Genomic DNA, 144,179 nt, shown 5'->3' on the forward strand with positions numbered 1-144,179 from the left:
TTTTTATAGAGATGCTGCTGCACTGTTGCTTGGGGGGAAATTCATTTTTGTCTTCTTTTTCAGCTGTCAAAATGCACCAGAGACAATAGAGAAATGAGCTGAGGAAAGGACAAGAGATCTGTGCTGCAGCATTAAGATTTTAAAGAAGAGCTGTTAAAGTTCCTTTGTAGGGTCAGACTTTGCACTAAAAACTCTGTCAAATGTATTTTTCAAATATTTTATAATTGTTTGATAACCATCCATCCATCCATCCATCTTCTTCCGCTTATCCGAGGTCGGGTCGCGGGGGTAGCAGCTTCAGAAGGGAGGCCCAGACTTCCCTCTCCCCAGCCACTTCTTCTAGCTCCTCCGGGGGAATCCCGAGGCGTTCCCAGGCCAGCCGAGAGACATAGTCCCTCCAGCGTGTCCTGGGTCTTCCCCGGGGCCTCCTCCCGGTGGGACGTGCCCGGAACACCTCACCAGGGAGGCGTCTAGGAGGCATCCTGACCAGATGCCCGAGCCACCTCAACTGGCTCCTCTCGATGTGAAGGAGCAGCGGCTCTACTCTGAGTCCCTCCCGGATGACTGAGCTTCTCACCCTATCTCTAAGGGAGAGCCCAGCCACCCTACGGAGAAAACCCATTTCGGCCGCTTGTATCCGCGATCTCGTTCTTTCGGTCATGACCCAAAGCTCATGACCATAGATGAGGGTGGGAACGTAGATCGACCGGTAAATCGAGAGCTTCGCTTTTTGGCTCAGCTCTCTCTTCACCACGACGGACCGGTACAGCGCCCGCTTGACAGCAGACGCTGCGCCAATCCGCCTGTCGATCTCCCGCTCCCTTCTTCCCCCATTCGTGAACAAGATCCCGAGATACTTAAACTCCTCCACTTGGGGCAGGACACCCCCCCTGACCCGGAGAAGGCACTCTACCCTTTTCCGGCTCAAGACCATGGCCTCGGATTTGGAGGCACTGATCCTCATCCCGGCCGCGTCACACTCGGCTGCGAACCGCTCCAGCGAGAGCTGCAGATCACGATCTGATGAAGCCAAAAGGACCACATCGTCTGCAAAAAGCAGAGATGAGATCCTAAGGCCACCAAATCGGATCCCCTCAACACCTTGGCTGCGCCTAGAAATTCTGTCCATGAAAGTGATGAACAGAATCGGTGACAAAGGGCAGCCCTGGCGGAGTCCAACTCTCACCGGAAACGAGCCCGACTTACTGCCGGCAATGCGGACCAGACTCTGACACCGGTCATACAGGGACCTGACAGCCCGTATCAAAGGGCCCGGTACCCCATACTCCCGGAGAACCCCCCACAGGGCTCCCCGAGGGACACGGTCGAACGCCTTCTCCAGGTCCACAAAACACATGTAGACTGGTTGGGCGAACTCCCATGCACCCTCCAGGACCCTGCCGAGGGTGTAGAGCTGGTCCAGCGTTCCACGACCAGGACGAAAACCACACTGCTCTTCCTGAATCCGAGGTTCGACTATCCGACGGACCCTCCTCTCCAGGACCCCTGAATAGACCTTGCCAGGGAGGCTTAAGAGTGTGACCCCTCTATAATTGGAGCACACCCTCCGGTCCCCCTTTTTGAACAGGGGGACCACCACCCCAGTCTGCCAATCCAGGGGAACTGCCCCCGATGTCCATGCGACATTGCAGAGTCGCGTCAACCAACACAACCCTACAACATCCAGAGCCTTAAGAAACTCCGGGCGGATCTCATCCACCCCCGGGGCCCTGCCACCGAGGAGCTTTTTAACCACCTCGGCGACCTCGTCCCCAGAGATTGGAGAGCCTAACCCAGAGTCCCCAGGCTCCGCTTCCTCAGTGGAAGGCATGTTGGTGGGATTGAGGAGGTCTTCGAAGTACTCTGCCCACCGGCCCACAACGTCCCGAGTAGAGGTCAGCAGCACACCATCCCCACTATAAACAGTGTTGGTGCTGCACCGCTTCCCCCCCCTGAGACGCCGGATGGTGGACCAGAATCGCCTCGAAGCCGTACGGAAGTCTTTCTCCATGGCCTCTCCAAACTCCTCCCACGCCCGGGTTTTTGCCTCAGCAACCGCCCGAGCCGCATGCCGCTTCGCCCGCCGGTACCCATCAGCTGCTTCCGGAGTCCCACAGGCCAAAAAGGCCCGATAGGACTCCTTCTTCAGCCTGACGGCATCCCTCACCGAAGGTGTCCACCAGCGGGTTCGAGGGTTGCCGCCGCGACAGGCACCGACAACCTTGCGGCCACAGCTCCGATCGGCCGCCTCGACAATGGAGGCACGGAACACGGTCCACTCAGACTCCATGTCCCCCACCTCCCCCGGGACGTGTTCGAAGTTTTGCCGGAGATGGGAGTTAAAGCTCCGTCTCACAGGGGATTCCGCCAGACGTTCCCAGCAGACCCTCACAACACGTTTGGGCCTGCCAGGTCTGACCGGCTTTCGCCCCCACCACCGGAGCCAACTCACCACCAGGTAGTGGTCAGTGGACAGCTCCGCACCTCTCTTCACCCGAGTGTCCAAGACATACGGCCGCAGATCCGATGAAACGATGACAAAGTCGATCATCGAACTGCGGCCTAGGGTGTCCTGGTGCCAAGTGCACATATGGACACCCTTATGCTTGAACATGGTGTTCGTTATGGACAATCCATGGCGAGCACAGAAGTCCAGCAACAGAACACCGCTCGAGTTCAGGTCGGGCGGGCCGTTCCTCCCAACCACGCCCCTCCAGGTCTCACTGTCATTGCCCACGTGAGCGTTGAAGTCCCCCAGCAGAACAAGGGAGTCCCCAGGAGGAGCACTCTCCAGTACCCCCTCTAAGGACTCCAAAAAGGGTGGGTAATCTGAACTGTCGTTCGGCCCGTAAGCACAAACGACAGTCAGAACCCGTCCCCCCACCCGTAGGCGGAGGGATGCTACCCTCTCGTTCACCGGGGTAAACCCCAACGTACAGGCGCCGAGATGGGGAGCAACAAGTATGCCCACTCCTGCCCGACGCCTCTCACCTTGGGCAACTCCAGAGTGGAAGTATGTCCAGCCCCTCTCAAGGAGACTGGTTCCAGAACCAGAGCCGTGCGTCGAGGTGAGACCGACTATTTCTAGCCGGAACCTCTCGACCTCACGCACTAGCTCCGGCTCCTTCCCCACCAGAGAGGTGACATTCCACGTCCCAAGAGCCAGTTTCTGCAACCGAGGATCGGACCGCCAGGGTCCCCTCCCTCTGCTGCCACCCATCCCACACTGCACCCGACCCCTTTGGCCCCTCCCACGGGTGGTGGGCCCATGGGAGGGGGGGCCCATGTTTCCTCTTCGGGCTGAGCCCGGCCGGGCTCCATGGGTAAAAGCCCGGCCACCAGACGCTCGCCATCGTGCCCCCCCTCCAGGCCTGGCTCCAGAGTGGGGCCCCGGTGACCCGCGTCCGGGCGAGGGAACACCAAGTCCAAAGTTTTCCTTCATCATTGGGGTCTTTGGGCTGCTCTTTGTCTGGTCCCTCACCTAGGACCTGTCTGCCTTGGGTGACCCTACCAGGGGCATGAAGCCCCAGACAGCATAGCTCCTAGGATCATTGGGACACTCAAACCCCTCCACCACGATAAGGTGGCAGCCCATGGAGGAGTTTGATAACAATTTATGAAAAATATATTTCCCAGTGTTTTCCATGAGGAGGATATTTAGAATAGCAATGAGAATCAAAAATGAAGCAGGGATTCCAACTCTTACATTTCTATGTGAAATTATCACAAACATGTCTTTTCTTGGAAATATCGTCAAGTACATTTAGAAATTTGATGAATTTGTTTTTGTTATTTTGTGTTTCATCCATTTGGAACATGACTGAAAAAATACTTTTCAAATTACAATTATTTTCCACTAACTGAGCACAAAAGTAGTTTTGAAACATTTCTTTAACATTTTGAAAAAGAAAAAAAATATTAGGAGTAATTTTACTGCACCATACTTTTATTTCTACTTAAGTAATGTTATTTCGAAGCAACCTTACCCTTAGTGGACTAGAAAACAACCTTTCTACCAGCCTTGAATTACTTCACTAAAGAACAAAGATATGTTAACTAAACATGGTGAGGTCTCACCAGGCACTTGTCTGTGTGGTGAGACTGGGTTGCTTGTACACAAGCTTCATTGTTCTATTATTATTTTCAATCTGCTGAGCATGTTGTATCAGATCTCAGAGTTAGTATTTGACTCGGTTTCTGAGTCAAATAGAATGAATCAATTAGAATTATGTTTGTCGTATACAGAGAATATAATAGGTGACATAAGACAAAGCAAACAGGTCCTCTGATGTCTCTTGTCACACAAGAAGCAGAGGAAATTATTAAAGAAATCAGGATTCATTGGCTTAAAATGTCTCTTTCTATAGAGACGTTTTACAGAGACAAGCTGGCAGTGAGTGCAGTTAGATTGACAAGGGATGTTTTTCTGGAGCAAGAGTGGCCACTGCAGACAACCGTTCCTGAACTGATGATCTAATTTAAGTTATTTACTTGTGTGGATTGAGCACATTGCATTTATTCCACATTTTTTCAACATTCTTGCTGTGGCTTATATGCATGCTCATTTATTTGGTGATTTTAAATTGACCTTGGGGGTGACTTGCTTGTCTCCTTTGTCTGGCAGCCCATTGAGTGTCACAGCTCTGCAATCATGATGAGCAGATTCATAAACAGTCAGCAGTTGAGGAAACTTTTGCTCATACATTGGGTTTAACATAAGTACATAAGCAACATATATTTTCTCACTAGAGTAAACATTTCATTGTTATCAGTAACCCACGTAGTCAAAGTATCTGGTTTTACAAAGTTTTGTAAAATAGTTGTTTCTGTGAATGACAGCATATGGTAAGTACAGGCCCTGTCACCTGTTGAAAGAATTAACAACTAAAAAAAGTGTCTTTAATATTATGATAGAAGGACTCTAAGTAGAAGAATAATTGATTTTATACAATAAAATATAAATACAATAATACAATAATATACAAATATAGATATAAATAAGTATATCTTCACTGGTGCTTCTAACTGTTTAGTATTCATCACATAAATATTAATACTTGAGTGTTTTGTTTTAGCTTATGCTAACTACGAGGATTTGTGAGCATTTAAATCTTGTTTACTCAATCTATCTTAATGGCTTTATTATTCAGTGGTCATTATTGTAAATCACCGAATAGCCACAAGATGTGGGTGTCTGAGATATTCAGCAATTTTAAACCAGAACTAATCCAGGAACTTTGCCAGCAAATTTTCTTAATCAGTTTCCACTCTATTGCACCATCTGTTAAAGTCGACAGTAATTAGCTGTACAATTACCTGTGTATAAAATTCAGCACTCTTCATTTCAAGTCGCTATGTTTGCAACACAGTGTTATTATTCTTTAACGTTAGCAGTGAACATCTGTGGAGAATGGCCAGGGGAAAAAATATGAGGACTCAAGAGATATTTTTTGAAGACCAGTACATAATATTTAAAGCATGTACAATCTCATTTACACTTTTATTTCAAAGTTTGTGAAAAACAACAAAACATAAGTATGTCTGTAATTTGAATCCAGATGAGCTCAAAGCCTCATATAACCCGTTTTTGATTAAGATGGATTTAAAGTTATTGTCAGGGAAAATACAGTTGTATTAAAGGCATTGAAATGTGGAGAACAGGGATTTTAGGATTTGTTTAGATATGTTAAAATGTGTGATTCTGAGTTGCACAGAAAAGCTTGCTGCTATGGTGTTCAGTGTTGACATGTACTGAGTTTGCCGAGATGGAATTTATTGCAATATTTTCCTGTACTCTGACCACTTAGATTATAACACAAATACAAGACTGTGCACAGCAAAGCATTGACAGATTGTGGGTGCAGTGAGTCCTTATTTTAGGTTTAGTGAAAGCAAAAACACTAACTGGTGGATATTGACTCAGTACACATAGCTTGTGTTTTTCGAAGAAAAACGTTTTAGCAAACTTTATTAATAACTTCCACTGAATATGATTTTGCCTTTAATGAATCAACAATCTTACCTCAATCTTTCATCAGTAATAAAGCTAAATTATTAGAGATGCACATCATTCAGAAGGCAAATTATGTATGTAATTTGCCTTCTTTCAAACCTATCATTCAACCAAACTTTTTAGCTTGGTTTGAATGATGGGTTGACAGATCAGCTATCTTTCCAACAGCCTTTATTTTGATAATTGGCAGGATAGTGGCATATTAACATATTTTATGCAGTTTATAAACTTTGTTCCTAAAGATTTGTATTAAACAATTCTCCAACAGCTTCAGCAGTGCAGTCAGAAAAATAGTTTGATGTGACTTTTATTTCAATTTGTAATTTGATGAAAAGACGATAAACATTTATTGGAACATGACATCTGACGGATGTGTCAATCAATTTCAGGAAATATACAGACTCCTGCTAATTCAGTTTAGCCTTTCATTTTTGTTCATATCTTTGCAGAAATTATTTAATTTGGTGAAGCTCAGATGACATCATTTCAATATCCTCTCACTATACTGTTGCTCATGCTGTAAATTCTAAACCGCGAATCTGCCAGAAAAGATGGGCCCATTGAGAGTCAGCCGGTGTGCTCTGTGGTTGTGCTAGGTCTTGGCAGATGTATGAGATGGTGAAGGGCTCTCACTGAGGTGATTAATCAAGGCTGACATTTGGATGGAAATGAGCTAAGTTGGATGGCTTGTCTCAATAATAAAAGAGCTGGAGAGGAATTGTCCAGTGTAGAAAATTTTACTTGCATGACATATTACGGTGGAGCCATGTACATTTTTTAAATTGCATTCAAATGAATGTAATGAAAACATGAGTCCAAATGGCCAATCTTTAAAATCATAGTGCGTCCCTGGAATAAGCTAAATAATTACTAAGTAACAGATATTTCACTGATGTCTGCTTCATCTCTGACATCTAATTATTTGAAACCAATTGTGCAAGTTCCAATATATTAAAGTGAAATAATTAAAGTTTATCAAAAGCAATGAACATTATGTATGTAAGTTTATATCACATAAGATTTTGTCAGTCCTGTATTAGTGGTTTGTTTTTCCTGAAGCAGTCAGTTACAGTAAGTGTCAAATGTAACACAGTTTCCAATGCATCCTCCATAAAAGGTCAATTAATGGGGAGGGGAGGGCTGCCAAATAAATGTGATTGGACAGTTCATTGGATGTGAACTTTGACCTACCTGAACTGTTTTCCATATAACAAATATTCAAACCAAAACATATCCTTATCACACAGATGGCATCCAAAGGCCTTAAAAACATAAGGAATATACAACCTTGATGAAGTTTTGTCTGACTCTATTTAAGCAATTTAGAAATACAGAAAGTTTAGAAGTCATCAGGATCAGTTGTATCTTTAAAAAGTGATGGTGAATGCTTTGCTAATTCAGTGAATTTATTGTATGTTTGGATTACAAGTTAATAATGTCTATCATGAGAGACTTGTTTGTTCTGTAAAAGTTGTTTTGGTGTCAGTACTTAAGGTTTGTTCATATCTGTAGTAGATCAGTCTTTTTTAAAATATCTTTAGTAGAGCAGTTCCTGCATAATGACTAGATCAAAATCCAGAGTGGATTTTTTTTTTTCTGGAAAAATAATAGTTTTAAAATAAAAATTAGTTTCTCTTTCCACGTTCATTTGATTAATCACTAGCTTTTTTAAAACTTCCAAAATTATTAATCATGGAGGAATCAAGGTTAATTCTCATCACATGGGTCTTAATGACAGCCTATTTTAAATAGGGTTTAGGCATTAGGTCTAAGTCTAGGTCTTAATTAAGAAGTAACTCTGTTCAGCTTTTCAGCTTAAATAAAATAACAATATAACAACCTAATAAAAATATATTTTAGGAGACAATATGTAACAATATTTCTGCCATCATTAAGCCAAACTATATCTAACCTTTTTCATTTTATTAATGAAAGTTGCTGGAAAATCTTCACTGTTTGAGTTTGTGAAAATACTAGCGGCTATTGAGGGAGCTGCAAAAAGAACAATGACATTTCAAGCCACTCAAGAGAGAAGATTGAGTCAAAAAGGGACATTAAAAGGTAGATATGGAGCAATATTTCTTAAAACTATATTTTATTATACAGAGCTTTATTTGTAGTGCCAAGAAAGCATAATTACAGCTGACAGAGTATGCAGGACCAAAAAATATGATTAATTTTAAAATTTATATTCTATCTTATAAAATTCCTCCATGCTGTGTCCTTTAAGGTCAGTATTATGTGTTTTATCAGACTGACATGGGCTGCTGAGGAAAAGGATTATGGGTTTGTTTTGCATGTACAGCAGTGGTTACCTGACATCAGCACCACCAAATTACAAATCAATTTAAAAACCCTGGGATCCAATTTGCTGAGACTAGATATGTGTAAACTCATGACCTATCAGAATGCTGATAAAGGACATTGGTACTCATTGGTACTATTATTATTTTCAATTTAACATACATTTTCCCTGCAATGTGACACTACTACCCAAGACTAATACCCATTTATAGCAGTAGATAAAAAAACATTTTCATGGTTATAAACCATAAAATTGGAACTGAGTGCAGAGTTGGTTCGATTTATTTTTTTTCCATTCAATAAAGCAATGTAAACAGACTTAGCTAATTGGTGGATAGATGACACAACAATATAACCACTTGAAATCAATCACTGTAGAGACATGTAAACAGGACTGAGTCTACATTTGAGAATTTTTATATTTCAAAAATCTAGTGTGCCAGAAGCATGAATGCAGAGCTGTTCCAACTCATCAATGGAGATGCCCCTAATTTTTTATGTCTTCAGATGGAAATAAAGTTTGTACTGATTGGATGCCACTGTTAGCCCAGTTGGGACTTGGAATGATTTTTCTCCAGCATCTGTGATGCTTACAGTTGGCCGGATGTTTTTTCAGGTGATTATTTATGGTAGAGAAAGCTACTTTACATTCATAATTGTTGCTGGAAAAACAATAGCCTAAGGTTTGGGCCTTGTCTTTTTCTACATTTTCATTGAAGCTGCACAAGAAACCTTAATTTTCCCTAATAGCGAAGTTAAGAGTTTAGCTATTTCCTTTGTTGTTACTTTTTAAAGTTGAACACCTCATTGATCACATGAACATGATTCATTTGATCAGACATAAAATTGTGCTGTAGTCATTTGGTACACAAGCAAACTGAATCAATGGGGCTGTATGGTTCTGATTCAGCTGTTTGCGTTTGAGAAATATTATATAAGTACAAAGTACAAAATATCCAGTTAATACTGTATATTTGATTCAATCCCAGAATTAAACTGGGCTTCAGGCTGAAGCAGTCTGGATGGAGCTTTGTATTCCAGTATTAAAGTAATTTTCTCCATGTTAAAGCACCATGAAATTGGTTCTGTTTTTAAGCAGCTCCATGTAACAATATTTTTTAGAGAGAAATGCTAATCAGAAAACCCTTAAAAGTCCAGCCGCCATGGACCAGGAAGATGCATGACAAATTGAATCTCCTCATGCTTCAAATTTGCTTGTCTTAAAGAATATGATATGCAAGTGTGTCATTACACATTTCCAATTTAAAATAAACAGTATTCCAAACAATGAGGCATCTCAGAAAGCTCTTTACTGCATTTTAAACATGTACAATGATGTTAGCAGCATTACAATGCACTCACCTTCTTTTAAATGGACATTAACAAAGGTAATGGGTGTACAGAGATGCACCACAAAGTCTTATTTCCTTATTTTAAGACAAATTTGTGCTTTAAAACACAATGTTTTCCTTAAAGTCATTAAAAATATAATTGTGCTGCTTTAAAAGCTAAGAAATAATCCTCTCAAAAAGTGTTGACTTTGTTGACTAAAATAATGCAGAAAATATTTTGGCAATGGTCTTTTGGAATACTACACGTAAATTAAGTAAAATACTTTTTTAGGATGATAAGTATGGTGAAAATGGTCAACATTTTCTTCAATAAAAAAAGAGCCAAAATTACTGGAGGGAAATAAAATCATTCTATTGTCTTTACCTACTTATCAATACATTGGGTATTGATTGATCTATCTCTAGCACACTTTGAAGAACATAGTGTTAACCTCATAGATGTCCCCAATGAGATTTTGTCTTGTTCAATGATAGGAAATGAATGACTGCGTGGATTCAGCAAAGGAAGAAATGACGTGTCTCAAGAAGTGATTCTCCTGGCAGCCTGCAGCAATTCACTTCTGGAGAAATGTAAAAACAGGTGATGGGAGGCAGAAGAGAGCAGCCATATGGCACCATGTTACATGTTGAGCAACAACATCCAGTTACAGCCAAACAAACTTGAAAAGACATGAGGATGGAACCTCTTCTGGAATCAATAAAGCTGTAGGTAGGTTTGCTGCACTTTTATATTTTACAATACACAGCATTGTAAAAGAAATTGTATGGTACAGTACATTTGACCTAAAATAATCACTCTTTTGTCTGTTGAGCTGCATGAAAATCATCCAAGTGGAAATAGAAATCTTAGTACAATTAAAAATGCCAAATCTTCCCAGGGCAATAGACCCCAGCTTTCTTTCATAACTACTCTAGTACTAAATGTTTAAAAATTTGGGTAAGTGGCAATATCGTCCCTCTCTCTGTCTAGTCAGCCACATAAAGTGTAGAGACAGTGACAGCAATTCAACAAATTATTTGAGGTTTCTCCAAAAGTTAGTTTAGGGAGTATCAAAAACCAAAGAAGAAGTTTCTGCTAAATGGACTGGAAGCAAATGATTATCTTTCACTGCGGTGAAGGTGAGGACGATTTTTGTGAAGCTCAGTGTCACAGGGAATACTAAGCTACAGCGTCTGAATGATAAATGTTGTGAAACTGAAGTCCAACAATTTGACTCGCAAAGACTAAGTGTTTCTGTTCTTGCAATTTTTTGTGAAGTTGATTAATTTTTGCACTGAAATATTTACAATTCCTATTTCTCACATGTTCTGAGAAATGGTAATAGCAGATTATCTTTATTATTATGAAATTTCTTTGTGAATATTCTGTCCAAATGTTCTATAGTTACATAATACTTGCATAAATAATAACATTTATGTATGTTTATTGTTCATATTGAACAGGAAGGATTGTAATGTTGCAGCTAAAATATGCTGTAAAATTTAAGACTGCTTGCTTACAAAGTTAGATTAAATTAGAAATGCAAGGAAATATTAATATTTATCTTGAAAATAGATAACAGAACAAAACTTGTTTACCCATTTTTTTGTGCAAGATTTGTTCAACAGCTTTTTGAACTTCTGGAAAACTAAATGTTGTCTGATTCATGACATCATGCTGATAAGTTGATGCAAGTGTCGAGGAAGAGTTGCTTATATTCAAAAGTACATTGTTCAGAATGTTCTGAAACCTTAAAGGTTTTGTGGTGTCTGAAACTTTTTCAATATGTCATGATGGCTATCAAATATTCATGCGATTTGTTACTTCGCCACAGAATTTGGTATACAACTTCAAAAATTATGACAAGGAAATACTAGATAATGTGTGGTGGATTTCCTCCTGAAATCCAGCACACTAAAGGGAGAAAGGTCTGGTACTTGTGTGCATGAGAGTCGCCATCCGCGAAAGCACAGAAAAGATCCAGGAGTACATTAGGAACATGGCCTCAAGCATTGAATTGCCAAGTAAAAGCCTGAGGCAGCAAAAACAAACAAACAAACAAAAAAAACAACTGCAAAGGCAGCAGATATCATGGAAGGATAAGCTGCTCCTTGGTAGATGCCATAAGTGGATGATGTCAAGAATTTCTAGTAGATAGAAAAGGCTGGTCGGGACAACTACTAGGGACTAACCACACACAAAAAGATTTGTCCTACCACAATGGATTCCAAGGTAAAGCTTACACAAAGATAAGACCTCACAGTAGCAGGGGAGGGACTAACCACACACAAAAAGGTTTTTCCTACCACAATGGATTCCAAGGTAGAGCTTACACAAAGATAAAACCTCACAATAGCAGGATCTAAGATGCAAACCGTTAACAATGTACTACATGGACTTACATCATATTCAATCAGTTATAAGTGGATGGAGTATACATAAAAAGTCCCGACGCCAAAAACCTCACAAAGATAGTAATTAAAGGAAGTTGTCATGATTCTGTCCCGTCTGCCTGCTTTGTTTTTCTCCTCAGCCTTCACCTCTCCAATCAAGCTCATCTGGTTCACCTGCATGCTGCTGCGCTGCAGCACAATCAGGCTCATGTCATCCACCTGTTCACCAGCAGTTATAGTCAGCTCTCAGGCAGGCAGACGGTGCCAGATTTTTGAAAGCCTTCAGTGTGAGTAGGTATCCAGTGTTGCCTCCTTTGCCTAACATGATCATGCCCATGTTTCATGTCTCCTGGCTTGCCCTGCCTTGCCTAGTCCTTGTAGGATACTTCACTGGCTTCTGGTTTCTGGGCTGGACCCTGTTCCTGCCTCTCGACCTCTGTCTCCTGCCTCACCCCTGGGTTTGTCTGCCTGAGATTGTCTTCACATGCTTGACCTGTTTCTGTCCCCTGACCTCTGAATTCTGATTTCTCCTGAGTTCATAACTTGCTACCAGTGTTCAACCTCTTGCAGAGGTGTTCTGTTTTATACAACCGAGCTCCGAGAAGATGGCTCACCACCACTTCCCTGAGAAACCAGGAATCTTCCCCTGTTCTCCACAGCCCCTTGAGAAGGTTGGTGGCTTTCCCTATCACAAACCCTATTACACTCATGATTATAAGCCACTAACCTGGTTCTCTGCCCTCAAAGGTTCTTGTCCTAGTGCTGGTGGTCGCCTGTCCCATACCCTGACTATCAATAAACCTTTTGCTTTTCCATTTTGTGTCTGGCTGAAATTTTGGGTCCTCTGTTCTGAACATTACAGAAATTGGGACTTCCAGAAAAACAGAACAAAAAAACAAAGATTATATATTCAAAATATTTTGCAGCACTCCTTCACAGACCTGTGCAGTTCTGCTGCAGCTTCATGGTTTAATGACATACATTTATATATGTAAATTTATGAAAAGTAGCCAAAATCTGGGATGCTGGGAGACATTTGACTTTCAAAGCTGAAATGTGGATTTCAGGGGTGTCCCAACTGCAGTAACTGCATTTACAACTGGGATCCACAAGGTACAAATAGAAGTTACTACTTTTATAGTGAAATTTTATGTGACACAGGTGGTGCCTATCTCAGCTTTTTTTGAATGAGTTGGGGGGGTGCACACTGCATAGACCCACCAGTCCAACACAAGGCAATAATTTCAAGAAACACAATGTGATTTCTTTTTAGAAATGTGAACATCTGTTTATATAGTGGACAATGTTACTCTTAAGACTTAGAAACAATAGCTAGCACTTTGTCAATTAAGTAATTGCAGGGAAGATACATTAAGAAGAATTTATGCATCTAATACTGGCAGTATTTGGGTTTGAAAGTACAGTAAACTTATCAGTTAACTGTTACCACATAGATTCCACATTTAAAATGTAAAGCCAAAAAATACCTGTGATAGAATGAGATATTCTGGCAAAGTTAGAGGGGGAAACAGTTTGTCATATGTCAGTGTTACTATGCCAGCATGCTTTCAACCCAGAAAGCTTTTTTGATTTATTTAAATTGCCTTTTCTTTCAGGCTGTGGGTAAAATATTAGAAAAAATATTCCACATGTGGTGGAATTAAAAAATGCATTTCCACAAAAATGCAGTGACTGCAAAAAGTGACGGAGAGGTTGAGCATTTTTGAATATTGAACTAAATCCCAGAAACCTCTTTCTATAAAATACAGAAGTCTTAAAACTGCTGGTTTACCAGTAATAAGATATTAGAAATGTAACTGAATCTGGAGCTAGCAGGTTGAATGAAACACTGTATGAAAGCAAAGGCTCAACATTGCAGCTTCCACTAAATTGAGACAGTTTGCTGTACATCATCATAATTTTGATGTACCACTTTTTTTTATCTCAAGTTACTGAATACCCAAAATTCATAGGGATTGAAAATTTCTGCTCACTTTGTCAAATTTTGCTGATTGATGCAACAAGAAAATATGATTTAACTCAAATTAACTAAAGTACCTGATTATTTGGATACTTTTTTTTAATTGCCCACCACACTAGTAAACATAAAGCATTGTCAGTTTCCAAAGTGTACAGATTATATTTTTAAAATTAATTTATTATAAAATTAAGTAAATAGTAAAGAGTATTAAGTAAAGAGAATTAAGTAAACATGAAAGTTATCCGTTGTTTTGCCAACTTTTACAATTTGCATACAAGTTGGTTCTTTGCTATACTGTTTAAATGTTAAGTGCTCAGTCATATTACCAGTTATATCTTCCTATACCTGTTATGTTGAATCAATCCAAGTTTGCACTGCATTCCGGTCTTTAGAAAGACATTTACTTCCATTTACTTGGGCTTCCTCTCTCGTCCCTAAAGTGTGTCCTCTTTTTACCCACAGCCATTCTGTTCTGCTCTGATTCTGCAGGAGCAGAGGGGATGGCTTTAAAAGCAGCAGCATATGTCACCAGATGCTACTGGCAGTCCTGCAGAGTGCATATGAGCAGACTTACATTTTGACTAAAATCATAATAATTACTTAATTACTTAATATTAAAATTATTCCTTCCAGACATGACCTTTTTATGCTTACAGTATTAAGAAAATCATGTTTTTTCTACGACACTGTCTTCTTCTATATGAATGTTTAATTTGAATACCAATAGAAGACTATCTCTGTATTTGTTGTGAAGAAATGCTCAATTTGGAAAATTACTTGAGGCAATGATGAAAATTGTGCATTAATCACATAAACATTATTCAGTTTAAAACATGCTCCCTGCCTTTTATGTGATTATGTGTATCCATATGGCATTTGGCAGTTTAAATTTTTGCATCTGTTTGTCTTTATATATCTTTTTCACAAAACAACTGAGTATTTATCATTTATCAGCAGTGTATTTTTTATCCTGTTTTTTATTGTTTGGAAGTGCATAAGCTGAATGGGAGCATACAAATGCTTTTTTGAAAAGGGGTAGGTGTGTGGGTTTTTGAACATTTGCTGCTTGTGTGTGGGTGGATGCACTGTCAATACTGAATATTCCCAGTTGAAGGATTGTTGTGGATTCATAGTGTTATTTATTGGTGATATTATCTGGCTGTATCTTGAATTGTATCTAATTTTAAAACAATGTAAAGTTAATGTAGGATATCTAGGTCGTATGTTGGCTTATCTTACTTTTACTCTGAATTCAGATTGTAATCAACATATATACAATACTTCTTTGTAAAATTTGTGTGAATATTTTTGTGTTTATTATGATTTTTCTAGAATATCAGTCAAAATATAATCAATATCCAAAAGATTTTATTCTGAAAAGTCTCCCGAGAAATACTTTTTTCATTATGCAAATATTAAAATATGAGCTAAGAGAAAACAGAATGGAAAAACTTAAATTCTGATTCCTACTAAAGTTGTGTGGTGGGCAGACTTTCCCACCCGTCTGCATGTGTGCTACATGTTTTCTGTCTGAACATTCTTCTTGTCTGATTACTATCAGTAAAAGGCACAAAAAATTTTGCTTGTTTTCATGTGTGCGTGTGTATGGTTGTTTTAATACGGCAATGTTTGGGATGAAACCAGGTCTTTACAGAAGCAACCATAATGAATCCTGTTTTGATATTTTATTCAAGCACCACCAGTGGCTGTGGCAATGACGGCTTCTTCTGCCTGATCGCCTCATTAAAGAGCCATAAAGCAGTTTGACACTCACAGGATGCCAATCCATCACAGTCAGGCTACTTCTGATAGGGGGAAACCTCTGGGGGAGAAAGGATGCAATGGCTGGGAGAAGAAAAAAAAAAAAGTCCATGTCAAACTGAGCTGTCGTCTGGTGAGCTGAGATGCCAACACCCTTGAGGCAGCAGGGCTGGATCCAGATCCAGTAACCGACTAACATGTCCCACTAACTCATGAGCGAGGCAATTAGTAGGCGCCCCTGTGGAGAGCACATTCCTCTCCCAGTGATTATTTCTCTCACCCCCAGCACTTCTTCCCATCTCCTCTATGTCTTTGCTTCTCTTATAATTCCACTGCTAACTAACTAGTGCAATGCCAAAGATTCTGCCATGAACACGTTTCACCACAGAAGTCGCCTTCTCAAGCAAAGTTGCATTGCCGGTTCCTCCTAATTTGTTCACAATCATGCTACGCAGGACAATGAAAAAGATCAGTAGTGCAATAGGAAAAAGGCAATTTGAAGGAGCAACACAACTACTACTACTACCTAATACAACTATGATTACTACAGTTCCTACTATAACTGCCATCATTGGTGATCATAATAGTAGCAGTAATAATAATAATAATAATAATAATAGTTGAAATGCACAAACTCAAAACTTGTCTAGAACTTGAGGTTTAGATTTTAGTCTTGTGAATAATGTTCTTTCATGTAACATGGGTTGAAAATCAGCCAGCAAGTGTAGACCATGTGAGTAAATGATTAATATTATCCCGCCTAAGTTACCGTTGGATGTACAAATGATTGGTTCTTATAGTAACATTACAGACAGTACAGATGGTTTCACTGTAATGTTTCTTATTCTTTTTATTGCTACAAAAGAGCAAAAACTGACAATAAATAAGTGATATGAGTGGATTTGATTTATTAACCCAAGATAGCCATCAGCCATAGGCTGCTATGTTATGTTAAACTTCAATATTGTTTTTACCTGCAGACTCAAAGTCTCCAACAGTGAGGTTGGAGACTTTACTGGATTTTATGTCCAACTGATGAATGTGCAAAAGTATTAAAATCATATACTGCTGTGGAATATTTCTTTGAAAGTTACACTTTCAAAGAAATATAACTTACAATCAGTTTATCGGCCAACTTTGCTGATGAGATGTACGGATGTCTGACTAGCATGTAAGCTCTTCACCATTCCAAGGATATCTTTACTCTTCCAACAAGCTCTGATATGATATCTTTCTACTAGAGATATATAAACTTCTATTGATAACTTCAAAGATCCATCTTTTCATGTGAAGAAAAAGCTTTGTTTTAGCTGTCTCACTTCTACCTGACGAAAATAAAACTCTTATCACCTGTGCAGATTAAATGCAAACATTCTGAGTGTGAATTGCACGCTATCAAGGATGAATCAACAATTGAAACTGGGCTGCTGAGAGTAAAATTATGGGCCACATATAATAAACAAATATTACAGAGCCTGCATGGGGAAAAAAAGCTGTCCCTGCTTCTCCACACTGACACAACAGGATGTGATAAAAACAATGAGAGTCCTTTTTCCCCAGGCCTGAACATGCTGTGATATTAATAAGCGTCCTTCATCATTCCCCAGTGTGGGATCTTGTTAACCTATGTCCCATACTCTATCTAATGTTAGGAGAGAGAAAAACCTATATATATTTAAAAAAAAAAAAAAAAAAAAAAAAATATATATATATATATATATATATATATATATATATATATATGGGGGGGATGCACGTGTGTGTGTATTTAGTGAGTGCAGCGGAGTCAGGGCCTTACACAATAAACATTTGAATTGAAACGTTTATGTTCATGAGTGAAAAAAATAATAGAATTTTCTATTATCTGGCATCAGTTTAAATTTAATATTTTAATCATGACAAATACATCTGGAGACTTTTGATTGAATAGCTCATTCAATTATAAGTATCCAAGAACATGTGACCAAAACTGTCCCTCTTTTCAATTTGCCAATTTTACTGAAGGTGAGAATGGACCAAAAAATTAAGTTCTCGTGAAGGGACATTCTTTCTTTCAACATTTTTATTGAAGACTTAAAACATTTTAACCTTAACCAAACCAGTTTGGGAATAACTGTAAAAAGCTTCACATAATACTGTGCCTCTCCTTCACCAAGAAGCACACAGGCATCCACCTTTAAAGAGTTTTAGAACAACTTAAATAGTAATGGCGTTACATCAGTGTATTTAAAATAAGATGAAACACAATCTTGCTTTAGTGAGTTCTTCATTGACAACAATATTAGTGAAATTCCCAGTCAAGATGGAAGTAGGTAATGTCTCTAAGGAGCATGATGAGAGTTTAATTTTTCCAATACTTTTTACCCAGTCATTAAGTATATTTCTTAAAAAAGAAGTAAATGACTCCAGGCAATGAGAACCTTTCCCCTGAGGAAAGGTACTAAGGGATATTATAGATTTTAAGTCCAGTACTTTATTCACAAAATGATTAAAAAATGTGTTGCAGTTATCCCTGGCATGTTGAGATGGAGGAAATACAATACTGCTGATACTAATACCCTAGGAAGTTTCCTATTATTTACAAGATTACTGAACTAAGACGATCTAACCCCCTTCACTGCTTTTGAAATACTCACATTGGACAACAAAACCCAAGGATTTCTGTCTTTATGCTTGTCAAAAGAAATTTAGAAGATATCAAGTCTGACTGTTCAACCAGGGTGAGCCTAAGGAGCAACCTCACTGAGAATAGCAGTGTTCATTAAAATAATTAATGAGGAGCTCAACATTATTATATGAAAAAGATGGAAAACAGAATCATCAATAATGTGGCTACGCTTAAAACAAACTTGAGAAGACGACTCCATTTAACAAAGGAGAATAACTTATGATCACTGAAGACAACTTCATTTTGGCCAAATGATTAAGAGTAATACCATTAGTGAAAAACAAATCCGAGGCGTGCCTCGCAGCAGAAATAGGGATCAAATACATGTTAACCAAAGTTAAAAGGGTCCATGATGCCAAGGAACTCGTTTGTAGAACTATTTTAATGAGTCTTTTGCATGAATATTAAAGTCTCTGAGAATTATTATTTGATCTAATTTAATAAAGAATGTTAAATGCCTTCAAGATCCTACAGAAAGGATGCAGCATAGGTGTACAATAAATACAATATATTAAGACAGAGATTGTCCAGTTTTGATCAAAGTCATTTTGAAAGCTCTATCAGAGGTCAAAGAGTGCCTCTGGCAAAAAAAACAAAAAACAACAAAACAAATCTTAAGTGTGCACAAGAATGAGCAGGACAGTTTTAAAAGATGCAAGACTTGTTTTTCATGCTGCCAAGTCTCATTGAAAAACAAAGTCTAGCTCGTTGAATAAAAAATAGAAGCTATTTAAAAGGTCAGGCTTCTTATTTATAGAGTAGGCATTTATTACCATAATTTTGATGGAGAGATTAACTGAGACAGGTGCAGAGGTGACTGGATCAGAGTCTGCCTGGTAAAGTAAGCTCATCAGGCCAGTGGAGGAGAATTAAAACAAATCTATGAAGGAAAGTGGGCTCAGTTTTTTTTTTGTTTTGTTTTTTTCACATTAATGTGAAAGACTCATTAAGAGTTACACCAAACACTTGATGGCAGCAATTGCCACCAAGGGGCACACAACCAGATATTTGAGTTAGGGGTCAATTATTTTTACACACGGGGTAATATTGATTTGGAAAGCTTTTTTCTCTTGATAAACTGATGATTTTAAAACCTTTGTAGTTTTCCATGTTATGTTCATCTTAGGTTAAAATTTGGTTAATAATCTGAAACGTTTAAGTAAAAAATATGTCAGGCAGAAGAATCTGTAAGGGTTTAAATACTTTGATTATTGTAATTGCATCGAAAATAGAAATGGTTCCACACACAATGAGAGGGCCAAGTATATCCGCTCTGGAGAGAGAATATGAAGTTACTTGCAAAAGTATTGCAGTTGATAACCTCCTTAAGTAGGGAGACACAGCTTAGCATCAAAACACTGGGTCAGGAGTAGCGTCTGTAGCAGGGGTCTTCAAATCCAGACCTCCAGACAGTGTTCTGCAACTTTTAAATGTGTCTCTGTTTTAACACAGTCAAATAATGAGGTCATTACCAGGACTCTGGAGAACATGACTGTATCCTGAAGAATTTATTCTGCCATTTCATTTAGGTGTGTTGGACCAGAGACACATCTAAAGGTTCCAGGACGTCAACCCTTGGGGTCTAGATTTGAAGATAAAAAGAAACAAGAACAACATTCACCTGCATTAACGAGAAGGACTGGAGGGGGAAAAAAACAGCAAAAGTATCCTGTATGAGCAACAGAAGACAATCCAATAGCAGAATAACTACAAAGATAAACCCAAGTCACTGTAATCATAACTTGTATCAAATAGTGTTAAAAGTAGACAAGGGAATACCCACACAAAGATGCTTCCCTAATTTATCTAAACCCCTCTTCTCTGCCAACTTAATGCTTAGCAACAACCACTCAGTGTAGTGCATTACGCAGAAATCATTTTTGTTTTTTTTCCTCTGATTAGTGAGTGTAATTCACCATTAACACCATTACCAGAGCACAGCTGGCTTGGTAGTCCATTTTTGCAGTAAGCAAGTGCAAATCCCAATTCCAGAAAAACTATATGGAAACTATATTGTTACCTTGACTTGAGCTAGTGCAAATAAGGTTGTAACTGCACACAATGAATAACTCCTTCATGCAGTAACCAGTTAGCAGGGAAGTGTTTATACAGCACCATGGAAACTCTATCATAAGCTCTCCAGCACACAGATGGTAACTCTTTTGAAGTGCAATCAGATTGAAGTGCCTACTTGAGAACTTGAGTTTGGTATGTCAGGTAATGTTGACATCAAGAAACACACACAGACGCACTCCACACCCGCACACCCAAACACACACACAATCTCAACTAGAAGACAGCTGGTTTTCTAAAGTCTTCCAAAATTGCATTATTAATTCACTACAGAAAATCTCAAAAAGAACATCAAAAAATGTTAAAGATTATTTAGAATATCAAAAATTAAAGTATATTGTCTTTTTACTCTCACAACTAAACATCTGACTATTTTTGAGGTCACATAAAATGACTGATTTATGTGAAAAGTCTATAACATCATGAGTAATATTTAGCAAATTCTGATTTAAATAAAAAAAATAAAACATTGTTTTTTTTTTTTTATTTAACCATGTAAAACCCCATTGAGATCCAGATATCGTTTGCAAGAGGTCTCTAGGAGTTCTTGAGAGTTTAAACATTTCTGCCATATGGCAAACGAGTCAATCTTCGAACTGTGCTGACTCGTATGACCTTAAACAGATTGGCCAAAATAAATGGATTTTGCTTTCAAAAGCATTTCTATTTAACAGCACAAAAAAGTGCTTTAAAAACATGCAGCTTAGCTTGGCTCATTGCACCTAGCTCGACGGGAAAGAATCTAACCAAATCAGTGATAAAAAAAGAGCAGAAAGAGGATTGGTTCTTTCTGACTGAACACACTCTGATATATTCATCAATACTGCTGAAACCATGCAAGAAGGGCCACGGATAACTGAACCAATTTTACTCACAAGCCAGATAGGGATCCTTTTGTAAAAATCATCTGCCAATGGCGTTAGAATGAAAAAAAGCGAGATGGAGTTACCTCCCACATGGAATCCGTCAGAGTAGTATTGATCACTCTTGCCTTTATTTCAGCTGGATAGTTAAAACTGATTAAGGCACCGGAACTGAAGTTAATTCTCAAGGATTGGCTTTCTATAGCAAGAGAGTGACATAATCAATGCAAATGATCTCACTTTCCTGTGCTACAAAATCCAGAACCCTTCATAGTCAGAGTTTATCAGTCACTGTGGATTGTACCGTAGATCTGCTTTACTATCTGCTTTTTTGGGCACCCACTGCCCTGTAAAATATCCAGTAACATTGTTGGTTGATTATAATATCACAGTGGTGTTTGTGTCTAAATGAATAAATGTCATATTTCAAATAGGCCAGCAGGGTGGCTCTTTATGTAAACAGAAAATTATAATCCAGAAAGTAGTTAAGGCAAGACAACTTAATTATGTTTGTAGTCATAGAGGTTCAGTAATGAAACTGGCATGAATGGTCTGCTGGAGATGTACAATGCAAAGATGTACCATAATTTACAGTTTGTCCCATCAAGGAGAGAAATAACTACTTTTTCCACAATAATTCTGCTTGAATTAAATCTTAAAAGTGTAATATGTTTTTACTCTGATACCCTCTCCCACCTCGCCAAAAAAATCTAGTGCAACCAATTGCCCTCAGAAGTCACCTAAATAGTATTAGAGTCAACCCGAGTGTGATTTTAATCTCAGTGTAAATGCAAACGTTCTGTTAAAAGTAAGATTTGTGGATATAATAGGACAGAGGCAATGAATAATTCTGCAAGAAACTCTATGTTGGTAACATTTTAGTGGATAACATGAGAAGATTGCCATCCAGGAAACAAATATATTCTTATCAGTTGGCAGCTGTGCAGCATGACTGTTTCATGTTCCTGTTAACAGCCTTTTTCAAAACGGTCTGAACCAAACACATGCCACACATCTTTAGTTGTTTTATTCAAAGCAACAAAAGCAGAGATATGTGCACCACTGAAACCACCAGTGACAAAGAACAAGAATCGTTGACCAATAAATATTCCTCTACATTTAGTGTTTTATTTTTGCAACACATGGCAGTGATATCTCACATATTTGCAGTTATTTTTTTATGAAATATTTTTTCTTTACTATAACATTAGTATAAAACAGTGCTCTATGAATACGCAGAGCTGAAGCAAAACTTTCTTCTCTTGAATAGAGCTACACAAAAATTTGGTTCTGGAGCTCAATCTTTTGTTCAAATTTCCATGAAACAGCAGCACTCACTGTGGTGAATTTCTATGACCTATGCATAATGTTTTTGAAAAAAAAAAAATAGATGGGTGGCTTACTGACCCAATGTGTCGTGAACACTGGTGTGTTTCAGTAATCATTTAACATGCTCTGGTTCATTTCTCCTCAGCAATTGGTAAAATGAATAACTATAAGTCAGCCAAGTGTTTACAAGCAGAGAGGGATTGGATTAACTAAAGGAAGGACTTGACATGAAATTGGTTTCACTGAAAAAGAAACAAAAAATCAAGTAATGGGCAAATAAATGAATGGGAAACCACTGCAAATGTGTTTGGCTTCTTGACCTCTAAAGTTAAGAGAAAGCTTTAGAAAACTTGAACTTACTGCCAAAATGGGCTCATGCAAGGACTTTTTAAAAAAACTGCTGCCTCTGCTGTATTAAAAGTAACATTCAGAGATCTCTACAAAGAATCATGTCTTCTATATTTGTATAATCCTACTTCTATCTAACTGTTTATAATTTCACACTATTCTAACTTTGCTCAGTCAAACCATATTGTCACTTCTATCCAATGTTTTTACGCTTTCCTTCTGTACAGCTTCACTTGTGCTCTTAGTCAAAAGAGACTCCAGCATAGTGGTGAATGCAGACCCAGCCTTGGCACATTAGGGATAATGAGGCAGACTTTAATTAGAGACAGCAGAGACAGGGGTGAATAGAACTGGTTGCAGGGCAAAAAACAGTTGGTGACTCGGGGACTTCTAGTTTTCACACTCACAGTGTGTTGCATTGAAATTCAAAGGCTTTTTACAGGTCATTTCACAATTCCCAGTTGTTAAATGGTGCATTCAAAATGTCCTTGTCAACACAGTGGACTCAGAAATTACTGCATGTTATGTTTATCTAGTGTCTGCATTTACATCAATAATTGATGAACGAGAAATAAATAATGTTTAAGCCAGTGAACAACAAAACCAAGCAATGAAGGAAAATGTGTGATATTGGTAGGTCATTCATTTTCTGCTAACATATATCTTCTCTTTGGAAGCCTTCCTTTTTCATGCTCTCAAATTATATTGATTTTTCCACAAAGTGGAATTAATACAATTTTTTTTAAAAAGACCACACCAAACCACTTCTTCGCCAATCATATGCTCAACTGAGCAATTAAAGGGCCGGAAATCAATAAGTTTTGGTCTTGTCAGATTTTCAAGCATGTTGCCAACTTTCATTTTTATAAAAAATAGTGTAATGTTCTGGAACAACCTGTTATTTTGTCAAAAGAACATTTATTTAGGAAGTGCTTCCCTTCTAAATGGAGGCAAAGAGTTTCAGGAAAAAACTTCAAAAGGAGAGGTGAGAATAGTTATGGGCTCCTGGTATGTAATTGTATTTCTCCTAATGCATTACTATGTCAAGCTGTGCCACTGGTCTGCACTTTGCTTCTGTTCAGGAAGCATATCAAAATGCAGCATCTCTCCATTTGGCACTGTCAACTGTTATTCATAATATCCAAAAAAACATAAAAGCATAGTTTTTGTGAAATTCTAAACCGTGAGCCAATAGGCAATTTATTTCCAAAGAGCAGTCAGCAGAAGGAATTGGGACTGGAACTCAGTTACATTGTGCACCTGAAATATTAGAAAAATGTTGAGAAGGCATCTCTCATTTTGTAGTAGGGGATGCTACAAAATAATGTGAATAATTATTGTCTGCTGTAAAGATTCCTTCTATGTTTGGTTTTGGATAAATATCAGACAAAGATGTACAAAAATAGTTTGCAAACAATAATTTTATCCATCAAGTAAGAAACACTGCCAAATCACAAATTAACTATAATTAACATTAATGTAATAAAATTTTTTTTTAGACAGTTAAGTTTAATTCCCCTGGTTACAGCGTGATTTCTGCTGGACTCTCAAACTCAATAGTTACCTCACTGGAACCTTTCTCACAAAAATGATGATGGCTAAAAGATCTTAAACAGCAACACATTATCTCTTGGCCTAAGGAATTTAACATTTGTCAGTCCAAAGTATTTCTAAGGTTTTGGGACTTCATCAAACTCTAGTGAAAACCATTCATAAATGGGAAAAGCATGATGTAATTGTGAACCTTCCCAACCTGCCAAAATTGCTTCAGGAGTGTTTTAACAACTCCTCCAGTAGGTGACAAAAAATCTAAAAACTATCTTATATACTGAATGCTTCACTTTTGGTTTTCAGTAATAAGAAAGAACAGGCAAAATGCCATCCATGGGAGAGATTCAAGACAAATGGAAACATTTTGAATGACATATCTAAAACTTTGTTTGCTGTGGTATAACAGCCCATTCAAGCTCAAAAATTCTATATTGTGACTGAATTAAAGCTACACTGCACAATAGTGTGGGTCAAAATTTTCCTGATGTGCATTAAAGAAAATGTAATATATATCACAGATGCTTAATGGCAGTTGTTGCCATTAATCATCTGCACAGCCAGTTATTAGGAAACGGGGGCAATTACATTTTCACATAGGGGTCCCACTGGCTTTCATTTTTATTCAAACAAGGTGTTATGATGGACTGGGTTGACGCGGATCACCGTGGGCCCAAACTCTGAGCTAGATGAGCACACTATGAGTTGATATTCAAAGAGTGACAGTAAGAGAAACTACTGGAATCAGTACTGGAATCCCCCTCGGCTGTTTCAGGCTCAAATTGACACCCTGTTGATAATAGTGTCAGGCAGTGACTGACATTTGCTAATTTCTCATTTTGCATGTGCAGTTTAAGGACAGTTTAAGGCTTGAGGCTCTTAGCAAGAGTACGTGTTAATGACAGCTGAGACAAAACCACCTTCAAACAGTATGGGTAGGCTAAATGTGCATGATATTGTTTGCCTCACTAAGTAGAACTGTATTAGTACATACAAAAGACAATGGCAAAAAATGTTACATTGTAAAAGAGAAAAACATATCCCAAATTAGCATTTTATGTATCTTTTTTTCATTGTACCCAAATTTAAAAGTTTCATTTTAAGACAAGTGAGTAAGAAGGATGCTTCTGAATTTTTCTCTACTTTCTGTTGTGGTCCATTTCCATAATGGTTGTAATCAGCATGGGTTCTTTGCACTGGCTAATTGGGATTAATTTGTTTTGAGAACACAAACCTCTTTTAGGCTTTTGAGTTTTCAACTTTTACGTTGAACGGAAACAAACTACACATTTTAAATCCTACTGGCATGATAAAATACACTAAACAAGAATTTTCTTTTAAAAAAATTATGTTTAATGTTTAGGGCAGTGTTACATGTTTTTGGAATAAAATTAAAGCTAAACCACATCAAATTTCTGTGGTAGTAATTTGCTTAACATTTGAAGCTCTTGATTTTCTATTCCAGTATATTTTCTTCTTTAATCCCATTAGCACTCAGGCAGATCAAGTACATGTAGCCTCTAATTGTAAAAGACAATTAGGGGCTACATGTTTAGGACCATTTTGTGACAAAATTATAATTGGATAATGTGACATTTTCTCTTGCCATTTAAAATTATATACTGATAGAAATGGTAAAAAAACAAACAAAAATACTGTCTATAATATGAAGCTAAAAGTCTACAATTAAATCACTGCTTTGAAGTCATGTGATGTTACAAAGAGTGGAATAGTATTCAGCAGATGCATGATATCTGTAGTTGTAAAAAGTTTTAGTTTTCCAGATGTGGGCAAAAAAGTGGGTATTCCCTCTTTCCCTGTAATAGATTGTTAGGAGCTGTTCTCTTGGGTCTTGGTTCCAACTTATTTTCCCCAAATGCTATTGGACAGACTTTTTCATGGCCGACATTTTGACTAAGAAAAATGTAGGAGCAGCAGTGGTGCATTAACAAGTGCTATATTTGTCTTATTCTCCTATTGTGACAAGTCAAAGTGTCTGCCTTAAAATGTGTCTAAAATACCACAGTTGGAGTTGGAGGAGAGTAAACAGAGCAGCCTCTTTAATATGTTCTGAAGATTGCTGAAAGCCATCAGTGTGTTACGAAGTTCTCTGCATATAGTGTGAGAGTCTATTAACACCATTCAGATGCACTGTTAAATCTTCTGCCTTAGGGAAAATATTCCTCTGTTGGATGAAGAATTGCCATATCTTTTCCAGACACAATATGACTGTTAACTCCCTTGCAGCAAGGATGTCACAGGTACTGGGGTTAAGCTTCCACAGTCCCAATCTCCTGAGTCACGGTGGGTTGAAAACAGGAGTAAACAGGTCTGTATCGTATTTTGCAAATGTGCAACACCAGATTCGCTCCAGCATTAGTAAATCATACAGCAGGATTGCTACAGTCAAACACATGCAATCATTCACTGAATTTGATTCAAGTGCAAGTTTAAAATTGAAATTAAGTCTATAGCTCACCAGCTTCCTTAGCATGTGGATAGAATGACAAGAAAGCACCTGAGATGTGCAATGTACGGAGACACTAAGTGTTGCTGCATGATGGAAGTTTAAAAATAAAATCAGTATGTCTGATTACATGCAGATGTGAAGCGTTGCAAATAAATAACATTAAAATTATTTTGTTACTTTATGTGGGTTAGTCACACTTAGGCTAAAGTATGCCTTATTACTTTAGATTGGGAGCTGTACAAGCAAAATTAACAAGATGTGTTCACATTTAGAAAGCGCATGGAAGAGAAACATCAAAGGAAGTAGGAATAGAATATTTCTATTTTTTAGGCAGAACATCCAAAGTAATATTTCATACATCATATCAGTTTGTTTTATGAGATAGTGTCTGTCTTTCCCTCATCTTCATACGTAGGTTGAGCTGTAAATTATGTGCAGCAAACTCAACAAACTTCGTTTGGAGAACAAACTTATATGTTTCTTATTATAAGAAACTTATACAGCAGGCCGACATTGCCGGCAATGTTGGCTAACAAATAAATTTATTAAAAGTTTCTTATAATAAACTTATTATGTGTATTATAAGAACTTATAATAAGTTTCTTATAATAACAAACTTATTGTAAGGTTTCATTTTATCATTTTATTTGATCATGTTTGTGTGCAAGTGTGTATTATTCATGTGGTAAGTTGTAAGTCTTTTAATGAGAAGCCGGAGAGACCTTGTGAAGATTCTGGCTAAAGCTGTCCAGAGTGTCATTGTCGGCAGGAAAACTGGTCTTCTAATGACATTTTTTGAAAAGCCACTAAGAAAAAATCATTGGTCCAAAAACATGAAAACCTTAATTACAGTTTTTAAATGCATACAAAGACAAATATTTTAATTTTGGAAGCTTGTCTTGTGGTCTAATAAAACTGAAATTGAAGTTACTGGCCATGATGGTCTGTATGTTTTTTAATGTAATTGCGTGAATAATCTAAGCATTGTTTCAGATTGATTTATTATAGAAATAGTGATTGGCCAACAAATACAAGCATCACAGCATAAAATATGACAATTTATTTTTATTTTTATCATGCCTGTTGTGTGCCAGCACATTACTGTTTGACAATCTACAGTTGTAGATCTTTTTCTTTTTTTGTCAGGACCTCTTCATTTCTTTATTGTTAAGAGACAAAACAAAACAATTCCTTTCTGAAGCTTTTTTTTTGCAGCCTTTGAGACTAGGTATCATTTTACTTGACTAAAATACTAATTTAGTGGAATTAAGATAAAGGTCAAAAGGTAACTGCAAAACAAAATATATATATAAAAAATCATCTTTATATACTCGCAAATAGTAATATATCCTACATATACAGACATACATATACAGATGTAGGATATACATATAGTTTTCAATAAAATAAATAATCCATTTCAATGATGCTCTTTTGGCAGATTAAAAGTACCATTTTAAAAATAATCTTTAGACAGGTATGAAACATACTTCTCATCAAACCCACATCTCTGAATTAAAATGCTTTCTTTTTATTGGTCTAATGCAACATTCTGCTGTTCTAAAAATAAATTGTTGTTGTTATTTTCATAGAGAACTTTTCATCGTAGAAAAAACCCTCATAGGGACACACGTTCTAATTTATTAAATATGAATGCGGTTAGATGACTCAGACTGTCAGCAACTAAGTATATCTCAGGAATAAAGATTTTCTGTGTTTTTTCAGTTCTATTTCAAATAAATACTCTCTGGTTTTGTTTCCTTGACAAGACCAAAATCTCACAAATTATCTCAAAGAACACAACATTTCTCTAAAACTTGAAATGATTAATTGCTCACATAGTGACTCTGTTTTTATCAGAAACCACTTTAATCAATTTTGTTGTTTGAATTTGTTTTAGTAAGCCAGGCAATATTTGTACAAGGCTATATTAATGTTGTAAATGTGAGAAATACATTACATATTGTTTGCGCTGCACCTTACCGTGAAGAAAAGTGCTATGATTAAAAAGGCTGTGTGGAGAAAACATTTTGATTTGGATTTTGTTGCTGTTGTACTGTAGGGCTATTTAAAAAACGGCTATGAATTTAAAGAAATCCCAGATATACTGTAGATAACAGAAAGGGTAATTTCAAAAATGTAACCGAGGTCAGAGTATTTCCATTGCCTAACCTGCATGGCTGCTAATACCTCAAGGAGGTGACGGGTGAGTAATAATCCTTTGCACAGAGGGAATATAAAAGTAAAGAAAAGCAAGAAAATGTTGAAAAGTGATGGGCAAATGGACAGTTTTTAATGCACTACAGAGGCCATACTGTGGGCTCAGTAGCAACTTTTGATAGATGATAAACTTTTACAGAACCACACATTTGAGATTTCCATGCCCATGGAGACAACAGTTAAAAGATACAGAAACTCTTCAGAGAAGACATGTAGACAGTAGCAAAAACACATAAAGCTGGAACTAAAAACAAAAAGTAAAAATTTGATTTCTTGTTAAAACTGTATCTGCAAAAATATTCCATCTATATGTATCCTGGGTTAATCAGTTAAATGTTGGTTTAGAAACACAGTAAGCTTTAATATGAATGATGTAGATGCATAATTATATCAAAAATTTGCCAGCTGTTACTGAACTTATATTGTCCTCTCACAAATTCAAAACAAAATTAAAGAGATCAATTTGTTGGGTTGCAGAGGAGACTGCCAGGAGCCTAATCATTCTTCAAAGACTATTATAAAATTATATAAACCTGCTCAGATTTCACAAAGTCTTCCAAAATGTAAAATAGAAATGGTCATCACAAAAATAACATGAACAGGTGATATTTTATACAATATTAACACTGACTATTAAATATTGTACCAAGATTTTAATTTGTTTTCTTTGACATTAGAGATTTTAACACAGAATTTAAATGCATTAATGAATTAATTGAAAAATAAATCAAAATAATGTAGGGGTGTGCGTTGGTACAATGTTGCCCTGCACCAACAAGATCCAAAGTTTGACTTCCTGACAGAAAGTCTCTGTGTGGAGTTTGCATGTTTGACCTGGGGATGCATGCATTGATTTATTTCAAGGTCATCAAGCTTCCACTCAACATCTAAATATATGCATGGAAGTTTAATAGGCCACTCTAACTTGTCTTTCGTTGTGGGCATGTGCATGAATAGTTGTGCTTAAAGTCTCTGCGTTGCCACAGACTGGTGACCTGTCCAGAGTTAATCCATCATCTTTTTCATTGATTGTTGTAGCTAGCAAGACCCCAACCATAAAACTGGTATAAAAAATGCATACATATTATTTATTTTTGCCCAAATATTTCTTAATAGTAATCCAGACTACTGGTTATTTTTGTTTAATCCTATTCATTAAAAGCAAAAAATATATAATACATTTTTGGGTAGAAACCCTGTTGTGTTAAATCCACCCAGAAAGGGTTATTTCTCATGCTGCACAGGGAGCAATCTGTCACAAGGCATTACAGATCAAGAAAAATAAATGTCTGAAAAAATCAGACATGCACCTCTGCAGTGTCCAATCATTAATTAATTTAAGCTTTGAAAGAAAGCTTCACAATCAGAAGACTTGTGTTTGTCAGATCCCTTGCTGGTTCCTAAATCCATCATCGACTGAGTCGTGTCAATGAAACACATAAAACAAAGCAGAAAGATAAAGAGATTATAGATTACTGTCCCTTTCTGTCTAGTCCCTCGGCAGCATCAAGCATGAGCGATGTTTTTTAGTAACTTAAGTGACGGTAGAGTTACTGGTGTGACTGACAGACCCCAAAGGGAATCAATAGCATGCATGCCTTAGTGGGGAAAATGCCTACATATTTCAGAGCCATTAAATGACCACAGTTACCACACTGAAGGCAATATTTCTCAATTTCACCTGCCTTTTCTTATCAGGACATTGGCCAGATATGAAAAATTGAAGAGTCACAAATCGCAAACCTGCACTGCTCTGCACTTTGCAGAGATCATCTGGGCTCTGCAGGAGGGCTGGCAGGTTGTTGGTGAACAGTGTCTGCTGGAAGTCTGCCATTCCTTTTAAGTAATAGTGTTTACAGACACATTAGATTATTTATGACCTTGACACTAACAATCCAATTGCTCCATTTCTCAGGTACACATGTAAAGCGAAGTCAATTAAATGATTGGGTGACATACTGTTTAATCAGGCAGAGGTCTGTTGTAAATGGATGCACTGCTTTGGCCAGTTGTTTGACCTTTAATTATCTTCCCTCAAAACTGGATTAGATAAAGCTTTGTACTGAACGAAGGCATGGTGGTATCTATCTTTCAATTCCCCTTGGCATATATTGAAAGAGTGGATGAATTGCATGTTAAAAGAATGAGAAAAAGATATTAGACTCTTTAAATGTGAAATCTACACAACATTAATGCTCATTATTGGCATTAATGTTGGTAATTCAGGGCTTTCAACTATAAATAGTTTCTATTAAGGAATGAAATTCATAAATTGAAATTAGACAGATTTTTAAGAAAGCACAAATTATTTTCTTTTTTCATTTGTTAATTTGAATTTTAAAAGTCTCGGGGTAATCCTGAGATTTTGACCACTCTTTTTATCACAAATGTTACAATTTAATTATAATGTATTAGTTTTTCTTTCAACCATAGTTTTGTTTCTCATTTGTACTTGAATTGAGGTCAGAAACATTCAAAAACCACTTTGAAATTTTCTACAAAAAACTGTTTTCATGTCTGTTTAGGATTCTCATGAACATTATTTTTCACCCAGTGGCAAAACAGCTCTACCTTTGACTCATTTGTCCATAAAACATTTCACAATGAAACATTTAACTTGGTCTGCCAATCGTCGTCTCATTTAAAAGTGATATTTTGAAGAGTTAACTTTTTTAGGAGGTCTCAGTTCATGTTTATTTCAAACTGACTTCCCAGTGGACAGTAACACTTTTTTAAAGAACTTTAAAAAAAGTGTTTTAGATACTTGGTGGTTTCTGGGTTGCTCTTGAACATCAGATCTACTTTCTTTTCATCTCATGGTTGGGTTTTCAAAAATGTACTGAGCCAACAAGGGCAATGGCCAAAAACAGAATTCAAAACCAAGTATGTGTCAGAACACCAACATTTAAATTAGCTGTACCAATTTCGAGTGGTCAAACATTATGCCATGTATGCTTTCTTTCCAACTTACCAAGGGACTCCTTTTTAGGTGTTATTGTAGAAGTATCTAAACATTAGAACCTATAAGAAATAATTTGACCCTATCTTAATTATAGAAAATTAATTTTATAAATACATAACAATATTTTCACACCTGACAGATTCTTGTAAACTTACACTGATGACTGTAAATGTAAAGTGTTTTCTAATAGAGTGGATCTAACGATTACAGTTTTCTATTCCTATGCATTTTTCAACTTTTTGTAAAATATGGCTACTTGGAAGACACATAGTAGACCTATAAAAAAGAAAGTAGTGGTTGTCCAGTGTATACCTCACCTCTGGGATGTTGACCACTGGAGATTGGTACCAGCACCCCTCGCAATATCCATTAATAAATTTCTTTTTGCATCATGTTCAGATTTAATTTAAACTAGTAGTTTGCCTGTCAAATAGAAAAGTGGACAAAAGAAGCGACTGAAAAATTAAAGAGTTTAACGCAACTGGAATGCAATAACTTGTGTGTGCAGTGTGCGCTTCTCTTTTCATACCACATGTCCCTGTATTACCTTGTGATGGACTGACAACCTGTCCAGGGTGTATCCAGCCTCTCTCCAATTGATTGCAAGAGATAGGCACCAGCTCCCCCATGACCCTGAAAAGGATTAAGCTGGTATAGAGAGTCAATGGATGATCTGGTTTTATGACAAATAATAGTCATAAAACACTTTGAATGTCATTGTTCATCTTTCATGTTTTCAAATTTCTTGTCAAAGGAATAAGTAATTGGATTAAGAAAAAATAGATCAATAAAAAATCTGTATGCATGTGTACAATAAATACTTCAAACCTCTACTCAGATGAGATAACATATGGAAACCCTAAAGGCTTAAATCAAATTAATCACATCAATTTTTAAAAAGCCAAGGGTCCATAAGCAAAATTAACAAAGCAGATGAGAGGGCCAATAAGAGCATGTCCTGTTGGAAATGAGGCATTATTGTCAAAATAGACACACACAGAGAATGATATTACCTCTTTGGCATTGTATGTCTTTCTGAGACCCAAACAGCTGGAGTTATATTAATTAACTTGGCATTAGCAATGCTGGGCTTTTGTCAGCACCAAGTGCGCAAGGGTGTTTTAGGACTATTAAATTAGGGCTGGAACAAGGGAATGCCTGCACCAGTTTCAGGGAAAATTACAGCCAGGCAAATCCACGAGGGAGGAGGCCTCCTCTGGTAGCTCTCAGTAATTTAACACGACTGTCAATCACTGTTTGCAAAGGGCCCCTAAATCCCTTGTCTGGTGTGTGGATAAAACAACAATGGCATGGTCTGGCCACAGCGCTGTTTTTCTGTAAATATTCACCAAAAACCCTAAAAGACATTTAAACTATAAATAAATCTTAATGGATGATAATGTGCCTTGAGAGAAATTCAAATGGTAATTATGCAGAATTTTAATTAAGCATATGAAACACATGGACTTATTATGAAACTGCTGCAGACATTCTTCTACTAATGACTATTTACAATGTGATTATGTATTTTAACATATCTTTACTTGATTAAGCACAAGTCAGCTCAGTATCTTCACTAAATATACAGTAACATATGTTTATTCTATAGTCATTCCATTCTCTGTCGCTTTCAAAGATTCAAAGATGTTTAATGTAGATTAGCTAGTTGACTGACTGGCTGCGATATGCTCTCTGACATCTGATCCACATTAAAAGTCAATGCAATACACTTTGTTTCAGTCCAGTAAAATAAAAATTATTAATTATTTAAAAGAGTTTTCTTGTTGTGAGAAAGCTTGGGAGATTGATGAGAAAATCTGCAGCTTTTTGAAATGACTTGACTTAAAGAACTTGGATGACTTGAGCCCAAAACATCCTCATCTATGTGTGATCAGTTTGATAGTATCCCTTTAAGTGTATAGCATGCAACACTAAACATGCTTGTGGTGCATAAAAGCCTGTGTTTACAATCTAAAGAGTTTGATACCTGCCTTTAGAGCTAAATTTAAAGTGCTATGAACAGACCTATAAGCAAAGATTTAACACCATTTAAGGATAAAACAAACAGCTAGAAAAAGATCAAGCAGACATAAAAAGTCAACACACCCCTGGTAAAATGCCAGGGCTTTGTGACTAAAAATCACCATTGAGAAAAATATTACAACATGTTGTCAACCTTTAATGTGACAGTTTTGTATATCTCAGCTGAAATCAAAAATGCCTTAGGACACCATAAAAAAGTTGCAACACATTGGTTGCATAAGTTTGAACATGGTTAAACTACTAATATACTTTTTTTAAAACCCCTTTTGACTCAGTTTGAAAATTCTGCATGTTTTGGTATTAGTCTGTTAGCATCGCATATCTTGACTTCTCAATGTTTCTGCATTGTGCCTCAAAAAAGGTCATCCGAATGTCTTAGATTGTGAGCACATTTCTTCTCCAAAGGGCTCTTCAGATGCCCACGACTATGGTTTGATTATTCAGAAACTTTAATCTTCTTCAGGTGAAAGCATGACTATGTATTGATTTGGATATTACTTACACTAACCAATAAAAGAAACATAATCCTTCTTTATTTTTTATCTTTTGAGCAAGTAACTGTAGTTTTAGGATATTTTTGGCCACAAGTTTGAAATTGTAGCTAACAGTTAAATTTTAGCTTCATTAGTCCATGATGACAGAATCCACAAGGTTTTGGGAGCTTTTAACCATGTCTGAATGTTTTCAGTGGAAGAAAAAGTTCTTTTATCTTTTAATCCTGCTTCTTAATCCTGGCATTTGGAGGATGCAGTAGATTGCTGTCATGTGTAGAACGCTGTTGATCTCTTGGCAGCCTGCGTGACTATCTAATCAATTTTTATCACCTATCCAGAAATGACCAAGACACTGTCATCTTTTTTTTTTTCCAATTACAGATGACTGTCTTTTTTCTGCCGTGAAATACAGCTTTGAATTATGTGGTATTCTCCTTACTGATACCTTCCTAGAATGAGATCATTTTGATCATTTGCAATCTCTCTCTATATTTATGGCTCATCAGATTCTTTATAACTGATGAAAGGCATGTGTCCAAGCACACCAAATGATTATATTAATTCAAAAGTTGCTTGAGCAAATTATTATCTTGCAGGTTATTACAGCCTTATATTTTTTGTAATGTTCTTTCTTTTGTGGTTTTGCAAACAGAACTGCATTATAGCAGTGCGATAGTAATAATAACGCCTCTCTGTACAATCTTCTGTATGACCACTATTCAGTGATAAAAATACAACTTTATGATTTTAATTTGTTTGCTTAATCAAGAGTTATGAGGAAAAGACACGTTATTTGTTGATGTTATTTTTCTTCTGTTTGTCAGCTCTGGGTTTATCCTTGAATTGAATCAATAGCAAAATCTTATCTATGCAATGTAATATGACTGAGGTAAAATTCATCTTGAGTCCCAGCTGTGATATCGATCATTTATATCACTACACATATAAATGTCATGCTTAAGCCTGCACACTCTTGGCAACCTCCTCCTCTAGCTGGTTATTTTGACATCTTTAATGATGGAGGTGGACTCAGCAGCAGACCGGACAGATCCTGCAGCATCATGTTCGTCTTTGATAAATTAACTGTGGACAACCCAGTGCCAAACTCATCACATCTCAGACAGCCTAAGTAGTCGTAGGTGTAATGAATGATTCAGTAGCCCCCAAAAAATAGTGTCAATTTGTAATGTCCTCCAAATGTCCAATCACCTCAGCCTGCAGCCACGGAGCTTACCGATTTGTCTGAAACCAACTGTAAATTAAATTTTATTGTTGGGAGTCCTTACGCTGACTCATGCACTTTCCTCCCATTTTTGCTTTCCCCCACTTCACTCTTCTTATCCCAGTGCTGTCACAAAATGGTCTTTCTTGCTGCTTTTATATTATCTCTGTCAGCAGAGGGCCCATGGATCTATCAAGCCAAGCTGGGAAATACAGATAGTGACAGGGGTAATGTGGACCGGGTCACTTCACATGCCTTAACTTGTCCGTTTCTCCAGCACTCAATCCCCCACAAAGCACAGGTTGAAAATTTATCTCTATGACTTCCTCTTACCTTTATGTTGTTTGTTTTCTTTCCTAGCTAAACCAACAGGAAGGACAGAAAGAAATGAACTGAAATACAATCCCTTTCAAAAAAGATTATGGTCCTCAAATGTCTTTAAATTTTGTCACATTCCAAACATAAACGTGTATTTTTATGGGGATTTTATGTGATAAACCAAGAAAGCTCAGTCAAATTTAATGAATTGTGTTTTGGGAATGTCATTAAAAGGATTGAGCTGTATTATATTTAATTTCCTATTAAGTACCTGCTGAAGAAAAGCATCCACCATTTGGCTGGTGGAGGGGCAGTGTTAGTGTTTGTTTAAAGTCAGTAAATCAGTAAATGGTCGTTAGAAGTGAAGTTTTTTATTATTATTTTTTTTTAATGTAGCACCTTTCACAATTCTTTACAATGAGAGTTTAAATATTTGAACAGAAGTAAATTACACCATAAATTTAATCTTCATGTTTAAATTAATGTCAAATATCAAATTAAAATATACAATTAAGAATAAATTATATACAGTAAAAATCTTACAGTGGAAAAACATGAACAACTAAATAAGACCAACATAAACATGGGATTTCATTTCATTAGCTATACCCAGCATAGTTTACTGCCAGAATTATAGAATCCAGAATTTATCTAAGTGGTACTTGTGTGACATCATAAAATTCATTAAAAGTTCTCAAAAGAGAAACATACTGTATTATGCCCCAATCCAAAGAAATTCAAGAAGAGATGAACGATAAGGTCATTGGCACCTATAATCCTTAAAAGGTTTAAGAAGCCATTTCTAAGAATCTGTGTCTCCAATAAAAAAACAGAGAGACAAATTATCTACAGAGAAAATACGGAACAGTGAAAAATCTCTAAGAACACATCATGTTCTTGTTCACATATTTACATACATGGGAAAGGCTCAAGGCAGAAACCAGAGCAAAATGCTAATTCACTCGCTTTACATCCATGAGACATAAGAGAACCTTTTCTGAAGGTTTCTACTCTGTTACATCTCTTATAAAACTAACATAGCAGCACTTGAAAAAGAATATCGCACTGGCAGTCAAACATGGTTGGCCTAGTGTGAAGGGGGGGAGTGGCTTTCCTTCTTTAGGTCCTAGATGACTTGCTTTGAGTGATGGAACTATGGATTTGTTCTCTACTTGAATCTACTGAGTGAAAATGCCCAACCATCTGTTTGTAACATTATCCTCAAGTGTGCTTGGGTTATTATGTTTAAGAGGTACTTTCTATTTCACATAGGTCCCATTTGGTTGGGATAGTTTTTCTCTCTTAATAACTAAAATTACAAATTTCTGCTTACTCTGGTTATTATGCCAGTGTTAGAGCAAACACACAAAAAACAAAGGCTACAGTCCTTAATTCCTTAACATTTACTGAATGTCTTCCTCTTCTCTCTCTGTCGACCTTTATGTCAAGTTGCCGATGAATAAAAGACACAAAAACCTGAGTATTACGAAACACACTGATAAAACTGTGAGGGGGCAGATGCTTTTACATAAATTGGATTGAGTTGGACCAGCTGTAACTGGATCTGAATTTAACTATGCATAGCAACTGTTGTATGATATTTAGTTTTGCAATACATTAAAATGATTTGAATTCAATAAATTGTCAGGGAAATTTTTTATTCTTAAATTCTGTTATATTAGGTTTCCTGGTATCTTAAAAAGCTTCAACAATGTTTGTATTTATATTAAAGTGTGAAGGGTTAAAATATGACCTCATATTCATGCTTTGGTCAGTTGTTTTTAGTATATTATGTAAAAGTTATTGCTTAGATTCACATTTTTAAACATTTGAAGAAATTGTGGCGCACTTTTTTAATGAAGAATTTTAAGAGATCAAGCATACACCATTTAAATTACACAAGCATTTATTAAAGACTTATTGGGTTTTATTTGTCTATAAAAGTCTTCTCATTAATGCCTGTGTGAAATCGAACCAGGTGCTGTTTTTAGAAGATAGAAGTGGAGATGCACCTCAGCTGGAGTAAGAGATTGGCCTTTTGACTTCACCCTCAAGCTACTGCGGAGGGACTCTCCAACCCATGTGGAGACAAATTGTGTGTTTTTTCTTTCCTGTCGGCGCATATACACACCACCCCCAACAAGTAATAGTGTTGATATGAGTTCCCTAGTACACAGACAAGGGTTGCCTGTTGTATTGAAAAGAGGGGTCTCTGTGTACTCTGATGGCCGTGGGGGAGTTTTTGCTTTCATCAACGAGGTCAGCCTCTCAGCAAGAACTTGTTGCTGCCTTGTCATTTATCTACAGTACATTAGATGTGATGGATGGGCATTGAAGAAGCCATAGCCTTCTTATTCACTGCTGTATATCGTTTAGATAAATCTTTGAGCTATACATTTTTTTTCCATATAATGAGAAGCTTACACTGTTGTAAAATAGATTGTCTGTGTCTGTCGGGATGTGTCTGTGTGGCCTCCTAGGATAATAATACAACACACAAATAAAATGTTTTTTGTTTGTTTGTTTGTTTGTTTTAAAAGAATTAGATTCCCAAATTTGACATTTTTGGGAATTTTCTCTCATTGGCTCTGGGGAGAGTTATCCATTCAGAGGAAAACACCTACAATCATAGTTGGAAAAATGTGTACCCCTCACTCTCCTTCCTCTGGGAGGAGATCAAGAGGAAAACCCTAGACATGCTGGAGGGACTACATTTCTCATCTGGCCTGGGAATGCTTTGGAATCGCTCCCAAAGGATGCTGCCCAAGTGGATGTGGACACTGAAGACTAGGGCCAATCTGATGCATGGATGTAGATTTAGAATAAACTTTAAGAATCTGGAGGTATACTATTTACTTTCTGTGATCCACCTCTACCACTGCCAATGAGACAGCCTCACCAATGGTTTTTATACATTGCACTCATGATTTACAGTTGGCAAACTGTATTAGATTTACAACCACTGCCTTGGCTCATCCAAACATTACTACTTGTCATTGAATTTCAATTTCTGTCTTGTCTGACCATAAAAATTTCCTAAAGAAGGTATTTGGATTGCGCATGTGTGGCAGGTGTCAACTTCAGTCATGCTTGAAGGTGTCAATCTTGGAGCAGGTGCTGCTTTCTTGCTCTGTACCTCTCAGTCCTTATTGATGTATAAACTTGCTTCACTGTGGCCAGTGACACTTGTGTTCCAGCATTTCGCCCCCTTGTCAAGCTTTAGATTTGTTGTTTGTTTTTTTTTTGGCTGGGTCTGCACAAGCTAATCAATTTTCTTTTTATGCGAGTGTGACAGTTTTATCCTGGAAATGACTGGGAGTTCCAACAGGATAAATATCACAAATACAAACTAAGCTTGTTTTGAAATAGAAAAGAAAATTGACCATATAGTTTTAGAAAGACTCCCCAAACCCTGACTTCAAAACTATTGCAATATGGGACAATGTTTTGAGTGGATCATTACCAGGAAATAAAAGTCTTCTTTCACAAATCAAACACAAGTGAGCAGGCAAAGAAATTGAATGAGTTTGGACAAACTTAAGTATGTCATAAACATTTTAAGCTTGATAATAAAACTGTCCATCCCTACAATTTATTTAAATGGTGTGGGAGGACAAAACCTAATTTCCTAACACAGAGATGTACTGAGGGGTTGTGATTTTTTTCCTCATCATCTACAAAACATATGATTTTTAGACTGTTTTTGCTTTGTGGTTCTTGCTGCAAGGCAACAGTGCTACCAATGTCTCCACTTTGCAGCCCAGAAAATAGTTTGAATGGATCAAAAAAGTGGAAACTTGTGACATGAGCATATGACTGCAACAGCAGGGAATTTGGTGCTTAGTTTTCTTGCAATAAAGCTTTAAATACGTTAAAGAAGGTTGCAGCCTCTTACTTTAAAAAAACATTGGTTTAAAGGATCAACTTTGAAAAAACAGCAAGTCTTATTTAGTTTTTGTCTTTGAAAAGGAATAAATAGAAAAAGGTTAACTTTTGTCAAACACAGCCTACCTGAGGATTGTAAAGACAAAAATACCACACCAGAGTTTTTTTTTTTGGGGGGGGGGGGGGGCAGAAAAAGTTGAATGACCTCTCTGAGGAGTTTAAAAACTTCCTTCTGTTCATAAACCATTTGTCCCAGGATTGCAGAGATAAGCACATACCATAATAAACAGGGCAAGATACTGCTGCCTCTGGTTGATATTCTAATACCGAATCTGTGCTGCTGCAATAGAAATAGGGGGAACTTGAGATAGCTTGAGGTAATCTGTATGAAGTATGGGGTATATTCATCCCAAGCACCAAATAATCCTACCTGTTTTAAATATAGAATAGATAACTGCTGGTGCAATGGTATTCTGGGGGAGATGATAGACGGTGAAATGGAGTCAAAATGAATGGGCCCTTAGTTGAACAGACCTAAATTCATTCCACGGGCCCAGTGGAATAGAGTTATCTGAATCAACTGTCCTCGATGGCTGCCTGAGGGATATTGAAGACAGCTAAGGTCAAATTACAGGGGAAGTCAGCTTGTGTGTGACTGTGGTGAAATTACCTTAAGAGTTTACCAGAGCCTGACAGTCAGCCAGTCTGCTACGTGATGATCTACAAAGAAATGAGCCAGATTGCTAAAAAAAAGAACGATGAAAATAATCTTCTTCTGAATAAAAGCCACCGTATTAACAAAAACACCATCACACTTGGTACATGAACAAATACTTTTCCAAAAAAAAAATATAAATAAATAAATAAATGTTTCCGGATGTCACTCATCACTGACATGGAAGAGAATTTCTTCCTAAACAAAACACTGACATTAGAAATTAAAACTAAAAAAAGACACCGACATGTGAGAATACGTTTACTGGGAAATTGTCTCTACTCATCCACAGAGTTGCAAAGCTTAAATGGCCATGATTCTCTGCAGACACTCCCAGGTCCTCTAAAGAGGCTGTGCTGAAGGTGTAAATTAGTTACACATCCTTGCTCATTAAAGACACCAGAGCAGCAAATCCACTAGGTTGCTCCACTTCCACTATAAATGATGGGGATCCATTTGGGGAACATCATCACTCATTATTATGTTAATATATATCATTAAGGCTTCATAGTGAAATTGATACAATTACACTACTTAGTGGGTCACAGCCAAGAAAATAATGTGGGAGTGAAGATGGTTTCCAACATTAAGCCATAAAACATTTTCTGGGCAAATTTGTTAAAGAAAAAGTATTAATTGAATTTACAAACACTAAAGTGAATTTCAAAACTATTCATGCCTCTTGAACTTTTCTGTGTTTTACTCATTTTCCTCCATGAACTTTTAGTGGTCTTTAAAGTGGTATACTAACATGAATAAGATTTAAAAATGTGAAGTTAAAAATTTGAAAACTGTGGTGTATTTGTATTTGGACACTCTGAGATAGTGCTGTGTAAAATTACCTTTCATTGAAATTAGAGCTGCTACCAGCTTTGTTCACTTGCAAAACTTTTGGTTTGTTTTTTTTTTTTTTTACTAATTTACTTTGTAAAATACTCCAGATCTGTCAGATTGGAAGAATAGCATCAGTGTACAGTACATAACGTTCAAGTAATGTCACTGATCCTCAAGTGATTTTAGCTTTGGCCTTTGACTAGGCCATTCTAACACATAAATACATTCCATTGTCTCTTACTGTGTTGCGGTCTTTACTGAGTTTCCTTACAGCGTTTCCTCATATTTTGCTACATCTGTCTTACAATCACTCCTTCTGTTCTTTCTAAAGAAAGAACATCATGAAGCTCCCTCCACCATGAAACATATCACGGGATGTGTGTTCTGGGTCATGGGCTTAGTTACTTGCATTTAGGTGAAATGCAATTTGCATTTTAATCTCATATAAACAGAAAATGTTTTCGAACACATTAAGGATGATTTATTGTAGCTTTCTTCTTTTTTGCTCTTCCATGAGGGAAGACTTGGGAAGTCCACTTCAGATTGTCCCACTTGGCTACAGAGCTCTGCAGCTCCTCCAGTGTGACTGAAGGTCTCTCGGCTACTCTCCTCACATAGCCTGTCAGTTTAAGTGGATGGCCATGACTTGGTGAGTTTATAATTTCCCCATGCATTTTTAAATGATGGATTTAACAGTTTTCTGTAATATATCAAAGTTTAGGAAAATGTTGTATAATTTAACCCTGCTTAAACTTATCGACATCATGATGCATCATGATGCTGTTTGTTCCCTCTATCCATAAATAGATTAATGTTCACTTGTATAATTTTTAAAATTACACAGGTGAACTCCACTTTGTAATTAGGTGACCTCTGAAGTTTGTGCGTTGCACTGCCTGAAAGATGTTTGATGCAAATGCATCATGCCACAATTTTCCAATTTGTATTTTCGAATTTAAAAAAAACAAACAAAAAAAAAACGAGTGGCGTAAATGCAAAGTGCTGTGGATATATCTCATATTTTCAACCTTTCTGGTTGTCTTCCATATACTGATTAGCGCTCATAAGCAAGCACCGACCTGGAATGGCTTAAAATGAAAGATAAATGGTCCGTGATAGGGATAGTAGTGCCATTTTTTCTAATGTGGCAAACAGATGGATGGGGTCACTTGAGAAAATTGTTGAATTAACGATATATTGTCAACTTTTTTTTTTAGATTGTCACTGTTTGCCCCTCCGTTCTGATCAGAACTGGCACTTAGGAGAATAAAACGGAGACTGTGTCACGCCGGATCAGACACAAACCTCAGCAGGGACGCGACATAAATCAACTTCAGGACCACGGACAGCTCCAGTCCGCCACAGCATACTAAACGTCCGCTGAAACACACCGGGAAGTGGGTTAATTAGCACCACAGTGAGGCCGCAGCGCCTATAGAAGAACTCCACTATCGGATAGCTCTCACAGATTAATTTTAGTCGTTTCAGGGCAGATTTAGTCCATTTCCTTCCGGCTCAGCAAAATAACCAGGTGAACCTTCGACAGTACCACTGTGATATATGTGCGTATGAGAAACTCACTAAGTTTCTCTACAGCACTTTTAATTCGTCCACGGCTATTCATAATTAGCCTAGTGATAAACATCTTGGATGTATTTCAAGCACGCGGTCCTGAAATGTACCTGTGAAGACAAAGTGTCCGTCACTGAAGGATGCACAGGCTTTCAGCTGTAATTCTAACACAACACTTTCCTTGGATCTAACGGCACATTAATTATTCCTCTGAAAGGCTTTAATGGGGGAAAAAAAAGGCTCTAGAAAGGCAACAGTTTCCATCCCTGACCAGTCAGCATGCTACATTCTCTGGAGGTGATTTTGATCAACGCAATCTAAAATGAAATCATGTGCCTGGTTACAGCGCTGATCCCAGCCGCTATAATGTGTACTGTCATGCTCATTATGAAAATGCCAGCCCCCATTCGTTCACTCTGTGGCCATATTGCCGCTGCATGATGGTTTGAACAGGGCTGCCTTTGGAGTGCCACTTAATGACTCACGGTTCATGCATAGGTGTGATCGGAGAGGATTAGACGTTATGCTCAACACCTTTTCTCTCTTCAAACTAATGTGACAGCTCAAACAGATAAGGACTTAAATGTTGACATCTTCTCGGGAGAGGGCGGGGGCGAAACTGTTCAGGAGGGGAATTCATTTAATTTCATTGCTCAAATCTTTAGAATCAAATGCTGCATTAAAAGAGGCAGATTAAACTTAAAGTCAATGTCATTTTCCTCGCAGGTCAGCGTTTCAGCTAACGTGAGGAATGGAAATGACTTTTCACAAAGCGCTTATTATTATTCAAGCCACGTCGCCTACCTCTGTCCACCCTCCTTTGGCAGCTATTACAGAGAGCTACTTGTGTTTTAAACATGTGACAAAGTGAGAGAGGGGCGCAGGGGGAGAGCTGAGGCGCTCATGCCTGCTCTGTGCCGAGCGCCTGATGACAGTTCCTACAGGATCCGGATCCTGCGCTCCTCCACACGGCGATGCGGAGTAGGCGAATCAAGTAGCACAATACGCGGGGAGCAGACCGAATCCGCAACGGGATATTTCACAGTCTTCTTCTTGTTTGAGTGTCTTTCCACGTCCTTGCATTCCATCACATCTGTCCGACGCTGGACCCCACCGATTCCTGACCGCAAAAACTACACTTAGGGGTCCCTCTAATCTAATCGTAAGGTCCTTTGCGCGCCTGGTGGCTCGCTCTTCCTCCCTTCTCTCCTCCTCTTCCTCCTCCTGCTACTCGTGTCTTCTCTTGACTCTATCTCCTCCTGGACGATTTCATTCTGTAAAGTCATTATCCCCAGAAAGGTCAAAGCCTCCGCTTCCTGGAACCTCGTTTTGCTCTGGGATAAGCTTGAGAGTCGCCGTGCTTTCTGAAAGTTTGTCATTGGTATAGAACCGCAAAGGCTGCTTCGGCTGTTCCGTGTTGCTGCCTTTCTTTGCAAATCACTTTTACCTGTTTTCGGAGCCCTGCACGTGCATTGTTTTTTTTTTTTTTTTTGGAGGTTTTTTTTTTAGTTTTTTTCTTTTTTCATTCTTCTCTGTGGAGTGGCTGTTGAACACCAGCAAACTGTGAAATGAGTTTCGTTCCCATTCTGACTACTGATAACGTTGAGATTCTGCAAGAGTATGGGACATACTGAGTTGAACTTTAAGTGTTGTTCCAAACCTTGGTAAGTAACTGGTAATTATGCTTCTATTTGTTGAATTTAACTGTCTAAGCAGCATTTTTTTATTTGTATAATTGCTCTTTAGTTTTCTGAAGTTTAGCCTTATGCATGAGAGACTGTGTTCCTGATCACAAAATAAGCAGGGACTCTAGAATGCTGTCCACATTTGCTCCACTACAGTCTTACACATGTGCACAAAGTTCTGTATTTTCTGAGATTCTTTGGAAATGCATACACACAAGCTTTGCTTGCCTGATCTGTATGAGCACACTCTTTCTCCTTCCCCCTTCCTACCTATTCCCGCCCCCACCCCACCCCTCATCAACACTGCCAGCCTTTATCTGCCTTTCCAAGAAACATCTCTAATCTATATTACTTAGGGTGTATTGGTATTCTCCACCCGAGGAGAATCAGATCTCCAACACTGATGTGTGGACACAAATGGGGTTGCACAGCATCAACAGTGAAGAGGAACCAGCCTACTGTTGTTCAAAAAAAAAAAAAAGCTCCAACTGATTTGATAATTATACATTTCACCCTTAAGCGTCCCCCTCAAAGGAGGATTCTGAGTCAGAGTAACCTCATGAGATCATCAGTGGAGGCTGTGATAGCGAGCCAAAAGCCCTCAAAGAAAGCAAACAGGATTTTTAAATGTAATCATTCTGGCAAAACTGCAGTTTGGCTTGGGTGTTGTTGGTAGTGTTTTAAACTTGACTTCACATTAAACCCATATTTTGGAGACACGTTATGACACTGGGGAAAAGTGGGTTGTTGTTTTTGTAGAGCTTTGTAACAAAAAAAAAAAAAAACAGGGGCTTGCAGCAGCTCTGTATGCCACTGGCTGAGTTTGCACCGAAGTGCCAAAGCTGGTTCTTTGTTCTCAAGTGTCCCTTATCTATCCCTGGAGACCAGTGAACCTTACCACATCCAGGCCTGAAAGGCAAACTGTCTCCTTCAGTGCCGAGGCAGATTTCTCTCCTATGTGTCAGTCAGCAAGACCACAGTCAGCACACGCCCTGAGTATCAAATAACTAATTCCTAAGATATGAGTTGGGGTTGAATATGTTTGTGTCCTGTCTTTTGTGTCAGTTCATTTGTTTACCAGGGCGACAAATAGAACCATCTGTTTTTGAAGTTAATATACTGTACACATGAGAGAAGACCAACTGAGTTAGCAAACTGTTTTTACATGAAACGTGTGCCTGAGTTGGAGCACATGTATACTTGAGAATAATGCCTGAGGCAGGAATTACATCCTTTAAAGGGCTTCTTGTTCTTACAGCTTAGTGTTGGAAGGCTGATAGGGCCGAATGCAGCATCATTTGTATGTTTGATGGCTGGCAAAAGAAGGAAGAAATGGGAGTAAACAAAAAGGAGCTTTGCCAACCTCCTCCCACAGACTACGCAAGTAATTGCAAATAATGCTCTGCAAGAGGGTTCTCCAGCTTATTTTTGGATAGACAGGCCAATACGTTTTTTTTTCTCTTCAGTGCGGTGAATAACAGCCCCTGCTGAATGCTTCGAATTAAACTTAACCATGACTGATGTCTAATTGTAGGTGGGAGTATGAAGATTGAGGTAAAATCTGAGCTTAAAATAGATGTTAAAGGGGAGAATATTGGAGTCATAAAAGCTTTGGGGTTTGGGGTCTATTTCAGGGTCAAGTTTTGTAAGGATATGCTGAATGTCCACGGCCCATTATTTTATGATAATGAGCAAGCCAACGAGTTTTACTTCAATGTAAAATTGAAAAGAGTGGCTGCAAGGAGAGAGAGATGAAGATATGAGTGTAAAGGAAGGAAGAGAGAACATCATAAAGAGGTGAAAGAAAAAATCTCATTGAGGTACTTGAGATAGACTAGGCATTAAAATAGATTAGTTCGCATTAAGAACAGCTGTGGTATTAAACTAAAATGTCTTTCTGACTAAGACAACTGGTAATTACTTGTAGAGACATATTTTGGAGATTGGCAGACGCAAAAACAACAGTGTTTTTACAGCAAATTACCTGTTTTATTTAGTGAAATATGCTTAAGTATACTTCATTTAAAATGAAATTATACAAAAAAAAAACATAACAGGAAGGTTATTTGGTTATTTATGTCTGGTGGTTTCTGGTGACCACCAGGGAATAACACCAGCAAAACAGAAAAGCAAGCAATGAGCAGAGAGAAAGGAATGGGTCCCTGTAATTTAAGATGGACCTTTGTCCCTGTTCACACAAGGCCACCACTAGAAGAGATCTATTTGGGATTCACTGTGATTTATAGAAGTGTCACTCTCTGTATATGTTCTCTGCCGCTCAGTTATATGCAACTATAAAAAAAAGCACGCAAGTGAGAAGTTTACACTCTGAGTTGCAATTATACCTTTTTCTCTTTTAGCTTTTGACTGAAACTTTTATGTACCACATCCCTAAGATTTAAGAAACCAAATAAATACAAATATGGAAGATTCTCCATTAGATCACACAAAAGCATTTTTTATTATTATTTTTTTTAACAATAAAATTTAGTTGCTATTTTCTTTGTTAGATTTCCGATTTTTCCGGTCAGGTCTCCATTTCATGTGCAAAGAGCTTTTTTATTTATTATTTGAACCATGTTTCTCTGTTGGCCTGGGAGTTGTCTGCTGTCACGTTTCTAGCTCTTAAAAGGAAATTCTGACATTTTCAAGATCAGATTAGATTTTTTTTTTGAAAAGCACAGGGTGATATGCTCCTTAAACACAATGACAGTGTGCCACAGCAGAGTTGCACTGTGGACTGACGAAAATGACGCTCGCTTTTGGTTTTTCTGCTATCTGATTCCATTTCTTATGCAGAACTGAGAGTAGATATAGCAGCCACATGAACGAACAGCACATGACATTACCCTTTACTTGTACGTCACCCTGATATTGGTACCACAGTTACACTCAGAAACAAATACTTAAATGTGCTTTGTCAGTTGCCAATTAGTTAATCTCCAAATTATTATTTTCATCTGTGTAAAGCAATTGTTTCCTTATCAGGAAAGAAAGCCTTATTATTGCAGCTCATGTCATAATTCCATTCCCTCTGTTCTACAGTGTGGCAGCCAGGCTGACTGCTTGTTCATTTTAATGTGGCTCTATGTGTCTTCGAATATTGCTTTGGGTGGTTAGTGTGAGAGAGCAGTGGGTCTGACTGTGTGTTTTGGTAAAATTTTCTCTAACACGAGAAGGGATGAGACGTTATCATTCTGAGATGAAAGTGTTAAATGCGTTTGGAAAAGCTTATTGGTGTTATTGTTATTGCTAAAGCTTATTAGAGTTGCGAGTGAGAATTAGGGTTGTGTGGAATTACATTCATTGGGCCTTGTATTAATTACAGGTGGTAAATTGTTTATTAACCAAACTAGTGAATTAGTCAATGACATGACAGCAGTAAATTGCAGCTACATAGATGTGGTGAAAATGAAATGGGAGATAAATCAGAATGCAAAAAAGGGCATTGAAGTGATTTAAAATGTGTCGCGGTATTTGCTGGTACCAGACAGGCTAGGCAGAACATTTCTGAAATCGCTATTCCTCTGTTTTTGTATGCTCATCCATCTCCTCATTCTTAGAGAGAATGGCTAAAAAAAACCCATAAAATGTCCATTGAGCAGCAGTGGCTTGCATGAAAATGCATTGTTGATATCAGAGATCAAATAAAAATTTGTCCAGACCCATTCAATACATTAGATTTTTCAAAAACACCAATTTATGCCAGGCGCTTTATCACAAATTGAAACACATTATATAGATTGATTACACACGGGTGGATGCTTGAAAGCCTTTATTTATGTTAATAATGATGCTTTTCTATTCACAGCTAATGAAAACATGACATTTAAAATTAGAATGTTTCAATGGACCTATTAAAAATTATTTAAAAAACAGAATTCTGGGATTAAAGAATAGAGTGTTTAATACCTACTTAAAGGTTATTTTCACAAGGTACTTTTAGTCTTGCAAACAACCTATGGGGAAAAATATTCTAATTGACTGAATATGACTGTAGACTGGATCGAGTTGATATGGCAACATGTAGTTTAAAATAAACCACTATTTACAACCAACGTACACAGGGCCACCTCCAACATTTCAAATCTAAAAGTAGATGGACTAATGCAGCAGAAGACCATATTGCATTTCAGTCTTTGGTGCTTTTAACAGGAAACTGCCCAGATTTTACACAGCTTCACCAAAATGAAAACCTTGTTGCCGTCTTGTATCAGCAGTTCAACCTTGTGGGAGTGGTGTAAATGATGTGAGGATATTTTTGGCATACTTTAGGCTGTCTCTTGCTAACTGAATGTAGTCAACAGAGATCTGCAATGATTTAGGATTTGAAAACGATTCTTCTTGAAGTGTTGTCATTAAAAAAATTCAAAAAGCCTCTTCAGAAAAAATGCTATTGCTTGCATGTTATAACATTGTAATTATAACGAGTTCCCACACACAGATAATACTCTATACAATTTGATCATGACATAAGCCAGCCTCCAGCAAGTTGTTTTGAATTTGTCAAAAATTGGAACAGAACTCTTGCATCTAATGTATACAGCCTATGTACAACCCTGCTAGAGATTCTGTTGCAACATTTGAATCACAAAAATGACCCAGTAATAATGTAATTAATTCTCCCACGACCCAATATAGATTTATTTACCTGTGGTGACATGGAATAGTTGTAGCTAGAAAGAAAATGTATAGGAATCCCTTCATCTTGATAAAAACTGTTACAATGTGCTCGTTTTAAACATAATGTACCTAGGACAAATTAAAATACAAAAATTAAAACTGTTTACAACAAAGGTTAATTTATATACCTGATCATAAAGAAGGAGAAAGAAAACAACACACTACTCCAAAAAAATAACAGGTCTTTATGTTTGCAAAATCTCCTTCTTTTGTCTTGTTTAGACCTCAGTGGCACTTGCTTTACAAAACACCAGAATATATAACATGTGAGTAAAGATGATTTACCAAGCACCTTTTCAGACAGATGTCACAACCTGCTTCACAGAAAGGGTAACCCAACAAAATACACAATAAGGCACAATACAGAGAACAGAACACAATCACAATCATACAAGATAGGAAACAGTGTTTTATGAGCTTTAAAGATCACTGTACACCATTCTTACAGAACTGGTCTTCATCTTTTCTGTTGCTAATTGGATCTACAGAAACTCAGGATGTCAAAATAATCAATTAGGAGACACAGTCATTCCCTCACAACTGCTTTTGCAGAGGTCCCATCCTCCCACAGCTACATCGCGCACATTACACTTCAAACTTTCATTTGACCTTCCACTGATCCACATATCTCTGATTCATATCTTCTTGCTCCGGGCTTTAGTGTATAATGATTATAAATGCATGTTTGCAGCTTTGTAAATGTGTGTTTTTATCAGCCTGCATGTGAGCACTTTTAATGGTGACATTTCTTGCCTTTGAAGTCTTCCTCCCAGGACACCACAGCAGCTCATCCTTTGTATTTTTTGTATGACAGCCGGATGAGTGCAACTGGCAGTCGTATTAGAATTTCACAAAGGCTGTGTTTTACCCCTGGTGCTGGTATGAGAGGTATTGTTGACAGTTGTAGAGGAGAAGATAACTGGGTTAATTAGGGCCAAAAACCTCATTAGTCAGCACGGAAGGGAAGTTTTAAAGTTTATCAGTTCCTGTTTCCTTATTTTGAGGATGGTTTAAGGGCTGGCTTGCAGACAAGTTACAAAGCGGATCCTGTTGGAAAAAAAACATTGAGATGAAATATTTTAATCAAAACCCCTCCTGCAAAGCGCTCGCCTCACAGCCATCTCATTCTCCATCACTGTTTTCCTTTTAATGTGTTCCAACTGTGAGATATTATAAATAGTGGCTCATTTCAATTTGCACATATTCATGCGAACAAAGGCGATCTGCGGTGGGGAGTGTTCCAGTCATGGATATGGACACAGAGAAACCACGCAGCCAGGTAGATTCACACACAAACAAGGCTCTGGTAGGTGACCATCGCTGCGCTGGCATCCTCCAGTAAGTGAGCAGATGTTCAGGGGCTGAATGCTTTTTTTTGTTCCAGTCTCTAAAGAAAACGGCTGGTGAAATCTTCAAAAAAAAAAAGATTGAGCTTGGGAGTTCCCTCATCTCATCAAGCTTACTGTAACCTCTTGAAGACAGACTGAGAGTCAGGGTCTGACAATCCAGTCAGTAGTCAAGCCTTTATCTCTAGAGGAAACATGTAATTTTCTCTACTTGCTTTGAAATTTGGCCAACACATACAAATTCATTGATTATAATGAACATAAACTCATTTTTATAAGTTAAAAAAACACCCAGCAGGTGAAATTTTAGGATATTCCTTCTGTCAAACTGACAACATTGTTAAATGAGTTGAAGAAGTCAGAATCAATTAAAGGTTTTTGGGATAAGCCCTAAATGTCAGGTATTATGATTCACTCAGAAAAGTTGAATTGTATTAAATGAAAAGGCTTTTTTATCACAAGATGCTGGAAAAAACAATTCAGATGGAGTCTGTGAACTCAACCTGGAACATGTATTAATGCATCGTCTTGATCATTTGGAAGGAAAATGTTACATCAACAAAGAAACTGATTTTTACACAGATGTTTCAGATTGCCGGAGGACATGCCAACCTGATACAATGCACGTCAAACCCATGTGTAACTACCAGCACAGCTTGTAATGAAAAGTGCCTTTGGCTCAACATCTCATCATTTTATTGACTTTCTTTTAAAACATTTTGCCTCGAGGAAAAACATTTTCTTTAGATCATTCATGGACACGTTTTATTATTTCTGTTCTTCACTTTAAAAAATGTGTTACACATATTTTATATCCATCCATCCATCCATCCATCCATCTTCTTCCGCTTATCCGAGGTCGGGTCGCGGGGGTAGCAGCTTCAGAAGGGAGGCCCAGACTTCCCTCTCCCCAGCCACTTCTTCTAGCTCCTCCGGGGGAATCCCGAGGCGTTCCCAGGCCAGCCGAGAGACATAGTCCCTCCAGCGTGTCCTGGGTCTTCCCCGGGGCCTCCTCCCGGTGGGACGTGCCCGGAACACCTCACCAGGGAGGCGTCTAGGAGGCATCCTGACCAGATGCCCGAGCCACCTCAACTGGCTCCTCTCGATGTGAAGGAGCAGCGGCTCTACTCTGAGTCCCTCCCGGATGACTGAGCTTCTCACCCTATCTCTAAGGGAGAGCCCAGCCACCCTACGGAGAAAACCCATTTCGGCCGCTTGTATCCGCGATCTCGTTCTTTCGGTCATGACCCAAAGCTCATGACCATAGATGAGGGTGGGAACGTAGATCGACCGGTAAATCGAGAGCTTCGCTTTTTGGCTCAGCTCTCTCTTCACCACGACGGACCGGTACAGCGCCCGCTTGACAGCAGACGCTGCGCCAATCCGCCTGTCGATCTCCCGCTCCCTTCTTCCCCCATTCGTGAACAAGATCCCGAGATACTTAAACTCCTCCACTTGGGGCAGGACACCCCCCCTGACCCGGAGAAGGCACTCTACCCTTTTCCGGCTCAAGACCATGGCCTCGGATTTGGAGGCACTGATCCTCATCCCGGCCGCGTCACACTCGGCTGCGAACCGCTCCAGCGAGAGCTGCAGATCACGATCTGATGAAGCCAAAAGGACCACATCGTCTGCAAAAAGCAGAGATGAGATCCTAAGGCCACCAAATCGGATCCCCTCAACACCTTGGCTGCGCCTAGAAATTCTGTCCATGAAAGTGATGAACAGAATCGGTGACAAAGGGCAGCCCTGGCGGAGTCCAACTCTCACCGGAAACGAGCCCGACTTACTGCCGGCAATGCGGACCAGACTCTGACACCGGTCATACAGGGACCTGACAGCCCGTATCAAAGGGCCCGGTACCCCATACTCCCGGAGAACCCCCCACAGGGCTCCCCGAGGGACACGGTCGAACGCCTTCTCCAGGTCCACAAAACACATGTAGACTGGTTGGGCGAACTCCCATGCACCCTCCAGGACCCTGCCGAGGGTGTAGAGCTGGTCCAGCGTTCCACGACCAGGACGAAAACCACACTGCTCTTCCTGAATCCGAGGTTCGACTATCCGACGGACCCTCCTCTCCAGGACCCCTGAATAGACCTTGCCAGGGAGGCTTAAGAGTGTGACCCCTCTATAATTGGAGCACACCCTCCGGTCCCCCTTTTTGAACAGGGGGACCACCACCCCAGTCTGCCAATCCAGGGGAACTGCCCCCGATGTCCATGCGACATTGCAGAGTCGCGTCAACCAACACAACCCTACAACATCCAGAGCCTTAAGGAACTCCGGGCGGATCTCATCCACCCCCGGGGCCCTGCCACCGAGGAGCTTTTTAACCACCTCGGCGACCTCGTCCCCAGAGATTGGAGAGCCCAACCCAGAGTCCCCAGGCTCCGCTTCCTCAGTGGAAGGCATGTTGGTGGGATTGAGGAGGTCTTCGAAGTACTCTGCCCACCGGCCCACAACGTCCCGAGTAGAGGTCAGCAGCACACCATCCCCACTATAAACAGTGTTGGTGCTGCACCGCTTCCCCCCCCTGAGACGCCGGATGGTGGACCAGAAACTGGCATATTTTATATATTATAAAAAAAACAATATGTTTTATTCTAATTCTTTTTAAACACTGTATTAGCACTTCTACTACAGGAGGTACGTGTATCATTTCAAATCACAAAGAAAACCACAGAGTTGATGACAGTAACATGTAACAGTACATAACACTCAAACTTCTGTTCAAGCTTCAGTTATATATATATATATATATATATATACATATATATATATATATATATATATATATATATATATATATATATATATATATATATATAAAAGCGTCAGACCTTTCTGACATTTACTTGATTATATGTTCTACAATGTAAAAAGACTGGAAAGAAACTGACATAAGATTTGGCTGAATTTGTTCAGTGTTAAATAAACACCTCAGAGTTAATTTGATATTTTTACAACCTAGTGTCCCAGTGCAGCATGTGCAGCTGTTGGGAAAACCCCCTCTCCTCAATCAACATTCCTCTGACTGGCATTTTATATGTTCACAAAGTTTGGGCTGACTGAATGCGCCAGACTGCCATTTGGACTTGAGTTGACTTTTCTCCAGTATTTTTGATGTTTACGTTCGACTTGATGTTGTTTCAGGTGAGTAATTCGTTTAAGTGCAGATTGAGCCTAATAAGCTGCTCTGCCTTAGCAGAGTGCTATTATTTGACTCCATTTTCAGAATACACAAGTAGCGGATTGGATATTTTTCAGGTTTACTGTTTCTGATAAAACACTGTGAGCTGTAGCAAATGCTCAGTCTCTGGTGGTTGATTACGTTGTTTTTGAGTTGGGCAAACATGGTTATTGATATGTGCAAAATTATTTTAATGGTTGCAACGTGATAATCAGGTTGTCTTTGAGGAAGGTTAAGCAGTATTTAATCTGACAACAATTAGCCATCAATATACTGCTGTTGTTTAGATATTGTTTTGTCCATAAATGTAAAATTCAACCATTACTTAAAAAATGGCTGTTTTTGTAGCAATTGTATAGTCCTGTCTGTCATAAAAAACAACAACAGCAAAACAGTTGTTTTTTGGTGGGACTTTGATCTGCTGGGACTTTAGGTCGAATGAAGACAAAGCATTGCAATTAATACAAGGAAGTGGGGATTTTTTATTAAGTAAATATTTATTTAGATCAATACCTACTCATCAGTGAACAATGAATCCTCTTGTTATGGTGGGTGGTGGGTGTAAGGAGTTGTAGAATTAGATAGATTTTTGGCAATCACTGAAATGTCCTTTTGTTTCACACCACCTCTTCGGTTTCATGTTGGAACAAGAAAGACCTCCACATAGATATTTCTTTCCTGTTGGAATATATAAGACCTTGTCACAGGTGTTGTTTGAAGGATAACTTACACAGGACAAACCATCAATTCATCAGATAACAAGTCTGAACATGGTGTGCATGGGGACACATGCTGACTCTCAATTTAGAAATATAATTGCTGGACATTTTTATAACTTAAATCCTGATGTCAGCTTGGAAGCATGATATATAACGATGGATGCACATATCTGAAAAAAATAAAGTGCACAAGAAACCAACACTTAAGCCCATTTTCAGGCTTAATGTGGTGAAAGGGTGACTGTTCAGGCTTCAGGTCCTCATCAGTATTTGTGTAGGGTAGACCATATTAAAAACTGCATACACATAAGTTACATAGTTAGTGTATTCAAAACCATATAGACATATTTAATTCAACAAGTAATCCTGTCCATAATATTAATAGTAATAAAAATGTTTCTAACGATATAGGAAAGCATTACCACTAGTCATAGTTCTGCATGGATCACATCTTAAATATGGGACAATTACCTCCAGTGAGACAAAAATGCTCAGGTGGAAGAGTGTGACAATCAGCCAAAGCTGGTAAATTTTCCAAATTTCCAACTTGCTGTAAAACACCAACCTTCTATCCTGTTATCATGATCGATTTAAAGTCATTCCTAGCTCAATTCAATGTAATTTTGTTTATTGTCAGCTGATTCACAATAAACATCTCATGGTAATTTAGAAAATAAGCAAATAAAATAAATATACAGACATATATAATCGGTTCAATCAACCATGTAGATAAATTCAAAAACACGCATTACAATTTGATTCAGGTTTAAAAACAATGCATTGAAGTTTAGCTTTTTATGTCAATTGATAAAAGGTTTTCTGAAAACATTGACTGCATCAAGTCACAGATTTTGCAGTGAACCCTCATACTGAGTAGGCGTGTTATTATAGATTGAAGGAACAACTTTTAAGTTAGATTTTTCTCGAGGAGAAACGCAGCTAGCCTATAAGAATTGAGCCAGTAGTAAAAATGTGGTGTGAAAAGGAGATTACAAAAGGAGTACCTCCTATTATTAATAATTTGAGTGAAATGTTTGAATACTGTTTGTAGAATAATTGTGATAATGTTTTCACAACTGCCAAACTGAAAACAAAGCAGCATAGCCCTTTTATGGTTTGGTAAACAAAACCCAGCTGCTTTTACTGCAGCCCATCCTATTTTGCTTTTTACTGAAAATAGAACTGGCATCTGCATACTTAGGGGATGCAAATCTTCATTATATTTGTGTCTGGGAAATCTCTTTCTCATCATTTGCACTGTTGTCATAACTCCATTGAGAGGGCCTTGCACCATCAAAAAATGGCTTTCATTTTTATTCAGCATATCTGAACAGCCTTGGGCTATTGCTGGCACGCATTGTGCAAAATTATATTTGAGTGGCTTTACAGGAGCCCCAGTGCTTGTGCTTTGCATCAAATGAAATTTCCATCCTGTTCTATCCTCCAACCTTTTGATATGTTTTTTTTTAGATTAAGGGTTTTCTTGCCTAAAGAAAGATAGATGGAAAGCAGTGTTTGCGTAAGATTAGAAATTTGGCATAATTCTCTTTCAAAATCCAAACATCCAATAGTACAGAGTCTGCTGATAAAGGCTTAGTAGATAACTTTATTTGATTAATAATGTAATACTGTACCTACCTACACCCGCCTGAATGTTCGCTGGGAAAACTGTCACAGTAAGCGTGTAAAATGTGACGAATGTGAATCAAAACTGGGTTTCAGGGGTATTTGAGATTGCAGAGGAGGAATGTGGGCTGTTTGAGGGAGGAAGAAATAACCAGAAAAAAAAACAAAGACTATGAAAAGTCGGAAGAAGGTGTTGATGAGAATAGACATGGCAGAATTTTCCTGCATCAGCTTTTGGATAGCTGCCTGGGGGCTGATCGGATTAAAGAGTGTTTTAATGTGACCTTTGTGCTGTGTTTTGATATTATCATGCTACACATTTCCCTTTGTGCAAGGTCACATTTTCTACACAATATGCACAATGTAGACTAAGGAAGTTTCTACCTATGATACAGAAAATTGAATATATGCAGCTACACTGTCTCATTGATTCATTATCATACATTTTGATAGAGCAACCTAGTCTTAAAACAAACCTTGTCAGATTTTGACAATACACACAAAGGCTGGCTCTTTGCTGCTAAAGAAACATCTGCTGAAAAAGAGGCAGATACTTGAGCTCAAACAGAGAGCATGGCAGAAGACAACAGAAATGCTGGGAAGACAGATCTCCCTCTGTCTCAGTGCGAATAAACTATTCAGTACCGCTAGTATGAGAACAGAAGCTGTTAAAGTAGTCACTCACTCTTTTACTTCTCCCACAAAAAAATGCAGCAAAGGAGACGTTGCAGAGAATACTGTTGTTTTTTATAGAGAAAAGCATTTTTCTTTCCACTGTTCTATTAAAATTCTATGCTGTGCTTAATTGCCTAGACTGTATTTAATATTATATGTATAAGTAAAGCAAAATTTCAAAAGTAAAAAAATAACTATGCAGACTTGTTTCCAAATGTGTCTTCCTTATGTATTTTCTCATTGACTGTAAGCTATTTCCAATTTGATTTTACATATGCAATCAAGATAAGTGGGGGGCAATAAGCCAAGTAAAAATTAAATTATAGTGAGTTATTTTTTGATCCACTTCATAAGACCGATGTATAACACCATGGACAGGCAGGACTTTCTTAGTGCTCAGAAAACACTGACTGACTCTGAATAAAATAATCTAATTTTCTGCCAGTATTCACCAAATTAAGTTTTACCTTTTTTGTGTAATCTAGCCAATGAACTATGCCACGAAACAAAGGAAGGAATGTCATGGATTATTTTCTAATTATATGTTTTGTGGATTTAGGGACATAATTTGTTCTTATATTTGGGACTATTCTAAGTTGCAACCAATGCTGTGAAAATCTCAAAAGCTTTTTGTATAAATGAGAACAAAATCTGTTACATTTTTACAACAAAAAGTTCAGTATTGTACTCTCATAAGGGGTACAATACCAATGGATCCATTGACTAGCATGTAAGAGTTTTGAGGATTAGCATTAAGGGTTTTAACCAGTTATTTACTGTGACAGTGTTTCAGGTCAGTTAGAATTTAAATATTATTATTATTATTATTATTATTATTATTATTATTATTATTATTATTACTATTATCAAAATGTCAAATAATTGATTGTAAAACTTTAGAGATTTTGGATTTTCGAGTCACTAGAGAGAGCTGGTCGATTCTACAGTCAGGCCTGCAAGCTGCCTTTCTTTCAAGTCTGCCTGCAATTTTTTTGTGCAGCTGAGAACAGGGCTTTTTGAAGATCACTCCAAAACTTGTCTTCATACAGCCACTTAACAAATTTGCTTGTATGCTTTAAGGAGCAAAGACACGTTACTGTTGGTGTCTTGAGTTGTTGCTTAAACAATTCCATGCAATGTTATTTTTCTGACACAGTGTGTCTTGTGAAATGCAGCCGTCCTTTTCTGCAGCAAAGCAATTCCAAAACATTTTGCTGTCACTCTCATACATCACTGTTGGCGCGGTGTTCTTGGACAGTCAGGAATCATTTTGGAGCTCTTACTGATGTAATGTGAGAAAAAGAAAAGGTTTATTTTCATTTAATTTTCAACAGTGAGAAGGAAAATATTATAATATGTAATGCTTGTCCTTTTTTAAAGTGCATTTAAATATCTAGCTATGTGAAAGTTAATGATTCATCCCCCTTACAAATACAGTCTATTTATAAGCTGAGTGTACCACTATATAAAAGATGATGGGATATTTTAGGTTTTCATAGAATTACCAGCTTGTTTCATTCTGTAGTAAAGGTGATGTTGCTTCTTATCTGTGATGTACACAGGGTAAATAAAAAAATAAAAATACATCTAAAAATAAAAAATATCTTTAAAAAATCTAACTAAGTAAACCTATCAAGTCATTAACTTTGCAATCTCTGATACACAAGATCATGTGCTGACAGTGAAGAGAAAAGATTCCCTTTTAAACCTGCTGAACCTAGTTTTGTGTAAGCAGCTATTTGCTTCAACTGACTGAGAGTTTGAGAAGACTGAGCACACACACCAAACACACAGACGCTGTGGTCCAGCAGCCCTTTATATGTTAAGGAAAAAATAAAGATGTAGTGGCTTTGTTTAGGAGAGAAACACAGCTAAGCAGATATGCTCTGAGTCATTAGTGAAATGAACAGGATAAAAAACAGAAGGCATGAAGTTAGTAGCACCATTTGTTCCTTTAATTATTTTGTCTATAAAAGAGATAAAATGGAAGCATATTCTAAACATATCCAACTGAGAACAATAACAATCTTTGTTTTGCACACAAACAGTGAAATAAATCAGGCTGTGCATTAAGGGGATTCTTTCTTCTCACAGCTTCCTGCCTGCACTCTCAAAGTATGAAACAAAAACTTTCCTATAACCAAAAGGATGAAATGAAATTTGTTTCATGGCATTAAAATTCAAAAAAACATTCAAGTGAACAGCAATGCATGATATGATCCAATAGTTTTTTTTTAACAAATAGAGAAGCATCTGTCATTTCATTGTTGCAGATATTATAATTTAATGACTACTATAGTTTTAGTATGGTTGTAATTTTGATACGCAGAGTGAGAGCTGACAGTCAGTTTTTCAGCTAAGGATATTTAAATAAACCAAGTGTTAAATTCTACTTCACTCATAACTAAGTTAAGCTTAAAGTCAGTGTTGCCAGCAAACATAGGCTGTTCTACTATTTTTAACAGATAAAGCTAAAAGTAAAGGTACCGTAATTTTATTTATATAGCACATTTTCAGCAGCAAGGCAATACAAAGTGCTTTACAGGAATTAAAAGGAAATACAAACAAAATAACAAACCAAAGGAAAGAAGAAAAAAAGAGAGAAATAATCTAATGTTGATCTAAAGGATGTAAGCTAGGTGCTCCTCTTCAGGGCTGCTAAGTATCCTCTGGTCTAATTCCATTTCAGATGTGCAAAGTGGTGGAATATTTAAGCAGAATATGGAATAAATGCCAGTTAAAATTAATAGAAGTTTTTAAAATAAATATGCTGTTACGGGAAGTTGTATGACTTCCATCCATCTATGGGCTCGGTTACTTAACATGCAGTCTTCTGCTTAACAGACCTGCTGCTCTTGTTCCTTAGCTTGGCAACTGTGCTTTTAAATAGAATCAGGCAGTGTTTGGTGGAGCTCTTTTAGTGTTCACACCATGACTTTCCAAAGAGCAAACCGTCTTTCTTGGAAACAAGAGGGATGTGTAGAATTATGTCCAAACAGATAAGGGAAAGTTGGTTGTTTCAAATCATGGAAAATTGCTCTCACTTTAAAACTTTCCAGACTTAAGGATATGCGATGGCGGCTTACCAAAGCGACCTGAAGCTATACAAACACTATATTTGAGCAGCAAAACTTAATTTTTTTAAAAATAGCAATTTTCTTTGAGATTGGCAAATGATTAATGCTCCCTAGTTTGTACACTTGTTTCTAAACATAGGAGCAGGATCCTATAAAACAGGCATCAGAAGAAATGCAAAATAAATAAATAAATAACTTGACTGTAAATGAGGCAGGGCAGTTCCCTAATAATAAATGGTAAGTGATGCACTGTTAGGAGCCAGGAAGTTGGATTATGACATTTTTGCTGTGACCTTTAGCATTTTAGGCACTGTCATCTGTGTCAGGTTTGAGGAGCTTTAGTAAAACTCCATCCAGCAGGCTGATTATCTTATGGGCATGCAAAATGTGCTTTCTTGATAAATTTGAACATTACAAACAAATTATTTTCTTAACAGTAATTCATTTAGTGATGATGATGGATAATGTACCTCTTAACAAGAGGTCAGCTCACACATTTCATCCTATGCATGCAATGAGATGCCTTTAAAATAGTTTTTTTCAGCTTTTCATTTGTTGTATTGCTTGTATTGTGTCTTTTCTGGTTGCCGTGTTGCTTTTGTTGGTAACTGTGTGTTTATATTTTTTCTAGGCGTTTGGGGTGCATTGAGGTGATGCAGGTCCCTCGGTTATCCCAGTGGACGAGCCAGCTAATGACAGGCGCATTTGTCTGCTGAACGTCCCCCATCACCACCAGCCTCCATCCCTCCTTCCCTCCCACCCGCCCCCTATCGCTGATGGCTCTATGGGGCATCATCAGCCTCAGCCTTCATTGCTGGGTGTGTTTACGACCCTGCGCGACAGCAACAGCTGCTCCAGCCAGCCTCCCTAATGACAAACCCGGGGGACCTCTCGACTGGCTCCTTTCAGATAAGGGGCCCTTCCACCACTCCCCAGAGTACATCGACTTTGTGGAGAAGAACCGGCAGGGCTTCTCCACCAGATACAAAATATACAGGTGAGCTGTGCTCGTGATGAAATGCCTCTTTAAACATATCTACACCTTCACATATTTCATCACTCATTTTTTAGACATTAAGCAACTCTCTCTTTAGTTTCACATAATAAATTTTGAAGTTGCCTTTAAAAATGATCTTATGCCTGTAAGAATGTTTCAAAATCAGTATATCAGTAAGCAATGGTATTCATACAAGTTTTTCTTAATCACAGTCTTTGCAGGAAATATGAAATCAGAGCAACTTATTCATCTCTGAAACCCTCCAGCTATTTTATTTGATTAATAAAAATGTGGAAATGACAGCTAGGAGACTTTCTTTTAAAACATTTATGTTTTTGAATTAATGAAGTTATTATCACAAAAAATTTACAGGCACCAAAGACAAAGACTCTAAATTAAAATATCTCTGAAGGTGGCTTAATGTAGTAATATGGATTGAGAGCCATTCTGCATCATTCCACTGGGTGCATTAATGACAGCCTTGCTTTAGTCCACTTTAATAAAACACTAGTTCATTTGCCTAGAAAGTCTACTTTGTTTGGGGAGCTTTGAATGAACAACTGGACTCTGATGTAGACCAAAAGAGCAAACCCTGGTCCACCTAAAAATCTAGGTTTTGATTCGGCTAAAGTGAACTCTGCTGTGGTTTGAGTGCATATGCAAATACCAAGTGGACTCATGACTGCTCCAAAAACAGAAAATGAACTATGGCACAGGGCATTATGTGTCCGTAGAACCAAACACTGAATAATCTCACTGATGGATATTTTGAAAAGTGTAACAAAGGAAAATGCCCTTCAATGGACCCCAATCTTTCCAATGTGTACTCTTCATTTTGTCTAGTGACCTATTTCTCTCACAACGCCGTACGGTATGACACGGTAGCAAATGAATCAATGAATGTTTGTTGCAAGACTATTTAGATTTTTTATGAGTGCCTTGCTGAAGTATTCATACCCTTTGACTTTTATTATAAAACTAAATTAATCTAAAAATCCAAAAACAGTGGCTTACATGCAAATGCAGACCCTTTACTCTAGTACCCTAGCTAAATTCAAAACAACCATTTTCCAGATTTTCGGAAGTATCACAAGTCACAAATACTAGATTTTGTCAATTTGTATGAGTTAGTAGTGTAAATACAGCTGTTCTGTGAAGGGCTTAGAAGTTTATTAGAGAATATTTATGACAAATAAGAGCATCGTAAAGACCGAGGAAGACACCAGGCAAGTCAGAGATAAAGTTGTGGAAAACATGTAAGTTAGGGTTAGGTTAACAAACAAAATCTAAAGCACTGGGATAGCACATGGTGTAGAAGTGGCGAGGCAGCCCCAAACACGATCTTGATGCAGCTGCTCAGGGTTTGATTCCAGAATCTGAGATTTTGCCTCCCCCATTATCTCTGTCTTCATTTTCTTTAAAACATAGAATTTAGATTTAATTTTATCCGTCTTCTGAGTCTTTTGATTTTAATTTTGAGCTCATTGAAGCCCTTTAAATATCTTCAATGTATTTGAACTTATTTATTTGATCTGCTGCAAATAAAGGCCACTAGTGGGAATAAAAAAAACAAAAAATAAAAAAAATTAAAAAAACATTGGACCTCTCATGGAAAGCTATTTTTATTACATTATCAAACAATGGAAAGAAAAGGCCACGACTGCAAACATACCAGGACTTGGCGATGCTCCCAAAGCGATGGACCAGGCAAGGAAAACATTAATCAGAAAAACATCTAAGAGCGCCAAAGCAACTCTATAGAGCTTCTGCAGTTAGGGTGGAGAAACCTGTTAACATTATTATCTGTTGATAATTATTAGCAGTGGTGGGAAGTAACGAAGTACAAGTACTTCGTTACTGTACTTAAGTACAATTTTCATGTATCTGTACTTTACTTAAGTAGATTTAATAATGGGTACTTTCTACTTTTACTCCACTACATTTTACAGTAAGTATCTGTACTTTCTACTTCACTACATTTCTACAAAAGTGTCGCGTTACTCGTTACATCCAAGTCGCACTGCTCTCTTTTTGTCCGTTAAAATATGAAGTTCAGGGACTTTAAGGTGGCGCCGTAAAATCCAAGCAATAACGTGACTTAGTGTCTGTTGTCACCCATCGCCTCCCCCTTTACTAGCACGGAGCTCCAGACATGCGCAGTGGTTTCCTCTGAGCTGAGAAGATGTCTAACTAATCGATAATAGCTGCATAAATCATAAGATATGACGACATGTAAAACCAGCAGCGCTTCGCTTTCACAGACGGTGGGACTTTGTCCAACTTTTAGCGTCACTTGGAAGGAAAGCTTAAAGAAAGGTAAGATCTGTGGACGTGATGCTAGCAAAGCTAGCTGTACTGAGACACATGTTGCATCTGCGATGAAAAAAAGTTGTCACTCATGCGCTGAATTATTGTGTGGATTCAGGAACGATCCGATTCTTCTGGACGGATCTTTACTAAGGTTGATGGGACTGAAGCCTCACTGAGAGCCGTTCTTTGTTCTTGTATACACTGCAATAGCTATATATATATATATATATATATATACACACACACACACACACACACACACATTTATTTAATTGCCGAATAAGTAAAAGTTGAACGTATGAACACAGAGCATGCTCATTGATTGATTTTGTCTCCTGTCATGGTGGCAAACATGCAGTGGGAGGGAGGATGAGAACAGTCATGGTGCTCCTTCTGCTTGTTGCGCCGTTGGACAGTGTTCATAGTGTTGTTGCAATTACAGTTAATTGCTATGTTTCATGGTTTAATGGTGCAGACAGTTGTGGTTTCTGACATGGGCAATATGGGCGTTATTTTTATAGAGATGGCAGGCCCAGGGCGTTATTTTTATAGAGATGGCAGGCGACCTCTGCGGATTGTAGCACAGCGATGAAAGCAAAACAGAATGAAATGAGTTGTAATTGATACTGGTTAAATATATTTCAGCTCTAAGTATTTATATCTAGGTGTTTTTATGGAAATGTGGATCTTTCAGATCAATCTGAGAACCAATTTTGATAGGTGCACTTCATTTTATTGTGTCATGTAGCGCAGGGCGCTGGTCTTGGTCTCGTGTTCAGTGGTCTTGACTACAACTCTGCTACGTGGCTCCTCGATTGCATGTCTTCCCCCCCACACCTTCGTTCCATCCCCTTTCAGTTGGATTTCTTTCTAAATAAATGTCACTAATGAAGTTCATGCTACGTTAGGACAGGAAATAAGATGTTTCCATCCCTGAAATTATGATGCATAGAATCACATATCTAAGTCTAAACTCTTACAGAGAATAAACACAATAAGAACATGTTTAATCTGTGACATTGTTTATTAAAATGGCACATTTATGATGTATTCAAATTAAATACTATCGGCACACTTAATGATATTAGCGATTAGGTTATGTATTCAGCAAGTACTTTTACTTTTAATACTTAAGTATTTTTAAAAGCCAGTACTTTTTTACTTTTACTTAAGTAAAATGTTAATGTGGTACTTTGACTTTTACTTGAGTACATTTTTGCCTGTGTATTTGTACTTTTACTTAAGTACATTTTTTGAGTACTTTCTCCACCACTGATTATTAGTTTCGCAATTCACAAATCTGATCTTTATGGAACAGCAACCACAAGAAAGCTATTGTTGAAAGAAACAAGAAGTAACATATTGTCACCCTAATAGCATAATTGCCTAAGTGCTATGCAGGTTGCATCAAAACATATAGCAGACAAAACAAATATTATGTAGGAAACTGCCCTGGTTAAATTATATCAGTATATAACTTTTTGGTATTATTGTAAAATGAAGTGTGTAGCAGAAAGCTAATACTGATCCCATACTTGTCACCTTGTCACCACAGTGGACTGTGATGGTGTGAACACCATGCCACAGGGATGCCTTCCTCTTTTCATAAGCAGGGACAGATAAATTAGGCAGTTAATGGGAAGAAAGGTTGGTCAAAATAAAGAGCAGACCTGTGAGAAATTATTTAATAATAGAAAAGAAAGGTAGGACCTGGGAGGAAAATGCAATTTAGTTAGTAAGTAACCATGTGTTCACAGCACCCTTAACACTATGTGTTTATCAGTTTGTGTTGAGATTTTGTAAAAATTAAGCTAAGTAAAAATAACAATTTAGGAACAAACAGAGGAAATCCAAAACTGATGGGTATAAAACATTGTAAAAGTAATTTAATCTGTTAATTTATATTAATTTGTGTGTGTTGTCATAGAAAATTCCTTTAAAAAGAGTATCAATGAGAAGAAGTGACAGATTTATCAAAACCTTGCAAGGTGAGAGGAATTATACAGTCAAGGGAGTCTGTCAAGTCTGCTCTAGCTACCAGTTGATTCTGGCTGTCTTTTATAGGTTGTAGTCAGATCTTGTGACAGGAGGTTGTCATTTTTTGTGAGTATTTCCCGACAAAGAAAAGAGAGGCTTGATTGAACTAAATGCGTGAAGTGGTGGATTGTTATGCACCATGTGCTTTATGGACCTTAACAAATCTCCATAAAGCTCAACTGTTTGCCTTTTGTTAAGAAAAGAGGGTTGTCTCTATTTGATGGTAAAGAGGATAGATTTGATTCTGATAAGTTCAGGAAGGTAACACAATGTTTTTCTCAAGCATGAAGGATCAATTCCCTGTTGTTTTATGACACAGATGAGAGAGCATTAGAGCAATCATAAGACTACAGCATTCAACTATTCTAGAATAAAGTAGGGATGAGGAGCACATTATAACATTTTCTATTACAGTGTGGATGAATATAAATCTCTGATATGTATGTGATAAGAGAGTGTATTCACATCTTTACGGAGGCAGATACACATACAGGGAGGTATTATGTAAAAATATGTATATTTTGAGCTTTACTTGATGCTGTAATGATACTCCTCTTAACCTCAAAACTCTTATTTATTGTACTGTATTTAAATTATTTTCTTTTAATATTTTTAATTCAATTGAAGACATGGTTTTCTTCTTTACAACTATGCACTACTTCTGAGTATGCCATATAATAATACTTCGAAATACATTTAATTTTATGGTTGTAACATGGCAAAATGAGAAAAGGTTCATGACATATGATTACTTTTGGAAGTCATTGAGCAGTGTGTGTTCTCCATATTTAATGATTTCTTTCCCCAAAAGATTTAGCCTGGCCATTACCTTCCTCAAGATTTTCCCTCAATTCGTATTCTTCATTGCTCTGTCTGGCCTTTCTCCCATTCAAGTGAATTTCTCATAATTTCAACCAGTCCAATCAGCGAATAGAAGGAGAAGTTGTGAATGACGATGTCTATTTCCTGTTGTATTTTAAAATTGTAGTCTTTCTGTAGCTTTAGCCATGGCAGAGGTGGAAGTGAACAAAGCCATTCACTCTGGGTTGGCTGAGCTTCTGAATATTGAGTTTCCGTCAACGGCCATCTCGTTTAGCTCAGGACCGCTCTTTTTGCAGTGCAGGATGATTGTTTACAGTGCAGGTATTTTCCAGTGAGCCACGCTCCCAGCAATAGGTAAGGGTCCAGACCAGCTGTACGAAGCAAGGCATAGTACAAAGAGCTGTTTTTTTGTTGTTGTTGTTTTACCAGGCTTCTAACACTTACGTAGCAGAGAAAATACTAAATTTCTTAACTGCGACAAAGCTTCCAAATGGGTAGGTAGGTATTTAATGAAATGATAGAGATGAAATGGAAAAGAAGTATATTTTATTTAGCCTGATTGAATTAGATGCAAATTTACCAAATGTGAGTCCAAGGACAAAGATTAAACTATAGTTAAGTACATGTTTTGTTTTGCTGTGTTAGTTAGTTTCAGTACACATACTTTGCACTACACTACGCTGATGCACATTTAGTTCTCCCCTATGTATTTTGAAATATTTTAATTACTCATATGTTTGCTTTTAGAGACTTCCCGTATTAAGGTAAAACCGATAGAAGGAAAAGAAAATGCAGCTGATATTGCACAGTGGTCAGAGTACTTTATGAAAAACCCTTTTATGGATGGGTTGATGGCAGGCGGGATTATTTGGCTTGGGTTGTCATGCTGAAAAGATTTCTCACAGTCAGGCTTTAAACAATCTGCCGTATGCAGACAGAATCACGATGTGCTACATGCTTGCATGAAGTTATCAGATGACTGTATATCACATTCCTCTGGCTTCCAGAGCCTCAGGGGTTCACCTGATCATGTGGTCAAATGAGATATGTTGATTAGTGGTGTAAAAGAAAAAACGATTTGTCATGACAGCAACACAGTCTTAGGTGTTGGAACACAAGGGTATTAGTACAGATTGTGTCATGAATCACATCCATCGTCACTAAAAAGGATGTTGTCCGGGCTCCTGGAAATGGATAGACAGGGTTCTTGACATCTATGGATCGCTGTAGGGATGCTTTATAGCTTATGTGATCAGTTGCCGTGTTTAAGCTTTTTAATATTTCCTTCTCTGGCAAATGGCAGTGGTCCATTGGAGCTAAGCTGCATGGGCGGCAAGATTAATAGTCTTATCATGTGGCCAAGTGATTAGTGAGCTCTTAGTACTTATTACTCTGCATTATCACAGAATCCCCTGAGAGGTTTCTGTCAGCTGCAAGGTTGTGTTTGAAGCCCTCTAGATTACCACAATGCGGCACTGATTAATAGTGTTGATATTAAAAGGAAAAACTAACCTAAAAAGTAAATAGCCTGTAAATCTCCCCAAATTGAATTCACTTGGATTCAGTCCCATTCGATCTCGTAAACCGAACCAGACAGCTGTGGGATTGTTTCTGTTTTGGCAAATAATAGCTTTCTTTTAGTGCACGTGTGGGTGATGATTTTTGAGTTGGCTTTCAAATAAAATAATCAGTAATATTTTTTATAAAAAAACTAGCACAATGAATTTTTTTTTCTCAAGGGATAGTGCTGTTCTTAACTAGTAATACTGGTCCTTATTTGCAGTTAAATGATGTAATTAAGTTAAAGAATGCATTGTGACTTAAACTTGGATTTGTCAAATATTGTTTCTTATTTAATAATCAATCAATATAAAGCTAATTAGTACAAACTGAACTCCTAAGCATCAGACATATATCCATAATCTAAAAAGCTGCATTTTTTTCTGACCTGCTATGTAACAGATCTCCCTCAGTCCAACCCTGTGATTAAATGAGTGAGTTGCTACATATCATGTTTATTGAGTAATTCACTAGATTTACTCAATAAGTGTTTTACCTGGGCTTTAGTTTGGCTCAAGAGTGCAAGCATGGCTCTTTTTAGGAGTGAAATTTGCCATGGGAGCTTATACTGCAGCAAGGTCTTTTGTGATATGTAACACCTGGCATTCCCTACAACCAAGACCATTAAAATCACTACCTATCGTGATTACCATCTCTCTCTGAGTTGAACGGAAATGCTGACAGCACACTTTTATAATTCTTGGCTGACTAGACAATCTCGTTGTGTTTCTTGAATTTGGTTTAGATAAAAATATTATGTTTTATCATAACATTACATATACAATATACATATATATTGCATATACACATACACATACTGTACATATACAATATTTAAGACAGGGTTTGCACACTATATTGTTTGTCTAGTTTGGGCTCTCCATAAGTTTATTCATCAATATGTCTGATTTCAGAGTTCTAGGTAGCTGCTTACTTGAGTGTTTCTCTACCATGTCACAAAATGCCTTCTACACCACACACAAAATATTGCCCCTCAAAAATCTCAGCCCCTCAAACCAGATTTTCAAATGTTGTCACGTTGTACTAAATAATAACCAGGAATTCAAAATGTGTGTGCCCATTGAGCAAAAGACTTATCCTACCTGCACATAGGCTCTACATAAAAAAACAAAGTTAGATATATTCTGCTCTTCATTTTGTAAATCAAATGTATAAGAATATTTTTCACAGATGCCATTAGAATGTTTAAAGATATTTAAAAATGTTAAATTTATATATAAAATTTGACTCGACAAACGCTCTTTTGAAGGAATCATTTCTTAGTTATTCAGAATGCACTGCAGAGGCACTGCTTGTCAAGAAAGATCTCAAGGCATACGTCAATTGCAATGCGTTTCCACAAAAAAATATTGTTTTTGGCTTGCAGAACATGAACTTTGATGTACCTCCTCAGGTTTAACAAGGTGTTGTGTCCTTTTTCAGAAGCGTTACCTGTACATCAATAAATAATGAGCTATAACAGCGGGATTCCAATAATTCACCAGACACAATTTATTTAACAAACCAGGGCACATATGGTACGCCCTCCCTTAGAGGTTGATGAGATCAAAATAAAAGTAACTTTCTGTTTGATACAGGAAGCACTTCAAATACAGGGAACAACAGCAGATTTTTTAAGCCTGCAGAGTCTGCAGAAGCTCTGAACAGAGTTTAGGTGAGAGTTATAAGGCAGACTCTCCCTATGGTGCTTCTTAAACTCCCAGTGCTACAATTTTGCTCATGTTTGTCACCTCATTTCTTTTCCTAAATTCTTCTTTAAGGGTTTAAGTTGTTACTTGTGGCAACATGTGCTCCTAAGGGTTCCTTAAAAACAAATTTGACGGCAACCTTAAGAGCAATTTTCACCCCCTTTTATCATTTCGTGGAACTGGATAAACTTAATCAATTCTGTATATCATAGTCTACCTCATTAATTTGGTTTATTGCTATAGGCTATGAAAGATCAATATTTCTCTTGAAGATTACAAAGGACAATGATGACATTATTACTTATACTATTTTTAGTGGTGGGGGTTTTAGACTCCCCATAGGTCTATGGTTATGGGTGACAGGCAACGGTGCAGGACCACACACAGCTCCTACAGACTGCAGAATATTTCAAACAAAAATAATGAAATGGACTGAATTTAGTATAGACATTTCTTGTCCCTAGGCAAATAAAACCTTGTCCTTACTTTGGGGATTCATTAACTTTCCCCCTAGAGGGGGAAAGCTTTCATTCAAAAGCACTTGGCATTTTGAATGAAACCTCTCCACACCTTGAGATTACATTTTCTTAAAATCTCTAGGACCTTCTTTGGGGTGAATGGTAAGTTCAGAAAATACTCCTTTTAAAAAAGTTCATCCTAAGACACCACAATGCCATCAGTCTTGGAAATTGCTGTGTTTTCTGCAAACTAAACCATAAAGTACAAAAATTGTGTATTACATATTTTGGTCATAGTTTCACTGAGCTTACATGTTTACGATTTGTATAGCCTTCAATATTCATCAACTGTTTATACCATGACAAACTTTCAAATATCCCCTTAGTTTTAGAATTGCTTTGACAGTATGGAGAGTGCTCTCAAATTAAAATAACCTAAACTATGAAGCTATAATTTAGACTATGTGAGATACACTGGGTTAGTTTGACATTCCGATAAAATATTTGCCATATTTTATATGCAACGTCTGGCTAAGTAGAAATGCAAACTTGATAAAACAATTAACTCTGGAAAATTAGCTAACATTTGTTAAAAACAAGACTTTGTAAAAAGACACAATTTGTCAAATTAACACTTTTGGCAACCTGTGTATTTTGCTCCCTCTCTCTCACTCCCTTTCTCTCTCTCTCTCTCTCTCTCTTTCCCACTCTTTGCATATTGTTGTAGTCATATTCACTAGACAAGGACCCTTGGGTATCATGTAGCACAGAGCTCTTGGCTAAAAAAAAATGGAGGAGGCAGAATCTGTCCCTACAGAAATTAGGCTGATGTACTAATTTCACAGTGTTATATAAGAATGGGATCTCTTACCTGGATTCATTTTTATGATCTGTAAATCTGTTTTGGCGATGCCTATGTCTTCTACAACTCTACACACAAGAGGCTGAAAAACAGCTTGTTGACCTTGTAGCAAACATGAAGACAAAACCCTCTCATCATTGTTCTTGTTAATTTTAACCAAGCAAAACTATCCCAAGAAATTTCCAAGGTACAGTCAACAATAAAGGGTATCACAGTGTATAAAAATAAACGGGATCATTGCTACACAGCTTTAAAACATACATATTCTATGGCCACTTTGGGAGTTTGGGAGTATCTGCTCCTTCACATTCCAGCCTACAGGCAGAAATAAAAAAAATAAAATAAAATAAACTTCTTTGCCTCTGATTTAGATTTTTAGAAACCAGACTGGGCAGTCAAAGCCAGAACTTCAGACTTGCTTTAACTCCACATATTGGAGTTCTAGCTCATTCTAGTTACCTGAATGAGCTGACAGACGCTAAAAACATGCATTGGGTTTTCTGAGGACATCTATGTGCAGTTTGCTTTCTGGGCACACAGTTCTGGCAGATGTTGTATGGTCAACCTGGAATTGCCCTTCATCCTGCACAATCTCAACCACCTAAGGCAGGGGCCTCAAACTCCAGTCCTCGAGGGCCGCAGTCCTGCAACTTTTAGATGTGCCTCTGCTGCACCACACCTGAACCGAATAATTAGGTCATTAAGGCTCTGGAAAACTGATCTACACAAGGAGGAGGCCATTAAGTCATTTCATTCCAGTGTTTTGTACCTGTGGCACATCTAAAAACTGCAGGACTGCGGCCCTCGAGGCCTGGAGTTTGAGTACACTTTAAATCCTTCAACGAGGATCCATTGGAGGGCAAGTCTGGTGCCAGCAGCCGCGGTAATTCCAGCTCCAATAGCGTATCTTAAAGTTGCTGCAGTTAAAAAGCTCGTAGTTGCAGAATCCTGTTCCTGGATTTCACCTCAACCTTCATCATCACCAACACAAACATGCTCCATCATAAGCTTAATAAGCTCATAGTGTCGCCTTCTACCTGACAGCGTCTTGACTGACTGGCAGCAGTAGCTGAGACTGTGGAGCATTATCTCCCACACAAGAACACTCCTCACTCTCCCCACTCCGCTTTTCTCTTTACTCAGATGATCGCACCTCAGCGAACCTATCTGTGAAACTCTTGAAGTTCACATAGGACATTACCGTATTGGTCTGATCCATGACAAGTCAGCATAAAGACAGGAGGTGGATCAACTGATCCACTGGTGCAGTCAGAATCACATGGAGCTTAACTCGCTCAAAACAGTGGAGATGATGATGCTCTTCCAGAGAACATCGCAATCAATAGTAAACAATACACATACTTCATAGAAAAGACAGGACATGATGTTTTATTTCTATTCCAAGGTTTTTTTTTACCCACACTGTGGCAGTTTACTGATGCACAAATGAAGATAAAAACCACAGTAAAATTATGTCACCTGGCATCAAAGATTTCAAATGGTATTTTATACCAAGTGGCGTATTTGTAAAATGGCATCCATTTTATCACGGGTGTTATATATGGTACTTGGCTTTTGTTACATGTTTCATGTTAAAATATTATGAGCTGTCTTAAGAGATATCAGGGCCGGCTCATTATCATATTTCACCATAAAAAATTAATAAATTGAGAATGCCATTTCTCCTCCCAGATAAATCTGTAGAATTAATGCCACAACTTAGTTTTACAATGTTCCTATCTTGTGTTTTTTTTTTTTTTTTTTGGAAGGTCTATTCTTTTGTGCAGATCAAAGAGCAGTAGTGATTGGAAGTGACAATATTATTTTCTGCTCTGGTCTTCCTCATGCATATCTCTGCTAAATTTTAATAAATGCTCAATGACAGGAGAAGATGAATTACCAGAATCAGTCCTACGAGCCACCTCAGCAGTGATAGAGTAATAAATTCGCACCACGTTATGCAGGTAATCAATTCCCTGCTTTTCTTACTGATTGAATATGAAAGAAGTTTAACAAGTGCGTTGAACTAAATGAAGGAAGGTTTGTGTTTTTGAGCATGCATGAGCATATTTGAGTTTGTGTGCTTTGTAAATTCACTGGAAAGCATCCCCATGGCTTGGAATACAAACACAATGTGGGCCTTCCGCCTGAGCCACCTGTTCACAGCAACTGTTGCCAAGGGAAAGCTGCCATGTTCACCGGGGTGAAGGTAGGAGGGATGACATAGGTTTGGCCCTTTTCTAAGCATATTGTATTAGGATAATCTCTTTGATTACTTCATTGGGATATAATATGATTACATATAATGTTTCAGACTGGAATAAACTGTATGGGTAGTTTTCAAGCCTAAAAATAGAATAAAATAAAAGAAAACATTGATATTAACTGTTATTATGTACTGCGTAAATGCAAACCCACCATCCTAAAAACATTTAATAGACACTTGAGCCTTAACCCTGTTTTAAACATATTTCTACCAAATAGCATTAACCCTGCTCCCTATCCCACACTACGTATCTGCTGCTAAAGCCCCTTTTACACTGCAGTGCCTGGCCCGGCCTGGCTTCCAACCCAGGCCCGCCAATGTTTCTCGCAGTATCTGTTGGAACTAAATCTCCAGTGAGGGGGGTCACTGCCTTGAGTGCTCCAATGACCACGGGTACTGTTGTTACCTTCACCTGCCTTGCTCTCGCTCTCTCTTCCGTGAGCCGATGATATTTGTTGACTTTCCATTTCCCTGCTGCTTCTATTGTTTAGGACGGCCAGTTCAATCACTATGACTATCCTCAGCTGTTTATAAATGTTCAGAATGCTATTTTCCACTCCCTTGGAAAGTGATCTCCCCTTTGACCTCAAGGTCTCCAGTTCTTATATGTTTTATCATAAAACTTTTATGTGTACACTTCCTCTTTCCTAAAAAATAACATTCATACAACCTTTTCTTTGCATGCAAGTTCACACAAATTGCAAAGAATTAGTGCTTTTGTCTTATTCTTGATTACACTTTACTTTTTGAGAAACGTGGAAGCTCTCGTTTCCCATAAATAATTTTTAAAAATCATCAATTCTAAGAACTCTTCAGTGAGATAGTGCTTTGAGAATTAAACTTGTGAAACTGATGTGCCAGTGCAAACAAGAGCAATAAAATTGATAATAATAATGACTTAGGTGGTTGTAGGAGGGATTGGAGACCCTAAAATCAACTCTGTGGTGAAACCCATTTCATTTCATCCTCTTCCTGCAGGATGAACCATTTGGCCTATCGGGGTTTTAAGATAAGACAGGGCTAGCTTATCACAGTCAGCGATAACGGAAGAAACGAACGACGGCAGGGATTTGCGAATACGTTTTCTGTACCTGTATCATCCCCAGCTGCCCTCCCCCTCTCCCTATGTATTCCTCTTCTTTTTTTTTTTCTTGCACAGAACATGCTGCACCTTTAAACTTCTGCTTCCATGCTGCAAAGTGGAACTCATGAGACACTGTGTCCCATTTGAAGAGGTCATTTATTTGTATAGCATGAAATGAGGTGGAGATTTATAGCTACACTAGATATGTCTGAGCAAGAAATTAGTCAGTGGCTTTGTCTGAATACTACAGTGTCAGCAAAAAGGTCAACGAGCACCACTTCTCCATTTAACATCATTATGTTTACTTCCCACACTGCTTATAGCTCCCATTTAACAATGCGTGCAACCGTCTCCGACTTTCTTAATATGTAATAATAAATTAAAACTAAATGCGAAGCAAATCTGTGCTACCTGCTCTTTAGGTTTTCTGTGCTCCTTTGTTTGAATTCCTAGTGATTTACACCTTGTATCATTTAAACATCTGTGTGTTCGAGCTTTCCTCATTACTCCTGGTTTAATGTGATATATACCCTTTCAAAAGGCCACACTCCTTCCATCCATCATCTGCAGCCAAGGTTGCCCAACCCTTTCTGATTACAGCAGTCAAGCTTTTACGGTGACAAGAGAGAAGTGCAACATTTGACTGATTGGACAATGCAGTTCATATAAATTTACTAAAGGTTTATTTCCGGCCGCACAGTGAAGTATGACCAAAACCAATCAATCACTCAAGACAGCATTTGATTTTCAGGAAGCATCCAGATATAGCCCTTCAAAAATGAATTTCTTTAATAAATAAAAAATGTTGTCTAATATGACTAATGGCTCTCAAAGAAACATTTTCTCTTTCATCTCATATTCACTTGATTATCTGGAATGTAGCTGCTTAGTGCCAGGCTGACAAGAAGACCTAATACCACACTTTACATCTATACGATACATTTCTCAGCTTTTTTAACAAGCCTTGTGATTTCCACTAGTGACTTCTTTCTCGGAATTCAAAACTTTGTAGAAATCCATGAAGTGCATTTGTGAAAAGAGAATTTGTGAAATTTGTGCATTTGTGAAAACTGTAGGTCCTACAGTTTGAGAGTAGGACCTCAAACTGTTGCTCTTCCATGGCTAAAGCTTTACATTTGAAAGCTTTAGCCATAGAAGAAAGCTTTAGCTAATTAGCTGCAATTAAAGTTGGTGAACTAAGTTATTTGTTAGTTTGGTTGTAAAATACTTGCATTTCATCCTCGATTCTGGTCCCACATCACATGGATGCTGTTTTACATAAAATGTAAGTGAACATTGGTTTTAAAAGTTGTATTTTTTTTGTTGTTCTTTTCTTATCTTGGTTCTTTGATGTTCTGGCTTTGTTTCCCGTCATCCTGCTGTCCACACTAAATACAACAATTAACTTAGAAATATGAAAGACACATTTTTGGATTTACTGTGCAATTAATTATCATGCAAAAATATTTAACTAAAATTAAAAATGAAGAGAGAAACATTTCAATAATATTACTCGAGTGACAAACTGACTTGGCATATAATATGTATAAGCTGTAAATCTGTAGAAACAGATAATAGAGACAGACTCAGAGCTGAATGTTTCAGAAAACTTTTAAAATAAGCTCCTGAATTGTTCCCCCATTCAAAGTGCTTGAAGTAAAGATGACAAACATGGATATACATTTATGGCAGATATGTCTCTGACCTTGACTGGTTTTGAGCTAACATTGATAATACCGAAGCTAAAGTTAAATGGAAAACGGACAAATTCCCCCTGTCATATTCAACTGAGCCGTTTCCCGGGTAACAGCTGTAATTGAAAAGGACTTTGCAAACAATACCGGACCACTTCTAAAATTGTAGCTCACATTTGCCTCGGAGACTAAGTTTGTTCATCTGTCATGGAAAAATAGAGCTTCATCATTTTTTATGTTGGTTCCAAATATGAAAAAATAAAGGCCATGTTTTTGCATGAAAACACAAAAATGTGCATAATTTATGTGGTAGTAGATTTATAATTCTATTTAAAGGCCAATATTTTGATGAGTGCGTATACAATAATAATTTTCTTTTTAACATTAGAAAGATGATTTTAAAAGTATAGTAAAAGTCATGGCAAAAGCAGTTGAACATGTTGGAAATTCTGGAGCATTGCATTTATGTTTGAAAGATTATTTTTATTAGAACAACTTTGACTTTTCTTATCCAGTTTCATAGTAAATGGAGCTGTATGCAAAGGAAAACGTCTTGTATGCTTGGACATGTAGGTCTGATTTCATTGGTTTCAGGTCAAAACTCTTTTTGGAAGCAGTTAAACAACCTAATACTGAGGCCCAGAGGCAGTTCATGTATAAATGGTGCCCTGGGCTTACCCATCTCTCTGTGCCGGATTCTTTCTCTCTTTTTTTTTTTATCTTCATAAATTGAATTAAGCTTTCAAAAGAATCTAAGCTGGGTTCTAACGAACCAGTAATCAGTTCAAAATATTTAATTTAGGTTTGACTAATCCGAATATTTGCTGCATATTTAGTATTCATTGCTGTCCCAATCTAAAGTTGTCTTGAAAGAATAAAAGCTTTATGAAAATAAAACGAGGTTTCAAATAATCTTAAGTTCTGTGCAGAATAGTGTGGTTATTTGATCGATTATAATACAAACCTCTAAGGTATGTCCTTTTTGTCCATTGCCATTACCAATTAAAATAAATCATTGAACAAACTTGGAATATTTTTCTTTTACTACATACCAGGACATTTGGTTGTTTGAGTTTGTTTTGGGTTTTGTCATTTGTGTTCCTTTCTTATTTCTATTAGTTCTGCCTTGTTTCTATTTTTACTTCAGTTCCTCCTTAGTGATTCTAGTTATATTAATTTATTGTGTCTAGTTCTTTCTTAGTTACCTTTTATTATGTTTCTTAGTTATGTTGTGAGATAAATTTCCTAGTCCTCGGTGTGCTCTCCCTAACCCCCTGTGTCAGTTCATCTTTCTCTCTCTTTCTTTCTCTCTCTCTCTCTTTCTTTCCTCAGCCTGATTTCTTCTCTCTCGCCACACCTGTAAGCCATTAGCTCATCAGCCTGGGTTTTTTGTTCATCATTCAACCTCCCAGTACTTAACCAACTCATTCTCAGTCACGCTTTGCTGGTTCCTCTTGTTTAATCCTGAGAAGTCAGGACTTCCTGGTTATGTTATTTTTGTTTTGCTCTGGCTCCCTGTGTTCTCTATGGCTTTTTGTTGTAAGTTTTTCTTTTTTCGTTCTTTATTAACTCTTTGAAATCAACTCAAAGTTTCAGCCTGTTGCATTTGAGTCCAACACCAACACACATCATGACACTTCAACTTTAGTTTTGGTTATGGCTTATTGAACTGATCTTAATAGGATGTATGTTTGGTCAGTCTAATTGTTTATTTTTGAGAGAATATGTAAGTTAGGCCTTTGCAATGTATTTATGTTATAATACAATGCTAAACAAATGGGTATAAACTTGCTATTGATGGAAAAATGCTAGATTTGTGATATAAAAGTTTAACTCACTCTTTGTAGTTTTTCAGTTGTTTTGATTTTAATAGAATTTGTATCTGAGCAGTCTAATTATTTTTATTTGAGCTAGAGAGAATAGATCATTTAGGCCATTGTAATGTATGTAAGGAGCATGGGAGTCACTCTTAAACAATGTAATATTTCTATGTACAATTTTATGGCAGATAATGTTGTTTGTCTTAACTGAGGGATTAACAAATTAGGCAACTAAAATAAATTTTTGGGGTAATTAATTGAACAGATTAAATAGTTTATCTAAAAAATTGTCCATGATAAGTTCTATTTCTATAAATAATTTCAGGTTTAATTACATTTTAAGATCAGCTTGTTTACATCTTGTTTTCTTAACTCCTGTTTTTGGTCAGTCATTTTATATGTTACTTTTAACTTTAAATCAATAGGCACATAACCAAAATAAACAACCTTGTGTAGAAAAACAGCTTGTGGGTTCTAGAAGTCTGGACTCCCTGGAGAATATTAAAAAGTCATCACAATGCTTTTTAATTTTTAGCAGTTTATATAAAAATACATTTGACTTCAGCAACTCGCATGTAAATCTTTGTATTTTTTCTGTTTTACTTTATTTTTTGTTCTTGTGTGACTATTCTTAACAGGGAGTTTGGGCGATGGAAGGTGAACAACCTTGCAGTGGAGAGAAGAGATTTCCTGGAGTCACAGTTACCCTTAACCCCAGAGTTCATCAGAAACATTCGACTTCTGGGTCGCAGACCTACAACCCAAATGATCACTGACAATCTGATCAAAAAGTATGGGACTCACTTCTTATTAACAGCAACACTTGGAGGTAAAAGAAACTATTACTGCCTTTCTCTGCATTACTATTTTTGTTTTTAACATCAAGAATGAATTAGACGAGAATGCGATATTTTTGTTGAATGCTGCAATGATGTCAGCTGTGGTATGTCCACATGTTCATAAATTTTCTTTTTTGTTTGACATTAATACACTTCCAACACCTACCTGAGCTAGTCAGCCTCTGATATTTTCAACAGCATCTGGTGTGGGAATCTATTGCAGTAAATCTACTTCCAACGTACTGAATTTTTAATGGAATGCAAAGTGTGAATGATTAATAAAAAATAGCTAACACATTTAATATTCTGAAAAGTCCCCTGCTATGTTAATAGTGCATACTAAGATACTGTAAAGACAAGGCAATATTGTGCAGTCATATATTCTGCGTGGATTCACCAGTCGAATTGAAATTTATTCCTTTTAAATTAACAAGGAATAAATAAACAACATTCACTTCAAAAGTGTTTTTGTTCAGAGACTTTTTGAAGTCAGTTGTGCAACATTTTCTTGAAGAACTCTACAGAAGTTTGCTTTTTTATAGTAAGACTCTGAACCTTATGAGGTTCCTGGTGTGAGACAAGACCATTATAGACTGTAACAGCCCTACGGCCATTATTGTGTGATTTATGAATGTGAGTGTGAGTAGGTCAGAAAGAGATTCGATAAACTGTCACAGAAAGGGAAGCTATTTAAATACCTTCTTCTTTGGTATTTGCTATTTTTTATATATATTTATGTTTCATTGAACATCCAACAGTAATGCAAAGTGAAATGACAATAGATGTTGTATGTAATGTATGCTATATATGCACATCAGATGCAGCTACAGAGTTAATCAGATTTTTTTTTTTATGCCATTGGGTTAAGTCAAAGTAATAAAGCCACAGAAATGCACCTTCTTGTCTTTTCTTCTAATTATTATTTTAATTTTTCACACTACAAGCATTTAGCTTATAAAATATGGTATTGCCCAGGGGGAAATGTTAGTGAATGAATTATTTTTCTCAATGATGATCTTGGCTTCACTAAGCTGTGCAACTTGAAATAATAAAATCTTCCAGGTGTTCTGTTTGGACAGCAGATGGTAATTCACATTACTGGAGTTTACTTACCAAAAAACATCTCAATATAATTTAATATATTGGTTAAATATGTAGATTGCCAGGTTGAACCCCTATACTCCTGTGCCCCCATCTATCTCAATCGTGTTTTTCGGCAAGACATTTTCCTTCCTTGCCTGCTGGTGGTGGTCAGAGGGAATGACTGACTGTAGTTTGTAGCTTTCTGTCATCCTCTGACTTGATAAAGCACTGTACGAATGTAGACCATTTACTATTTATTCGTAAATACTTGTGCAGGTCATGGTCATCCAAAACTCTTTTTTTTTTCTTCACAGACTGTTGAATGGTCATGGACTAATGGCTCACTGACTTTCCTAAAAAAGAAAAGAAATAAAAGGAAAACTTTTTAAGATGCCAGAGAGGTTGAGGCTTCTCTCAAAGAGATTTGCTTTTACAAAGCAACACTTGTCAATTACTTCAGCCCTAACTCCAAGCTTTGAAAAGGTTGCTGTTGTGAGTGGCTGTACATAATGCAACCATCTCAGGCATCCTGAGCTGATGTTGCCTCACACTCTGGCTCTCAGCCAGTGTGTTAGTGTCGTAGACAGAGGAGAATGAGAAGTTTGCTTTGGATCTTTGCCCGAGAAACGTCTCTGCGGTTCCGTATGGATTGCCTCTGTGTTCAGAAACATATGGACTTAATGAAATTAATAAATAGATTGTGATATTAGGAGTGTGCCCTTCAGCAGTTGAGTAAGAAAGGCAGTTGGCAGAAAAATGACTCAGAAGCATTAACACTGCATTATAATGAGAAAGATGATGTGCAGTGTCTGAGGAACTCTTAAAGCATAGACCGTCTGCTGCACCCCAGCCCTTAAACTTATGAAGAGGCGATTGCTATGATCAGTGGCTTTAGATGCTGGGTGGCACAGTCTATTCTAGCTATGATCAAGAATCCTTATTCTGTGGAGGTGCTTATGAAGGCTGTGCTGGTGTTTCGTGAAGCTTATAATTATCTGTATTTTTGAGTGGCTCTCCTGGAGCAAAACTAATTTTGTTTTAAGGTTAAGCCACTGTTAAGCTATAGATTAATTTCTGAAAATTGCCCATGAATGTTTTAGTGCTGCAAATGTTTCTTGTTTAAAAATTTGTTAAATGACATAAAGTATAAATCTTGCAAACCAAAGTAGAAATCATGCGTACTTCAAATAAGCGAAGAGGACAGAAGAACCTAATCAAAACAATTCCACATGTAGATTAGAAAAAACTTTTTTTTTTTTCGTCATCTTGGTAATGTGACAATCAGTCATCGTTTCGCTCTAATGTTTATAAAATAGTATCTGTTGACAAAGCACCTATTATACATCTAAATTGAATAAAACTTTTTAGAAAACCCCAATTTGTAAAATGAACACTTTGGGTATGTGGTCTAAAATACCAGTTTTCAAGAAGTGTGCAGGGGAATAGACAGATTTACTGTTTCACATGGCTTTCTGGGGGTGTAGCTAATAAAATTCCACAAGGTTACCTACAACATTTAATAGGAATCCAAGGTTGTTGTTATTATCAGGTACATCCTTTTACTGTGAACTATCCATTGTTCATGACAACCTGTTCATGTACATTGAAGCCTCATAATCATAATGATGATGAGATATACTGTATATCCTTCAAACTTAACTCTTAAATGATATTTTTTGGCATTTCAGAACAAAACAAATAAAGCAAAAAAGAAACTTATTTTTTTTCCTCAGAATAGATTCATTACAAAAAACAAAAACAAACAAACAAACAAACAAAAAAACTTGCTATTTAGCATTCTTTTTGTTCACTGACTACAGTGCATCCTTTCACCCTTTTATTTTGTAATTTATTTCATATTGGAACATATGTACAGCTTCAGTATTGAATTATTTCAGGACCAAAGGTAACTAATCTAATAATTCATCTTAGTTCATAAATACTTTACTTATCCAAAACGGACATGCAATTTTGTAATAACTCATATAATCCAAATATCTTTAAATATTTAAATCGTCATTGTGAATGTTGATGCTGTGGGCAGAAAGAATCTCCAGTAGAATTCAGTTTTGCAGCAAATATACCTGTATATATATAAAATAATGACGATATTTTGTATATTCTGGATGAAACCATCAGTTGTTAGCAAGCACTCCTAATCCACCTCATGTACTCTTTAAGTCCTAGTCTGGTTATATGGCTGGAAAGCCAGGCTAAGAAATGCTGGTTTTGGGAATATGATCAGTGGAAAAGATGGTTTGAACTTCCTCCTTTTCTCTCTGTACTTTGGTTCTGCTCTGCATCTGTGAAGCCTCCTTTTCAATTCCTCTGGGATTTGGGGTTGTAATTCAGGTACTAGTTGAGCTTTTGAAACGCTAATCAGCTGCTCCCAGTTGTAATCTAAAACACTTGTTGCAGTGGTTATGAATCTTAACAATAGCCCCGAAAGTAAAAAAAAAAAAAAAGGGGCAAAAATCCTTCCAGCTGCACAGTATCAAAGACCAAAGGGAGCAACTGTGTAAAAAAGCAATCCCTAATCCAAAAAAATATGAACAAAAGTCTGCAAAATGAACAAATCAGAACAAACATAATAGAACTACTCCAACATGCTGTCACAATGACAAATGCGATTCTACAAATATTAGCAATAGTCTTTCAATCAGAAGTCACTTGACAAGCATGTACATAATAACACTGGAGTTTTCTGGGACTATTCATATTACTTCTGGTGCCAGAAATAGACAATGTAAAGCTGCACTCCTATTCAAACAATTGGAAAGCATGACACTTTGTCACATTTAGATAAACAGTTCATTTTAATGTGTTCTGGGTGTTAAAGCCAGAGAAAAAGTCTGAAACCACACAGACCACTCTTAATTTTTAAACATGCCACTGCAGAATATTCTCTAGAAAGCTCAAGAAAGAGAAAGGTTATTCTAGCAAGGCTTTAATACACCTCTGATCCACTTAAAAAAAACATTGAGAGAAATTCTGTTTCTTTTCCATGCAGGGGAAGAAGCCCTTACAATATTTGTGGACAAAAGGAAGCTGAGTAAGAAAGCAGAGGTGAGCGATTTCTCTGGTAACTCCTCTACTGTGAGTCTGGAAGCTCTGCACCAGCTCGCCGCTTCTTACTTCATTGACAGGGAGAGCACCCTGCGCAAACTGCACCACATCCAGATTGCCTCCACTGCCATAAAGGTAATGACTTTTTATTAAGATTTTTTTAAGATATTATTTACGACAGTAAATGTACATACTATCACTTTCTATCCACATCAACTTTCATATAAAACAATGACACATTAAAGAAAAACGGCTTCACTGACAGATTGACAAAAGGCTGCAAAGGTAGCTAGCAACTAATCCAAATTCTCTATCTCACATCTGACAATTTCCTGTTTTCCCTCCTAGCCTATATTCACATTTATAAATTACATTTATTAATTTTTGCTATCTTGGAACATTCTCTGAAACTAAAAATTCATCTTTATTATGAACAAATGTTTTAGACTATTTTAAATCATATTATTTCATATTGTACAATGCAAAAAGCACAGAAGAAAAAAACATAGCTCTAGAAATTTACAATAAAATGTTGAGTTAAATTTAAATAAAAGCTTTTTATCTTGAAGCTGTGTATGGTCCAGAGGCAATTAGCCCATTTCCTGTCTGACTGAAGTCAATAAAGGGCGCTAGTAACATATAAAAGAAAAAAAAAACAGAAAACCAGCTGTTGGCTATGAGAATCATCAACAATTATTGTTGACAATTATTCTATACATATAATAGAGGTAAAGATCTATACATCTATTTGTATAGATCCAAATCCTTCCAGGGACCAATAATTTCACCAAGCATTTGAGAAAGCACAGATACTGCAACCAAAATGTCTAACAAGCTAAACTCCTCAACTCTGACAGTCAAATCCCCAGCATGTTGTAACTGTGGTTGTGAGATAAAAGGTTTGCATGTCAGCATGTTAGAAAAGGTTTGTCATAATCTAAAACCAAAGTGTGTAGATTTATTAATAATCGGTTTTATTTTCTCTCACTTATTGTCTTTTAGCTGTCAAACATAGCACAATTTTACATAGAAATATTGATTCAAATTTACACAGATAAAATGTGTGCACATCTTTTATACATGTCTTCTTGTTTAAATTGGGTTAATTTCAAACAGTTTAAAGACATTTTAAGCAATCAACTCTCAAGCTCACACATTTGAATTTCAGATTCAAATTTAACATCAGAAAGGTGGCAAGTTGTGCACAGTTGTCATAGTTAATGTCCTTAGTAAAACGCCATTACAACATCAATGAGAGCTAAAAAGAGAAATATTCTTTTTATTCGCCTGCTTGTGATGAAATATGATCATCAGCTGCTTTGAGCACATTGAGTCTGCAGGAAGCACCATGATGAGCACATATGGTGAGGGGGAAGATAAATGAGTCCTGTGAAACACGGCTGGGGACAAGTCACAAGCTCCAGTTGTCACCTTCAGGTAGCATGGGGTTAATAGGGTGACAGAGGGAAGGGCGTCCCTTTTCTCTGCCATTTTCTGTTCTCCGGGCACAGCGGGAGCTGGCTGTGGTAGCTCCTTTTCCAACAGAATATGAGTCAGATTCTCTACACTTATGTCAAAGCTCTGTGGCTGCTGCAATGATTTGTTCAGAGAACGATGAGTTTTTGCAGTCGAAGTGGGCACAGCAGAGGAGTTACGGCAAATGCTTTTGTCTGTTTTATTTCTGGGAATCAAGGATTCCTTCTGTAGTTACAGAGGGAAAGAGAGTTTGTGAGGTTGTGCTTTAATAGTCCAAATGCAGTCATCTGGTGTGACTGACAGGTGGGAAGTGGAAAAAGCACAGATTCACCTTTATAATCAGTGGAAAGTGAGTCAAAGGGGTGACAGATTCTTCCACACTTGTGCATCCTTTCCAGAAGGCGTTGACCCACAAGATAGCAGAACAGATTGGAGCTCTCTGCATAAATCTAAAATCTAGCAAGCTGAGGAATGAATGAGAGAAGACCGATGAGGCATTGCCTGCATGCTTCAGCCATGAAAATTGCAAATTGAAGCTCATTTTTGAGGAGTATAAATGCATCACGATGCCTTTGAAATGTGGAATTTCTTCAGGACGTGTTGGTACAGGGTGAAGTTTTCTGATTGGACCTGCTTGTTTGTACAAAGAGTAATGACTTCAGAGATATCCAAGAGCAAAGGGATGTATTTTTGTTGCACCTTGCAATTTTTGTGAACCGAATCAATATAGATACCTCTGCCTTACTCAAATGTTGTTTGCCAGTCAGTCTACGCAAAGTGATAAACAAGGCTTCAGTCTTGACCAAGAGAACAGCAGGGACCTTTAATTTTATCCTGCCATCCGATGGATTGCCTCTGGATTTATTGCACTCTTGTAATGACAAACACATTTCTGTGTACCCAGTCTCTCACTATTGATCGTTGTCTGTTCCATGACCAAGTGGATTGTCTATGGTGGGAAAATACCAAAGTATGTTCATAAAGAACTTCATACTTATTGCGAATTGACTGTGTTAATGACTTCACATTTCTGCTCTCAGTAATACTATTCCAATATAGAACAAGCAGTCTCGTTCTGAAATGTGCAGTTTGGTGCCTGGACAGTACATCTATGCAGCACACACTAACAAATTTTAAATTTGTAGGAAGATCAAATCATGTAAAAAAATAACTAAAATTGTAAACCAAAACTATAAGTCTGCTTTATATTTGTGGGATGATCAAATTTAGACAGATGAAATAATTTACTCTCTATTCAGCTGTGTTATTCTGTTACCACATGAAAATCTACTTATGCTTAAATTTACAAAGCTGTGCATTTTTCCATTTATAGCATATTTTGTTTGTACTGTTTTAAGTGTTCAGCCTGAATTCATTCTCAAACCCACATAGAACTTAAACAGTTTTCTGCCCATACGATTCATTTATAAGTATCACTAGAGATCACATTTATTTAACATTGAAACATGTTGGGTCAAATGGATTAAGGTATCAAGAAAACAAAACAAAACAAAAACAAAAAGCAACCACAAGCTTTTTACCCATGTATATGGAATGTATTAATGTGGACAGACTATACAGATATGCTTTATAGGTTGATGGGCTAATATATTGTTTCAGGTTTCACATGAAAAAGATAAAAAAAAAAAGAAAAACTGAAACAGTTTCAGTCACACTTATTAAGTTTGCATAACTGTTTTATAGTTTTACTAAAAGACTCGTTTCCAAATTAGGTAACATCCTACACTTTTACTAAGCTACCAATAAATTGGCACGTGAATGAACATTATGATGTATAAACATACTTAAATAATATAGATAATATGTCAGTATTTAATGCTGTGGATAATAATTGAACATGGTGATGGCTTCTGCTGTCATATTTGAAACCTCCTGATGTTTTATATGCTTTATAAAACATCAGAAATAAAACTTAAGTTTTTTTTCTCTATTTTTTTGTTCTAAATTTCTCAATTGAGATACCCTAATAAAACACATTATCTTTACCTAACAAAAAAGTTGTATTTTTTTATTAAAAAAACTATAAAAAATATATGGCATAATTATGCCTCAGTGTACACAGAGCATCAAGTAACCACATCATGAGAGACACTGCTAAACACAGAGGAGAGCAGTCTACCACAGTATTCCTCCACCCACAGTACTTCCAAATTTTATCATATGCCTACATACAGGTGGCTAATAATGTCCTATTAAGCTTTTTGTAATATACCAGAATGTATCAGCAGTGAAAGGCAGCTGCTAAGCAAAGCGGAAATTGAATGTTCTGCTCATCATTCAATGTTTTTCCATATGGCATGTCATATGGCTTATCAAATATTTCCTTTTAAGGACTAAATATGCATGTGGTTTAGAATCTAGCATTGTCTCTTTTCCTCGCATTCATATAAGCATTAAAACCCCACATAATTCAGGAAAAGATTAATAAAGTGATATTTAAGTGTCTTTTAAGACATTCAGTTTGAAGAAAGGATGTTTATTCATTCCATTTGTCTTTTTGTTCCTATGTTTTATGTTGTTTCATAAGAAGGCAGAATACTGAGTTTGTACACACTTGCAACAGCAGTTTTTTATTCAACCCTTCATGATGATCTTACTGATCAACTTAGCCCAATTGTCTCGCCTCATCCATCTGTCACTGTACAAGAACTGTCTCCTTACAAGCCTGAGTTGGAGAAATTGCTAAGCAAAATACAAAGTCAAAAAACCACAAAGAGAGAAAAACGAGATCTACTTAGATGCACATCACTGTCACCGTAAGAGAATAGGAAGAGGTAAAATAGGCTCTTGCAGATGAAGTGAAGAAAGGGGCTTTGTGGCAAGAGTCATTTGGAATGTCCTTAATTAGGGGCTTAGACAAAAAATAAATAAATAGTATGGAACCATTCTTGCCTTAAAATGAGAACAGCAAAGTGCTCCTCCAGCTCCTTTCAGCAGAAAGGAGCTTACTTATTTTACATTCAAATGTACAATTGATTATGTTAAAATGGCTTTATTTTAAGAGAACAGGAATACCAATTTACGTTACCCATTTACATTACCCTAGAAACATTTTCCTTTTCTCATCAAGTAAGAGTACTCTTTAGGTTAGCGATGCACTTTGCTAAAATGAATAAAGTGGAGTAGTTATAAATTACATTTTGTTGTTGTTGTTGCCCAGGTGACAGAGACGCGAACAGGCCCTCTCGGGTGTAGTAACTATGACAACCTTGACTCCGTCAGTTCTGTCCTCGTTCAGAGTCCTGAAAATAAAGTCCAGCTGCAAGGTTTGTAAAATTTTAACCTGTTTTTTTTCTCTCTCTCTCTTTTTTTTGTATGTTTCCAAATATATCTGTTTGGCATACAGATTTATAGATTTATAGATTTTATTAAGTAAGTTATCAGCCCAGCCAGCACTTTATGGCCCCCACACTTTCACTGTCACTCTCTTCGTGCACATCTTCATGACGGTACTAAAACCAGCTTGATTTTACAGGCTTGCAAGTGATCCTACCAGACTACCTAAGAGAAAGTTTTGTGCAGGCTGCTCTCAGCTACATAGCCTGCAATGGAGAGGGTGAGTTTGTCTGCAAGGACAATGATTGCTGGTGCAACTGTGATCCCAAGTTTCCAGAGTGCAACTGCCCCTACATGGATATCCAAGCCATGGAGGAGAGCCTGGAGAGAATAACAGAGACATGGGGGTTGCTTTATAAAGAATTTGAAGAATCAGGTGAGAAAGTCCTCATAAAAAATAAGGAATTATTGCTTCCTCTCAACTTGTTTGCCTCATCATACTTGTAGAAAATACGACTTTTGCATATAAATCATTTATATGTGAGAGGGTGGGCATGAATTCAGGTATTTTATCCGCACCATTAAACCTGATTGAGAATCCTATTCATATATCTCTCCCTACTCTGATTTAGGGTTGGACAATAATAGCTGAGTAAGAGTATTGAATTCTGGCTTGCTATATGCATATAGAAAATTAAAAACATGACATGGATAGAATAGAATAGAATAGAATAAGATAAAAAATGTAAAAAAAAAAGAAACAACTTTCAGCTTGGGCAGTTTACAGTAAGTCTGCAGAAGATTAATCAGCTATAAAACCCATTTATTGCTAGTCCAGCTTTTCCAATCACCAGGGAAACAGAGGTTGAATAGAAGCTCTTAGCACAATGTTTAGTTATTATTGCTGTGCTCGGTCACCCTGCCCTGACCATTATTACTCAGGTGAAATCAAAATTGATGTCTTTTTATCCAGATTTGCATTATTCTGAAATATTACTCACTGCAATTACCTTCAAACTTTATGTTTTAATTGCTGGCTGTAAAGTGAGGGCAGAAGTGTGTCCAGAATGCAGACACCTAAAAGTGCCATAAAATTGTCCTTCAATAAGAGATATCACAGTGCAGTGCTTTATCGACTAAAGATGCAAATAAGTCCTAGCACTAAAGCAGAGAGAGTATAGGGCTAAGGAATTTTATCACGTGCCAAAAATATAACATAGCACCTTTAGTAATAAATTAGTGATGTAATGTTGCCTGAGATGTACCAGCTCCTCTGGATGTACAAGTATGTCTCCAATTATGTTTTTCTAAATCAGAATAGAATAGAACAAAACGGAAACTACCTTTGCTATGTGTTTGTGTATTTTCTTATTAAAATGCAAATATGTCACATTAAGTACGTTAACACAACCTACGCAATATATCTAATTTACTGTCATGGTATTTAAAATTTCAACACTTTTGTTTGCTTATATAAAGATGTGGGTGTTATAACAGCTGGTCAGCAATGCAAGAATGTTCTGCATGTCAGTCCCATAGGTCTCTGTAAAATAAAAATAAAAAAGATGGTAAATTGTATGGCAATTAGTTTCCAAAGTCACTAGATACTGCCTGTCAGGAGAATCTGGTGATTACGCCCAGTTTTGGGCTTATAGATAAACATTGGATTTTAAAGTCTAAATTCAGATTTCATATTCTTTGTCAAAATAGAAAGGATTTGAACATTGTCTTCAGAGCTGAATGAGAAATGGGGTCTCTACTTGTAAAACATAAAGGGTGCATTCAGTATGTTTTTTAGCATACTTGGCTGCATGCCGATCTGTTGTTCAAGAAGTGATTCTTGTCATTTATAGAGGCCCGTGCTACATGAACAAGCAACAAAAAAGCTATTGCTGAATTTATGTGACGGAAACAAGCCGTAAACATGAATGCAGTCTTGTTGGCAAGCTTCTCATGACAGGGAAATCTAAGTAAGAGCTGTGTGGTGTGTTTCAATGTTTTTCATCTGTTCAGATGTAAATTCTTTCAGCTCACACTACAAACTTCTCTCTTGTCCTACTTTCCCAACCCTGATAAACTAAACTTTGGCTTCTGAAAAATACAAGTTTCCAAAAGACTTGTTTATGCAAGGCTCATAAAAAACATGGACGGGATGACTTCTAAATGAATATGATTTCCTCTATTCTTGTAACTGCTGTTTGTGTTGGTACAGCAAAAGGTCAGGTAAATTCCTATCGCATTCATGTGTTTACTAAAATTCAGTATTACTTTTTTTTCTGTAAATATGAACTTCAAATCCAGTTTCTCACACCTAACTACTTTTGAAACTGACAACCTAAATATGTTAATGAGTGCTGTACTACAGGTACAGGTACAATATAATGTTGATAGTGGACAGAGTTATGCAAATAGTGCTAAACCTCACCTATCGCACTCCTCATTAAATATGTTTTCTAAAAATATCAGGAATTGGCTTCTTTCTGTTTTGAAATATATTTTCTAAAATGAATTTTGGTGTTTCTGTCTGTCTATAAGTTTTTACACAATTTTGTCCTTTACATCTAAGTCCCTGTCTTGCTGTGCTGGATGCTGTGTTTCAGAACATAAACACTGTGATGATGTTGACCCTGATTATTGTTGTTACAGATGAATTTAAAGCCTTCTACACCAGACTTCCCCAGAGCTACTTCCTGAATGTGTCATCTATTCAACACTTGTGGTCCTTGGACAACATGTTTCAGTGGCGGTATGAGCAGCTTCAGAACAGCATGCGGGTCCTCTCCAGACGAGCCCAAAGAGTTATTTTCAAGCTCTTCAGTCTCAGTAAAAGATGTCACAGGCAACCTCAAATTCGGATACCAAGAGAGCGGTGAGGACACATTTATATTCTTTCTTTATATGTTAAATGTTTGCTTAAGTCAGGGCTTTTTAAAGAGTAACTAAAAAAAAGTAACTGTGAACATTTAGCCAACTTTACCAAGTCTTTGCCAGCAGTAAAATGGAGTTTTTTCTACCATATAAACATATGGTGAGAAAGGAAACAAAACCTGGACCAAACAAAATAAAAAAGAAGGAAATACGACCACAATTATTTAAATTTTAAATTTCCATTGGCTGGATCTGAAGATGCTCCACTGCCACAGTGTTGTCTACTAAGCCAAGGGAGGATTTTGACTGGAGGGTAAATGAACTGCAGTCACAGCAAAAAAGTAGTTTATACTTTTGTCACTGTATATGACAAGGCAACGCAAGCATCATTTCGCATTGCAATATCCACAGCTTAAGCAGGTAAATCCCACAACATCTGTGAAATATTTGAATGGGATAATAAGTATAACAACAGTAAAAAGTTTACAGAATGAAAACCCCTGCTTTAAGTTACTCTACTTTATGCATCCCGAATTTACAATTATGATTTCATATGCTTTTGTCACATTATTCTTATTCAGTTTAAACTATATACCGTGATGATTTTCAGTCTTTTTCTCACATCTTTTCATAAGGTAAGCACCAATCTCCCTGAGAAGTTGGATGGCTTGGTCATTTTTTCGTCATTAGTATGAAGTTACATTTTTAAAATCTTTCATAATTACTTTTTTGTCATTGGCCTCACAGCTTAGCATAGGTGTTTTATTTCTAGAAATAACACCCAAGTCTATATCAAGGGCTTCATTTTTTTCCACATAAACAGCAATGGTTTATTTAAGGCATTTTTACATTCACTAAGATAATCAAATGACCAATTAAAAGTTTTCAGAAAAATAAAGAAAACACCAGTATTAAAGTTGAACTGTTATATCTCCACGCCCCTCCAACCACCTTCATAGCGATGTGGTGTGTTATAGCAATGCTTGGCTCCTTCAATGTTTACTGCCGAGGAAAGACAGTCATTATTTCTGTACCAGAAAACAGTCACTTGTCAGTAAAACCTAGACATGCCAATGCGAGGGTGCAGAAGGGGTGTTTGCAAAAGGTGATGCTTCTAGCCATCACTGTCAGTCATGCTACATCAGTTCAGCTCAGCTACCACAGTAATGGCAGCAGCGATGGTGGCAACAACACATAGATCAACTGCCAGATTAATCTATAGAGGGTACTTGACATACAGTTTCGGTCTCTTTTCTCTCTCAGCATCCCTGCTTCTGAACTGCTCTGGTTTCTCCACCACAATATCAAACTCACATTAATCGCTTATCTATGTGGCTGATATTGCCTTCCACAGCAGGAAGTTTTGCCACCAGCCCCTAAACCTTGCTTATCTCAGTTTTTACAACCACATCATCTTTAAATTGTCTCTTAGGTTTTCTTTCTCTACACTGTGATATTAATTCTCTATGGAAAGCCATTTTGAGCTGAATATTTGCACCTTTGAGAGAGAAGAGGAAGGTCTCTTGTTGACATCCTGTTTTCTACACCTGAGATTAACAAATGATTTGTGATTGATTTTTGCCTCCCTTGGATTGCTTCTTCACTGTGCTGACAGTTACAAGCAAATAAGAGTCAAAGCAAGTCTTATGTTAGAGGCACACCACATTTTTGCTCAAAGTTTGACTATTTGCATTAATGATTTATGTCATCGTTGAAATGATGGACTCAGATCTTTTTCTTTTTTTTTTCTGTAAGCTTCTCAGAAAGCGCTTTCCTCATATGCATCTTCCAGACTGTTTGAAAGCTTTCATGAAGGGGTCCTGTAATCATCCAAATACTTGTTGAATGCTATTAGGAATTCACTCTAAAATTATTTCATAGATTTTTAATAATCCTTCCAAGGCTAAATTTCCTATAAATGTTGTCTTTAGATCTACGGTCATGTCTCCTGGAATTTAATCTCGCATAAAGGGCAAACTGGATTTATAGTTATAACACATTTTACTCTGATTCTATGTAAATTTACTTCATGATTGATTTTGTTTTCTTATCTCTCATGGGTTGAAAAACTGGTTGATTTTGCATGCAGTGCCTTGCTAAAGGTATTCATAAGCATTTAGCTATTTTACTTTTAGTCATATTACAACCACACATTTTAGTGATTTTATTGGAATTTTATTTGATTGACCCATAATGAGTGACTTGTAAAGTGAAAATGAATGCCTTTTATATTTGTTAATAACCATCCCATTGCAGTTCTGCATATTAGGTTTAGGGTCACAAACCTTGTGGAATATCAAACTGTATTCATGTCTTAAGTCTTTTGCTGCCTTAAATAGGTTTTCCTCAAAGATCTCTTTGTACGTATTAAGCTTCATTCATCTTCTTCTCAACTCTGACCAGCTTCCCTGTTTCCACTAATGAAAAGCATCCCTACAATATAATTCTGCCACCCACTGAGGTAGCATCATATTGGTGGGCAGAGTGTTTCTATGGCGGCATGCAATTTCCTACAACACATTACATTTTGTATGAAGGGAAAAAAACTATTAAAAAAAAAAATAAAAATTTAACATCACATCTTGTTTCCTGTACTTGACTTGCAAACTGTAAACATGACTTCTTGGAGCTTTCCATTTTCACTAGTACTTCATAAAGGTCTGATTAGTAAACTGCACTACCAAGAGTTGTTATGTGTATCGACTCTTATCGTATACGTGGATATCTGCTGCTCCTCCAGAGTTGCCATGGGCCTTTTTGCTGCTTCTTTGTAAAATTATTTGTTTGGATCACAATTCAATTTAGCTAGGTTGCCAAGTAGTTGTATAAAATGTTGAAAACCATGAAATAGTTTCATTCAACTTCATAACTATGTGTGTCGGTTTTATAAATTCCCTGTTAAAAACATTAAAGTTCAGAGATGTAACATGACAAAATATGAAAGAGTATTTGTAATAGAAAATATAATATAGATCAGGTGATCTGGAAGAAACAGCAAAATGCCTCCCTGTGTGTAGTTTCTGTAGATAAAACAGTGAAGATGCTGGTAGTAGTTAAATAGCAATTTGACTAGTAATAGGGGGCACATAAGTAATGACTAAAAACTATCATTTTCTTTGTAGCAATCTTTCTGTGACTTAGACACATTATTTAGTGGTTGCATAAAAACTTTGTCTAAAGAAAGTCAATAAGCTGTTTAATTGTAATGACCACACAAATTCTCATGTTCACTTGGGGAAGTATAATGACCCTTAACAGTCTAGCCTTCAGGCAAGGAAACTAACAGTGTGCAATCTACATACTGGTTTAGTTCCTAAGTGGCAAATTAACTTTCCCTGTGATTTGTTGTTTGGTAGCCTGTTGTCATAATTCTCAGTCATAGTATGAATAGGCTGGTTCAAAAGGATTCTATTTTTACTTCAAATCTGTTTGATACAGTGATGTTCTAAGTGTGCATGAAGCAGGGTCTCGTCCCCATGGTAACTAAACACATTGATTAGAAAAGACTTTAATGGAATAAAAAGCAAGATCTTCACTTATAACAGAAAGTACTTTCAAACATCCCTTTCATTATATGTTTCTAATTGTAATTTCAATTATGTTTACATTTTTTACTTTGTTTTTCATAAAGCATGAGGAATGTGGAAATTCATTTTCAAGAGAGAAATGCTGTCTATCTTTTTTTTTCTCAGAGATCAACATTTAAAGCAGCAAACTGAAATACAAACGTAGACATAAATGATAGTCAGATGAAAAGAAAAAAATTATAAGCAGGCAAGAAACTCCTGAGCTCAGACAGAACCCCTATCTGAAATCATATTCATCATCTAACAAAGGAGTGGCAAGAGACACCAAAAACAAGGACACAAGCAAAATGGGCATAAATGCAGCCGTAGACTCCAGCAAGAGAATACTGACAAGCTGACAACTGAAAAAGAGGAAGATGTGATTATAATTGCATGGAGAACTAACTGGAAAACAAGATGCAAGTGAAACAGGAGACAGAGAAAATGCAGTTATTTAAGATTAAACGTGTCTCACCAGGAGAGCGGAGTCTAACAGGCAGCAGCAGCGGGTAGAGACGGAGAGCTGCAGTAAAGATCTGAAGTCTCCAGCAGTCTTCATTTTGTATAAGAAGTCATAATTCTCTCAAATCTATACATGAGCTTCTGCACAGATATATGATTTATACATTTCAGATGATAGTCAGGATATTTTGAAGTGATGTCCAATAATAGCTTTCTCACATTGATAAGATACAAAGCTGTGTAAGCCATCCACTCACAAAGGATCTTTGTTATATTTTATTGCTGTTTTCTCAGTCAAACAATGTTTGTATTAAGCTAAAGTTACTTTGGTTCACAGTGTTGGCTCTTGTCAGTCTGATTCAGTAGATGTGATTTCTCAGTCCACTCTTGCGAAGAGTAGAAAAAAACTTTTGGATTTTGCGACAGGCTGTCAATTGTGTGAAAGCAGCAGAGATAGCATCTGTCCACAGTTAGTTGTGACGACCTTGTCAGGTGACAATTTGCCGAGTTATTGAAGGAGCAGATCCACTGGCTCCATCGGCCAATGGATCTCCAGGGTCAGCTGGAAAATTACAAACTTAGTTGAAGAAACTAGATGATACATATTCATTACTGTCTCATTACATCCTAGAGATATACTGTACGCCTTTTCAGATGGCTTTAAATTGCAAAATAATCTACAGGAACTAATATCTTAAAATAAAGTTGGGTATGTTTTCTTCTTCACACACTAATGGCAATGTAATCTGTGTACTGCAGGACAATTGGCACTTTTAAACAAACTTTTAAATTATGTTTTATTAAAATTCCCATTTTAAAAGTTTTGCTTCCTTAAAAAATATTTTGTAAATTCTTATGGAGAAGATTCTTATCTTTTTGGATGTTCACTGCCTTTTAAAAAAATTAAATTCAGCAATTGCCCTTAGAGGCAACAGTTTCTTAAAAGTTTTTTTTTTTTTTCAGGCATACAAGATCACAACAGGAAACTATCAGAACCATCGCTGTCTTGTCTTTACTGTTAAAGCTGTTGGCTTACCCACAGTCCTCTGTGAAGTAGAGAAAATGTGCTTTTAGTTCATTTCCCAGAAGTTGCATTTTATTTTCCTATTAAAATCTGCAAATTTCTAAACTTTGCTAAACGTCTCAATGAAATTTAATTAATTCTCCAAAAGTAATCCAACAAACACTTTAAATTTAGCATAAAGTTTCCCTCAATATAAACTCATAAACAATGCTTTTTTTCCAAACAAAAATGCAGCTTTTACATGCTGACCATTTCTCTTCTGTAAGCAAAGATGGTAAGAGGCATAAAGGGATCATGGTGGAAAAATCGCAGTACCATGGAATGAAACTCCAATTCACATTGGGGAATTGTGTGCATGTCTGAAACTAAATCACCCTCTGGCTACAGTGCACTTCTAATATTTATGACATAAATTGATCAAAGATAACATTCTCTGCTCTTCTGTATGTCTGTCAATTTCTTTAATAATCATCAAGCATGGCAGGAGTTCAAATTCATAAACATTCATGAGAATCTCAGACAGAGAGGAGAATATAGACTGATATTCCTGGTAAACAACACATCATGATAAAACGGTGTTAAACGTTGGACAAATTTTCTAGATACACCTCTTTTAATCTGCAAATGACCTTAACCAGGATTAGTTAAATTCTCTCTGGCTTGTATATTTAAAACTTATAATGAGCCAGCTGTCTGGTGGCTCATTATAAGACAGGAGTCTTATAAAGCTTTTCCCCAGTTAACCAGCTCATGTTGAAAGTGTATTTTGATCTCTTTATATCTTTTATTGTTATTCCTGCAGGCCTCACGCCTACTGGCTAGGACACATCCAGTCCCTCCTGTACTGTTCAGAGAACAACCAACTTGGAACATTCTCCGAGGAGCTTCACAGCTGCAGCTGCCGATATGAACACAGCCCCTGTCAGTCGCCCCCACCCTGCTCTGTTGGCGAAGGTTCAGCCTGTGCAGTGTGTGCACCAGACAACCACACCCGATGTGGAAGCTGTAACCCAGGATTTGCCTTGATGCAGGGGGCTTGCAGACCTATGGTGGCAGACTCTACAGAGAACTACCTGGGCTTTGAGACGGACCTCCAAGATTTGGAGTTAGGCTACCTACTGCAGAGAGCAGACCGCAGGCTTGAGGTATCTCTTTGTTCACTTTTGTTTAATGATGTCAGGTTCACCACTAGTTGAGCTGTGCCTAGAAAAAAACGACACATGGACTCCTGGGATTGCATTGTATCGTGGCCAGCTTCTGGCAAAGGGAAGCGTTATACTTTCTCCACATTTCTGTTTAACAATTTGTCAGACTGTGTTTTAATGGAACCCATTTGTTGTTTTTGTCAAACTTAGCTATGTAATATCTGTGTTTAATTTATTTGTTTGACCTTGCCAGATATTGAATACATAAATATTGTTGCACTTTAAGTATGACTGTCTGTGCAGATCTTCTAAGTGGTTGCCACAGCACATTAAAAACAGTGACGGTACATTTGACAGGTTGCATTTTTAGGTTAATGAAACCAATTTCTCTAAACAAAATAAAATATCTTCAAATACATGAAACTTCACATAAAGAACACAACATTCTGAAATGTTTCTTTTTTTTTACCCCTCCAGGGGGTCTTTTGTGGGCTCTAGTGTCCTTTATATGAAAGTAGGCTGACAGAAAAGGGGAAGGAAGACATGCAGCAAATATCTTCGGGTCCGGGAGTCAAACCCGCGACAGCCGTGTCAAGGACTCAAGGCCTCCAAACATGGGTCGCGCTATCCCCTACGCCACCATGGCATGCCCCCTCTGAAATGTTTCTTAATTTATAAAATGAAAACTTACTCATAAAGCAAATTACACTTTTTGAAAAGAGTTTTCATAGGAAAGTATCTGGATTCAACTCCCTGAAAAGACATGCTTACTGTTTGAAAAGAAATCAAGACAGTGAAATCAACCCGGTGATAGATTAATTTGATTTGCGAATCTTCTGCAAAGGTTCCAGTGCCAATAGACTAACATGTTTAGGCAGTTTCGTGGTTTGCAGCATATATTAACTGTATTGGTAAGAAAGACTTTTGCAGAGGTCTTAGAGCAGAAAATGCTGGTGTTCAATTATTCATCAAGACATTTTACTAGTGGATGAAAATCAAGACAGCAACCGATATTGCCAGAAGTGGATGTGTTCCGCTAGTTTACTCCAAAGTCTGACCATACAACAACAAAACAAAAGATTATTCGCCATTTCCCCACTCTTGTGGCAAGTTAGATTTTTTTTATGTTAAACATCTACAAATCTAAATAAAGAACCAAAACAAAACTTAAAGATCTACCTGATTCTTGCAGTAGTAAACGCAGGATCTTTCCCTAATGCCAATTCTGGTGCAGGTACGTATCTTATGTCCCTGAACCTCTCAGATGTCCCTGACATCTCTGTCGAGGACAGATGTCAACATTTGCTGCATGTCTTCTCTCTTTGTTAAAAGTACTTGTGTACTGGAAGCAAAAGGCTTGGTCATCACTTCTTCAACTCATTCGTGTTCACAACAGTCTTTAGAGAAAGGAGGTGCAAATCCTAACTTAAAAGATATACATTACATTTTCAAACCTTTTTTACAACAAAAAATAAAATACAAAATTGACTGGACATATAAAGCTCTTTTTAGGGATTAAATGCCTTGTCTAGAGGCACATCCACAGGAAGAACCTGAGCTCAACTTGAGGATTGTAAGACAATTACTCCCTTTGAGCTACAATCAACCAAATGACCAGCACTGCCCCATGGATCCCTAACAGGTTTTTAACAGTGTATGCTCTCCCATGCTTCTTTCATTAAATATCTGTTAATGTTAGAAAATTCCTCTGATACAGAAGAAATCTGTATAAGTTTCACAGTATAACTGTTGTACAATGCTCATACATTTATGGCTAAATCTGAGTTTTATCACCAACATTTCTCTTCTCTCCTAATGTCACACCAAGAGCATTAAAACACCAAAGTTTATGTTAACAAATAAGGGTTAGGGTACTTTTGCTTCTTTAGAACCTCAAGATATTGCATTGTAAATTAATGATTTACATCTGTGTATATATATAGTATATGGCAACCTGGGGTGGATTTTCTTTATTATGAAACCCAAATGTAAGATGTTAAAGTTTACGATAGGGGAAACTGACAACGCCACCTGGAATAACTCCAGGAAAATAGAATGGTAATAAGGACACAGGTACGTTCTACTGGAAATGAGACAAGATTCAGACAGTTCTACAAAAAAAATTTATTAAACTTCAATATGTTGTTTAAATTAACAACCTGAAATTGAATGGTTAAAACAGTGAATGCCTTTTTAATGAAGTTGATTATAAAATGTTTAAATTTCAAAGGAAACTGAGGCTTACCAGTGGGGGGTTAGTAGTGAGGAAAGGGGCAACATCCAGTGAAGAAAAGGGATCACCCTAGACACTACAAAAACACGGCAAACACACACACACAAAAAAGGTGCTCCAACAAAACACACAAGACAAGACACCGCCACCAGGGATCACCACCGCCACCACAGAAGCCTCAGTCCCTAAAAGAAAGACAAAAAATGAAACAATATGAGTAAAACAGTGATACAATAGCACTACAATATTGCTTTTTATCCCGTTCGTAGTGCCATCAATGCTCCCGACAGCGGGGGAAAGTTCATACAAATCTTTTAAAACATTTCATCGTAGGCAAAACAGCAGCGAGTGTACATCCAAATATAATAGTCGTCAGGGACTCGGCAGGAGGCTAAAAAAATAGAGTAGATTATTAATACAACTGCTGATAAAAACTATAACTTACGGTAGCTGCTTACCTGTAAATTACCACACTGCCAGATAAGCAGATCCACAAGTTCGCCTATGCAGCGCAGCTGTAACAAAATACTACGTAAAGGCTTCGTTTACATGAGGTGGATGTTACCTAGCCACGCTAGCGCTTACCTTCCCGGCAGCAAACAAACGAACAGATTGGTCCAGGTGTTGGAGGAGCAGCAAGGGAGGCTAAACAGATCAGACCAGCTTGCATTAATTGCTACGATTAAAGCTGACAAACAAAGAAACAGCCACGCTTACCCAGCACAGTTCAGCAAACAAAGGAAGCAGAATGAGTTGACGTCATGACGCAAGTAGTCTTGTGGCAGGTAGAGACCTGCTTATATGCAGCAGCTGAAACTGGCCTTAAAGTGGCAGCGTACCATTTATGCTGCTACATACTGTATATATACTGTATATACTGTATATATATATATATATATATATATATATATATATATATATATATATATATATATATATATATATATATATATATATATATATATATAATCAAAATCAAAGGTTTAGTCGTCAATTTTAAAAATAAATTGAGCTGGAAGTGACTTAACTAACAGTAGAAGATCTAAATAAACACTCCAAATCTATAACAAAAAGAATGAAAGAAGAAAAAAAGTTATGCTTTAATTACTAAGAAAATCTCTGGATGAAATTAAAATGTATGGTTCAAACGGGAAGTTGTTAATTGCTCTCATATATAAAAAAAGTATTTGTTACCATTTATAAAAACAAATTCTAAGAGACTTGTTAGATATAGTGAAGAAAAAATGAATAAACAATGCTTTGGATTGGTTCATTTGTTGTCCCTGACAAATAAAATCTGCTTCTTATCTTAAGAAAAGTTAAGGTCTTGAACTTCTATGACAAAGAGGTGTGAAGTGTGTCTGCTGCTCTTTTTTCCCAGGCTGGCTTTCCTCTTCCTTTTCAGAAACTAAATCTAATAACAGCAGCAATAATGGCTAGGCTTGCTGTTCATTTAATATTGTACATATCCTATATCTACATATACATCTAGCATTTTATTGAATCTTACAGTATTACATACACTCAAATGAGGATTTTGAAAATTATGGAGCTTGCGCTATATAACTATACAACTCTGTACAAAACAATTTCGTCATATTTTTTCAGTGATGTTGCATTGCAAGGTTAATATAAATATAAAGCTTTCTAAAAATTGCACACATTCAATATACAGTACATCATGTTTTTTAACTGAACTAATTAGATTTTTTTGTGTGTGTTTTCGGTCACACAGGTTCATGCTATTTTCATCAGCAATGACATGAGACTGAACAGCTGGTTTGACCCATCGTGGAGGAAGAGGATGTTGTTGACGCTAAAGAGCAACAAATATAAAACCAACATGGTTCATATGCTGCTTGGAATATCCCTTCAAGTTTGCCTTACAAAGAACAGTACGCTGGAGCCTGCTCTCACTCTTTATATCAACCCTTTTGGTGGGAGCCACTCAGAGAGCTGGTACATCCCCGTCAATGAAAATGGTTTTCCAGATTGGAAGGCCACCAAGTTGGACCTACCCTTCGAGTGTTATAACTGGACTTTGACATTGGGTAACAAGTGGAAGACATTCTTTGAAACTATCCACATCTATCTTCGTAGCCGGATAAAGACTCAGGACGGAGCAAATGACAGCGTTTATTATGAACCTGCCGAAATTACTGATCCTGCTCAGAGCCTGGGTTACATGAAGATAAACAGTATCCAAGTGTTTGGCTACAGTATGCACTTTGACCCAGAGGCAATTCGTGACTTGATCCTCCAACTGGACTACCCTTACACACAGGGCTCCCAGGACACGGCCATCCTTCAACTCTTGGAAATACGAGATCGTGTGAATCGCCTTTCCCCTGCAGGCCAACAAAAGATGGACCTGTTCGCCTGTCTCCTCCGCCACAGGCTCAAACTCACTCCCAGTGAGGTGGTTCGCATTTTTGCCTCCTTGCAGGCCTTCAGTGCACGTTTACCTAATTCAGTGGATTATGAGACCACCAAGCTGTGCAGTTAACAGCTGGTTGAAGACTCAATTGTAAATTGTGCACAAGGAAAACTTTTTGAGTCCTTGATACAGATGCATACACATGTGCTTTGTCTCTATTAATTATCAAACTTTATGGTTAATCATGAGGCAACCAGCCATGGACAGCTGAAGAATGTACTGGACGATGCCCATTTCAGTGCCATGTAAAAAAATGGGCTGGATCTTTGAGGAAATGCACAACTGTTTCTCAAAATAATATTTCTGCTGTAGAAACTCAAAAACCACTGCATACAGCTGAACCATCCTGTTTCAATATGATTCTGCTCATTTATACTGTAAGTACCAATGCTAAATGAATAGACATTTTATGGTTAAAATGGTACTCTTTGTTTGTTTGTATTTTTTATATGTTTCTTTGCTTTAGTGACTGTGCACTTTCCATGACTTGAAGATTGCAGTGGTGTAAAACAAGATTTTGTAGATAAATTGATATTAAAGACATGATGTTATAACAGAGTTGATCCACTAAAAAGTTGTATTTTAAACCCACTAGAGTGAAGAGAATTTATTTGAAAGCCACAAAACAAATATCATTTCCTTTTGTCTGATTGACCTTGGCTTTTCTAAGCGAGCGGTATAAATAAATGCCTCTACAACAGAAAAAAAACCACACTGAACAAGAAGATAAATTTACTAACCTCTTTATCAGGTACACATTGCTAGTACTATTTTCCCGTATGGCAAGCTGTTGAAAACATTCCTCAGATTTGGGTTCATATCAACATAGTGGTGCAGCACAGTTACTGTGCCATCTTCACATCCAGGATGCAAATCTTCCATTCCATTACATCCCAGAAGTGTTCTGTTGGACTGGGCTTTAGTATCTTTTTAGAGTTCTGAAGAATAATGAATACACAGAAAAAAACAGTTTCAGATTTCTTAGTTGAGCTTTTCCATTCGGTGTGTTGTCCTACTGTTAGTAGCCAAAAGAAGACGGGTCCAGTATGAGCATAACATGGTCAGCACCAATACCCAGCTAAGCTGTAATATTTTAACCGGGGGACCCCCAACCGCCAGACCCCAGGCATATATGGTATATATGCATATACCATACATATATTGATACCTGAGTCCAGAGTAATGAATGTGTAGTAATCTTTGTGTCCCATCTTCCACCTTATTCTGCCCCAATGGTACACTACAATATTTGGGAGGAAAAGTATGATCCATGGCAAGTAAACAGTGAACAATGCTCTCCTCTGAATGATGCTCACTGACACCTCTAAGCCAAAATCAGACTCAACCATCTGAATGTTGCAGCTTACATTGAGACTCATTGGACCAGGCAACATCCAGTTTTTTATATTATATGATTTAGATGATCGACTGAATTGTTGCCTTGGTTTCTTTTCTTTGGCTTCCATAGTAGCACCCTGTGAGGTCTTCTGTTGTAGTTTGAAATCTGCTTCATGGTTTGATGTGTTGCACAACTGAAGATGATGCTCTAAAAATCTCAGTTGTCAAGAGTGCTTTATTTTTTACTTTTTGGGCCTTTCTATCTTAACACAAGAGATGGTTGAGTGTCAAAGTCAAAGCATACATCTTCACTATACATCAGTGTTATTTGTGCTACACTCTGATTCAAGATTACAATTTAGAGGTAGATATCCCTTTCTAGGAAATGTTCTTTTTCTTCATCATAAAGGCTTGATGATGCCTTTATGTGCTCATAATTATAAGCCGCTTGAACAGCACTGACTTGAACAAGCCCATATTTATGGTATTTTTAATTAATTTTAATTATGTTTCCCAGTGATTTAAGCTTTTCAATACAACCTTGCAGGGGTTAATAATGCAGTGGTTTTTACATTGTCTATTCTGAAGGAAGGAACTGAAAAAAAAATATTTTCTGTAGGCTCGCTTTCCAGTCGAGCATACAGTGGAATGGGCTGTATGTTATGAATAAGGCCTGACTGAATGTGTTTTTGTTCAGTTTTCCATTTTTCTTATCTTCTCTGTTATTGAAGAAGTACACAGAATTTGCAATAATGCAGTGTTTTTTTTCTGCTTTGCACACATTGCAGCAACATGAAGCTGTTGGGAACATTTTTAACTCCCTTATACAAACACATACGGTTGGGTAGTGAGCTGTGAGCTCTGTCAAGCAGCCACGAGTGCACAGCACTGAGCTGTGGTTAAACAGATCCAGTATAGACACTGACAGAGGACAGTAGCTGCTGCTATTGTACTGCTGACATGCAACTTCAGCAGTGTGTCCACTTTTAGAACAAATACAAATTAGCTCAGACAGCATGCTGCATTTCTGCTCCACTCAAATGCAAAGCAAACCATTACCAAACCATGCCTGCACAAAATGTCTTTATGTGGCTGTGTCACCTTGTCAAAGCATTCTGAGAAGAAGGAGCAAAGTAAAGTGTTCTATTTTTAATCAGTGTCATTATCCTGCACTCAATGTTGTTTGTTTGTGTAATTATATTCATTCATGGCCACAAAATTTCCATAACCTGGATGTTTTTTTTAAAAGCATATTTAAAATAAGTGCAACCCCTTTTAACAATGTAAATATGAAGTGGAGTTACAGTATTTCCTATACCACTTGTATTTTGCAGAACTCTGCAGGTCTTTTGTACAGTTTTCACATAATCAATTTTGCAACTTGTAAAGTTCCAAGCTGTTTGGTCCAAGCCTTTGGAACTTTGGTACAATCATCTCATATGTATCTCACATGTGAGAGGGATGATGTTAACAAAATCCCGTATGATGTTTTATTTCTTTTTCTTTCTGACAGTCAATTCTAAATAGCATAGCAGAAAGACTGCAATAGCGTTCTTTTAGCTTTGTCTTTACTAATCTGAAAAAATAACTTTATTTCCAGGTTTCACAAAGTAATCCCTTACTCACATGGAGGGTAAACACTGTGACATTTTGCTGCAGCAAGACTTTATTAATTTTGAATGCCGAAAAGTCACAGGTTTAAAATGAAATTTTACAGCCCCATGTTTACTTATGTAAGTTTGCTTTTGAATGCTCAGTTTTCTCTTTGAGTTCAATCTTATCGCCATTGTTTCCAGTTTAAAAGTAATTTAATAAAGCTAAAGAGATAAAAACAACCTGAAGGGCTTTTCAGTCCCTGATCAAATGCTTTGCTTCTGCACTGTAGGTGAAAGATTCTATCAGCTTTATTAATGTCAGGTGCAACATGCCATCTCTAATCAGGGAGCCTGTATGAGCTTCGGTGACACTATGGACCAAAGGGAAGTCAAGCGCCTGTGAAGGTTAACAGTCGTCACCTCAATTTGTCTACTCCTCCCATCAACTCCAACTCATGTCAAAAGCTACATTGGACGGGGGCTGTTTATGGATGAGTAGTGTTTGATGAAATGTAAGTGGTGGAATGCATTACAAAATGTCAGCATGTCTATTCCCTGAAAGAAGTAGTGTCAATTACACAGAGGAAATGAGTCCTGCACCGTAGCATAGGAAGAGCAGGCATGGAATATTTAGGGACACATGCTCTGGTTGCGTTTTGTGGGTCCTTTGTGATTTTGTGTCAACCTGGGGGCTATTAAGTGTCCAAAAGTGTTTTTGGTTGGTTTGAAAAGAACTGCGGAGGAAAGATTATTTGAGACAAAAAATCTGTTTGAATATTCCCCCACATCTTTACGAAAAATGCTTTAAAAACTCCACAGTCTGAGCAATTAGGGAGTTGAATGGTCTTTTTTTTTTTCTTTTAAGAAAAAAGGATGTTCGGGACTTAAACATATCTATGTATTTATTCATGCCTCTAAAGAGTGTGTGTGCCTCCTCCAGCAAAGTAAAAAATCCCTAGGTAGTTTGCCCATAATTACAATGTTTAACAGCACTCTGCTCATAGCGCAATTACCAGACTGGTCCCTAAAAACCCTTCCTGTCGAGGCAGCTCACTATAATTTATTGCTGCTTGTAAGCTGCTTTTTCCCAGCAGTTCCCCTAGTCTTTCTTGTGACAGTATGATTCCAGAGGAAAATATTGATTAGAAAATCTCTGACTTTTTGTTGTTTGTCAGTTTACGATAGCCTAGAACTACAAATCCAGCTAACGGTATTCTCCTCAATCTACATTATGAACAAGACCTTTCCTTCTCTATACTTTCTGTTTGACTGAAGCTGGAAGAAACTTTTACCTAAAATCTAAAACTTTTATACACAAGTGTTGATCTTGGAAAGGTAAATGCCTAACTTTAATCTGAAAAGCAGGCAGGCAAAGAGAATAGATTTAATACAGCGGAAAAAATGCATTTTCAAAATGACTTCGAGCACCGATACAAGTTTTCAGTATGCTATATCTAAGTTTGTAAATATTAACAATAACCCATTTAATTTTAACTAATATCCCAAACACAATATCTTACTATATTTGATAATGCAGGACATATAGTGTTTGCTACCAGTCTTCCCCATTACTCTTTGCCCTATTTCCTGTCAATGTACTTTTCAATAAAGGCCACTAGAGCTTGAAAGATTAAATACAAAACTATTTTTCTTCCATGTTTTTCTTTGAAGGTAAATGTGAAGTATCATTAATTATTTCTCACTTAAATAATAAAAGTGGTAATAGTCTTTCAGAAGTACATTACCAAGTGTTTTATCACAAATAATTTGATGTTTAAATGTGTGGAATATAATATATATATTTTTAAATTTGTGCATTTAATATAACAAATCACCAGAGATCAAGATGCCTTACAAGAGTTTTCATATTTTAACATTCACTTTGAAATAAAACTGAAACAGAATATGTCTTATTTGTAACTATAACTTATCTGGTCTGTTTTGTAAGGCACTCAGATGGATCTCAGCTCTTCCTCAGAGCGACAACCATATAACAGAGACCTAAAACACCATTGCACTGTTCATTAATAACAATTATTTGCAAAGCGAAGTACTTCATTTATGAGGCAAGAAAACAGCTCTGTTAGTAAGTTTTAGCTGCTGTGTTGGAGCAAAGCAAACTCTCCAGAAACAATAGAAATGTAAAGCTCAAGTTGGAACACAAAACTATTGTGAATCATTTTATACCAAAAGTGTGGAATTTAAAATCTGAATAATTGTCATTTCAGAAAAAATGACATGTTTACTGCCATTTAATAATAAAATTACCCAAGAGATAGCTTAGCTTTAGCTTTAAAACAATATTAAGATCCTTCTCCAAAACAGGGAAATTTCTTGTTGTTGAAATGTATGAATTATTTTTAAAGGTAAAAGAATGTGTTTTCTTTGTAAAGCATGGAATTATGAAAAATAAAAATTTCACTTGGGAAATAACGAAAATTAATATGGAAACAAAAACAAAAACATATGAACCAGCTTCATAGGTTCCAGGTTTAGGTATATCACTGAAAGGAGAAACATTTTCCACATGAATTTATTTTCTATCTTTAAGATTAAACTCAATGTTTTGCAGAACTTTAAGTTCAGTTTACTTATTCATGTGTGTAAAGTAACAAGATATGAAATGTGATTAAATTGGCAGAATAAAAGTACAAAATTCCCATAAGTTTAATGAATTTTATTGTCAGAAATTACAGGAGATTAGAGTCACAAATAAACAGTTGCACACATAAAGTGAACTTTTGCTAATTTCTGGACCTTCTCCCAAAATTACATTCAGACTTCTCAGCACATAGTTTGGGAACCTCTTGGCATCCACCATAATCTCATACAAGCTCACTTAGTAAGAGTAAAGTATAGGAAAATGTTACAACTTAGCACGTAAATGAGGGCTCCCACAGACTCAGGCATACAGCAGTTGTGTGTAATCATCAGCTTTAATTCCTAAAATATGACACCCTGATGGAAATACAGTTTTACTCCAAGGCAGTGAGAGTGAGAAAGCTCCAAAATAACTTTTAAAGCCACATTTTTATCAAACTCTGTGACTCACATGGTAGATGAAAGTGTTTTATCATATTCAAAATTAGGCACATCTGAACATTTTAGTTACTCTGCATTGTAATGCATAGATAGGGCCAAGATTGAAATTTTCAGTAACAAACGCTGTAAGGGGAGATTTTTTGTAAAAGATTTAGACATAGAAAATCACCTCATGTCCACTGCAAAGTATAAATAGAGAATCTGTGACACTGTAGGCCAGTTTCTCCTCCAAACACCCAGTGGATCTTGTTAAGAGTGCAGGGCATCATGGACTCTCTGAAAATCCAGTCTTTGTAAATGACTGGTGGCCCCTATCAATGGGCCGTTTAACAGGACAATGATCTGAAACATTTGGGCAAGTCAACGCAGAAATGGTTCATTGAACACAAAATCAAACTTCCACCAACTGTGTCAGGAGACCTAAATCCTTAAGAGAACTTGTGTGGACAGCAGATAGGAAAAGTTCATCAGAGAAGACCAGGGATGCTGCAGGATCAAGAGAGATTGTGCAAAGAAAATTGTTCAAATTTCTCTCTGTATGTTCTATAAGTTGCCAGTTTTACCATTTGTGATACTGAAAAAATAAATCGGCACATTTGTGAATAATGACAAAGTCCCCTCCTCTGAGAAACATCCATTTCACAGATATGTGCTTGTCCTGATCAATACCTCCTGCAGTAGTTTTGCAGAGAGTCTAAATCTCAATGTCAGAATGGATGTGCTTTTACTTAAAGTGTAGTGCTTCGGCTTTTGTACAGACCAAACTTTTCCTCTCTGGAGACCCGACAGGGGAATGAAACACAGAACAGGAGGAGAAGGCAAAAGGTAACTGTCGCCCGCCAATAAATCAATACGCTGCTTTATTACTTCAGAGAACAAAAGGCTCTGCACCAAGATCGATTACTGAGCTGAGGAGCCTCCAATATGAAAAAAAATATAAATAAATAAAACTCTGCTGGCATTTGGCTGCTCCATCCCCACGACCAGATCAGCATCAATTTATTACTGATGTGATGGTTTCCGCCTGATGTGTTTTTGTATAAGCACAAATCAATCCTGAGTTTATTAGCTGCTATGATGCATTGTAAAATGACATTACTTGTGGTGCTAGATGAATGCCATTCATTAGAAGGGCAGACTGGATCGACTGATGTGCTGAGAATAACAGACAGAGAGTAAAAGAGGTAATAAAAGCGGCGCATTCGGGTGTTTTGGATGAACATAGCGATGACTGGATATTATAATCTTCTCTGTGAACTTTAAGATTTAATAGTACGTGTAATACAATCAATAGTATACTTTCCACATGCAAGAAAAACAACTACCCGCTAAAGTAAATGAAGCAAAATCTGCTAAATAGAATAACATTTAACTCTATATTTATGGATATAACTTTTTAAAAAACAAATCAAGTTAAATGTCTTCATTTAATCAATTACCCAGTTTTAAAAAGTTGAACAATTCCATTTAGTAAGTACCATAATTCAAAAGAAAATCAGCTTAAAGTGTAAAAATGCAGTTTTACTGTTTACTATTAGTTTTCTTTTGATTTATTTGACAACTTGTTTTTTTGAACTGGGATTCTAAAAAGCTGGTTAAGTGCAACAACCACTAGATTCAGAGATATGTGAAAGAGACGCTACTTTAAATCATAAAAAAGTAGCCCTCCAGGATTTGTTTTGCTTTCACGGGTGTCTGTAATGTATGAGTCAGTTTTCAATTTGGGAAAAAAATCAAGTACTTAAGGCTCCTTTTAGTGCCTGAGTGAAGACAATCAGCCAGGAACAGGAGGAACCTCCAGTGCCAATCACTGCCCCTTGAGCTGTTGCTGTGGTTACCTCTCAGTGCACAGATGACAGCCATCCTCTGCAAGGAGAACCTTTGGAAACTGACGACAAGCAATGTTTCTTGATGTTTTATTGTTAATTATCTGGCATAAACAATGTATTACAGACCTATGCTATGTATGATAGAATTATGTATTTTACAACCGGTTTGCAGGTAAAGCTGAACTGAAAATATTTTTATTGATTAAACAATTAAACATTCCTTTCAAAAGTTACAATTTCACCATCTTCAGCCAGTTTAGTTTTTCATGTTCCATTATATTGCATCTTAAAAAAAAACAACTACAACAAAAAAAATTCCTTTGGAAAATGTAAGAATATGGTGTCCTTGTAAATTATCTCACACAGAGAAGAGAAAACAGCATGAAACAATCAGCAGAGAGAATGGCAGAATGAGTCGGACACTGGCTCTACTTTCATTATGGAAATATTCTTTCAAAAGTCCTCACACAACATGGTGGTAATAAGACTGCTCAGACGTCCCTGCAGAACACAAATGTTCCACGCTTCAATGAAAGTGCAGCTCATAAACCACCAAAAGCACACTGTGAGCTCACTTTAGAGTGATACTCCACTCACATTCAAGGACCACTGATTTATGTGGGGTAACAGTAGCTGGATATATACTGTATTACTTCAGCTATGCCACTGCCTTAAATACGTAGTGCAGAAAAGAAAATAAGTGACATGTAAAAATGGTTTCACTAAACTAGTACTAAACTGGTGTTAGTGCTTGTTTCAGCTCCAGTTTTTTTGTGTTTCCACCATAACATGTATGTGATACAGGTTCTGTGTTAGTGCCAACTAGGAGCTTCACCAGGGCAAATGATTGCTTTAACGAGGACCAAGAGGCTGGCCTATGGAAATCAAAAATTGAGCTAATGTTTTAAGCACCATATTTAACACTCAGCAGTTGCTTTGTGCTTTGCCAAACACCAAACAGAAAATATAAAAGAAACACAAAACTTTAAGTAAATTGATGTCTTAGCAGAGGAATAACAAAACAATCATTATGTCTTCTGTTTACTGTTTACCTTTATTAATGATGGTCAATTCTTGGTCTTCAAAATACCCTTCAGGTTGGCAGTCACATATTTACAGATTAGTTGAAAGACAAATGACAGTACATGCAGGAATCTTATCAGCCATAATGGGATAATTGGATGTGAAACTGTCATTTTACCTGGTGAGTGACTGGAAGGCGAAGAAGTGTGGGTGTGGGGGGTAATAGTGAAAAGAAAACAACCAGCAAAAAAAAAAAGCAACCTAATCAGCTGTCCCCATCGAGAGCCATTTTATGCTGCAACATCAATTACTAAAGAATTGCTTTAGGGAGACTGTGGCCAGGCTTTCCATTGCTTCCCTTATTAGTCTCTCCTTTGCTGTGACATGTACTCATCAGAGGATTCTGGCACAGCCACGAGACAAGGTCAGTTATGAATTATTGGGATTGTGTCAGATTTTAGCAAATATACAGCTTCACAGTCAATGTCTGGGTCTGTGTATGTTGACAATAGAGTGGATTGTAAAATCAGCATTATTAGTTCTCTGGACAAAAGAGGCCTAAGGCATATCAAAGTAGTAACTCCAAAAGGATTTTTCTAAAATATTTTCACCTTGAGGGTGTTTTAAGTGGCTGATCGGAACGGTTGCCTCTATTTATAATGAAATATCTCTTCAAATAAACAAGTTTTGTCAGGGTGTAGATCTCTATTTTATCCTTTTATATTATATTATATGTATATACAGTACAGACCAAAAGTTTGGACACACCTTCTAATTCAGTGGGTTTTCTTTATTTTATTTTCATGACTTTTTATAAGGCAAGAAATCCCACTTTTTAACCTGACAGGGCACACCTATGAAGTGAAAACCATTTCAGGTGACTACCTCTTGTAGCTCATCAGGAAAATGCAGAGTGTGTGCAAAGCAGTAATCACAGCAAAAGGTTGCTACTTTGAAGAAACTAGAATATAAGGGGTATTTTCAGTTGTTTTACACTTTTTTGTTTAGTGCATATTTCCACATGTGTTATTCATACTTTTGATGCCTTCAGTGTGAATCTACAATGTCAATAGTCATGAAAATAAAGGAAATTCATTGAATTAAAAGGTGTGTCCAAACTTTTGGTCTGTACTGTATATATATATATAAAATAATTCTTATGATTAGTTTGCCACATGGCACATGTTTTTTTTTTCATTGTATATAACTCATATAGTCTTCCCTCACTGGTCAAGACAAATGCATAACGACAAGGATCAATGCATATCTGCATGCTGGGGTGTGTTTGTGTGCAGCCCATAGTGAGCAAAGGCTTCACACAGTCCAACTTTAACTCAAAGCTGAACAAAAGATTCATCCAAATCTGTTTTGTGGAAATATATTTTAGCCTAAAGTTAATAAAAGCACATATAAAATCATCTGTGGAGTCTGTGAATACTCCACAGATGGGCGTGAACACCCCTTCACACACTATGCTTAGCAGAAATTATAATTCATTTAAAACTGCTATCCACCTCATTTATCAAACATACATTTTCATGCTCATTTGAGGATTTAGCAATTTGGACATGAACGCAGAGCACACTTAAATTCTACGTCTGGTTTCACATTGTGCTTGTTAGACTGTCAGTATGGTCTTGTAGTGTAGCAGAGAAAATGAAGCTGTGTCAGAGATATATACTTACCCAAAATAAGGTTCAAGATTTAATAACATGCCAAAGGCTTCATCAAGTTATGTTGTTTCAGTAGCCTAAATATTACAGAAGATGTAAGAAAAAATGAAATTGTACACTTGCCTATTCAATTGACAAGATGGACACTAATGGGAAAAAAGGGAAAACTAATTTTTAGCCACTGGAATAGAACATGTTTTCAATTAGCAGTGATTCCTAAAGAAGATTATTATTTTTCTTAAAACAATGTTACTGAATGAATCTGAACTATGAGTGAAAATTATTGCTCAATGCGTAACACTGAAAAGTCTTTCAAGAGATCATATCCAACCACCATGAAAGGTGATTTAAACGGTCTCTTGCTGTTGATTTCTCTTGCGTAACTGCATACAGGAGTGAGGGTTCTGTGGATGAAAAATATTTCTTATCTACAATGACAGGAGTCTATCACCAGCATGGCATTATGAAATTCTTTTAAAATATAGAGGCACAATATATGAAACCCAATACTTCAAAGCCATATCAGTGCTATTGGTCTCCAAAGTCAGGTTTTGGGACTTTGGACATTTTAGCAGAAAATTGGGAAAGTGTGCCTTCATACACTTACCACAGTACTGAAGGCATATGTGGAAGGAGAGATGTACTGATCGGGTCTGGATTAACTGGAACAACTTTGCTGTGCATGGCCAATAAAATTTTTAACATCCTTTTTTGCTTGTGTAGTTCTGTGCAAAAATTGGTTTAATTTGGTTCTTCATAACATAATAAACTAATATGTGTCAGACAGCATCTCTGTCATCACTAATATGAAATACTTTGAGTAGTCACATCCAGCTTTTTCATCACCAGCTTTTTCTCGGACACCAAACAGATATATTCCAAATCTTTGCTGGGCAGGTAAATATCCTGATATTCTACAGGTGCAATCAGATTTTTACATACACTGTAAAAAAAGACACATACCCTTGATGGAGGCCAGATGGAGACAAAAGAATGGATGTATTTTAACGCAGAACCTCAATCATACTGCTTCCTTTTGTGACATCGTGGTAAAATTAAGAAAAAAAAAAAAACAGCCAATATGTCAGGAAGGAAACCTCCTCCACAGCCTCCTAGAGACCTCCACAGATCTACAAATGTTTTGACATGTTATCATCACAATGGTTTGACAGGACATTTTTATTTCTCTAACAGTTTCAAGTTTGTTTGAATGAATGATACATTTTCGTCACACTCCAAGATTACTTGAGTAGTACCACAGGATTCTGTTCTTGAACCTCTTCTTTTTGGGTATGAAAAATATAAATATTTTCTTAAGGCAATTATTAATAAAACTAATGAATTAGATCAAAATTACCAAGTCAGTGAACCACCTAAATTTCATAAAATTAAATAGAAACATTATTGAAGTAATTTGAATAATGAAAGTGTGCTGTTTGATGAACAGAATCAATTGTAATGCATGTGTGACTGAATTAACATGTTTTTTTGAAATGTTGTGAATTGATGCTAGAAAGGTAAACTGAATTGAATTAAACTGATTTCTGAACAGGCCTCTTTCAGTTGTAAACTGCCTGCAGTGCTGGTGGGAATGTACTGTCGAAGGAGGAGGCAGAATCTGAGCAGTTTTTTTTGTGTCTAAGGTTTGTATGTTCCAGAAAAGACATTTTATTTCTATGAGGAATCAAGGTTGAACACCGCAAAACTGTTAAAATCAAAATTAACTAAGTATTCCTGTGACAGCGAGAATCAAAGACAGTACTTATGTAAATAAAGGATGGAAAATGGCTAGTTCAATCACTTCAAAACACAAAAAGCCTTCTTAAAAAGGAATGATTGAAGATTTGGAAAGTTCATCCGAAGAAACTACTTGTAAGCTTTTATCAATAAAGCTTCCATTACAGACACACACAACATATCAAACCTTGACCAGCCCTAAGTGTTAAGAAATGATCATTAAGAGCCTCAATGCTACTCCAAATGTTGCAGAGGATGCTTGTACTTACAACCTTACGGTGATGTATGTCGGTAATCAGCAGAAGATGTTGACTGAACGACTGGGATAATTAAGGTTGAACCAGCAAACATAATCAAAGTCCAATCAGGCTGCATTGTGGCAAACCACTTTGCCTGAAGAAGCCCATGTTAATTTATGTCCCAATAAAGTGTTTGGCGAGGGGAGAAGAAGTTGTTTGTGTTTAAGTAAGCATTTGATCTGAGCAAAAATAAATGTTTGTAGATTATGATAGAAACCTAGTCACAAGTGGCAGCATAGATTTACACAGCACTTACAGTATGTAAAGGTTTTGGATTGTTATAAATTCCATAAAAAAAGAAGATATTAAAAATTAGGTTTTATATTCCACCTTTGTGTTTTGATGACTTTTGCTTCTTACCTGCTCCAAACATCATTTAGCATCCTGCCTCAGACTGAGGAGAAAATGCAGTTTAATGCACTTTAATAGCTGGGATTTAGTCAAGCAATTTGACCTCTAACTTTCATATATCTTCTCTTTTACATTCAACAAATCACAGCTGTTTTTGGTTTTGCAAACATTTTTACAAATGATCATAGTCTTTGCAGACTACATTGAATGTAACATTTGTCAACAAACATATTTAATTCAGGTTTAGTTACTGTTGGCATAACCCTCCCACGGTCTTAGCACAACTCTCAGGAAGAGGGTAGCAGATGTCACGGTAGGACAAAGGTGAGTGTGGAGGGTGTCTCGTCAGACTGTCAGTTGCAGAAACCACACACACACACGCCCACACAAAAAACTTGTAAGAGCTCAGCCAGGGTCAGTGAGGTCCCAGTGGACAGCACAAGGGGTGAAAAACTTGTGGGGTCCCAATGATCCTGTTTCTTAAAACTCCAAGAGGGTTAATGGGAAATAAAATGTTCAGCTATATAAACTTTTGCTGAATTGAAAAACCCTTTAAGTGACTGCTGCAACCTGGGTGTCACAGACCCTTCCTCCTAGAAAGTGAAAGGCGTTTTAACCACGTCTACGTCGTCTACAAAGTAAGATAAGCTACAAATTAAACCCCACAGGAGGATGATCATTCCATTTTTAGAACAGAAAACATTCAATGTCAGACTCCCACTGTGATTGACATTGCCAGTCAAATAGGATAGCCTGATACATCTTCTATTGTGTTTTGCTAGGTTTGAACTGTCACTGAATCAATTGTTTTCCACTGCAAGTGGAAAACAACATAAGGAGCAAATAAGAGCAGTTTGATCCCGCAGTACATAAATGGCACCATGGCAACTTAATTTTCTTGTTTTGTTTTTCAAATATATTTCTACATATGTTTACAAATAAATACAATCTAATCAAATATGGGAAGAAATCAATTATTATACTTGCGACAACTTGCTTCTACTCATATAGGAAGGAATGGAATAATTGAGGATTGAAGGCATTATGTTTTTTTGTGCCTTGCTTTTTTTTAATGAAATAAAATCACTTCAGTCTTTCTGTATGAACCTGTGATTCTGTATGATCAGTTGAAGTGGAAGAAAAATCCAATCATTAATGTTAGCATTTAAAGAAGAAACAAAGGTCTATTGGATAGCATCACCATACCTGTACACTCACAACTTCCCATTGAAGTTGAAAATCCTAACTATAGGATTTTAAAATGAAAATGTTAATGCAAACACATAAATCTGTGGATTTCTCCAAATATTTATTTTCATTTAGTAGATGTGTTGTGTAATAGATGTGGGCAATGCACTAAAATAATGATGAGGCAGAGAAGCCTAGTTTTTAATAAAGGATTTGTATCATTGTCATCATTGTATTCATAAACAAGGGTTAAAAGCTGTAAAACTGCTTTAGCAGGAGAGATATATTATTGATTGAAGGGGTAGATTAGAAATTAATGACTCATGTGGTCCACATTGAATAATCAATTTCAATTAATATCAATTTCACAGTGCAGCTGCTCTGTAACAGATACCCAATATCAGTGTTGGTGGCATTAATTTTTCAACTTCTTGGAGAGAATATGCATATACATTGAACTACACACAAGCAAAGTGTAGTCCAGGGTACAAAAAACATGAACTCTGTTGCTCTCCTACTACAGGTGGTCAATCTCAGTGTAACTTTAGTACCTTTTTGTCATCAACACAAACAGATCCTCCATTTCTCTCCTTCCGGGCAAAGCAAAGTGCAAGAATTTGGAGAGAGGAAGTGAGATCATATCTCTGTTTTCCCACTTGGCCCTGAAAAGCATCCATCACGCAAGTCTGATTTAAAATGACATTGATGAGGTGCTTTAATGTGTGTGTCTGTGTGCATCTGTGCATGTAACTACATGTGGTTGAGAGGGAAGCATCTCCCCTGAGGGGTGCAAGTAATATTTTAAATCCAAATTGCTTGGATCGGGTGATTGCTCCACGCAAACAGAATAGTGACATCTCAATAGGCATGCCCTTATCAGAAAAATAATAGGGCTAGTTTCATGACCAAATCTAGATATGCAGACTGTCAAATGAGAGGAAAAAAGGTCCAAAACAATTGAACCAAAGACGATGCTTATTAGAGAAGTTCAATTTGCATAAATTGTGTGTCAGACATATTGGCTAAAATGTCAAAAACTAAATGAAAAAAAAAAAAGCTTTTCTAATGTCACTGCTAAAATTGCTTCTTGATCAGTGTGAATGAATTTGACAAAGCAGTGACATTATGGCTGTCTGGTGGAAATAAATTGTTGCTGAGACATATATCAAACATAGCAGCAATCTGCCTACCAAACCAAACGAAAACTTGGCTACAGACATTCAAAATTCTTTCTCAGATTATGGTTACATCTTTAAATGAAATTTCTGATGAAAGTCATATTTAATTATTTTTATGACTTTTCTTATTCACTTCTGTTCAGGCTTGCAGCTCATGAATGGTAATCATTGCCACATCTGAAGTTGAGAAATATGTAAAACAATATAAAAGGAAAAAAAAACACAGCCAATCTATGTTAAGGATGACAATTATGGAACATCAAATCATCAATACAATATAAAAAAAATAACAAGCCTCCTCATAGGGTGAAAAATTAGAGGTTGGTTTGTCTAGTGAGATGGATAAAGACAGTAGATGTGGTGTCTGAAAGCAGTAGCTTAGAAACCAAACAAGGTTTAAAAGCACTCTGTGCTTAGCCCAATCTACCTACAGTGATGAATGACAACTTATGGCAAGGATATAAAAATCTGAAAGGTTTAATAGAATTCAGGTTGACAACATTTCTGGTTCTGATAGAATTTTAACACAAATAATAGGGTTTTTTTTACATACAAAAGTTCTGAGCCTGAACATTTGCATTATGTTTCTGGTTCTTACAACAATATCTACATACAACAGCAATGGATGTCAAAGCTGCTTTTTTTTTTTTTCTTTTGGCCTACTGAGGGTTAACTTTTACTTCAAAAAATTATCCTTTCCAATGTGATGCAGTTGAAAGACTTTCCTATTTGCAACTCCTGAATATCATTTCAGTAAGTCCCTTTTAAAAGCACACAAGAAGAAGACTTCTAATGGATCAGCTCCATCTCAGACACATTCAAATCATCCTGCAGATCGCTGGTAGAATTTTTTTGAGAATCAAGCCAGAGGGCCTGTAGTGTCACGCACTTCTATGACAAATGATGTTTTCAGCCTATGCTTGAGAATATAAGTACTCTGCATGTGTATGGCAGAGTGGTTCCAACTAAATAGAACTGTTATGATTGTCATAATCATCATTAAGTTTGCATGTGTTGTTTTCAAAAAGCAAATGTGGTAGTTAGTGAAGCTGATCATTTATGCAGGAACTGCCACCTTTTAGAACTTACAAGCATTAATTAGACATCCATTATGAACCCAAATCCATCAGAAATGTGGACATTATGCCGAGTGGCACCTCATTATTTGGGGCCTACGTCGTATTTTATATGCAAGGGTTGTTACAATTTCTTAAGCTTTGTGTAAAAAATGAGTAGCAAAACCATCTGTTTCCAGTGGTTCAAGATGCAGTCAGAATATTGATAAGGACTCTGGTGTTTCTTGTTACATGTGCCAGTTTGGCTATCTATCAGATAAGTCTGGGCAGCAGGTTATCAAGCAACTTACATCAATCCTATCAATCAGTTCCACGTGCAAAAGTAACGTTTCCACTTGACTTACTTGACACACTAAAAGGATCAATTTAAAAATCATAGAATCATTATTTTTATAACAGTAAAGCGCAAGACTATTTCTGCTCTTACAAGCTAAAATTTATACTTGATTATCAACATTACTGTTGATAATCAAGTATCAGTGACTGAACTATCGAAGTCAAGATATGTACTGTGACATTAACATCTGTGGAGAGACTAGCTCTTTTTATTCCTCTTCTCATTTCGAGATTATCATGTGCTCTTCCCCTCACTCATGAGATCTACACTTTAACCAGGAGAGTATTTACACATGTGAAAATAAAAAACATTTATAGGAAGACTTGAAATTTGTCCAGATTGTCTTATTTTAAGCATCAATTTTATAGGTGTTGATCTATATTAAACCTTTTCTTTAGCCTCTTCTTTAAGAAATTTGGTTCAGTTTTTCACTCAGCCAGCAAGTTAAATAACTTCCAAGAGGGAATGCATGTTCCCTACAAGCTAAACACTGGGTAGAAGATGTGAGGTAATTTCTCTACCATTGACTTTTATAAACATCAGTGACATCAGTAGAATCCCTTGTGCTACAACAAATGCTGGAAAACACAGTTTGGTCAGTCTTCCTTTTCAGGGAGTTGGTGCTTACCTGCTACACACCACATCAGCACAATTAAATGTGAAACATGGTCTAGTTTATTCAGCATGGCTGTATCGTATGGTGGAAGGGGGGTAACATGGATATGTCTCCCAAACGTCCTGTATCTGTGCACTGTGTTCTTGCTGGTGCAACTGCTTTATTTGTTGTTTTTCTGAACCGGTTTTAAATGTACCATGACTGTATACATGCCGGTTTTACATGGCAATGTTTGTTAAAATCATGGCAGTGTCTGAGAAAGATGGTTTTATAATGAGGGGGTGTAACGTAGATATCAACCAAACTATAACCTGGTAACCAATGGGAAACTCTGACTGCAGTAGCCACAGTTCAACCCAACAATGGCAGCACTATGACAGGTTTAGGCAAATTATTGTAGAATTAAACAAATTTGCACAAAATTGTCATGTTTTGCACAGACACATACAGATAGCACTTTAAAAAATTTTAAACAGTTTATCTGCAAAAAAGTTGATTTGGGATTAAATGATCTTTAAAAGGTTGCTTATTTTTGTTTGGGATAAATTTGTGCTTATGATTTTCACTTTTCTATTGACTTTAGTGGTTACTTCATCACAGTAAATGTGTTCATTAGAAATTGATAAAAAAAACAAACTCGACTGTTAATTTTACAATGTAAATTAAATCTGTTGATGTCTATCATAAAACATGTTTTTAACCTAGCTCAGTTCCAACGTGCACACATACTTACATTCATGTCAACACATCTAAGGAGTATTGATTGCTTTTGAAATTACTAACCCAGTGTAAGCCTGTTTAAACTTAATTGCTCCCCAGTGTGTTGTGAGAAACCATGACAGTTTGCATGATTATGTACTCTACATTCACATTTCCACCCACACAGCCAAGTGTAAACGAATGTTTCTGTGGGTGCTGCCAGGAAGAATTGTGGAGGTTGAGTAATGTGAAAGCTATCCATCATGTTTTGATCACTATGTTTTTGAGCTCAGTGTAATTTGATGATAAACTGCCACATAAGTGGTTGTTAAGTGAACGAGCATTACATTGTTTCTTTTTTTTTCCTTATATGAGCAATATAATTTAATGTTTACAGTAATCACCTGACAACAAGGTGAATGTTGAGTCAGCTACCCTGTTATTTATGTGCATCTCACACGGTTGGAGCCAGTTCCTTCTTTGATGGGCAGAAACATTTGCAGCTTGTTTCTGACGAATGGTGCAGATACTGAATATGAGTTCCCTTGACTGGTGTAACAGAACCAAATTATGCATAAACTGTGTGAGAGAGTGTGAAATGTGAAGCCGATCCTATGATTACACTTGGGTAATGTGACAATTATCAAATATTTAAAAAACAGTCTCATATCTATGAATAACTAAACTCATGTGAACATTCTCAGCTTAGAATTATGAAAACATTCAATTTAAATCTTGATACTTGGATCATAGTTGCATTGAACATTCACTCACTTAAAATGAAAAAAAAATCTATCTATCTGTCTGTCTGTCTGTCTGCCTGCCTATTTATTTATTTATTTATTTTTCAAACTTAAATAATACAATTTTTTAGTGTAAAAGCCGAGTTAATAACTAAAAGAATGATAGGCCTGCATTCTTCACCATTTTTATTTTTTGCTAAATATGATATAACCATTGTTACAAATGTTTTAGCCAACAAAGCTAAAGTGGAAAATGATTACACTTACACTGAATGGAAGATGTCCATTACGCTGGGCTGTTTACTACATCCAACACTGCAAACAGTACAAACTTTACATAATCCCATTTAGTGTTAGAGTAATGACACTTGCAGGGTTAAAAAACATTTTCTTTTCATTGTTGTTATATCACTTATTGTGCTACAATTATATTTGAAATGTTTGGATCGTTATAGAGTTTAATATGTAGGAGTGGAACAACTAAAAGCTTTAGAAACTCCTGCTATACCAACCCCAGTATTAAAGAAATTTATGTACCCTTTAGCAGATTTTTCATGATATTAAGTACGAATCATAAACCAGAGAATCAATAGGAAAAGAAAACGATGGAAGTGATATAACGGGAACTGTATAAGCACCACGTTGAACTCTGTGCTCTTTAGTTGGCTATTAGAGGGCGAAATGCTCAGCCATCAAAGTTATTCTAAACTTGTTAATTGCAGAATTTGATGAAACCTGCATTTAAGCGTTGCACCTGCTCATGCACACATCCATGTAATATAGAGGTTGAGCTGATGTTCCCATGGAAGCATCCAGTCTGGCTGAATTTTCTGAGTCATTAACGTTGCGCTTCTTCAGAGTGGGTCACTGGTTTCTGACAGTGGGAGCAACCAGAAACACAGTGAAATGAGGTACTCTCAGTCACAAATAACGACATAATGAAGGATATTACTTTTTTTTTTCAATTTCTGTCATTTTTTCCCAAAAAAGTTATAGATTTTCTTCCCTTTCCAATTTAACCGAGGTGCAAAAATCTGAAACAAGGAATTTGAAGTAATTATTTTAATTTTAATTAGACTAAATAAAATGTGTAATATAAACTGACTTATTTTTGAGAGTACCTTTGACATATGGATAAAAAATATTTTTAATGAAAATTAAATGTTACATTCATCATTGCTCAATTATGACAAGTGTGCAATTATGCACACAGTCTGTTGAACAGTAACATTTGCTTGGTGTTATTAATGATAGCCTGCCAACATTGCTTGTTTTTTTTTCCATTTACACCAAGTCTGTTTTGTCAGACTGTTCCTATCCTTAGCAACCCAACAAAAATCAGCAATCATGGCAGAGACAGGAGATATTTTGCTCTCCCTAACACCAGAGAAAGAATAATTTAAGTTCAAAGACAAGTATTAGCAGATGCATCAAATTTATGTAAAAGAAATAGTAATTTTAGAGTGGGTTTTAATTTTTCAGCACTTACAGTGGCACCCTTTAATTTAGCATCTGGTTAAAATTCTAACTTACTGTGATCCATACTTATCTTGTTAGAGCTTAGAGTTGTTAACACTTTGTTTGAAGTTGTCCCACAACCAAAGCCTCTTAGTGACTCTTGGCCATGTGTTCTAATTTTAGGATCAATAAGCTGGTTTATTAGCACTTTTTCTTCATGATAGCACTCCAGCATGCTGAAATGTCTGCAGATAATCACCTGAACTGTGTGTGAATGTTTGAAGAAGTTACCCAATGTTCTTTGGCAGAATTGTGAGTAAGTCTGCTCTCAAGGATAATAAGCAGCCCCTCATGTAGCTCAGAATGCCTCCTAGCTGGTTTGATACAGGACTTATGTTGTGTCTCATCTTCGAGACATGATTTAGTAGAAGTTTCAAACAGTAGGAGGGATAGTCCTTGAAAAAAATAAACAAAAAAACAACTTTGTAGCCATTTTTCATAGTTCAGTAATCGTTTTTTAGACAAATCTGGTTTACTTGCTGACCTTTTTGTTACAAGTCTGATTTCTAAAGATTTTTTTTGACCCTACTGTGTAAATATACTCACAGCCATCTGCTGCTCATGTTGAGCAAGCTGGTGGCTGTACAATTTTACAGAACACTCTTCTATATGAAGCTCTCCTGTCACTTGCTGGATAATCTTGGGCATCCTAAATATGTGAACACTGTCAAAACCTTTGACTATGTCGGTATGTCGTACAAATAGATTAATGAGATGGGTTCTCCTGAGATTATAGATACACTTAATAAGCATGTGATCACTTGGTCTGTTTTCTTTTATGCTATCAAGAAAACATTTCTGGGGGCGAACATGATGGCGGAGTGATCACTTGGTCTGTTTTCTTTTATGCTATCAAGAAACCATTTCTGGGGGCGAACATGATGGCGGAGTGATCACTTGGTCTGTTTTCTTTTATGCTATCAAGAAAACATTTCTGGGGGCGAACATGATGGTGGAGTGCCCTATATATTGGAGGCCATTAGTCCTGGACACAGTTTCAGCACTTGAGACCATTCCAGTCTGATGGTCCCATCTGATCCCATCTGATCCCCCTCTGATAATATTAATGAGTACAATTCTAACATTTCTGGGTAGGAATATTGTTATGTCCTGACCTCTATGGAGTGGTTTACACTGACATCTGAAATGTGAGACAAATAATCAAGTTTCAGTTCATCAACTCTGCTTTGCATCTCATAAAACAATTGTAAAGGGCTTGTATACAGATTGCAAAAAAAATAAAAAATCAGAGGGATTTTAAAATATGGGGCTTTTCTTTTATAATTATATGTTTTAGAGTGAATTTGGATTGCCTCATTTAAAGAGCAAAATGGTTACACTTAAACATAACTTTATTTCCCTTTTGAAATTACCCAGAGAGACATTGCTGTATTCATCAACTTGAAAAAAATGTGCATGACAATAATTCCTTTATTAACACAAAACTGCATTATAAGATGTAAGATAGCGGTGTTTGCATAGAAAATGTATAAAAACTTGTTATTTTATGGAAGTGTATGTGTTATGTTTATTGTGTATAATATTGCTAGTGTTATTATTAGTTGAAATACGCCACCTTGTGGTCACTTTAAGTTATTGTTTAAGTTAATAGTAGAAGAAGAATATGGACAGGAAGTGCTTTGCCCAGAATCCAACGGCCGCTCCACACTCCTCCTAGTTCTTTCTTGGTGTTTGTTAAAGCATTGTCTGTGAGTATTACTTGGTAAAAACATTAAGACACTTGTAATGTTACATAATACGATGGTATTGTGTAAGGTTGTATGTTTATAGCCCGTTATTATTGTGCTAATGAGTCCGTTTTCATATGCTAATCTTTGTTGCTAATCGCTAGCTAACATCCTCATTTCATTGAAAGTCAATGTCATGTTGGTCCTTTATTTTATTTGTATCGCTCTGTAAAGCCTAGATTGTAATACATTGCATTTCTGTATGTTACAGTTTCACAAAAAAGGAAGGAGAAGAAAATTACTGAACTATCACTGAAGTAAACTTTATTAACCAGTCATCGCCGTCAGGATTTTCTTCATCTTTCAAGATTGTTTAGCTGTTTGGATAGCTAGTGCGAGTATCTAGTGAGGCCAATAACAGTATGTGAGGAAATATTGCGAAATACCAATTTCTTAAATAGTGTTTTTGGATGTTGCTAGGGAACATTCTTCCCTTAGCAACTACTGTGGCATTTAGTAACTGTTAGATGCCAAATGCTTTGAACACAAATCAGATTATTTGTTTAATAAACTATTGTTCATTTCTTTAGATTATTGCAGATAAAGATCGATTAAACACTTTTGAAGTGACACTGTTGCAATTTCTAAAAAAAAAGATTTGTGATCTGCAGATTTTTTTAAAAGAAATAAACAGTGTCGGTAACATCATCAAAATGTTTTACAGTGTTTGCTCCTGGACTGTTTGCCAGATCACCAGAAGTTTAACATGGCTGTGACCAGTCTTCATCAACTCCCATTCCAACACCTCTCAGCTGTGAGTGTTTTCTCACCTTTCACAAAATAATAATTAGTTTGGCTGGGAGCTTCCTCTTGTGCTGGCACAGCATCCCAGTGTAGCAGAGATTGGAGAGGGAGAAGCAAGACTGTTCATCTAGATAAAACAGGTTTATGTTTTCTCCCTGGTGCATGTTTAAAAAGCAAGAAAAATATGCATAATATAAAAGATAATCACTAAACATTCAAAACATTGACTTTATTCCACTGAATTACTGAACACCCTAATGAATACTGTTATCCAACATTTATCCTCTTGTTCATTTGGAGAATTGAAAGTTTTCATGAATCTCACCAGCTTCCAAAATGTGACCTATTTATTCACTGTGTCTTTAATAAGGACTGACTGAGGGCTGAAGCGGCCTTAGCGTATTTGTGCCTAATACCGGGTATGGCAGAGAACTGGACACTGGTGGGATCAGCTCTGGTTCCCTCTGCCTTGAAATATTGCTCTGACCTCTGCAGTCGGCATCCCAAGATTACCTTGACATCTGCTGGGTGGGTTTCTAAAAGCTAATTAATCCCTCCTGACCTTAGGTTTGGCTGTCTGTTCTAAAATCAAGTCTAGTCTTGGGGTAAAGATGCACTGAAGGTCAACTCACAGCTGTCCTATGACATATTCAGGGAAAATGATGTGAGGCTTTTCTTGGACAGCTCTTTAGGAAGCCAAGGATTAAATTTGAAAGTTTAATGCTTGTCGAAAACATCAAGATTTCATTTTAAATATGCATTTACATACATAAAGAAATTGAATAACATTTTTTCAGTAAATAATCTAGTCTGTAAATCTCACAACCCACACTTCATATTTGGATGACTGCATTGTTTTTTGGCCTCCTTCGGCATACTGAATATTGCATACAGTTTCTACTATGAGGCAACATTATTATTCATGAATAATATTATGCAAAAAATATGAATTAGTAAAGATGATGCCAATATATTTGGCAGTGTGCTACAGGACTGTTGATAGTGCTTGCTATTTTTCTTCTATTTCTATCATCCTTAAGTCGGAAAAAAAAATAAAAATAAATCAATGATTATTACTAAAACCCCAAGGAAAAGTTAAACTCTGCTCTGCACAGAGGTAAGATTACTTTATTTTCAGAAAACAGGGACTGCTTACAGATACTTGCTAATGTATTGCTCTAGTTTTCAAGCAGGTGAGGAAAGCCTTGGGCAAAATTAGGTTTATCTGAGCAATGTTTGCGAGCTATTCTGAGGGGACCAGATAACCCTTTCCGTTTGTCATCACACAGATGAGTGTGCTCAGCTGCTGCATCAAGGGAAATTACTGGATTTTTGTCTACATAGGAGATCCAACTTCTTAAACATGTCAGATATGCTTTACGTTTATGTCATTCTGAAAATGTGGCATTTACTGTCAGCAAAGGTCAGGAAGAGAGAAAGAACTCGCAAAAGGATTTTTTAAGGGTTTTCTTTTCTGTCCTTTGGTAAATGTTCAAATAATTTGTGAAGCCTCTTTTTATTTTTTGTTTGAACCATGGTTTGATTACTCTAGTATTCTACCACTACTCTATTATTTTCAGCAGCACATTAATATACTTTCCAGTCGAGTTAAATTATTTAGTCTGACAAAAAAAGTGAAGTTTCCCACCTGCTCTGAAGAAAGAACTTCTGACCGATCACTTCCCATAACTGTTGGACATTACTACAAGCGGTAGCTTCAAATATGATGCAAAACAAGAGAGATTTGGAGGAGCACTGATAAACTATATAAACAGATTGCTTCTCTGCAGGTTACCTTGATGAGGCTACAGTGTCACGACACACAGCAAGGGTAATGTCTCTGGCCTTGCTTGTACACTGTACGGTTGAATGCACAAATAGACCACTGGCGGCACGCCTCTTAACAGACAGTGAGCATTCAAGTGTGTAATGATGCCAGGGGTTTGTAGTAGTTTACAGCCAACCCGTACCTTCACTGCTGAGATGAATTGCACTTGATGAACTGTATCTTACCTTTACACTTGAAACAGTACACAATTTATTGGAAGACCTCTGCTTACCCAATATGTTTGAACCCCTTATCAGAGAAGAGTCTAATTAGTCTCAATTTCCGTGTTTATTTCTTCCTCTTTTTTTTATCTCAGACCTTTTGAGGATAAAATACACACAGCAGAGAGTTCACTACCTCACTGCCAAACTACCCTGAAGAGAAGGTGAGCACATTCAAAACCTACAATTATTGAAACTGTGGGGGTTTTGTGTGATCATGTTCTTTTTTACGTTTCATTTCAGCTTTGCAGGTGGAACAACAGTTTTAGCAATCAAAAATATTAGCAGTTTAGCATACCTTAACATCATACATAAGTTTACAATACAATTTTTGGAAAGCTCACTAAAATGTGACAAAATATTATTCGACAGTGTGCCGCAGATTTCAGTAGTTTTTAAATAAAAATGTAAAAAAAAAAAAAAAATCTCTAAAATTGTTCACACCAATTGGAATTTTATATTTTGATTTCCAAAAAAAGAGGACACTTGGCCCAGTCCTGAAACGCTTCAATGAAACAATCAATATTGGTATTGGCCAATGTCATTTTTTAACGTGTCAGCCCAATAAGTAAAACTGGGGCAAAATTAACAACAGATGTTTACTTCCATCTTATTGGCATTTGTTTGTTTCAGGAGAGGGAGGGGTTTGGTCATGGGGCATTTATTCAGTCAAGTAGCAGTAGCAGTAATGCAACACAGGATTATGAGGTTTTTAATGGTATACACAACTAGTTGAACATATTAGCCTAAATGTATTGTAATTTTCCTGTTAACCTAAAAGTTTTTATTTGTAATTCATATAAACTCATAATTACTTCAAAAAATGTATATATTTATGCTATTTCTCATCTACAGAGGTCACCATCTTTTCACCTGTGTAATGCATATCAGGCTGGTGATGATAATAAATTAAGAGAACATTTGAGAGCCAAAAAAACTGGCTGTTTTTTGGGAGCCGAGCCAAAAGAATCAGCTCTCTGAAGAGCCAGGTTTCCCATCATCAGCACATTAAGAAATGTCTTTGTCAAATTTTGAAGAATGAACTCTAAATTGTAATAAATGCATTGCAAAATCCATACAGAGAGCACAAAACCATTATAAAAACAATGCAAGCTTCCAGAAATTTTGACCTTTTTTATAGAAGGATAAACATACCTGTGGGGCGACAATGGTAAATGGGTTTGAATTTGTAGAAAAAGAAATTATGAATAGTTGGCTGAGTCTCACACTGTGTAAATTGAATGCTTGAATCACTTCTATACCGCATTGTTTGAGCCCTTTAGAGAATGCCATGTTGCACTGTTGTGCCACTATTGTTCAGCAATTCTTTACTTCTTTGCCAACACTCCAGATGCCTTGAGACATTTTGCCCCCTCCAGGTATTGCCTAGAAATTAGAGTTCAAAATCATATCTTAGATGCATTGAATCTGCATCTGAGATATGAGCTAACATAGGAACATATTACCAGAATTAATTTCTGATTAGGCATTTATATGTCATCAAGTTCACAATTAGTACAATTGTTTACCAGTCTCTCATTTGATTGCCATCTGTCTTTTATATCTGCATATTATTATATTCCTAAATATTTTATTATTATTATTATTATTATTATTATTATTATTATTATATGGTAGTTTATGTTTTTCAGCTTTTCTGGTGACATGTTTAAATCAGGAGCCAAGCATCAGCCTTCGCATCAGCTTCTTGATGCAAACATGTGTCAATGTTGTTTTGGTGCAAATATTGAAAATATCTTAAAAAAAAAAAAATTTTAATTGAGCTCAAGAGACATTTTTTTCTGACTGAGCATAAATTCACACATTCGGGATGTTATTACTGGTCCGGTCTAGAGGACAGACCAGCAGGAGAAGGAATATTTCTGCATAAACCAGAGAAATGATCAGCCAAGGAGCATTGAGTTTGATGGAGTATTGCTTCATAGTATCTTTAAGTTCAAACTTGTATTTAACATACTTGTAAATGTCCAAAAGAAAACGGGAATATAATTACCACTATAAACACTATAATGTTACAAGAAACTTTTTTGAATTAAAACAGTGATATTTTAACTTTATAATAATGTCTGGAATAATGTACTTTTACTATTGTCAAGAGTTCAAGTTCAAGTTTAATGGATGTATTAAAATAAAGCTGTTTCTTCAAACATTCAGTAGTATGTAAGATTAACTTTTTGAGTTTTACATTGTGTTATAATGTTAGACTGAAAAAAAAAAGATTTTTTTTAAACCTAAACGGAGAAGTCTGTGTCCATTACCTGACCAGACTTCTTTGCCCTCCTTTCCCTAGTTTGCTGTCTACTCACGGACATGACTGACAGCTTGCTGAGTTCTCTCACCTGCCTCCAGGTGATCACAAAGACAGGTGACCTGTCTAGCATAGACCACCATTTCGACCTGTGATTTTACAAGGACATCTCAAAGTGACAGTGCGGAAGAAAAATCTGTCCACATAATGTAATGACAAGAAAAGAAAAGAGAATAAAAGTAACAGCAGTAAAAATCAGTTTCAGACTTTCAGACAAGTAAAACTCTGAGATGGAGCAGAAAAAGAATTAAAGTCTATAAACCCTAGTTAGTGCAAAGTGCCCTTTAGTTCAAAACTTAAACAAGATTGTTTTATTCCTATCTGAAATTCAACATTGACCGGTTTTAATCTCTTTCTATTATTCTTCTTTTACCATAAATGTTTATTTATATATTTCCAAAGAGGCAAATATAATAATTGATACCTTTTAAAAACAATATAAATCTGCAATTAGCAGATTTTTAGATGGTAAATTAAATTTTAATTATTATATACTGTTCATAAATTTTAAAAGAAATATATTATTATTTCATATGATAATTTAGGCATAAGGACAAACAGAACAGGTATGGACACATTTAGTGATGTAGAGTTAGAGGTGCTCTAAAGATTGTGGAGTAGAAAAAACAAATATATATATATCAGTTTATAGAAACCTGAGACTTGATTCTGAATTGGGGTGAAAGACTTGAGACTTGGCTTGGACTTAGAAAAAAAAGACTTTTGTCTCTTAACATCTGTATTGGTATGTGTATGCAACACCACTTCCCACTTCCACTTCCACATGAGAAGAGCAAATGTGATGTATTAGGAAACCAGGGATTTATGGTTTGTTTGCGCTTTAAGATGAATAATTCCAAAAATTATATATCATTCTAAGCTCATGGATTAACTGGTTTGATGAAATACATGTATGTGTGCAGCAGCAGCTTGACATAAGGTGTGCTGGAAGGTAAGAGATAAAGGTATGAGCAGTTGAAGTTCGATGAATGTAGATATGTTTCCCCCGCTCTTTCCCTCTCTGCCTTTTTTCATTTTTTTGTCTTCAAAGCATGTGTTCCAGGAGGGTGCAGGGTTGCCTGGCAGGTGGATTTCTTTTGTCAGCATCCTCAAAGTGATACTGCCAGGTAGTGACTGGAGATGCTCTAATAAGGCTCACATTGATATGTTACACCATATGCCGAATATAAGGTTGTAAATCTCAAAGCAAAAGTGAGTATGGTGAGCTCACCATAAATTCAGTAAGCATTTAAAATTTTCAAAACAAATGATTTAACATTTATTGATTAGGTGAAAAAAAGGTGTCAAAGTACAGTTAAGCCTCATGGTCTCCACAGATATCTTCACAAATTAATTACTACTTTAATCACTATTTTACTCCACAGATTCTTGACCGGATTAAAGCCGGTAATCTCAGTTCATCCAAAATGCTAATATGACTTTCAGTCATTAGAAACATATTAGACCTGTCTGTTATCAATATCCAAGTCAGTGGAGTGTCTATTGCAAATAAAAATTTAACTAAATTCATACTTACTCTATTTTAAAGCATAAATAGGCTATAGTATGAGTCTTTAACTTTATAGATGGCGCTTCTTCCAAAAACAAGAAGTTACATTGTTGACTTTTTGAATGCCACTGTTACTCATTATACTTAAAATTTCAAAAGACTTTATAAAGATTATAGTGTAAATACTGTAAGTTTAAGCTTCTTATATACCTTATACTTGATCTTGTTTTTAATAATTTCTACAATAAATTTACTCTGGTGTGTAGTCTTTGTTTATTTTAGTCGGCAGCAAATAGTAAAAAGAAATCTTCCAGTACTTGACTTCTTCAAGATACATCTTGTCAGGGATTGTCTTTTTGCTGCAGCGTGTGGCAAGTTCAGCCAGATGAAATCCTTGTCAACTGTGTCACCTTATTCTTGGCCAACCCCAGAATCCCTCTGAATTGTACGAACACAAAGCCGTTATGAATTTGTCACCCCCTGTCATTTTATCTTGAGCTGCAGGCAGTCTTTGTTCACAAAGCCTCACAGCAACTGCAAGCTGTTCTCTGACAGGGTTTTTTTCCCCATCGCGTTTCTGAAAAAATGGCAAGTGTGTTCTCAATGTTATCAGAAAATTATTCAGAATAGGACGTATAGGCCCATCATATCTCCCTATGTTGAAAGCCACTTTTATTCCTAAGTCTGCATCATTTGGGTGGGCCATCCTGTCCAATTAGCCATCGTTAATCCATTGTACATGTTGGACAAAAAGGAAAGACGAATGTTAAATGAACTGATTACTCCATGGTAATTATAGGATTTTCAAAAGGACATTTTATCTGTCTTCTTAACCAAGGCACTAAAGACAGAGAGTAGACAATGAGAATGGTCATTTCAATATAGTGCACTGAAAGGTTAGTTTTCTTCTACAATAATGAATTTGTGTCTCAAAGATCAAGACATAATATGTTTTATATTTAAAAAGATAGATTTAGATCCTTTCTTTATACTAACCCTTAACACGGACTTGTTTTTTACAAATTAATTTAAGTCTGCTGTATGTGTTGCTTATTTCAATGAAGTATGTGGGATGTTAATAAATAATTGCAGCTGTTTCATATCTGAAATAATAATAATAATAACAATTAAAGCTGCAAGCAGCCTCGGGCGGCCCTCGCAGCAAGCGCCGCTCCGGCCTATTGGCCACCGCGGGGATTCCAGCCACCGCAGAAGCTCTCGCACGGTTTCCAGAGCCGCAGGCCGCTCCCCACTGCAGAAGCTCTGCCGCAGTTTCCAGCACCGCCGCCCGCTAGACGCCGCAGAAGCTGTCGCGCATTTTCCCCGCCCGTCCACCGGCAGTACGCGTGAAGGCGTTTGGCAGCGCTCCCCGACGACTGTCAAAAAATCTGGTGCAGATCGGTCGATGCATCGAGGAGATACAGCCCATGTATTAACTTAAGGGGCGCAGTGGAGTCAAATTACATTTCAACCTCGTTGGGCTCTTTAGAGGTGAACAAAGGTCATACATATCAAGTTTGGCGCCAATCGGATGATCTATGTGTGAATTAGAGCCAAACGTATGCATATGGCGAGGGACTGATATTCGCCATTTGGCCACGCCCACACGGTTCAGCCAGCAGCGAGCATTGACAGAGCTCATCATCCGAATCATCTTGATTAGGTCAAGAGAGCCATAAACGGAGCTTTCCAAGGAAAAAAACGGCACTTCCTGTTCTGAGGGGGCGGGGCTTAGATGACGTCATAATATGATGATATAGGATTGTCAGACATCCCACCAGGAACACCCAGGCCAAGTTTGGTGCAGCTCAGTCAAAACCTGTGGAATCTAGAGGCAAACGTATACCAACGGCGTTGCCGCCATTGAAAACTCTTGGCACTTTAAAGCAAGTGAGACCAACTTCCTATCTGTCATCCAACACAGAATCACCTTGATTAGGTCAAGTGAGCCATAGATGGAACTTTCCAAGGAAAAAAATAGCACTTCCTGTTCTGAGGGGGCGGGGCTTAGATGACGTCATAATATGATGACATAGCATTGTCAGGCATCACACCAGGATGAGTCAGGCCAAGTTTGGTGCAGCTCGGTCGAAACATGTGGAATCTAGAAGCAAACGTATGGCATCGGCGTTACGGGTCACTTCGCCACTCCGCCACACCCAGCTGCTTCATCGCAGCCGGTCAGGGCTTGAATCCACAACACACCAACATGTCTTCTGTCTCTGGACACAGTTTCATGTTGATTAGGTCAAAGGGCTAAGATAGCGACCGTTCACAGTAAAACATGACACTTCCTGTTCTCAGGGGGCGTGGCCTAAGCGATGTCATAATTTCACCACAGGGTATTTTAGGACACCTATTGATGATCAATAACTGAAAGTTTGGTGTCTCTGTGAGTTTCTGTGCAGGATATATAAGAGTTTCGTGTTTCATGGCGAGTAGGTGAACTTTGACCCCTGCTAACCCCCCTTCAACATGCTCCAAAACTCACCAATTTGATAACTTTAAATCAAACATGCCTTATGATCAGACTGACCAAGTTTGAAGTCGATCAATCGAAATCCCTAGGAGGAGTTCGATCAAATACGAAGGCTGTAAACGTCAAAATCGAGGTCAAATGAACTTCAATCTAAAATGGCCGACTTCCTGTTGGGTTTAGAGCATGGCTCTAAGAGACTTTTTTGTACGTCCCGACAAGATACACATGTGTACCAAGTTTCGTAATTCTAGGTTTAAGCATGGCTTTGGGCTGTTCATTTAAAATACTCTAGGGGTCGCTATAGAGAAATTAGGCCACGCCCACCAAATTTTGTTATGAATTCCTGTCGGTGGGTGGATAATGATCCATCCTAGTGAGTTTGGAGCAGCTGGGCCCGAAATTGTGGAATTCAGAGCCAAACGTATGGCAACGGCGTCACAGGTCACTTCGCCACGCCGCCACACCCACCTGCTATGTCAAAGCCGGTCGGGGTTGGAAACTTGAACACACCAACATGTCTTCTGTCTCTGGACACAGTTTCATGTTGATTAGGTCAAAGGGCTAAGATAGCGACCGTTCACAGTAAAACATGACACTTTCTGTTCTCAGGGGGCGTGGCCTAAGTGACGTCATCATTTGACCACAGGGTATTTTAGGACACCCGATGACGATCAATCACTGAAAGTTTGATCCCTCTATGTGTTTTTGTATAGGAAATATAAGAGTTTCGTGTTTCATGGCGAGTAGGTGAACTTTGACCCCTGCTAACCCCCCTTCAACATGCTCCAAAACTCACCAATTTGATAACTTTAAATCAAACATGCCTTATGATCAGACTGACCGAGTTTGAAGCCGATCAATCGAAATCCCTAGGAGGAGTTCGATCAAATACGAAGGCTGTAAACGTCAAAATCGAGGTAAAAAATGGACGTTCAATACAAAATGGCCGACTTTCTGTGATAGTTGGCTTATAACATTAAATGTAAGTTCTGAGTCTTTTGGTGAGCTCTACAAGTGTACCAAATTTCATGTCTCTACGATGAAGTACGTTCATACCATTGTGTCAACAGAAAATTGCTAGTTGCCGGCGTTGAGCAATTTTTTTTGCGATTTTTGCGACAACCTTAAAATTCAAAATTTTTAAATTTTCTAGTCGCGACCGCCAAGTTTGGTGAGTTTTTGAATATGATAAAGCCCCCAAAAAGGCTCCTCTTTAGGGGGGCAGAATCGTAATAATAAGAAACAGTACAGATACAATAGGCCTTCGCAGCGCTTTGCTGCTCGGGCCTAATAAAAAGGAATGTAATTATTTCATGAGGTATATTGTAACAATTCTACATATTTTTACATTTAATTAGGTAAGTAAAATTACTTTTTTTTTGCATTTGTTTATTTGTTTTTTATGTTTAATATCTTGGCATTTCAACAAGGCAGCAACGGAAACTCGAGAACAACAGAACAGTTTTTTTATTGTCAGTCTTATACTAACTTTTCTGAGGCCTTGAGTAGTTCTGACGGCGACTAACAGGTTTTTTTATTTCCTGTTGATAAACAAAAAATAAATGTACACACGATGCAGAAAAAAAAGGTTAAATCCAAAGCAACATTCAAATCAGTCACTTAGCAGCTAAACGTGAGTGATGGTTTTGAGGTAAATTTGTTAAATTCCAAAACTAAAGATATTTTGCAAAAAAAAGTATATACCATACCAATGCTTTGAAAAAGAGCAGATTCAATCAATCAATCAATCAAGTTTGTTTTCACAGCACATTTCAGCAACAAAGCAGTTTAAAGTGCTTTACATCAATGAAACACACAAAAAAATACAAAGTTACAGAACACACGATTACGCATCAAAATATTGATTATTGTTTTGTTTATAATGTCTCAAAAGCTACTCTAAACAGGTGGGATTTAAAGTAAGATTCATAAGTAAATTTTAAAAAATTGTTTTGTAAGACACAATAATGTGTCAATAGTAACAAGTAGTAATACTGGCTTTAAGGTTACATGTAAAAAAAAAAAAGCAGCAGCACTGTGATAGTTTTAAATGCATTTTGTAAACTGTTCATGGAGAGCAGCTGGCAACAAAAAGGTGATCTGAATCTTCTTGACGGACTGATAATGTCATACGTGTTTATCCAGGAAGTAGTCTGTCCATAAACCTTCTAAAGCAAACACAGTGAAAGCAGCTAATTTGTGCCAGTGGGGCTGTAGGAAATTATTTTTAGATGGTCTGGTGATCTTCATATTGATTCTTGAAGTCAGTGGCAACTCTTGCCTTTTATTTTTTAGTCATCAAAAACAGATTCTTAAATTTGTTTTTACATTTCATTGTTAAAAAACACCAGTTCTAAACTGTCAGTATGTATAAAATGAAAAAGTAGAGATGGAAAAATACACAAAAAACCTCAAATGAAGGAATACGAACATCTACTGTATGTCAAAAGCTTAGTCCAAAGGAGAAGCCTGACCAAGGCAAGACAAATATCAGTGACAATAATATATTAATGAGCCCTGACGTTCTTATGAAATGTGGATTGTTGTGAAATGATAAACTGCAACCCATATGGCAAAAAATTTGTTGAATTATCCTATGAACCATGGTTATTTATATAGTGTCAGATTTCTTCAACAAAGCTTGTTTTGAGAAGAATCAGGCTGAAACATGACAGCCAGTTTTCATTTGTCTTTTTAATGGACACAGAACATTCTGTCCACTTGATCTGCCGTTGATCGCTGAAAGTCAGGATACCGGTTTATGAGTATCATTTCTGATGTCCTCACCTTCAGAGTGGGGACACGAGAACAAAAGACAATGTGTTGCAGGGGAGACCATCTGGCCCAGTTAACTAGGAGCCGTCAACTGCAGCTAAGGCCAAGTGACCTTGGCAGGTAAATGAATCTAGAAATGCAGAGACAGTTCTATTAAACTGCCACCCTGCTAACATTGACATGCATAGATTTTTAGAAGATCCTTCAATAAAAACGAGAAGAGGTGAAATAAAAAAAAGAGAAACTGAAAAAATAACAAAAACGATCATTTAAAAAAATAAACAGTAATAGTGTGAGATAAATGTTTTTCTTTTTTTTTTTTGCATTTTGATAAATACAGCATAGTTCTACTGTGACAACTAGTGCATAGTGCAAAAGAACTCAGAACATTGCATGTTTAAGCTATATGAAGACAATGTAATAAACAAATTACCAAAGTGTATAGCTCATGTATGAGATTTTTTGTCATTTTAAAACCTTTTCTTGGGCAGCTTAGAATACTTATATTTTTGGATCAAAGTCAGCAGGGTTTGAAAATAAGATGTGCTTTTTTGTTTAAAATCTGTGAAGAAAAGATATCTAGAGAATGAATTCAGCAAATCAGGATTGAGAAAGGAAAAAAAAACAAACATATTAAATACCCAGAGTAATTGCAAGCCACAATAAAGTGAAACGACAGAACACATAACACTGTCCATTCTGCCCAGTTTCAGAGACATTTCTCTCACAGTGGAAGCCTAAAAGAATACCCTGGATCCTGATTCATTTCTCAGAACAAACAATTTACTGCTGTCTACTGGGTCCAGTCAACTTGAACGATCCTTGTGATTCCCTGAAGGAAACACTGCAGCTGAAATGGAGCATTGTGTTTCATGGACTGTATCCTAAAGATTGATGGCATTTTTTCTTGAGATGACCTCGACCAAATCAAGAACACTGCTTAAATGTTAAAATCATTACTCACAAGGAACAAAGTCATAGACCTAGCATCGTCTTCCTACTTGCATTACTTGTTTAATAAAACCTTTTTCATTGTAATATCGCTGTTATACGTACAGGTATTGGTAATGTTTAAATAAAATATTTGCAATACAAATATAGTGCATGGATCGACCATGTACCCTGGTGTACCCTGCCTCTCGATCAGTGACTGGTGGATAGAAACCAGCCCTCCCACTGAAACCCTGCTAGGACAAGAGGGTTCAGATAGTGGATAGATGAATGGATAAATGTGGCAACTACTTTGTTCTCATGGTGAGACTCACAAAATATCTTACTATCTCAAGCCTGCATTGATGCAATGCCTTGAAATTAATCTCATAATATATCTCAGGGATAATTAAACTTTTTAAAAGTAGGTTCTTGGCACCGTCTTATCATGAGTCTGATGCACAGGGAATTTATATGATTAAATGATGAATTTTATTACCAGCTTTCACCAAACAGGATCAAAAACACATTATGGATAATTGAATTGTAAGACCAGATTCCCAGAGAGGCAGGGGAAAATGGATTTGGATAAGTAACCATTTAGAGCAATGGCATTTTTAATTCTGTAGACCTTAAGATGCATATGTTAAATGCAGAATATCAAAAAAATAAATACGATTAACATGTTTAGGTCACATTGCATGTCAAGCTGTGCATGAAAAAAAAAACTACACTCCATGCTTTTAACCTAGAAGTATCCGGAGGAAGTTTTGGATTCTGCTCACATATTTTGGGGAAAAAATTCAGGTTGAAGAATTAATCCCTATGGAGTAATTTTGAAGAAAGGGAGAAAATTAGAGATAAAAGGATATACGTAATAGTCTGGCAGCATGCAGCTCTCAGACAAAAGGAACTTTTGTCAATGTACAGTCAATAGAAAAAATATGTGTTCCAATGAGGCTATGTTGCACTGAGAAAAGAGGAGTCACTGACTAATATTTGCCTAATTCTATGTATTTGTTATGAAAGCAGGCATTCTTACCTTTGAGTAATATTTTAATCAAAATTTAAATTTTTATTTTCAACACTGCATACAAATCTACCAAACAGAAACAGAACCACACTCTGTAACCAACTTTGTCCCCTGCTTTCATATTTCCAATATCTTCAACCAGCATCCAGACGCTGCTTCGTTTTTGCAACACACTGTCCTCCGCACCACTGACTGAGATACTGTGAGTTTTGCCATGAGCACCGGGGAGCCACTGTGAGTGAGAACTGAACAGAGACAGGAGAAAAAAGTGAGAATAGTGCCAGTGGTTTTGAGCATGACCCGACCTTATTCCCTCTGTGAATGACATAACTGAATCTGTTTTGGTCTTTTCACAATCTTTTTGGGTGTTTCAACTATTGTGTTATTGTAAGAACTGCTGGTATCTAGAAAGTAGGAATTGTGTAATCCCTTTCCAACTATTTTACCTTTTGCTGTTGATTCAGGCAACATAAATTATTTGTGTGAAAGTCTTGTATCATAAGCAAACAAATCTGATCACAATAGAAACTTTTTTTTTCCATCTTTAACACTTATGTGTTTGGATTTTAAGGTAAGCATTTGAACAAAATGCACAAATATACCAGCATAACAGTACATTTGCTTCTGTTTGGGTATAATTTCCATCGCTTTTTGAGAGTAGCCATTTTATGAGAATGTAAATTCCCTCAGAGCCACACAAATGAACTACGTTCCCAGATATCAAATTAATTGTTAAGATTGGCTATGGGCTGCCATGCGGGGCAGACTCCACTGTCATAGCTGAAATGTAATTTATGCAGCATAAATGAAGAAGAATTACCATGGCATGATTCTAACACCAAACACAGAAAAGAACACCCCGCGCTCACAGCAACTTTGCCTTTTGACAAATACCAAGCAGCACATTTCAACATAATTTATTCTTTATGTGGGGCTTGTTTCCTTGATAAATTTTTAATGAAGGTTTTGTATCCAAATTTCTGATTCACTATTCAGCTGGGATGTTCTTGGGATTAACTTCTTTGATGGAACCAGATTAATTAGTCCTGAAATAGAAACACTGGAAAAAAGTGACAAATCAAATGAATGCACTAAGAATGTTGATTTTGTGTGGCTCTTTGTGACTAGCTTTGCACTAACATGTTGGTATGCAACATAATTGTTTTCACCATTCAAACAAACATTGAGTTGCAGTTAAGTAGTTTTTAATATTCCAAAGAGAGATATTTTGGTGTTTTTTTCATATTCAGAGGTTTTTATTGTTTTTAGAAGCAATGAATTCGCTGTCTACCTTGTGTCCACTATCTTATTGAGCAGAGCAACACAGACCTTATTTTGATTTTACTTACAGTTAAGTTTATCTAGCTGTCATGGAGACACAAGTACACCCATTTAATTTTAGAATCTCTTCAGTCCAAGTAGTTTAGTTGTAATGTTGATTATTTCAGTTTGGAGAAAAAGTATTTCTCCTCATATATTTATTCTACTTCTGTATTCTTGAAAAAATAAAATGTTTTATATTAACAATTAATGTTAATTGGGGTGGCAGTATTTCCCATATTTTATGGAAAACAAGACACACCTTGGCCAGATAAACCCAACAGACAAAAACAAAGACCTACCTAACATGTATCAAAAAATATTCTAAAGAGCCGTTTTGGAAAGTATGTGTTCTATTAAAACTCAAGAAAAAGCAATATACCATTTCTTTAAAATAAGGCCATGAATCAGACACTATCATAATTCAGGCAAAGGTTTCCACATACAAAAACAAGTGTAAACTTGATAGCACGTGTAAACCTGATCTACAAACATGTAAACAGGACTGTGTCAAGAAAATGAGGAGAATAGCAGACACAACAAATTTAATGTATCTGCCTTCATGCGCTGACTACCAGAAGGCTTAAAATACAGGGAGGATAATATGCAAATGTAATGACTTACCACCCTCAATGTGATTTATTAAATCTGAACGTGATTGTGTGCGTTGTTTTTGCATCTACATTAAGCATGGTTAAACTGAAGGTTCAAACTGGCACCTAAAATGTCTACTGAGACATGCAGGGCAGTGGTCCCTGAGGATCGGAACTGAAAAACACTGGCCTTTACAAATTCTGTTTTTAAATCCAATTGTGATGCCATAGCAGGGCGTTAGGCACATCCTCCAACGCATCCACCAACATTCACCAAAGCTGAATTGTATGTAGTTGAAAAATGAGCCAAAATTCCATAGAACAAAGAAATAATACAAAACCACCCAAAATAAACATTTGTTGAAAAATTGAGATGATCAAAAATATGAGGTAACCAAAAACAAAAATAGAGAAATATGTAGGGAAAAATAACTGTTTTTCACTGTGCTTCATGTTCCTCATAATTTGTGTTCCATAGTGCTCATAATTTCATTATATGGAATAAAACATTGTTTTTTTAGTTAGGAACTAAAGATTTTAAGATTAACAGTAAAAGTGAGAACATAATTTCACTTTGATGTACTATGTTGGCAGATCAAACAATGCAGAGTTTTATGTAAAGCATCTTAGAAACATTGAGCTGTACAGGTTGTGTGCTGACAACAAGAAGTATCAAGGACATGATGAGAGACAAAGCTGAATTTACCAGTGCAGGCAAAAAACAGAGATGATGACAGACGTGATGCTGCGATTGTAACATCAGTTCTTACATTCTACAATGTATGATTTTTTCCCGTGTCAAACTTTATCCTCCTACTCTCACCATTAAGCTTCAAACATGTTCAAAACAGTTGATGACTGGGTGGAAAAGGTAAACAGTGTAAAAGAAATAAACATGAGCTTACTTGGCTATGCGGTGGTAAGAATGTTCTTGTGCTTAATTTATTTTCCCATTGAGAAAGATTATCAACATCTGCATTGGTGCATAGAAATTTTGTTCCAAAGACAAGATGTCGATTTAACAATTTGACAATGTCAGTTTCTGAAAGTCAGTTAGATAAGTTTCAAACTGATAGGAAAAAGCTGAAAAACATAACTGAACACATCTATGATTCATACAATCTAAACATTTCACCACACAACTGAACAATTAAATTAAAACTGCAGTTGTAGTTCTCACTTAACTCTCCTGTTATGTTCGTTTCTAGGGTACAGCAAAAATGTTCGTGGGTCAATTTGACCCAGGGAGTGTTTAATCATGCAATAGTGTCAGAAACCAAAAAATTCCTCCAAAACATTTTTGTATCTGATTATTAACTCCAATACTAACCATTTCAATCAATATTTGTGCAATGATGTTTTATTATTTCTCAGAAATTAAGGATCAATGACGACAACCTGCTCATTTACTCATTTGGACATAAAAAATGGAATTTAGATTTTTAATGTCCAATGAAAAAAACCTAGACACAAAAAAACAATAATTTCCTTGAAGTTGACCTTTGGTAAATTATTTTATATTATACTTTTTTTTTTTTTACCAAAGGGTGATCTTTATAATTGAACTTGAGACACACATACTGTTCTGGGTCAAATTGACCCGCTGATTAAAATCAAGATAAATGAGTCATGCAGAGAGTATTTATGTTTTTCTCCACTTCTGCTGAGTGTCCACTCAGTGTGGGTGGAGTTTGTCCACAGGAACAGAAAAGATTCCCGTCAAAGGTTGTGTGAACACCTGCTTTCTCGCAGTTTCCTAGTGAAGTAAAGAGAATAGTGAGAAAGTGGGCTTGTGTGTGTGTGTGTGGGTGTGTGTGTGTGTGTGGTGAAATATGGTTCATAACTGCAAGGAAACATATAGAATTGGACATTATAAAATCTTTTTTTGCACTTTAACCTGACTGCCGGGTCAAATTGACCCGAACAGTATCGATGTAAAAAGTAGACCTAGGGTTTGGTACAAATGTGTAAAATGAATAAATTTTCAACTTATGTCTAGAGTGCACCTATTAAGACAAATAGAAAACGTTTCATGCAAAAAAAATGCTTCTATTTATTTTTTTTTAATTTGTAAATTTTAAAACGGGTCAATTTGACCCGGAACATAACAGGAGGGTTAAATAACTGACAAAATCCCTTTTAAACACTACACTTTGTATAAGCAAAAGAAAAATGGCATATAAAATGTGCTATCTGATTGAAACGATGCTTTATAAAGATTTTTTTTCTTAAAAAGGTGATTGTTGTCTTAAAACCACCATACGTCTTTCAAGAGTCAAAACAAGAATAGAGAATAATTTGAGTATGCATATAAAGTGTATTTTTAGTCAAAACACGATTTATGTTGAATTAAATCAATAGACTTTGCAGTGACTTTGACATTTAAACAACTTTCAGCAAATTAATACCACCAGATTTTGGAAGCCCTGAAAAACACAGGGGTTGTTCAGCTACAGAGTTTCTGGCAGGGTTGAAATGGGTACTAAATTTACATAACATAAAAAAGCTCATGCTGTAACTGCATAAAATATTAATGAAGCACATGTATAGTAGGAATCATCATGCTCTGTAGCTAACAAAAATCTAAGTTAATTAAACATTTCAGTCCATATTTCAGACTGTCAGTCTTTCACATATAGCAGGTATTGTCATCCATAGTAAAAATGGTAAAGACTGATGTACTGAGTCTATAATGTAAAGGCACCGGCTGTATCTATTTAACACAGAAAAATTCTGCAATAGCAAGATATGGTCTTATCACAAAGAAAAAAAACGTCAAGAAACCTAAGTGAAAAATGAAAACGTTTTTATATGGTTAAATGAACTACTGAAGCAAGCTTGAATGGTTGTTACAGAGCTTACAGTAGATGAAAATGGTCACCAACTTACTGGAATACTGCAGATTAACCAAGATGGTGTGATATAATGAAAATAATAAATAAAGATAAAGCTTTTACTCCATTGTTGTCTTGTTTTGTTGGCTAATGCAGTGCAATTTCAGGAACTCATATTACTGTTTCGTTTTCTTTCAATATAATGGATGGAAAAGTATCTTTATATATACATTTTTATAAAGTGACTATTGGGGGGAAAATTCCTTACTTGAGGTAATCATTTACAGGACTTATGAAGAATTAGATCAACGTTTTTCAAAGGGTGTTATTGATGATATTTTTTTAAGAAAACAACACCCTAACTGCAAAATTTTTAAAAAGTCATCATAAGTCCCATATAAATCAATGGATGTAATACATTTTATAGCCTTCCATGCATTTTTTCTCCATTAATTCTTCCTTTTTAATTTGTGGAGCAGTGACGGTCAACCTTTAAAACCAATCATTTCAAATAAAAATAAGAGTAAATATTATGCTCTCATAAATGCAGAATTTCTAAATTTCCATGTTATGAAATATGACTTGTACTATAATACAATATTGCAAATAATGTTTTGATGTCACTTGCACATTTTGTGCAACAATGTTATTACAGGAGGGCAAATTGATAGTTTTGTCTATTTAAAATTGTAAAACAAAGCAAATGTAAATTTAAATTTTAGTAATTCACTTATGCTTTTCAAAATACAACCTATTTAATGCATGTTTAAAGGTTACAATTGTAAGTTATAATTTTGTTGCTTTTCAATTTTAATTTCTTTGCTATCCTGATAAGCAAGTGCAATTGAGTAAATACGCTTGGCATATTAATGTAAGCAATTGCTTCTGCCTATGTCTGTTCAGTTACGCTGTGATGTACTGGTTAAGGATTTTTGTACTATTCTTGTGTTAATTGTAAAGTGACTGAATAAAATTCTTCTATATTTACCTCTATTGTTTAAGGGCATTATTGTTAACTCTACATTTTTGACAATTTCACCTGCTCATTTGTCCCTTTTAGAAACTATGTTCACAAGCTCATCTTCACAGCATTAACATAGCAACTCACCACTAATCATATGTCACAAACTCATCTTAATTTTTTTTATTATTGTTTTCATTTATATTTTTTCCAGCTTATTTCATTGCAACAAAATCCCCATTTGGCTGCAGATTTGCATCCTTGAACGTCTTTGGTACAGAAAATGAGTCTCAAGGGGTCCATAAAGGGACACAAGTGTCAAAATGCACACTTAGAGTGATTAATGCTCGAACAGGCCCATAAATACCTGTTATGACCTTTTATTCATTTTTCACAGAAAAAGGAAGCGAGTAACAGAAAAATTAGTTGCTCCAACAGAGACGTTATTTTTGTGTCAGTAAAATGAATACGAAATCTGATTTAATTACCAAACAATAGGTATTAACGGGAGAGTACATATGTGAAATCTGGAAAACAGCTAGGGGAGTTTGTGTGTCAGAAACAAAGGCAGTGGGACTTTAACGTGGGATAAGGGTTTTGCTGAATGACACCTTCAGGGTTTGTTGCTCGCTTGCTCTTAATGTGACAAGGTCAGCTTCTATTACCTGACACTGATGACATTTGCTCCACAGATTTTCCTTTCTCTTTCAACAGCACGCAGATGAAGCAGCTTATAGAAATCCTGCGAAAATCCCTTTGTTTCTGTTTCACCACTGTTTTCTTCCAGCTGTCTCTGGAGGGGGGCGGATTGATTGTGCATTACCCTTGATTCTCTCGCTCCCTTGTCATTTTGAAGTCGGGCATCAAAACCACAGTACTGCACAAAAATGACAGTGATCTGGTTTGACCTATCACAATCTTCAAGAACTTTTTTTCTAAATGCACAGCGCCACACACATTCGACTATCCAGATGACCCAGTTCTCACTCTCCCCTAGTGGCAAATACTGATGGAAAACTTTTTTCTAAAATCCTTTTTTGATTGATCGAGCTATCAAAATTCAGGTTCACAAATGCAACCTCTTGTCTTGGCACCTATAGTCACTGGTTTGTTCTGTTCTAATTGGCTCATTTCACTTTATGAATCACTTAAAATAAATCCTCAA

General features: G+C 36.9%; 1 protein-coding gene and 1 long non-coding RNA gene across 2 annotated transcripts; one reads left to right on the forward strand and one right to left on the reverse strand.

The window, feature by feature from the left end:
* Positions 1-44,059: 44,059 nt before the first annotated feature.
* brinp3a.2 (bone morphogenetic protein/retinoic acid inducible neural-specific 3a, tandem duplicate 2) lies at positions 44,060-102,058 on the forward strand. Its single transcript, XM_032572693.1, has 9 exons — positions 44,060-45,012; positions 60,984-61,349; positions 78,610-78,800; positions 82,904-83,094; positions 87,617-87,722; positions 87,932-88,168; positions 90,379-90,601; positions 96,455-96,797; positions 100,766-102,058. Exons 2-9 carry the CDS (start codon positions 61,129-61,131, stop codon positions 101,534-101,536), a joined length of 2,283 nt encoding a protein of 760 aa, XP_032428584.1. The 5' UTR covers positions 44,060-45,012; positions 60,984-61,128; the 3' UTR covers positions 101,537-102,058.
* Positions 98,902-99,845, reverse strand: LOC116726140 (uncharacterized). The gene is made up of 2 exons (XR_004340552.1): positions 99,748-99,845; positions 98,902-99,675 (listed from the first exon to the last, which is right to left on the reverse strand). It is a non-coding gene; the product is annotated as an uncharacterized LOC116726140 (long non-coding RNA).
* Positions 102,059-144,179: the final 42,121 nt, after the last annotated feature.

This window comes from Xiphophorus hellerii, chromosome 9, assembly GCF_003331165.1.
Source record: "Xiphophorus hellerii strain 12219 chromosome 9, Xiphophorus_hellerii-4.1, whole genome shotgun sequence".
Taxonomy (NCBI): Eukaryota; Metazoa; Chordata; class Actinopteri; order Cyprinodontiformes; family Poeciliidae; genus Xiphophorus; species Xiphophorus hellerii.

Bases quoted from the DNA above. Each gene is read 5' to 3' on its own strand.
- brinp3a.2 (XM_032572693.1), top strand. From the start codon at position 61,129: ATGGCTCTATGGGGCATCATCAGCCTCAGCCTTCATTGCTGGGTGTGT. The intron at 83,095-87,616 runs GTAATGACTTTT...GTTGTTGCCCAG, and splicing joins TTGCCTCCACTGCCATAAAG to GTGACAGAGACGCGAACAGG. The intron at 88,169-90,378 runs GTGAGAAAGTCC...TTGTTGTTACAG, and splicing joins TAAAGAATTTGAAGAATCAG to ATGAATTTAAAGCCTTCTAC.